Source organism: Microtus pennsylvanicus, chromosome 13 (assembly GCF_037038515.1).
Source record: "Microtus pennsylvanicus isolate mMicPen1 chromosome 13, mMicPen1.hap1, whole genome shotgun sequence".
Taxonomy (NCBI): Eukaryota; Metazoa; Chordata; class Mammalia; order Rodentia; family Cricetidae; genus Microtus; species Microtus pennsylvanicus.
Window position 1 is genome coordinate 65051195 of NC_134591.1, and position 119447 is coordinate 65170641.

At 49.4% G+C, this 119447-nt stretch overlaps 5 protein-coding genes and 1 pseudogene across 19 annotated transcripts; 3 read left to right on the forward strand and 3 right to left on the reverse strand.

Moving 5' to 3' along the window:
- Window positions 1-15611: 15611 nt before the first annotated feature.
- Gpatch3 (G-patch domain containing 3) lies at window positions 15612-23645 on the forward strand. Its single transcript, XM_075945338.1, has 7 exons — window positions 15612-16103; window positions 18395-18816; window positions 19930-20104; window positions 20704-20763; window positions 22002-22123; window positions 22375-22502; window positions 22920-23645. Exons 1-7 carry the CDS (start codon window positions 15650-15652, stop codon window positions 23134-23136), a joined length of 1578 nt encoding a protein of 525 aa, XP_075801453.1. The 5' UTR covers window positions 15612-15649; the 3' UTR covers window positions 23137-23645.
- Window positions 23646-23655: 10 nt separating this feature from the next.
- Window positions 23656-31761, forward strand: Gpn2 (GPN-loop GTPase 2). 2 transcript variants are annotated; one of them, XR_012907431.1, is made up of 6 exons: window positions 23656-24205; window positions 24991-25147; window positions 28080-28240; window positions 29245-29375; window positions 30636-30797; window positions 30838-30926. XR_012907431.1 is itself a non-coding variant. In XM_075945339.1 (5 exons), the coding sequence occupies exons 1-5, from the start codon at window positions 23795-23797 to the stop codon at window positions 30706-30708; spliced, it is 933 nt and encodes a 310-aa protein (XP_075801454.1). In that variant the 5' UTR covers window positions 23656-23794; the 3' UTR covers window positions 30709-31761. The 2 variants fall into 2 exon arrangements, 1 of the variants encoding a protein (XP_075801454.1); XM_075945339.1 differs by having other exon boundaries at window positions 30636-31761.
- Window positions 31762-42443: 10682 nt separating this feature from the next.
- Window positions 42444-43773, reverse strand: Sfn (stratifin). The gene has a single exon (XM_075946208.1). The coding sequence runs from the start codon at window positions 43666-43668 to the stop codon at window positions 42922-42924; it is 747 nt and encodes a 248-aa protein (XP_075802323.1). The 5' UTR covers window positions 43669-43773; the 3' UTR covers window positions 42444-42921.
- A 4214-nt stretch (window positions 43774-47987) lies between these two features.
- Window positions 47988-80532, reverse strand: Zdhhc18 (zDHHC palmitoyltransferase 18). Of its 4 annotated transcripts, XM_075945995.1 has the most exons (10): window positions 80136-80530; window positions 72437-72597; window positions 58666-58815; window positions 57279-57416; window positions 57120-57168; window positions 56017-56119; window positions 53094-53206; window positions 51592-51691; window positions 49236-49313; window positions 47988-48693 (listed from the first exon to the last, which is right to left on the reverse strand). In XM_075945995.1, exons 1-9 carry the CDS (start codon window positions 80450-80452, stop codon window positions 49272-49274), a joined length of 1173 nt encoding a protein of 390 aa, XP_075802110.1. In that variant the 5' UTR covers window positions 80453-80530; the 3' UTR covers window positions 47988-48693; window positions 49236-49271. The 4 variants fall into 4 exon arrangements, with proteins under 4 accessions (XP_075802110.1, XP_075802112.1, XP_075802109.1 ...); XM_075945997.1 differs by lacking the exon at window positions 49236-49313 and having other exon boundaries at window positions 57279-57317; window positions 80136-80532; XM_075945994.1 differs by lacking the exon at window positions 49236-49313 and having other exon boundaries at window positions 80136-80531.
- Window positions 73051-73493, forward strand: LOC142833973 (cytochrome c oxidase subunit 6B1-like; annotated as a pseudogene).
- A 20827-nt stretch (window positions 80533-101359) lies between the features above and the next one.
- Pigv (phosphatidylinositol glycan anchor biosynthesis class V) lies at window positions 101360-113664 on the reverse strand. Of its 11 annotated transcripts, none has more exons than XM_075944692.1 (4): window positions 112673-113664; window positions 109820-109935; window positions 104695-105816; window positions 101360-102195 (listed from the first exon to the last, which is right to left on the reverse strand). In XM_075944692.1, the coding sequence occupies exons 2-4, from the start codon at window positions 109895-109897 to the stop codon at window positions 101926-101928; spliced, it is 1470 nt and encodes a 489-aa protein (XP_075800807.1). In that variant the 5' UTR covers window positions 109898-109935; window positions 112673-113664; the 3' UTR covers window positions 101360-101925. The 11 variants fall into 11 exon arrangements, with proteins under 11 accessions (XP_075800807.1, XP_075800805.1, XP_075800803.1 ...); XM_075944690.1 differs by having other exon boundaries at window positions 112665-113664; XM_075944688.1 differs by having other exon boundaries at window positions 112386-113664.
- Window positions 113665-119447: the final 5783 nt, after the last annotated feature.

Consider the following 119447-nt stretch of genomic DNA (forward strand, 5'->3'; position numbering starts at 1 on the left):
CAAGTTAATTATTGCTCAGAGAGAGGTCATTCTCTCAGGGGCAACAGCCTAGGAGTCACCACTCAGGCCTGGCTCTAAAGCTCCCAACCTAGGACCATGCCGCCTGCCCGTTATGGATACCCAGTGCCAGCACCAAGGACAACCCTGTGCCTTCCCCCAACCCCCTTAGTATAGAACCACCCAGCTCAGAGGCCGCAACGATTCACAGAACTCAGATGTGTAGCTCAGGGTCACCCATACAGACAACTCTCCCTCACACATACACACGCACAAAACAGACCCTCCACTGACCCCCGCATAGTACTGGGAAGCATGTAGCAGCAGATCCCCCCCCCACAAAGCACATATATGTACCCAAGTCACACAGTCAAAATACAATGCACCCGTGCACCCAAAAGTGGGCCTGCTGCTTGAAGACACCTCCAATCTGCATATACTTCCTATTTATCTTAATTTATTTATTTTTTGGGGGGGGGGGTTGAGACAGGGTTTCTCTGTGGCTTTGGAGCCTGTCCTGGAACTAGCTCTGTAGCTTCTGTGGTCTCGAACTCACAGAGATCCGCCTGCCTCTGCTTCCTGAGTGCTGGGATTAAAGGCGTGCGCCACCATCGCCCGGCCTTATTTTATTTTTTAATGTCTATGATAGTTTGCCTGCATATGTGTGTGCATTGTGTGCATGCCCAATGCCCTCAGAAGCCAGAAGAGGGCAGCATAGAACCCCCAGATACTGAAGTTAGAGATGTCTGCGACCCACCATTTGGGTGCTTGAAATTGAACCCCAGTCTTCTGGAAGAACAGCCAGTGCTCTTAAGTGCTGAACCATCTGTGAGGGTCTCAACGGCCCCATAAGCTCGTGTTTGATTACATGGTCCCCAGTTGGTGAAACTGTATTGCCTTGGTGGAGATGTGTCCCAGAGGGTGGGCTCTGAGGTTTCAAAAGACTCACCCTATTCCCGGTTAGCTCTCTGCCTGCTGCTTGCAGATCAAGATGTGAACTCCCAGCTGCTGCTCCAGTCACCTACCTCTGCCTCCGGCATAAGCTCCAAGCCTCTGGAACTATAAAGAATTAAATTCCCTCTGCTACACCTTGTCTTGGTCACAGTGTTTCATCTCAGTAGAAAAGTAACTAAGACACCATTTCTCCAGCCCCAAGCCGTTTTCAAATGAGAGGGAGTCTTATTATATAACCCTGACACGTGCTGGGATCACACACGTGCGCTATTACACCTGTCTGTGGAATGTGCTGTTCATCCACTCCCACATCACAGTAAAGAGAAAAGCAGACCTCACTAGACACAGAGGCTAGTGCCGATCACCCCAGCACTCTGGAGGCTAAGGCAGAGGGGTTGCCAAGAGTTCCAGCTACATGGCGAGTTCAAGGTCAGCTTGCCCTATCTAGAGAGACCACATCTGGAAAAAAATTTAGGGAAACAGGTGTGGTGGTGTGTGCCTTTAATCCCAGAGTTTGGAAGGCAGAAACAGGCTGATTCCTGAATTCAAGACCAGCCTGGCCTAAGGAGCAAGTTTCAGGACAGCCAGGTCTACACAGAGGAAATACTGTCTCAAAAAACAAACAAACAAAACCTAGTCTGATGGTGGTGGCAGGGCCTTTTTTTTTTTTTTTTTTTTTTTGAGACAATGTTTCTCTGTAGCTTTGGAGCCTGTCCTGGATCTAGCTCTTGTAGACCAGGCTGACCTCAAACTCACAGAGAGCTTCCTGCCTCTGCCTTGCAAGTGCTAGGATTAAAGGTGTGTGCCGCCACCACCCAGCAATTGTTTTCTTTTCTTTTTTTTCTTGACTTTTTGAGACAAGTTTTCTCTGTATCTTTGTAGCCTGTCCTGGAACTCACAGAGATCTGCCTGCCTCTGCCTTCCTGAATATTGGGATTAAAAGCGTGCACCACCACCGCCCGGCTACATCTCTGTGAATTTGAGACCATCCTGGCCTACAAAGCGAGGTCCAAGACAGCCAAGGGTACACACAGAGGAACCTTGTCTCGAAAAAATAAATTTAATTTGGGCTGGAGAATATAATTCAATTGGTAGACCATTTGCCCAGTATATGCAAAATCCTGAGTTGACCTCCAGCCCTGTAAGTGAGGCTTGGTGTATATGTGCTGCTTTTATTGGTTAATGAATAAAAAAGCTACTTGGGCCTATGACAAAACAGAATAGATAAAGACAGACATTTCAATATTATATTTAACATTTCCTCCTGTCAAAATATAAAATAATAGAACTGGGTTAATTTAATATATAAAAGTTAGTTAATAAAAAACCTAAGATATTGCCCAAGCAGTGTTTTAATTAACACAGTTTCTGTGTGATTATTTTGGGTCTGAGCAGCCAGGAACCAAACAAGCAACCTTCATCTAAAGAGGTTCACCTCTAATCTGAGCACCTGAGAGTGGACACAGGATAAACAGAAGGTCAAGATCATCCTTGGTTACATAGTGCGTTCAAATCCAGCTGGGGCTACAGGAGACCACGTCTCAACAGGTGAATGACCGGATGAACGCGTGTGTGGGTGAAGGGGTAGAACCTATCCATACATCTCCACGTTGTTCCCAGAATCTACAGTCCAGGACAAACTGCTCTGCCCAGTATTCAGAACTTGAACTAGATAGTCGCTTATAGTGACCTTTTACAATGACCTGGACACTCATCTTCCCAGCCATTCCCCACCAGGCAAGCCCTAGAGAAACCTTCTAGTGAAATCCTCTTTGGAGCTGAAAAAGCCCCTCATCCACCCCTCCCATCAGACTTCCTGACCTGGACTGAGCCACCCACCTCTCCCTGCCTGACCTCCCTCTAGCACATCCCAGCCCCTCCCACAGTGCTGAGACAAGGGGTGTTTCCTCCATGTAACCTGATCAAGGGGATTCAGGCACTTGGGGTCATCCTCTATCTTTCATGCCTTTTCCTCAATGGCCTCTATTAGTTAACTGTGGCACCAACTTCCCGTCTCTCACTTTCCTCTTCCAAGGCCACCAAGTATTAGGGAACAGTCTCTTCGACACCCCACACCAGCTTTTCCCCTCAACTTACTTCATTGTTCCATCATCCAAATAACTTTTCTTATTAACTTTGTCTCGTTCCTTTCTACATTTTCTGCTATCTATGTAGTCAAGAAGTATTGATGTGGGATTCCCCTCTGTATGGTGAGAATATGTTTTATTGTCATTGGTTAATAAAAAAGCTGCTTTGGGCCAATGGCTTAACAGAATATAGCCAGGCTGGGAGATATATATATAGAGAGAAAGAGAGTAGGTGGAGACAGAGAAAAGCCATGTAGCCACCACAGGAGACAGACTCTGGACGCTGGATAAAACCTTACTGGTAGGGCCACAACCACATGGCAATACACAGATTAATAGAAATGGGTTAATTTAAGATATAAGAACTAGTTAGGAATATGCTTAAGCTACTGGCCAAACAGTATTGCAATTAATATAGTTTCTGTGTAATTATTTTCGGATCTGGGTGGCTGGGAACAAACAAGCAGCCTCTGACAACAAAGTATGATCTCTCTGTCTCCTTTTTTGTTTTTTCTGTGTGTATGAGTGCAGATGTGTTTGGGTCTGCTCCCTCACCCATGTAGCGAGTCATCCCAGCATGACTTTCAGGAACTGGTTCTCTCCTTGTACCATGGGATAGGAGAGGGGTGGAACTCAGATTCGAAGTCTGTACCATGAGAACCTGGACAGGTTGAGCCATCTTTCTGGCCCCACTTCTGCTTCTGGGTTCTTATCTCTCTGGTCACTCCCTATGGCCTCATCTGAACTCTTACACTAGGAATGCGAAGAAACCTGCTGGGGTATGGAACATCCTGAAATCTAAAGCTAATCAAAATCACTGTCCATGCTGAGACTTGAGCTTAGACTTCCGTGATGATAGAGGCTGAATCCTTGCCATCTGCACAGACAGGAGTGAGTCCCAGACAGAACAGGGCAGTCTGGTGTCAGCGCAGCCAAGGCTGATTGACCACCTACTTCTAAGCCAGGATCCCTGTCCTCAGGCTTAGTCAGGGATGACTCACAGAAGAGCTGGAGAGTGCCTGTGGCTCCAGGGCAGCCTGGGTACTGGTTTATGGCCATCATTAGCTCTATCTTCATTAGCCAAATCACTCTATCAGACAGCCAGCAGCTGCCAACTGACTGTCAGCTGACTGTGCTGTGCCCAGGTGTGAGCTACCCTGCCCTCGGGGCCTCTGTGCACCCTTGAACCTTTGACTCCGGGACAAAACATGAGGTGTTCATCAGCGTCACTCCGTGTCTCCTGACATTTCCTCAGGTCAGAGTCTGTGTTAGATGTCAGGGGAAGGACCCAGATCCTGGCCTTGTAAGCACTCTTTCCCCTGGCAGATGAAGACACCCAAGTAATTATAACACCACAATGATCTGAACCACGTGGGAACAGCAGTCACAGGGAAGAATCACTGTGCCCCAGAGGTAGAGAAAGTGCTTCCTTGGGTGCTGACTGTCCTGAAAAAAATATTTCTTTTTGCAAAGTTGAGACATTCCAGAGGGAAGAGAGTATGCAATGGCACAGAGGTGCCAGGGATCAAGGAATGCTTCCTGAATGTGACCTGGGACCTCGTGGGCCTGGGGGCAGCAGGAGATGGACCTGGGGGTGTGGACAGGGTTTGTATCCCAAACAACAGTAGAGAAAGGAAACACCAAAGGAATCTGGTGGAAGAGACCGGTGACAGTCTGAAGGGAGTCATGGTCAACAAAGGGGACTTGGTGCTCATTACGGGGCATGGCTACGGGAAAATCAAAGCTGCACTATCTTTATGAGCCAGGGCAAACCAGGTGTGTGGCTCACACCCGTAGTCCCAGAACAGGGGAGGCGGAGGCAAGAGGATCGGTGATCTAAAGTCAGTCTCTGCTACAGGACACAGTTAAGGACAGACAGGGGTGTGGGAGGCTCTGCCTAGAATAGCTCCTCCAAATGCCTGTGCCATGGGACACACACACACACACAATCACACAGAACCAGGCTACGTCAGAGGTAGAGTGTCATGAGGCCCTGAGGTAAATCCTCAGCACAGGGGGAAAAAAACATTTAATAACAATATCCCAGGACTTGGTGGCACACATCTTTAATCCCAGCACCAGAGAGGCAGAGGCAGGTGGATCTTCGTGAATTGGAGTCCAGCCTTATCTGCACAGTGAGTTCTAGGACAGCCAGGGCTACATAATAAAGAGACCCTGTCTCAAAAGAGACAAATGACAAACCTAACGAAAATACAATACCCCAGAAAACTTCAGACCTACACCCTTCTCGAAGTTTTCCACCATACTGATTTCTAGACTCACAAAGGAGCGAGGAGGTGGCACCCATCAGCAGCCCCAGCACTTAGCTGGCGGTGGCAGTGCACGCCTGCCTTTCATCCCAGCACTCAGAAGGTATGAACGGAGGAGGAGGAGCAGAAACTCGAGGTGGTACCCTGGGTAAAAGTGCTTATTGTGCAAACTTGATAACCTAAATTCAACCTCTGGAACCTTGTTGTGGAAGGACAAAATCAATTCACAAGGCTTTTGACCTCTGTACCCTCCCTGTAGAGTGCGTTCCCACATGTCCCCACACATAACGACAACAAAATAAAAATTAAATTTATCAAGTTCAAATGGATCAAAGGCCTCAACATAAAGCCAGCCACACTGAACCTTATAGAAGAGAAAGTGGGAAGTACACTTGAATGCATTGGCACAGGGAATCACTTCCTAAATACAACCCCAGCAGCACAGACACTGAGAGAAACGATTAATAAATGGGACCTCCTGAAACTGAAAAGCTTCTGTAAAGCAAAGGACATGGTCAACAAAAAGTCAGCCTACAGAATGGGAAAAGATCTTCACCAACCCCATATCAGACAGAGGACTGATCACCAAAATACACAAAGAACTAAAGAAATTGGACACCAAAAGAACACATAATCAAATTTAAAAAAATGGAGTACAGACCTAAACAGAGAACTCTCAACAGAGGAATCTAAAATGGCTGAAAGACACTTAAGGAAATGTTCAACATCCTTAGTCACCAGAGAAATGCAAATCAAAACAATTCTGGTTTCCATCTTACACCTGTAAGAATGGCCAAGATCAAAAACACTGATGACAACTTATGCTGGAGAGGTTGTGGGGAAAAGGGAACACTTCTGCATTGCTGGTGGGAATGCAAGCTGCTACAACCCCTTTGGATGTCAGTGTGGTGATTTCTCAGAAAATTAGAAAACAACCTTCTTCAAGATCCAGTAATACCACTTTTGGGTATATATCCAAAGGATGCTCAATCATGCCACAAGGACATGTGCTCAACTATGTTCATAGCAGCTTTGTTTGTGATAGCCAGAACCTGGAAATAACCTCGACCCCTCGACCGAAGAATGGATAAGGAAAATGTGGTACATTTATACAATGGAGTACTACACAGCAGAAAAAAATAGTGACAGTTTGAATTCTGCAGGAAAATGGATGGAGCTAGAAAACATTATTTTGAGTGAGGTATCCCAGACACAGAAAGAAAATTATCACATGTACTCACTCATAGGTGGTTTTTAAACATAAAGCAAAGAAAGCCAGCCTACAAACCACAATCCCAGAGAACTTATACAACAATGCGGACACTAAGAGAGACTTACATAGATCTAATCTATATGGGAAGTAGAAAATAGAAAAAGACAAGATCTCCTGAGTAAATTGAAAGCTTGGGGACCTTGAAGGAGGGTTGAAGGGGGGAGAGGAAAGACAGTGAGGGGAGCAGAGAAAATGTAGAGCTCAATAAAGATCAATTAAAAAATTAAATTTAAGCCGGGCGGTGGTGGCTCACGCCTTTAATCCCAGCACTCGGGAGGCAGAGGCACGCGGATCTCTGTGAGTTCGAGACCAGCCTGGGCTACAAGAGCTAGTTCCAGGACAGGCTCCAAAACCACAGAGAAACTCTGTCTCGAAAAACCACAAAAAAAAAAAATTAAATTTATTCTGCACCCACACACCCATGTTCATGCAAACAACCCTAATTAATGAAATGGGTCACACATACATGCATGCATTCATGAAAATTTAAAGAGAGGCTTGGAAAGGAGAAGGGATTTAGTGTGAGGTTAAGGGATAATAGGATAATGAACTCAAGAAATGAAACAACAAGGTGAATTTGCTCAAAGAATATTATACATGTATGCAATTGTAAAAGAAAATAAAAATTTTAGGACCGGAGAGATGGCTCAGAGGTTAAGAGCACTGACTGCTCTCCCAGAGGTCCTGAGTTCAATTCCCAGCAACCACATGGTGGCTCACAACTGTAATGAGATCTGGTGCCTTCTCCTGGCATTCAGACATACAAGCAGACAGAACACTGTATACATGATAAACAAATAAATAAATCATTTAAAAAAATTTTAGGATAAAAAAAGACAGGTCTTGAAAAATGGCTCTGAAGTTAAGAAAGTAGTCTACTCTTCCTGAGGACCCAAGTTCAGTTCCTAGCACCTCAGTCTGGCAGTTTACAACTACCTGTAACTCCCTCCCTGGGGGATCTGGCGCCCTCTTCTGGCTGTCACCAGCATCTACACACAGACACACACACACACACAGACACAAAGGTCTATTTGCTGTTGTTACTGTTTTTTAGGTGCTTGCTACCACACTCGGCAAGATTTTGTTTATTTTTATTTTAATTATATGGATATATGGATATTGTCTACTTGTATGTTTGTGCAGCTTGTGAGGGCCGCACCCATGGAGGCCAGAAGAGGGTGTCAGATCCCCTGGAACTGGAGTTAAAGGCATTGGCGTGAGCTGCCACGTAGGGACTTAAACCCAGGTCCAGTACAAGTGCAGCTAGTGCTCCTCACAACCGAGCCAGCTCTCCAGCCCCCAAACGGTTTTCTTAATCTTCAGAAAATTGTGAAGTCCGTGGTCAACCTCAGTTATAGAGTTTGATGCCAGCCTGAGTCAGGTGAGATCATGTCAAGAAACAGGAAAGAAAGAAAGAAAGAAAGCAAAAAACTTAAAAATGGAATTTCTCATCTTATATGCTTCTGTGAGATCTACATGAGATATTTCCCGCTTTTCTTTCTTTCTTTCTTTCTTTCTTTCTTTCTTTCTTTCTTTCTTTTTCTTTCTTCCTTCCTTTCTTTCTTTCAGACAGTGTTTCTCTGTGTAGCCTTAGCTACTTAGCTGTCCTGAAACTAGACCAGGCTGGCCTCAAACTCAGAGATCCATCTTTTTTTTAATATTTATTTATTTATTATGTATACAATATTCTGTCTGTGTGTATGTCTGCAGGCCGGAAGAGGGAACCAGACCTCATTACAGATGGTTGTGAGCCACCATGTGGTTGCTAGGAATTGAACTCAGGACCTTTGGAAGAGCAGGCAATGCTCTTAACCACTGAGCCATCTCTCCAGCCCCACAGAGATCCATCTGCCTCTGCCTCCAGAGTCCCAGGATTAAAGTCGTGCACCACCACCGCCCGGCCTGTTTACCATGTTTTTATTTTATTATTTATATTTGCGGGTAGTCTACCTGCACGCTTGTCTAGTGCACCGCTTGAGTCCCTGATACCGTTTGAGGCCAGAAGGACCTCAGATTCCTTACAGAGGACCGTGATCTGTGACGTGGGTGCAGGGAACCTCACCCAGGACCTCTGGAAGAGGAGCCAGCACTCTTCACCTTTGTGCCATCTCTGTAGCCCCCCATTTGTCTTTTTCACTCAGTGATGTCTCCGCGTCACCCAACTGTTCTGTGTGACAGTGACTATTGATCGCCGTTGTTGTAAAAAAATCTCATTTCTGCCACTCATTTGCCTATTATGCTGATGAACATATGGTTTGCTTCGCATTTTATGAATATTACAAATTAACTTGATTGAGCGGCGGCTGCTTACTTGTTCATAGCTGTACATTGTATTTGCATGTACACAGATACACTCAACAATGCAGGTGTGCGTTTACATCTGTGCATTGTATTTGCATGTACACAGGTACACTCAGCAGTGCAGGTGTGTGTTTACATCTGTGCATTGTACTTGCATGTACACAGGTACACTCAACAATGCAGGTGTGCGTTTACATCTGTGCATTGTATTTGCATGTACGCAGGTACACTCAGCAGTGCAGGTGTTTGTTTACATCTGTGCATTGTACTTGCATGTACGCAGGTACACCCAGCAGTGCAGGTGTGTGTTTACATCTGTGCATTGTATTTGCATGTACACAGGTACACTCAACAATGCAGGTGTGCGTTTACATCTGTGCATTGTATTTGCATGTACACAGGTACACTCAGCAGTGCAGGTGTGTGTTTACATCTGTGCATTGTACTTGCATGTACGCAGGTACACCCAGCAGTGCAGGTGTGTGTTTACATCTGTGCATTGTATTTGCATGATGCAGGTACACTCAGCAGTGCAGGTGTGTGTTTACATCTGTGCATTGTACTTGCATGTACGCAGGTACACCCAGCAGTGCAGGGCAGGTGTGTGTTTACATCTGTGCATTGTATTTGCATGTACATAGGTACACTCAACAATGCAGGTGTGTGTGGAGGCCAGAGATCAGAATGTCTCCTCTATCTCTTCTGCATCTTTAGATGAATTTTATTTTATTTTATTTTATTTTATTTTATTTTTGGTTTTTCGAGACAGGGTTTCTCTGTAGCTTTGGAGCCTGTCCTGGAACTCCCTTGGTAGACCAGGCTGGCCTCGAACTCACAGAGATCCGCCTGTCTCTGCCTCCCAAGTGCTGGGATTACAGGAGTGTGCCACCACCGTTTAGATGAATTTTAAAAGTAAATTTATTTATTTTTATTTTATGGGCATTGGTATGTTGCCTACATGTACGTCTATGTGAAGGTGGTATATCCCCTGGACCTGGAGATACAGGCAGTTATGAGCTGCTATGTGGGAATTGAATCCAGGTCCTCTGGAAGTTAAGAGTACCCAATTGTCTTAACTGTAGAGCCATCTCTCTAGGCCCCTTTACTTTTTTTTTTTTTTTTGAGTCAGATTTTTTCTGTGTAGCACTGACTGTCCTGGAACTAGCTCTGTGAACCTCAGACTAGCTTTGAACTCACAGAGATCCCCCTTCAAGGCACTGAGATTAAATGAGTGAACTATCACCACCCGGACTATGCAGTATTTTTTTTTTTCGGTTTTTCGAGACAGGGTTTCTCTGTGGCTTTGGAACCTGTCCTGGAACTAGCTCTGTAGACCAGGCTGGTCTCGAACTCACAGAGATCCGCCTGCCTCTGCCTCTCGAGTGCTGGGATTAAAGGCGTGCACCACCACCACCCGGCTATGCAGTATTTTTTTAAGGCAAGGTCTATTGCTGAATCTGGAGTTTGCTTTATTGGCACACTAGCTGGCCAGCCAGGCTTGGATCTGCCTGTTACTGTTCTCTAGCTGTGGGGTTACAGGTGTGAGCCATCATGGCTGCTGTTTCTGTGGGTAATGAAGCTATGAACTCGGGTCCTCGTGCTCGCTGAGCAATGACCTCACGCACTGAGACAGGTGCCCTGCCCCTCACCGCATGCTTTTCAATACACAGCTCTTGGTAGACCACTGGCTACAGAGGATAAGAACGACCAAGTCACAGACGTGTGCTCAGTTTCGTTAGATCTTGTCGGTTTTCCAAAGTGGTTCTACCAATCCATATTTTATCAGATTTTAAAATCCAGACATTAAAATGGGGGGCCGAGATGGCTCAGTGGCAAAGGTGCTTGCTTCAAGAACCCAGAGAACTGAGTTCAAGACCAGGGACCCATGTATAGAAGGAAGGTGAGAACAGACTCCACAAAGCTGTGCTCTGACCTCCCCATGGGTGCCATGGAACGTGTACCACCATACACACAATAAATCAATAAAATCCAAACATGATGTTCACACCAAAAATTATATCAACAGTCATTAGAGCTTTTTTTTTTTAGGTTGGACATGGTGTACACACCTGTAATCCCAGCATTTAGGAAGCTGAGACAGGAGAATTGCCAAGAGTTCCCACCATCCCATACTACATAGCAAGAATTGTATTTGGGGGCCTAGAGAGATGGCTCAGCGGTTAAGAGGACTGCCTACTCTTCTAGAGGTCCTGAGTTCAATTCCCCGTCACCATGTGGTAGCTCACAACCATCTGTAATGAGATCTGGAGCCCTCTTCTGGCCTGGAGGCATACATGCAGGCAGAACACTGTGTATACTTAATGAGTAAATAAATACATCTTTTAAAAAAAGAATTATTTTTTGAAGCAGGGCGGTAGTAGTACATGCCTGTAATCCCAGCACTTGGGAGACAGAGGCAGGTGGATCTCTGTGAGTTCAAGGCCAGACTGGTCTACAGAGCGAGTTTCAGTACAGCTAAGTGGCTAGGGCTACACAGAGAAACACTGTCTCAAAAAACCAAAAGGGGAAAAAAAAGAATGATATTGGAAGCCAGGTGTAATGATATATCTTTTCTTTTTTAAAAAAATATTTATTTATTTATTATGTATACAATATTCTGTCTGCATGTATTCCTGCAGGCCAGAAGAGGGCACCAGACCTCATTACAGATGGTTGTGAGCCACCACGTGGTTGCTGGGAATTGAACTCAGGACCTTTGGAAGAGCAGGCAATGCTCTTAACCGCTGAGCCATCTCTCCAGTCCCCTCTTTTTTTTTCTACCAAAGTCACTATCTTAATCTTTTCTTTTTTTTATGTGCATTGGTGTTTGGCCTATATGTTTGTCTTGTATGAGGGAGTCAGATCCCCTGGAATTGGACTTACAGAGAGTTGTGAGCTGTTGTGTGGGTGCTGGGAATTCAACCCAGGCCCCATGGAAGAGCAGTCAGTGCTCTTAACCACGGAGCATCTCTCCAGCCCATGATGACACATCTTTCATACCAACACTTGGGAGGCAGAGTTCTGTGAGTTCGAGGCCAGCCTGGTCTACAGTGTGAGCTGTAGGATAGCCAGGGCTACACAGAGAAACTCTGTTACAGGCCGTATCTACAAAACACAAAGGATAGCAGCCTAGTGGCCCCCACTGTCACATCAGTCATTATCACCACCAGCCTTGGAGGCTCTTTCTCCATCATTCCCCCCAAGGCCAACGACTATCCTAATTTTCAGTTAATAGTTTCTTTGCTTTCTTTCTCTCATTTCCCCCCATTTATGATTAAGACAAATTTATGCTCTGTAGTCAGCCCCCTGCCTCACCCTCCTAGGTACTGAGACTATTTGAGTACCCTGGGCTTTTTCTGGTTTAAAGATTATTTATTTATATATCCCTAAATTCTGTTTTTAGTTTGCAAGTTTGACCTTTATATAAATGAAATAATTCTGACTTCTCCATATAGACCTGAGATTTTGGGGGGGAGAGGGGTGGTATGTATGTATGTATGTATGTATTTATTTATTTATTTATTTATTTATTTTTGATTTATCAAGACAGGGTTTCTCTGTGTAGCCCTGGCCATCCTGGAATTCACTCTGTAGAACAGGTTTGGTCTTGAACTCACAGAGATCTGCCTGTTTCTGCTTCCTGAGAGCTGGAATTAAAGGTGTATGCCACCACCACCTGGTTTAAGCCTGAGATTATAAGTACAAAATGCTGATGTTTTACAGCATCTAATGAACGTGGATACTGCCATACACTATCAAGTGAAGAACAAGAGAACACCAACACTAGACTCATTTTAAGGGACTTTAAGGATTAGCAAAAAGGAACTATTGCAATTCCAAGGGCAGGAATCATTGCAGCGAGGAGGGGTTCGGACCCTGACTATGACATCATCTTCAAAGGTCTTCCGGGCAAGGGTCTCAGGTGAGAGTTATTAAGAGCTGTGGGAGAGGAAGCCCAATCTATGAGGGGCTTTTGAGGAAGAGGAAGGAAGATCTGACTCAAGCTGAGAATGGGCCAAAGTTCAGAGATCCAGCCAGGGAGAAGGAAGTTAATCCAAAGCTTGATTGGCAGGGACAAGAAGGTCAGCTAAGCTTTTATGAGGCAAAGGACTGGAATTTGGAATCTGTCTGGTCTCCTGGAGGGTAAACAATGACTCATGACTCTTAGTAACTCTGATGAGTTGAGCTGCTCTTTATAGTAAACTGTGTCCAGGAACGTGGAAGAATGGTCTGGGGTCCTTAACCCCCAATGCTGTGCTGGATCCCAGAGCTCTGGCCAAGTTTCATGCTTTCAGAATATTGCATGGCAAAGTCATGCAAGACCTCTTTTTATTTTTTGAGGCAGGCTCACATGTAGCCCAGGCTTGCCTTAAACTTGTTTTTTTGTTTGTTTGTTTGTTTGTTTTTCGAGACAGGGTTTCTCTGTGGTTTTGGAGCCTGTCCTGGAACTAGCTCTGTAGACCAGGCTGGTCTCGAACTCACAGAGATCCGCCTGCCTCTGCCTCCCGAGTGCTGGGATTAAAGGCGTGCGCCACCACCGCCCGGCTATGAGCTTCTTTTTACAAGAGCATGGCTAAGGGGGTGTTTACAGGAGCATTGACACCTTACCAGGGGCTACACTACTAAAGAAAATGCCTCTTCCTCCTTTTAGTGTGACTTTTCTGGAGGAAAGACAGGGAACCAACGATAAAGTCTGCATAAAATTAATCAGCAACCATTCTCTTAGTGTCCAGCATGGTAAACTAATGAATTTATTGGAGTTTATTCACAGGAGTATGTGTGAGGGTTTCTTATCGTCGTTTAGATGACTTAAAAGCAGTCAATTGCATTACGGAAATGTCACCCCAGCATAAGTGATGACTTACAAAAGCTGCATCCCTGCAGTTCCCCACTGTACTTGCAGGCAGCTAGACAGGTTAGAAAGTCTTTTTTCCCCAGCACCCTTACTGCTTATCTCCTTGAGGAAGACTTTGTGAATCTTGTATGTTTTAGGAACTGAGACTTGTGAGTTGTTTACTTTTCTACATTTTATTTTACACTTATGGTTGTTTGCCTTGCACGTGTATCTGTGTATCATGTGCATGCCTGGTGCCCTCAGAGGACACAAGAAGGAGTCAGATCCCTTGGGACTGGAGTCACACAGCTTGTAAACTGCCAAGTGAACCTGAGCCGGAGCTCTGAACCCCTGTGTTGTTTCTCTACCTCCCATTATTTACGTGGGAAGACTGGGGGACCATCCACCCAGGACAGAATGTTTCAATTCAGAGGAAATTGCTACAGAATAACCCTTCACCTTCAGCAACATATAGATTCTGAGCGAGGGTGTTCAGAGCCTTCCCACCCTACATGACAGGAGGTTGAAGAGCCATTGTTTTGTCCAGATCTGCAGTTGTTACAGAGTTCAGGAATGCAACCATCATGAGGCTAGGGGAATGGCTCAGTGATAAGAGCATGTGCTGCTTTTCAAGAGGGTCTGGGTTGGGGTTCTAAAACCCACATGGCAGCTCCCAACTGCCTGCTCCAGTTCTGAAGGCTCCCTGGCCTCCCTGAGCACTGCACACAGGTGTTGCGCTTCCAGTAGTCACAGTATCTATGCTGTTTGTGTGGGAGGAACCAAACACCTTGTAGGGAGGTACTCCACTGAGGGTACTAGGGTTTTCATTTAATAACCTATGACGTCTGGGAATAGCTTCCTACATCCATACAGGTTTTCTCCTTGTTTTTTGTTTTAAGATTCTATTTATGCCAGGCAGTAGTGGTGCACACCTTTAATCTCAGGACATGGGAGGCAGAGGCAGGCGGATCTCTGTGAGTTTGAGGCCAGCCTGGTCTACAAGAGCTAGTTCCAGGACAGGCTCCAAAGCCACAGAGAAACCCTGTCTGGAAAAATAAAAATAAAAAAAAAAAAGATTTTCTTATGTATACCCTGTTCTGCCTGCATGCCAGAAGAGGGCACCAGATCCTATTATAGATGGTTGTGAGCCACCATGTGGTTGCTGGGAATTGAATTTAGGACCTCGAGAATAGCAGTGGATGCTCTTAACTTCTAAATCATCTCTCCATTTCCAGATACTTGTTTTTATTTTGTTTCTTTCTAAATTTTTTGTTAAAAATTTATGTGTATAGAGTTTTGCCTGCATGTATGTATGTGTATGCATACCATGTGTGTGCCAGTACTTTAGAGGTCAGAGCACTGAAATTGGAGTTACGATGTATAAGGCTCCATGTAGCGTGTAAATGCTAGTAATTCAACCCAGGTACTCTGTTAAGAGTAGCTCGTAATTCTGAGCCATCTCTTCACCCGACTCCGACCCAAGACAGGCTCTCTCTGTCTCTCTTTCTCGTCTCTGGTCTTGAACTCACAGAGATCCGCCTGCTTCCCAAGAACTGGGATTAAAGGCGTGTGCCACCACGTCCTGCGTTTTCAACTTTTATTTTAGATACAATCTTGTTATGTAGCATTGGTTGGATTGGTAATCATGTCCGGTCGCACATCAAACTCCCGCCAGCCCTCCTGGCTCAGCCTCCCCGACGCCCCACGCTGGTTCCTCCTTAGAACCGGTTCTCACTGAGCTACAGCCCAGTCAATAAGAGGAGTTCCCCATCATCTGTGGATCTGAACAAACGGCTTCGGCCCAAGAGCAGCCAAAACATAACTTGAAGGACCAAACGGTCAAAAAGTTCGCACTCTGGAAAAGCAGACGCCAGAATCCGAATCGTGGTGTTCTCGCGAGAGTTGACGCCAAGCGATCATGTGACAGTCTAAGATGGCGACGCCCAGGGAGGTGGACGAAGAGTCGGTGGTGTACCTGGTGGTGAGTGGTATCCCTCCCGGGTTACGTTCGGCCCAGCTACGGAACTACTTCAGCCAGTTCCGGGAGCAGCGCGGCGGAGGCTTTCTGTGTTTCCACTACCGACATCGGCCGGAGAGGGGCCCTCCGCAGGCGGCGGCTCCCAACGCGGCCCGAGCTGCCCCCAACCTTGCGGCTGAGGATCCGGATCTCACCCAGACTGCAGCCCCCGATGCCCGCGCTGTCCCCGCCCGGAACTCTGCTCCCGTCCAGACCCGCACCTGCTGCTGCGTCGTCTCGGTGCGGGGAGTGGCGCAAGCTCAGAGGCTGCTTCGCATGTACTCGGGCCGCCGGTGGCTGGACTCTGAGGGGACCTGGCTCCCGGGTCGTTGTCTCATCCGCAGACTGAGGATACCCACTGAGGCTTCAGGTAAGGGAGAGAGAATGGACTGGACTTACAGGCCTCAGAACGGAGGCACATTTCCTGGGTAGTGGAGAGAGGTCAGACCTCTGCTTGTCACCGTTTAGGAGTTTTAAATCAGTTTTGGACAAAGTTCACGTTTTCAGCCATAATTTGCTATTTAGTGTCACTCAGACAAAAGACAGAAAAAAGACAAAAACAAGATAGACACCTATATAGTTGGGTTTCCAGTTTATCCCTTATTAAGACCATTTCTCTGAAGGGTTGTTCTTTTATGTTTACAGTTTTTTAAAAAAAACATTCATTTATTATGTATACTGTGTTCTGCCTCCATGTGTCTGCATGCCAGAAAAGGTCACCAGATCCCATTATAGATGGTTGTGAGCCATCATGTGGTTGCTGGGAATTGAATTCAGGACTTTTGGAAGAGCAGCGAGTGCTCTTAACCTCTGAGCCATCTCTACAGCACACAAGTGATTTTGAAACAGTTTTTCCTTGGCTACAAGAATTATTAACAAGAGTTTGGACCGTTAGCCCTAGCACTTGGGAAACAGAGGCAGGGGGATCTCTGTAACTTCATAAGTAGCTCAGACCCTATCTCAAAAAAAAAAAAAAAAACGAACGAAAGAAAAAAGAAAAAACAACTCACAAAAAAACCAGTGTGTAGGAAGTTAAGGTCTACCAGGCAGATAGGAGCTAACCTGGAGTCAGCCTTTTGCTGTCAGAGGCCCTGATTGCTCTGAGGGCCTAGGAACAGGCGCTGTCAGAGGACCTGATCATGCCTAGCCAATGAGAGGCAACCATGCGATGTCAACGGATTGGAAGGCCTGGGTGCTGGGAGAGTATATAAGTTTCCCCCCGTTGTTAAATGATTATGTCTGCTGTATACCTTCTACCTCAGACACTGACACTGCGCCTTCTCACCCCCACCCCTGAGGAAGATGTTGGGACCCAGCAACCCTGTGGTGTCAGTTTAAGGTTGAACAAACAGTTGTTGAGCAGATGTCTTCAGAAAATGATTTTTTTGTGTGTATGTGAGCAAGGTTATGTTTTTGGCAGAATCTTTCTGAACAATGTCTTATCAGGGTATACTGCATGAGAGTAATGAGTTGCTTCTCTGTGTCTCAAACTATGTTAGAATGACTTTGAACCAGGCATGGTAGAGCACGCCCTTAATCCCAGGAAAGGCAAGCAGGTCTTTGAGTTCAAGACCAGCCTGGTCTACAGGTCATACATACCTGGCCTATCTCAAAAATGAATAAAAGAAATAACCTTGATTTCCTGATCCTCCTGCCCTTGCCTCTCAAGTGCTGGGATTATAAGTGTTTACCACCATATCTAACCAGTCCATCATTTTCTTATTGACTTCTTGAAACAATCCTGGGCTACCAAGATGACCAAGATGAGTAAGGTTGCTTACTGCCAGATCGGAAGACCTGAGTTGGATCTCTAAGACCCACATGGTGAAGGAGAAAACCAACTATAGCACGTTATCATCTGACCTCCATAGGAGCACTGTGGTGTCCACGCACATAACACAATAATCGAGCAAATAATAATTTTAAAAAATCATTTGATGTGCCTGGAATACAAGACATGTGCAGTGGGGATTGGTGACGGTCAGCATAGGGCTCCAGATGTAGTTGAGAGGTAATGATTCTATCTCTGGTGCCAATGAAAGCCAATCGCCAAGAGGCAGATGTTGGATAAAGCTGTGTATTCCTCCAGGGAGACAGGACATACAAGGGCTAGACAGGAAATACGTCTGGCTCACAAGTTAAATGCACTTAAGTTCATGCTCTTGCAGAGGATTCTCAGTTCCCAGCACCTGCACAGCAGCTCACAGCTGCCTGTAACTCCAGTCTGGGGATCTGACCTCCACAGGCTCCTTTATGCATGTGGTACATATACACACAGGTATATACACAAAAACATTTGTTTAAATTACATTTATTTTGTGGAGGTAGGAGACACACATGTGCTGTGACTCTAGTGGGGAGGTCAGAGGACAGCTTACGGGAGCCAGTTCTCACCTTCTGCCACGTGGATTTTGGGGATCTACTCAAACCATCCAGCCTGGAGGAAGTTCATCTTGTTAGCCCTTCTTTGAGATGTCTTACTATGTGGCCTAACTGGCCTCCTACCCACCTCCTCTTGCCTCAATTTCCTGGGTGCTGGTCTCACAGATGTAGACCACCATGTCTGACAGGAAACAACTTCAAAGTGAGATTTACTTCTGACTTGAATATTAGTACAAGCGTCGAGGATTTTAACATCCATTCTTCTCCCTCTTCCCTAAGATTTGGAGCCCTTTCCCTTTAAAACCCGGAAGGAGCTACAGAGTCGAAAGGCAGCGAATGAAGCTTTTACTTTGTCCGACCTGAAGCAGCTACCGGAGCTGAATCCACCAGTGCTAATGCCCAATGGCAACGTGGGCACGCCCTTGCAGGTCTTTCTGGACTTGATCCAGGCCTGCCGTCTTCCACCTCGAATCATCACGCAGCTGCAGCTCCAGTTCCCGAAGACAGGCTCCTCCCGTCGCTATGGCAATGTGCCCTTTGAGTACGAGGACTCGGAGACCGTGGAGCAGGAAGAGCATGTGTACACTGCCAAGGGGGAGGAGATCCCCCAGGAAACCTTCTTGGAAGAGCCACCAGCCAGCCTCTTGGATGAGCCTGAGGATGAAGGGCTGCAGGAAGAAGAGGAGTCTCACTCCGATGATGTGAGTAGGTGCAGCCCTCTGCTCGTCTCTTGCAGAGGCCAGGCCAGGATTTATAGATAGAAGTTACTATCCCACCTGGTCCCGCAGCCGTTCGGTCTCAAATAAACACACAGAGAAGCCTTTTTCATTAATTATTATCAATTATTAATTATAAACTATTTGACCTTTTGCTCAGGCTTATCACTAACTAGCTCTTACAACTTAAATTAACCCATTATTCTTATCTATGTTTAGCCATGTGGCTTGGTGCCTTTTCTCAGTAAGTTATTCTCATTTTGCTTCCTCTATGTTTGGCTAGTGATTGCAGACTGAGCCTTTCTTCTTTCCAGAATTCTCCTATTCTGGTTGGCCCTCCTATACTTCCTGCCTAGCTATTGGCCAATCAGCGTTTATTAAGCCAGTACAAGTAACAAATCTTTATAGTGTACAAGAGCATTATCCCACAGCATAGGGCCCCAGGGGAGTCAAGCCAAGAGTCATCTGTCATTCCACAAGTCCAGTTGAGCACATTGTAGTAAGAACTAGTGCTCAAAGACATTCCATGATCCATTTTCTGCCCTGGAAGAACCTAAATGTTGAAACAAGAAAGAAAGAGTGTGGAAGGCTGTGTGAAGATGGCCTGGGATTGCCTGCTGACTCGGCTGCCCTTGGCAGTGTGTGGGCAGCCTTACCTCTGTCTTCGGTTCCCTCCTGTAAAATGGAAATAACAGCATTTACCTCACAGAGCCACCGGGATTATTCCAGGAACCCAGTTATAGGAAGGGCAGGCTTAAATGGTGTACACCGATTTACACACTAGAGAGAGCTGTAGACTGAGCGGGCTTTGTGTAGGCTGGGGACTCAGCTGAGGGTTTGAGCAAGCAGAGAAGCGGCATGGAGGAGGAACTGTGGTCAGTAGCACAGAACTGAGAGCGGGTGGGGTGGGGTGAGCAGCAGAGGGCTGGCAGCAGGTGTCGTCAAGGTCTCAAGGTGCAGATGCGCTGCTTCTGGAGATGCCTGAAAAAAGCACGTGCTGTGGTCGAGGTCCCGTGTCCCCTGCTGGGCCTGAGACTCCTCCTAGGCCTGTGGTCTGGATTCAGACACACAGGTCACCCCTTCCTCCCCTTCTCCCAGGACGATGACCGGTGTGAGGAGTGGGAGCGTCACGAGGCTCTGCACGAGGACGTGACCAGGCAGGAGCGGACAGCCGAGCGGCTCTTCGAGGAAGAGATTGAGCTCAAGTGGGAGAAGGGCGGCTCTGGCCTGGTGTTCTACACTGATGCTCAGTTCTGGCAGGAGGAAGAAGGAGGTAAGGCTTGCGGTTACTGTGGCGAATACCAGAGATGAATTAACTTTTAAAGAGAGGAGAGCTGGCTTAAATTGGAGGTCTCGGGCATGGGCAGTTGGCTTCTGTGCCTGTGGTGAGGCTGCACAGTGTGGTTGGAAGCCTGTTCACCTCATGACTGGGACGCAAGGGAGAGAGAAGGAAGAAGAGACCTGGTCTCACAGTCCCTTTTAAGGTCATAAATGAAGCCCTACCTCTTAAAGTTCCCGTTACTTCCCGCTGCGTCTGAGACTAAGTCGTTAACACATGGACTTTGTCAGGGATGCAGGGCTGTCAAACCCAGGTAGCGGCCTCTCTGCTCCACATAGTGAATGATTGCCCGACAGTCTAAATAAAGCTAGGAAATGGCTTCCACCATGTATAATGCGAACTGTTGATCCTGTTTTAGAATGAGGAATTGGGATAGCACCTAGAATGTCTGTCTAACACTGGACTTTGGTTGAGCACAGCTGGGAGTCACTGGGGTGAGGCACAGAGCTTGACGGTAGAGCACCTTCGGCTTGTGCAAGCCCCTCGGTCGGGTTCCTCGTCCGAGTCCTCAACCCATGCTTCTATCCCTGTAGACTTTGACGAGCAGACGGCCGATGACTGGGACGTGGACATGAGTGTCTACTACGACAAAGGTACTGGCGGGGGTGGCAGTCGTGGGAGGAACTGGTGCCCGTATGTTAGCCGCACATGCTTGGCAGAGGTTGAGTCAGGGAGCTAGAGGCACTGTGCACTCGTTCTCAGTGTGCTCTAGGAGAACGGTTCTAGAACCACCGTGCACACCAAGATCTGCAGGTGCTTTCGCACGCAATTGTGTAATTGCATAGACCTACATACATCCTCGTGCACACGTTAAGTAATCTCTCTCAAAATCAGTTAGCAAGGGCTGGTGCTACATCCCAGTGTACTTTCCTAGCCGATGTGAGGCTCTGGGTTCAAGTCCAGCACCAGGAAAAAGAATTACTCACCAGCTATGGTGGTGTACAGCTTGGAATCCCTGCCCTGGTGACATGAGAGAGCCTGAATGATGGGGTGGGGAGTCTGTGTGTTGGTCCAGATGCAGTTATGTTCTGAGTCGTTTCAGAGTGGTGGATCTGCAGGTGCAGAACCTGTACAAACAGGCTCACTGGACTTACCATCTCTGCTTGTGCGTGCGTACTCACTGCCTGTAGTTAGGTGCTGCTGGCGGGCAGGCTCTGGGAACACCCTCGGGGGCTGACTGAACAAACAGGCTCTAAATAGAAGCTTGACCTTTGGTCACCTCGTAGTTCTGAAGGGAAAAATGACCTGGATTTTTGTTTTGTTTCTGGTTTTTGTTTCGTTTTGAGACAGTCTGTGTACCCCTGGCTGTTCTAAAACTCACTATGTAGACCAGTCTGAATGCCCTTTTTTTTGATAATTTTTTTAAATTTATTTATTTTTGGTGTTTTGGCTGACAGCTTAAGTTTGTTCCTAACTAGCTCCTACCACCTCAGTCAACCTACTTCTATCTATATTCTACCATGAGATCGGTACCTTCCTTATCTCAATATGGAAAGTTCATCTCCTTCTTTTCTTTGTCTCCTCGGGACTTCTGAGACTCCACCTTCCTTTCCGGTGTTCTCTCTACACCAAAAATCCTACCTAGCCCTCGGCCAGTCGGCTCTTATTAACCAGTGAGGTAATACATATTTGCCGTCTCCCAAGAGTTTAGCCCACAGCAGTTCCTCGTGTGCAGCATGGGAACTGTGCTTCCTGGTGCGTGTTCCCAGCCTCCTGAGAGAGATTGCAGGCATTATGAAAATTAATCCCTAAGTCTTGTGAGGGGACCCCAGATACCTGATCCTCCTGGTGTGAGAGGGACCCTTTTACAAAATGGGTTATGGTTCCTCAGATGGTGGAGACAAAGACGCCCGTGACTATGTCCAAATGCGCCTGGAACAGAGACTCCGTGGTGGCCAGGAAGATGGCTCTGTGATAGGCCGCCAAGTGGGCGCCTTTGAGCACCACACCAAGGTAAGGGAGTGCTGCTTGCCCTTTCTTGTGTTCTCCAAGAATCGGCCCCCTCCCTCCTTCCCTCTCCTTCCCTCCTCCCATTTCTCTCTCTCCCCGATCCCTCCCTCCCTTTGAGGTAGGATCTCCATATGTAGCCTATCCTGACACTGAGGTCAAGTCCTTCTGCCCCTGTCTCCCAAGTGATGGATGGGACACACAGCACCTTTCAAACTTAAGCCACTTTTCCTGAGTCTCACTGCTTCCCTTTGCAGGGCATTGGCCGGAAGGTGATGGAGCGCCAGGGCTGGGCTGAAGGCCAGGGCCTGGGTAGTAGGTGCTCCGGGGTGCCTGAGGCCCCAGAAAGTGATGGCCAGCACCCCAGATGCAAACGTGGATTGGGGTAAGTGCACCCCTGAAGGACTCCTTAGAGTCTTAACCCAGCAATGATGTTATTTGGTTTCTTGTTGCTTTGGGGATGCATGCTAGGTACCCCTAGAAGATGAACTTCATAGTAGAAGAAATTGATGATACAGTTCTTTATGTTCCTTTTAGACCAGATCTTATAACTTAAAACTGTCATGGGTCCCCCAGGAAAGTCATTTCCTCGAGTCTGAGTTTGGGCTTCATAAGAGAGCCCGTTGTGGGAATGAAAATGTTCCTTGTAGTTGGCACAGACTGTCTCCAGAAGGTGGCGAGCACTACTGCAGGTGTTGGGGTCTGGCCCTGGGTTCAAACCCTATCAGCACGAGACAGTGTATCTTACAGGACAAACTAGATACTTAGTAGCTACTCCTGTCCCTTGCCCTGTTTGATCCAGGTACCATGGAGAGAAACTACAGCCATTTGGGCAACTGAAGAGACCCCATAGAACTGGCTTGGGTCTCATTTCCACAATCTATGATGAACCTCTTCCCCAAGACGAGACAGAGTCCTTGCTCCGACGCCAGCCACCCACAAGCATGAAGTTTCGGACAGATATGACTTTTGTGAGGGGTTCCAGCTGTGCCTCGGACAGACCCCTGGAGCCTGAGTGATGCTGGTCCTTGGGCAGGGTCACTCGGCTGCAGGAAACAGCCTGGGGCTTGCCTTGTGGACCTCTGAAGCAGCTAAGAGCCAGGGAGTCTGCAAAACATACCCGAGCACGCCTGCGCTTGTCTACCTCAAAGATGATTTCACAGAAAGCGCCTCCCTCTCCTGGGGTGGTCTCCGAACCCTAGTCCTTGTCTGGGCTCGCCCCAGAACCAGGAAGATCTGGACTGCCTGTGGCACATTCCAGTCGGGTTTGCTGGGTTCTGAAGGAGGACATCACGAGGTCAGAAAAAGAATATGGGACCAGAGAAGAACTGATCCAGAGCGGGTCGGGCGGCCCCTCACCACCTCTACCTTTTGGCTGGGGGCGGGTCTGCACGAGAATAAACGAGTTTAGGTCTGGACCGGCCCGGAAGTCTGACTTAGAGAAACCAGGGAAACCCTGAGACTGACACCGCAGCGGGAGGAAGGCGGCGGGCGGTGTAACTAGGGCTCCGTTGCCGGCCAACGTCGTTGACGTGTGGGCGGGACTTCCTCTCAGCCATTCCCGGCGGAGTCCGGAAATCGGAGCTTTTCCCTTCCTTGCCGGGCAGTTTGTTAGTTTTCTGCGTGAATCTCCTTGTTTTAGTTCGGGAGGCGCCTGTGGGCTGACCTGCTCCAGCCATGGCGGGGGCCGCCCCGGCCACGGCCTTCGGGCAGGCGGTGATCGGGCCCCCGGGCTCGGGGAAGACCACGTACTGCCTGGGCATGAGTGAGTTCCTGCGCGCGCTCGGCCGGCGCGTGGCCGTGGTGAACCTGGACCCAGCTAATGAAGGGCTGCCCTATGAGTGTGCCGTGGACGTGGGCGAGCTGGTGGGGCTGGGGGACGTGATGGACGCGCTGCGCCTGGGCCCCAACGGTGGCCTGCTCTACTGCATGGAGTACCTGGAAGCCAACCTGGACTGGCTGCGCGCCAAGCTCGAGCCCCTCCGAGGCCACTACTTTCTCTTCGACTGCCCCGGCCAGGTGGAGCTCTGCACGCACCATGCCGCCCTGCGCAATATCTTCTCCCAGATGGCACAGTGGGACCTCAGGGTGCGTCTCGGTCGGGCAAGCCCTTTAACGCAGATGGAGTCCCTGAGACAGGGAGGCAGGCTGATGCCACGCCCCCAAGTCACACTGTCAGATGTGGCCGAGTTGAGTTTGGAGCAGAACTAAAGCCTCTGAGTTCTAATTTTAACTCTGCCACCAACTCCGTGATCTGGGAAAGTCCTCTCGGCTCAGTTTTGTATTTATTTTGAATAAATGTGTTAGTTCCTAATTGGGATTTTAAATGGAAGTGATCAATATAGAGAGTGGCTACAGCAATTGTTGGTGTGCAAAAGTGTAGTGAAAGAGTAGAGAGACAGATGCAGTGTAATTCGAACCCGTCTCCCACTGCAGGGCGCTATACAAGAAACCTCGTAAGAGGGACTGGAGATTTAGCTCAATGGTAGAGATCTTGCCTAACAAGCAGAGACCGCAGGCCCTGGATTTGGTCCCCAGCATAATAGGGAGGAAACAAAGGAACTTTGTGAGAAAACCCGCATATTTTCTGGGCGGAAGACATGATGCTGGCTATTAGAATTAAATACAAGAGCCCAGGAAAGTGGCACATGCCTGTAGTCCCAGCACTTGGCTTGTGGAGGCAGAAAGAGCATGAGCTCCAGGCCGTAAAACCCTGTTGCAAGCACACACATACAAGGAAGTAGAAGCAGGACACAGCTGAGGAAGGCTTAGGCTGGATCCTTAAGCTGCTCATCTCACAAGGGACCCGTGGCCCTGAAGCCCCTCCCCCTGCGGTCCGGCTTTCCCTCTCATCCTCTGTCTTCTGCTCACAGCTGACGGCTGTCCATCTTGTGGATTCTCACTACTGCACAGACCCAGGCAAGTTCATCTCAGTGCTGTGCACCTCCCTGGCCACCATGCTGCATGTGGAGCTGCCCCATGTCAACCTCCTCTCCAAGATGGACCTTATTGAACACTATGGGAAGCTGGGTAAGAGCCCCTGCTTGGAGCAGGAGGGAAGCCGCCCCACTGTGTCTTCCTAACATGGTGCATCGCTCTGCCAGATACTGGAGTAGACTAGAGATTGCAGAGGAACACTACAGAGCGATTAAGACAAGGTGGTAGGACAGTGGCTAGCTGAAGGAGTGGATAACTGCTCACAGCCCCGAGCCCTGGCACTCTGACCCCTGGCTGGTGAGAAGTGGCCCACTGGAGGACTGTTCTAGCTTGACCACTAGGGGCAGAAGTGTTGTCCTAGCAGAAACTGCTGTAGTGAAACCGCCATCCACCAGTGGCTCAAACAGCAGATGTTCTAGAGGGTAGAAAGCCTTGAGTCAGAGGCATGGGTGGACCCAGGGTCTGGCTTGTAGACAGCCAACTTATATCTGCATCATCCTCAGGTGGCAAGAATGCGTAGGACTCAATGGGTAGTGTCTCGATGATCAGCATTTTTTTTTCTGCTGTACTAATGGCGTCTGTTCCTTAAAAATCTGAAACCATGAAGGAGCCAAGAGAAGAAATGTCTAACATATGAGCAGGGAGGGGGCTGGGAGTGACATGGAAGGGACCTTGCGTAGTCAGGACATGGAGGGAGGTCAGCCCAGAGTCCACTCATTTTTGGAAGCGACTTTCCAAGGAGCCCAAGTGACCATTGGTATGATGATGTGTCTGTAATCCCAGTACTTGGGAGATAAGACAGGAGGAGCGGGTTCAAGGCCAGCCTGGGCTAAGTGAGACCCTCTCTAGAAAGGGAAGGAAGGAATCTAGTGTTTTGTTTTTAGTGTTAAACTGAGATTGAACCTGGAGCTTCACATCTGCTAGATAAACAGTCTCCCATACAGAAACCACTGGTACTTTTTTCTCCTTAAGATTTATTTTAGGAGCCGGGCGGTGGTGGCGCACGCCTTTAATCCCAGTACTTGGGGAGGCAGAGACAGGCAGATCTCTGTGAGTTCAACACCACCCTGGTCTAAAGCGCTAGTTCTAATCCCAGTACTTGGGGAGGCAGAGGCAGGCGGATCTCTGTGAGTTCGAGACCAGCCTGGTCTACAAGAGCTAGTTCCAGGACAGGCTCCAAAACCACAGAGAAACCCTGTCTCGAAAAACAAAAAAATAAAAATAAATAAAAAAGATTTATTTTAGCTGGGTGGTGGTGGCACATGCCTTTAATCCCAGTACTTGGGGAGGCAGAGACAGGCAGATCTCTGTGAGTTCAACACCACCCTGGTCTAAAGCGCTAGTTCTAGGACAGGCGCCAAAGCTACACAGAGAAACCCTATCTCAAAAGGAAAAAAAAAGATTTATTTTAAATGGGTATACTGATGCATGTCTGTAATCCCAACACTTAGGAGGCAGAGACAGGTTAATTTCTGTGAGATCGAGGCCAGCCTGGTCTACATATTTCAGGACAGCCAGAGCTGCTTAGTGAAACCCTGTCTTAAAAATCTGTGTGTGTTGTGTGACTGTATGCCATACATATGTGTGTCCCCAGGGAGGCCAGAAGAGGTCATGTGATCGCCTGGAGATGAAGTTACAGTTATGAGCCTTCCGTGTGGATACTGGAAACCGAACTCAGGTCCTTTGGAAGAGTAGCAAACACTCTTAACCTCTCAAGCTGCCCCCTTTAAATTCGATTTCTTCATTTATGTAGGGTACATGTTTGTGTGGAGGTCAGGACAACTTGTGTGGATTGATTATCTACCTCTACTGTGTGGCTCCCAGAGATAACTCAGGTTGTCAGGATTGGCTCCGAGTGTCTGTCTTCACCGAGCAATCTCACAAGGTTCTTTCATTTGGATTAGAGTTTCACTAAATTACCCAGACTGACCTTACATTTACTGTGTAGTCTAGGCTATCCTTGACTTTCCAACCCTTTTGCCTTGGCTGTCCTTGTATCTGGAATTACCAGCCTGTGCTACCAGGCCAAGAGAATATTTTTTTTCATTTTCTTTCTTTCTTTCTTTCTTTCTTTCTTTCTTTCTTTCTTTCTTTCTTTCTTTTCTTTTCTTTATTTATTTTGTTTATTGTTTGAGGCAGGGTTTTTTGGGCTGGAGAGATGGCTCAGAGGTTAAGAGCACTGGCTGCTCTTCCAGAGATCCTGAGTTCCATTCCCAGCAACCACATGGTGGCTCACAACCATCTATGAGATCTGGTGCCCTCTTCTGGCGGGCAGGCATACATGCAGACAGAACACTATACATAATAAATAATTTTTAAAAAAGAGAGAGAGAGAGACATGATGTAACAGTCCTGGATGTCCTGGAACTCACTTTGTATACCAGGCTAGCCTCAAACTTACTGAGATCCTGTCTCTGCCTCCTGAGTGCTGGGATCAAAGGTGTGCGCCACCACCGCCTGGCGAATGTTTTTCTCCTCACTGACATCATTTCACTGCACCAGCAAGTATTTTAGTGTGTGTAGGTACTGGAGCCAGTATGACACTCATGCCTGTAATCTCAGCATGCAGGGGTCTGAGGCAGGGGAACTGCTGGGAAAGCCACCTGAGCAGCTACATAGTGACAGGCCAGCCAGAGCTGAGAGATGAGACCCTGTCTCAGAAAAAAGCAATGACAAAGAAACAAACAAGATAAAGCCCCACGCATCGGGTCTTTCTTGTCTCCTGGTGCTGCACAGTGCTCGGTCAGAACCCATCACTTCATGTATACCAGGCAAATCCATTGGTTGTGGTTTCTCCCAGAGCTGAGGACCAAACCCAGGGCCTTGTGCCTGCTAGGCAAGTGCTCTAGCACTGAGCTAAATTCCCACCGCTGGTTACAGTTTTTAATCCCCCTTTGGGTGCCAGAAGTAGAACCCAAGCCTTTCCGAATGCTAAACACATTGTCGTGGAGCTACGGCTCAGCTCCTCCAGTCCTGAGGTCTTTAGCTGGCATCAGTGGCTTCTGACTCTGCCCTCTCTCCTCAGCCTTCAACCTGGACTACTACACGGAAGTCCTGGACCTCTCCTACCTGCTTGAGCACCTGGCATCTGACCCGTTCTTCAGTCACTACCGTCAGCTCAATGAGAAGCTGGTCCAGCTCGTCGAAGACTACAGCCTGGTCTCCTTTATCCCTCTGAACATCCAGGTATTGGATAGGAGATATCTCTTCCCTGTGGCTGCAGCTCTCAGGGGCCAAGGACATAAGATTTGATGGCTCCAGGAACAGTCTGCGTCCTGGGTCTGTCCTTGGCTGACTTTCAGGACCAGGCACAGTGGGCACAGGATCCCAGTAAAAAGTAGAACGCAGACTTTAGTCCTGTGGTGCTGACTCCGCAGGGCTCCTTTGCACATGCCCCCTAAGTGTAAATGAATGTGTGAGTCCAGAGTCACAGCAAAAACTTAGCCAGGACCCAGGGCACAGATTTTTGGGTCCATTTCACTGTGCATCTATGTTATGAGTTTGCAGAGTGCCCCTCCATCTCCATGCCTCTCATCTTGCTTGTGACAGAGCTAACCCAGGAGACACGGTGGTCTTAGGTTCCTTTCTGTGGTGGGGGCTTGAGCTGACTTGGCAGTCACACCACACTTGTCTCCTGCACGAGAAGGAGAGCAGGAGAGAGTGGGCGTGCCAGCCACCACTCGCTGCAGCTGTCCCTGCTAGCACTGTGCCGAGGGCTGCACGTGTGTTATTCTGATCTGCATCCTTCATTGAGAAATATGGGCTGTTCTCACTGGTGTATAGGATGAGGAAGTCCTTATGGGCCAAATAACAGAGGTGTTTGCTCGGTGCCTCCCTGACAGGAGTGCTGTCTCTAACACTGACAGTACCTCACCCTTCACTGACTTCTGACCTTGAAGGCTGGTTAGCCCAGCAGGAGCAGTGGGACAGTTATCCTAGGATGCTTAACTGCTGCTCTGCCCTAAGGGGAAAACCCTAGGCAGTGATGGCATGGAGGAGCTGGTCTCTTCTAATCTGGACAGTTGGACAGTTGTCTGGCCAGCCAGCCTCCTGGGAAGCCTCCTACACTCCTCTAGGCCAAGGACAGTGCAGGTGAAATTGTCGTGGGAGGAGCTAGAGGAGAGCAGTAGGCGTGGCCTCAGCCCTCCATGCTTGATTTACTCATTGTGTTCCCTCTCTTCTCTGCTCAGGACAAGGACAGCATCCAGCGAGTCCTACAGGCTGTGGATAAAGCCAATGGCTACTGTTTTGGGGTTCAAGAGCAGCGAAGCCTGGAGGCCATGATGTCCGCTGCCATGGGAGCCGACTTTCATTTCTCCTCGTATCCTTAGGGGACATGGGAAGGGACACCAGAGGAGTGGCAGACACAGAAGCCTAGAGATGAAGTGGCATTGGGAGGAGGGTGAGGGGTTCAGTTTGCTGGTGTCCTGCATGAAAATGGAGAAGAGGCACCAGGGTATGGGGAAGGAGATGGGTCTGTGATGGAGGCTGGGTGTAGCCAAGGATACAATGCTAGCCATCTACCATGAGGCCTTGGGTTGATGCCCAGCACCAGAGTGGAGGGAAGTACGTATAGTCATCAGCTCAAAGGTAAGGGTTTATTTAGGTTGACATAGGGTTTCTTCACCCCTAGCTGGCCTATAACCCCGTGTAGTGCAGGCTGGTCTTGAACTCCTGATCTTCCTCCAATTCTCTGAGAGCTGAGGGACATTTCAGGAGAGTCCTGTATGTGTGGAAAATGCACTGAGTGGCTGTAATTTGGGGCTAGTGATCTGTGTCAGGCCATGGGGACAGTGGCTAGAATGGTAGGATAGAACGTGCAGTCCCCAGGGCTGAGAGGACCAAGGCGATGGCGCGTGGGCAGCCAGTGTTAGCAATGCCTGCTCTTTTCCTTTTGTGAATTGACCTGTGTTGTGTCCCAGAGGGAGGGAGGAGACCCTTGTGGCTCAAACAGAGAGTAGGAGTTCTCTGCCTTGGTAGAAAAAAGAAAGTAACTGCGGCTGCTCTGCCAGGTGAGGAGGGGGTAACAGTGGTCACTGCGGCAGCTGTGCCAGGTGAGGAGGGGGTAACAGCGGTCACTGCGGCAGCTCTGCCAGGTGAGGAGGGGGTAACAGCGGTCACTGCAGCAGCTCTGCCAGGTGTGAGGAGGGGGTAACAGTGGTCACTGCGGCAGCTGTGCCAGGTGAGGAGGGGGTAACAGTGGTCACTGCGGCTGCTCTGCCAGGTGAGGAGGGGATAACAGTCACTGCGGCAGCTGTGCCAGGTGAGGAGGCGCTCATTTTATAGTCATGGCTCTCATGTAACTCTTCAGAAGAGGAAAGGAAGCGACAAGGGCAGGATTTGAACTAGTCTGTCTCGAGCATATGCCATACAAAGCTGGATGCTGGTGCTCTCTGGTCCTTTGGTATCGGCAGTGTGGGGAAGAAACAGGAACCCCAGGGAAGGGATGTTTGAAGACCTCACATCCAGCTGTGGGAACTAGGACAGTGTTTGGGTGGCAGTCATCAGGAGAGGTCAGATCCTGCCCAGGCCAGTCCCTCATCCCTGCCTGCGACCCAAGCCTTGACCTGCCTTCCTCCAGCACTCTGGGCATCCAGGAGAAGTACTTAGCATCCTCGGACCAGACGGCAGAGCAGGAAGCCATGCAGCTCTAGTAGCTGGGCCTGGATGACTGCCGGGTCGCCACCCAAAGCCGTGTCCAGCCTGGATGACCGCCGGATTGCCACCCAAAGCCGTGTCCAGCCTGGATGACTGCCGGATTGCCACCCAAAGCCGTGTCCAGCCTGGCGGAGGAAGATCCATCCTGCAAAGGACTTCCAATAAAAAGCCAGACATTGCACCCTCAGTGGTGCCCCAAGCTTGGAGCCTTGCCCCCACAAAATGCTGCCTGAAAGTTGGGAACTGTCTCTATTGGGGCTGCGGTGGGGTGTGTTGGGATGTGAGATTATTCCCTGCTTTTTGTGGGCTTCAAAGTTTTCTTCAAGTCTCTGGAACCAGGGGTTTGGAGCAAAAGAAAAGAATTGTCTCTGTCCCTGCAAATAACCCTGCGTCTTTGTTTTGTTTTCATTGCATTTATTTTGTGTTTGTGCACAATGTCTGTGTGATGAGCAAGCACACCTGTGGAGGTCAGGGGATAGATAGGTCATGTGAGCTGCTTCTCTTCTGAATTCTGGGAGCTGCCCTCAGGTTATTGAACTTGGTGACATGTTCCTTTACCTGCTGAGCCATCATGATGGCCCCGCTTGTTTCTGCATCCAGGTCATGGTTTCACACAGCTCGGCTCAGGTGTGGGCGCTCAGCCCTTGTCCTGTGATTTGGCCATTCTTCAGGGTTAACTGAGCCTTAAGGTCAGGCATGCGCAGGTGACTGTTCCTAGCCAGACCTGACTTAATGCTTGCTTTATTTTATCCTACATATTACGTAGTTTTGTTCTGTTTGGGGCTAATATTCGAAAGATTAGACAGGTGATAGAGGCACATGCCTTCAATCACAACACTCTGGAGGCAGAGGCAGGTGAAACTCTTGAATTCGAGGCTAGTCTGCTGTACAAAGCAAGTTCCAGAGGACCAGGGTTCAGTTCCCAGCACCCACATGGCAGCTCACAACTGTCTGTAACTCCAGTTCCAGAAGATCCGACCCTCACTCAGACACACATCCAGACAAAACAGCAATGCAAATAAAGTAAAGATAAAAACTGAAGTTATTTTAATTTCATGTGGTTGTAAATGCCTCTAATCCCAACACTCGAGATGTGGAGTCAATAGAATCAGGAGTTGAAGCCTTAGCTATGTAGTGAGTTTCAGGAAGTTTGGGATATATGAAGCCCTGTCTCTAAAGAAGGAGATTTGTCCAAACTAAGTTTAAAGAAAAAATTTAATGTTTACTTGGACAAGTTGTCTGGAGACACCTGTGTGGCTGGGGCCTGCAGTTTGCGTTTTCAGCCAGTAGGTGGCACTATAGACTTAGTTTTGCCCTTAACATCAGTGAGCGCCTGATGGCCAAGGGACTCTTGTGCCAGGTTTTATCTGTTGACCCATTACAGCTACGTGTATGCAGGGCTTGGCATTTTGCAAAGAGCGTGCACACATAGGGTCCTCACATGCCTCTTACAGCAACCCAAAGACAAGGTAGAAGTGTCACTGGCCTGGCTCTGTCATAGCTTACTTTGCTGACTCTGGAGTGCCCCCTCTTTGGTGTATGTAAAAAGTTACAGCCACCACCCGTGGGGTCTGTAGTCAGCAAGAGGGAAAGTTGAGACATCTGTCCGTGGTTTATGGGTGCCGACTGAATTGACGGTGGGTTTCAGGCAACAAGAGAATGCAGTTTAGCAGAGTGATTGGGAAGTGGCAGGGAGACAGGTGGTTCATCTTTGATTCCCAGTGTGGGCAGCCATAGCCGAGAACAGAAGAGGGGCGGCCAGCCTCAGCTCCCACGCCAGGATGTGGAGGGCTAATAACCGGGTGCTGTTTCCTCAGCCCCTTTCATCTGAGGAGTTCAAAGCGCCTCACCCCTATTAATACCCCGCGTAGTAGGTGGTACCAACAGAGCAATCCGGGGAAACTGAGACCAGGAGGCACAGTCTGGGGTTAGCTATGAGTCATTCGTGGGGCCTGGAGCCCAGGAATCCTGACGCCCAGGCTGCCGGGCAGATGCCTTGTCTGGGTGGGAACGCCAGTAGCCATGTCATGGGTTTTGATGCTTGCCCATCACAGACCCTAAGACACCAGGACAAACCACATGCAGGGGCTGAAGGCATCATTGCGGCTTTGCCGCCCTCCCAGAGGGGGTGGGTAACCAGCTATAACTTATTTTGAGGCTTTGGTGTGACAGCAAGCACGCTTTTCTTCTTCAATGAATTGAAGTCGTTCTCATCCACGCTGCATGGCGCACATCTGTAGCCCCAGACGCGGGAAGATCAGATGATGGTCAGCTCTTGGTACTTAGCAAGTTCAAGACTAGCCTGCGCTACATGAAATCTGACTCCGATACACATACAAACTAGCAAAAGCGAGTTGCTAGGTTTTTTTTTGAGACAGTTTCTTTGTGTAAGAGTCCTGTCTATCTTGGAACTCGCTATGTGAACCAGGCTGGTCTCGAACTCACAGAAATTCACCTGCCTCTGCTTCCCAAGTACTGGGATTAAAGGCGTGTGCCACCACTGCCCACCAAAATACAAATTTTAAAAAAATAGAAGAAAACAAACAAACCGGGGGGCGGGGGAGAAGCCAGTGAGATGGGCTCAGTAGGTGAAAGATACCTGATGACCTGAGTTCAAGCCCCACGATCTACAGATAGAAGGAGAAAATTGATTCTTGTGGCTGACTGACTCAGGCAAATTTTCATCTGACCTAAACACACATGCGCATACACATACAAAATTAATGTATTTTTAAAAAGATTTTAAGCCAGGTGTGATGGAGCACACATCTAAAACTCAGTTGTCCCTCACTCTCCCCTGCACGCCGTGACAGAAATGTGCCCCCACATACGTACACACACACACATTAGTTTTTTTGTTTTTTTAAGCTGCTGACGTTCCTACCTCAGGCTCTAGAGTCATGCCACCACAGTGCTTTCCAGAAATGCCACTTGACAGCTCACAGGTAGCCTTGCCTTCCCTGGCCACCCCTGCTGAGCTGGAGACCCTCAGGGGCTGGAAGGCGTGGCATGAGGAGGTCGCAGAAGGACTCCTGGCTTGGTGCTCACCCAGCCTTATCCACGGGGGCCATGCAAAGGAGAAAGGGATGGGGGACTGGCCAGAGTTTCCACCCTTTCCCATGGGGGGCAAGGGTGACTTCAGCCCACCCCAGCACCAAGGACCCATTTTAGACCTCTTTTTCTCCTCTTTTACACCTGGGGTGCCCACCGCAATTTCCCGCCCTGCGTAGAAGAACCCCAGAGTAAGGCATTGCTCCTCAGCCTCACTCCTGCCAGAGTTGGGGTGCTGTATCTTGTTTTCAGTCTTTGTGTTCCTTCCAGCTGGGGAGCTGCCTACAACTCCAAACATCCAGGCTAACTGAGGTGGGGGGGGTGGCGCACACCTTCAATCCCAGAATTTGAGAGGCAGAGGCAGGCGGCTCTCTGTGAGTTCGAGACCAGCCTGGTCTACAAAGCAAGTTCTAGAACAACCAGAGCTGTTACGCAGATAAACCCTGTCTTGAAAAAGCAAAACAAACAAAAAAGAATGAGGGTTAGTGGGCCTCACATGAGGCCTGTGATTTTAGCAAGGTCAGCCTCAGCTACACTCAAGTTTAAGAATAGCCCGGGTTACTGGCCTCAAAATAATCGAAGGCTGTAGAGATGGCTCAGCAGTTAAGAGCACATATTGGTTAATCCCAGCACTCGGGAGGCAGAGACAGGCCTCTCTGAGTTTGAGGCCAGCCTGATCTGCAGAGCAAGTTCCAGGACAGGCTCCAAAGCCACAAAGAAAAAAAAAACCAAATCAATCAAAGAAAGAAAGAAAAAAGTTGGAAGTGAAAAAAGAAATGAAGGACCAGTGAGGTCCTTAGCAGGTGAAGGTGCTGCCAGGCCTCAGGACCTGATTGGACACCAGGACCCACATGGTGGAAGGAGAGAACTGATTCCTCTAAGTTGACTGATTTAGACAAGTGTCCTCTGACCTCCACATAGGGTTCACACATACATACACACAAATTAATAAATGTTATTTTTAAAAATTTAAATAGAAAGTAGGAAGGACATTGGTGACACATGCCTTTAATCTCAGTGTTTGGGAGACAGAGGCCGGTGATTTCTGTGTTCGAGGACAGCCTAGTCTACAGAGCAAGTTCTAGATCTGCCAGGGCTACACAGTGAGATCCTGCCTTAAGAAGAAGAAAAAAGATTTATTTATTGTGTGTGTGTGTGTGCCTTGTAATATATATACACAAGTGTTGAGTGTGCCAGAGAGGCCAGAAGAGAGTGTCCGATCCGGTGGAACGCGAGTTACAGGTCATTGTGAGCCATCTTAGTGGGAATTGAACCCAGGTCCTCTGCAAGAGCAGTAAGCACTCTTAACCCGGAGCTATCGCTAACTGCTAACCGTTCTAACTTTACAAGCATTTTTTTCATTTATTCATTTGCGTGTGTGTGTGTGTGTGTGTGTGTGTGTGTGTGTGTGTGAGAGAGAGAGAGAGAGAGAGAGAGAGAGAGAGAGAGAGAGAGAGAGTGTAGCGGCAGGCAAAGGTGGAGCTTAGCGGACTACTTACAGAAGTCAGTTCTTTGAGTCACAGGGATCGAATTTGTGTTCTCAGGCTTGGCAGCAGGTGCCTTTACTTTTCTCTTTTTGTTGTTGTTTTTTCGAGACAGGGCTTCTCTCTGGCTTTGGAGCCTGTCCTGGAACTAGCTCTTGTAGACCAGGCTGGTCTCAAACTCACAGAGATCCGCCTGCCTCTGCCTCCCGAGTGCTGGGATTAAAGGCGTGTGCCACCACCACCCGGCTCAGGTGCCTTTACTTATTGAACCATCTTGCCAGCCCTCAGAACGGTGTCTTTCACTGTCCTGGAGCTCGCTGATTCTGCAGACTGGCTGACCAGCAAGCCCAAGGACCCCTTTTTCTTGCCTGCAGCCCCAGAATGACAGAAATCCTGTGTACGAGCTCTTTATGTGGCTGTTGGGATGTGAATTCAGGGCCTCCTGATCAAGCCATCTCCCCATCTTTCAATATTTCAGTCTTTCAGGTCCACATTGCTTTATGGGTCACAGAGGCAGCAAAGAGACTGAAATGTAATACCCCCCCATTCAGAAGTTACCCCAGAAGTCACCGTGTTGATCTGAAAGTCTCTCTGGTCAGATAGAGAGATTTTTAGGTCAGCTTCTCTCCCCTCCTTCAGCAGCCTGCCCTGGAGTGTGCTGTGCTGAGGGTCCGCCCTACTCAGGGATCTAACTCCAGGCCGCGGAGAGCCCAGGTTGCTCCCTTATCTCCAGACAGACTTAGGTTTCCCAGCCCTGTAAGGAGAAGACGGGGTGGAAGGAGAGATGAATCAGGCCCTGACACCCTCAGGGTGGCATTCCTGTCTGCTTCCCCCACACACATTCCTGGCTCCTGACTCAGGAGGGAGGTGGAGCGAGGGGGGCTCCTGAGAGGGAGACCTACCTTGCACAAACCTGCCCTTCCCACCCCACACGGAGGAGAGGTGGGGGATGGTGTGGGCCCCAGAACCAGGTGAAGAACAGGAACAGAAAGAGGAAACAGGTTAAGGAGACCTGAACTTGGCGAGTGAGCGGAAACAGGTCTGCCTCAGAGTCCTCGGAAGAAGATTCCTTTCTGTTGGGGCTTGGGGCGGAGGAGACTAGAATAAGCCCTTTTCTTTTTCCTCTTTTTTTTTCTTTTCTTTTTTTTCTTTTTGGTTTTTAAGAAAGTCCAAAGCAGGAGCCGGATAGTACAACATAATGCATGTTTCTCGAACGTATTTTTAACTCACGAAACCCCAACACACAAAACAGACATATGTGTGGCTATTTTAGCTACAGTGTGTGGAAACAGGAAACCCTTGCCACCTGGGTCCTGCCTGACGGCAGCTTCTGAACAGCCTGAAAAGAACCTGTTGTGGTTCCAAGACCATGGGCCTGAGAGTCAGCTCCTGTCCCACGCCCAGCACGAGCAGTGGTCTAACCTTGGCTCTTGAGTTATGCAGCTGTTCTGAGCCCCAGTTGCTTCATGGGTAAAAGAGATATGATTCCATGCAATACCCTGAGGATAAAGGCATGAGCATGCCTGACCCAGGTTGCTCAGGACAACAGAGGCTATGACTGCATCCTGCATCTCTGTTGCTCAGGACAACAGAGGCTATGACTGCATCCTGCATCTCTGTTGCTCAGGACAACAGAGGCTATGACTGCATCCTGCATCTCTGTTGCTCAGGACAACAGAGGCTATGACTGCATCCTGCATCTCTGTTGCTCAGGACAACAGAGGCTATGACTGCATCCTACTCCGGAGCAGGATGCAGGGAGGAAGTGGATGGGTGGGGTGGGGTGGAGGAGGGTTGGTCAGAAGAGCCATCTTGATGCTAACATCTGAAATTCAGGCTTCCTGGGAAGGCCTGGGACATTTGATGTCAAACACTCTTGTGTCTGTGAATGTGCGCACGTGCTTGTGGGTGCATGCGCGTGTGTGGATAAGTCTGTGTGAGTGTATGTATAGGAGTGTGTGTAAGTGTATATGTGTATCTGCATGCATGTGAATATGCGTGTTTGTGTGTGTATGTGTATATGTGTACTGTGTATATGTATGTGTGTGCACACGTGTGTGTTTCTGGGGAAGAGTACTTTGCTTTCCTGGAAGAAGTCACAGGGGCCTGACAAGGTCTTGGCTCCCTAAGATGCCTGGTTGGTTCTGAGGTATTGTTGGTGTCGGTCACCTGCACGTTTGGGTCTACAGAGCCACTTTGATTTTCTTGCTGGTGCAGGGATACGTAAGGGCAGCCCTGGTGTACGTATGTTGGTGCACTCTTCAAAACTAGGACCTGGGGCTGGAGAGATGGCTCAGAGGTTAAGAGCATTGCTTGCTCTTCCAAAGGTCCTGAGTTCAATTCCCAGCAACCACATGGTGGCTCACAACCATCTGTAATGGGGTCTGGTGCCCTCTTCTAGGACCTGGAAGGCGGGCCAGGAGGGTGAGGAGTTCAAGGACACTCTCTGCTCTACACCAAGTTCAAGGCAGCCTAGGCTGATGAGACCCAGTCTAGGAAATAAAGAAAAGAAAGAAGCCAGGCTTTGATGGCTCACACCTGTGACCCCAGCACTTGGGAGACTGAAGCAGGAGAATAATAACTTGGAGTCTAGCCTGAGCTACATAGTGAATTCAGGGCAACCTTGGCTTCAGAGTGAAACCTTATCTCAAAAAGACTAAAATGTAAGCCGGGCGGTGGTGGCGCACGCCTTTAATCTCAGCACTTGGGAGTTCGAGGCAGGCCTGGTCTACAAGAGCTAGTTCCGGGACAGGCACCAAAGCTACAGAGAAACCCTGTCTCGAAAAAACAAACAAACAAAAAAAACCCTAAAATGTAGTAAATAGTAGATATATTTTTTAGATAATTTTAGATTGCATGTCTTTCCTGTGCCACTCAAATTGTTATTATTACTTAGATTGGATCTCATGTAGCCCAGGCTAGCCTCAGACTCCCACTCTAGCTGAGGACAACTTGGAACTTTTTGATTCTCCTGCCTCCAACTCCCCTGTGCTGGGATTAAAGACTGTTGTCACCATGCCTGGCTGGAAAAAAAAATGGCCATAACCCCTTGAAGGGGCACTCGCCCCCCTTGAGCATGTGGTTCTGGCAGGCCTTGGTCTTCTCCCCAGTCCCTCTGCCTTGCTAAAGACTGTTAGATGACATTCCTCGCCACTTCCTCCTCCTGAGGCTGACTACCAATCAGAAGCCCCCTTTGGTTCACTTAATTAGCACGCCCAATTAAAATGAAACCCCTCATCCTAACACAGTTTCCCTCTTTACCTTTATGAACTTCCATTTTCCTATGTGCCACATCTGCCTCCCTCTGGGACAAATAACCCTGCCCCTTTCCCCTCGTCCCCTTCGCCTTCTCCCTCAGCGCCTACCTCCTTGACAAAGAGCCCTGGCCCCTTCTAAGGCAGACCTCCAATTCTCTTCTAAAGAGGACACCTGCAGGCGGGTGGTGGAGGCACTGGCCTTTAATCCCAGCACTTGGGAGGCAGAGACAGGTGGATCTCTGGGAGTTTGAGGCCAGCCTGATCTACGGAATGAGTTCCAGGAGAGGTGCCAGAGCCCTGTCTCCAAAAAACAAAGGAAAAAAAGAATGACCCCTGCAAGGCCATTAGCTGCTGTTTGCTGCCCCAGTCAGGCAGAAGTCGCTTCATCTTCTCTTCCCCACTTAATAAAGGCTCTCTGTGAAAACAGGCGTTTGGGTGTGGCTTGTGCCTAACCTGGGGTCTGGAAGGGAGCCTCCTCTGTGCTGTGCGGGTGTCCCCTTCATCCCTAATTCTCAGTCCTCTCATAGAAACATTACTGAGATCACCATAGGACACACAGGACAAAGCCAGCGTGTTAGGAAACTCTCTGAGAGAAATATGATAATTTCCTGACACTTAAGATAACATGATCCACGTAGAAGAGGGGAATGGAACCACCGATTTCCAGTGGGACTCGGCATTCTTACCTGTGTGGCTGTCTGGGGCAACCTTTTGCAGTCCCAAAAGGGACTTGGTTAGTGTTTGAACACAGGGAGATCTACCTCCACCTGGCCTCCCGAGTGCTGGGATTAAAGGTGTAGGCCGCCACACCCAGTGGAACCGAAACTTTTTGAATATCACACCTAGACTAAGGAAAAGATGGCCATCATTTTTAAAACTTTTTTAAAAATTTATTTTTACTTATATGGGTGTTTTATCTGCATATTTGCCTGTGTAGCACACTCGTGCCCGTGTCCACGGAACTCAGAAATGAGCCCTGGAGTCAGCGTTGCAGACAGTTGTCAGACGCCAAGTGGGTGCTGGAAACCAGACTCAGCTAGTGCTCTTAACTGCCGAACCATCTCTTCACCCCATAATTTTTTTTTTAACATGCCATAGACAGAGAGTTCTGAAACCACCTTGGAGGGAGGTTACAGCCTAAAACAGCTACATCTGGAGCTATGAACAGCACGGTCAGAGCAGGGCACCTCAGGTGAACATCCTTGACCCAACAGGCCACCTAAGGGCAGCTCTTGTCCGCTCACTTCCAGTGTAGGGCAGCCAGGCATGGTCTGGAGTCGACACACGGAAGGCAGAGGCGCTGAGAGACGGGAGTCCCTTTCCCAGGACCGATCCCATTAAGAGAAAGTCACCAGACCTGTCTGGTGGCAAGAAACCGGGTCACCTCCAGAGACGAAGGGAGATCCCTGCCCTCACCCAGACTCTTTGTGGCTTGGGAACCCTGAAACCCCACACATCACCAGGAAATGAGAAAGCGGAGGACCCGGAAAGCTCCGAAGACTCCAAAGACATCCTGCAGCTTCCCTCAAGAGCTAGGGGCTGTAACAGGAGCCCCTAACAAGAATACCATAGGTGTAGTGTAGCCAAACCTGGACTCTGGAGAACCCAGTAAGTCTGGGCTGAGCTCACTTAACTTTCCCAAAAAGAGTCCTTCTTGCTGCCAAGCCAGCTTTTCTTTCTTTCTTCCTTCCTTCCTTTCCTTTCCTTTCCTTTCCTTTCCTTTCCTTTCCTTTCCTTTCCCTTTCTTTCTTTCTTTCTTTCTTTCTTTCTTTCTTTCTTTCTTTCTTTCTTTCTTTCTTATTTTATGTGCATTAGTGTTTTGCCATGGGAAGTTTCAGGTCTCCTGAAACTGGAATCACAGACAGTTGTAAGCCGCCACGTGGGTACTGGACGTTGAACCCGGGTTCTCTGAAAGAATAGTCAGGGCTCTTAACTACGGAGCCACCTCTCCAGCCCCAAGCCAGCTTTCTTAGGAGGCCCAAAGAGCACCAAGAGCAACTTTAGTAATGATTGGACCAAATGCGCATTGTGTTTTGGGTCAGAAATTCTGAATAAATCCCAGAAGGACTGACACTGGTCAGAAGACTTCACCCTAACATTTCCCAGGGTCATCTCCCCTTCCAGCACTGGGGCCTCAGCCCAGGTCCTTGGAAGTTCGATAAGCTGAGCCACACCCCAGCTCCTGGAAGGATTAATGTTTAGTACACACGTACCATCCGCTGCTCCAGTGCACATCCTTTTTATTTTAGTTTATTTTATTTGGAGACACGATCTCACTATATAGCCCTGCTGGCCTGGAACTCCCTATGTAGCCCAGGTTAGCCTCAAACTCACAGAGATCTGCCTGCTCTTGCCTCCCAAATGCTTGTGCTACCATGCCCTGCCTAGACTTGAAGTTTTTGTTTTGTTTTGTTTCGATACAGGGTTTCCATAGTCTTGGCTATCCTGGAACTCACTCTGTAGATCAGGCTGGCCTGGAACTCAGAGATGCACCTGCTTCCACCTCCCAAGTGCTAGGATTAAAGGCGGGTGCCACTGCCGCCTGGCTAGAATTGGACTTTGAAATTTTTATTTATGTAGTTTTGTTTTTATAGTTAGGTTCTTGCTATGTAGCCTTGGATAACCTGGAGCTTGCTACATTGACCAGGCTGACCTGGAACTCAGAAAATTCCACCCTGCCTCAGAGTGCTCGGGTTAAAGGCACAGCCCACCGTGCTCTGCCTAGAAAGGAACTTCTTAAATTCCCACTCCTAACCGTTTTCAAAAGAGGACCCAAACTTTAAAAGCCTCAAGCGCGGCAGCTTAAGCCTTACACCCAAGCAGGGCCCCCGCTTTTCACTTCGCATAACTGGGGAACCTTTAGCGATACAAAAGGGAAACTGAGGCGCAGGGCGATGTCATGGTTTCTCCCGGCTGCAAAGCGAATCAGGGTCATAACTTAAGCCTGCTGGCGACCAGCGGCTGGTCTGCCAATGATGCTCACCAGCCAATGATGCTCGGCGAGGAGCGTCTTGGACTTTTTCCAGCAGACACCGCCAGGTGAGCCGATGACTCAAAGGGAGGAAACTAAATGTTGCGCACGACCCCGCCCTGTCCCGTTGCTCCCGGGGGTGGGGGACGAGCTCCCGAGTCGGGCGGGTGACAACTTGTCGGAGTGAAACCGGGAAGGCCCCGCCCCGCTGGGCTTCGCGGACCGCGGGGACTCAGCTTCGTCTTTCCGCGAGGTGTAGCGGGGCCCCCGGAGAGGGAGGCGGGACATACTCGCCGTTCGCTCTCCCATTGGCCAATCAGGTTCCGGGGGCGGACTCTGTGGAAACCCCGTCCTGTGATTGGGCCGTAAGCTGAAGGCTTCGGAGCGCTAGTGCAAGTCTCTGCCTGCAAGGTGCGCGGGCCGTGGACTAGTCCAGCCGGACTCCCTGCGGCCCTTCCCACCCAGTTCGCGCCGCCAGCGGGTTTCCTTTGGGCCCCACCTTGAATCACTGGGGCTTGGAGAGCTTTCCCTTATTAGATCTGGGTTTTTAGTGGAGGCACTATGCCCCTGCCTCCGATCGTGCACACCTCGGCTGTGACCTGAGCCCTTGATGTGCTCGGTTCCCGCTTTCAGATCTGAGGTGCTGGGTGCCCCTCGTGAAGCGCATCTCTGAGGCCACTGTACTCAGACTTCAGTGGCTTCGTGGCTCCCGCCACATCGGAGCTTTGCGGCTTTCCCGCCCACAGCAACTGCTCACCTCTCCTCTCCTGACCTGCCTTTCTGCTGACCTGATCTGAACGGGAGCGCTGTGGGGCTTCTCACCCGACCCAAAGGCACTTCTCCCTTCCAGGTCACCCAGGCAGACCCGAGGGAACTTTAAGCCCTAACTCAGCGTGCTAGGGTCAGGTTCTCTAACTCACTTCCGTTCCACTCCCAGTCCATGGTCAATAAACTGAAGAAGACAGGAGTGTCGCAGGGCAACTTTATTGAGAGGAAACATGGTCACACCCAGCAAACATGTGTTCCTTCTCATTCTTCACACACACAGTCGCACGCACACACATAGATAGCCCTTGCCTCAGTCCAGGTCCCAGCCACAGGGGTGGGAGCCTCCTCGATTTCCTAGGATCTAGAAGCAACAGGTACGAGATGGAGGCACGGAGGAGTGGGGGGGGGAGGCAGGGGCAGGTTCGGGAGTGGTGTAAGGAAGTCTGGGTGCAGAGAGCAGGGGGTGGGCAGGGCTAGGAACACCCACCAGATAGCTGCATGAAGTGTGGGATCCCCAGCCCCTGGTGGCCTCAGCCTGGCTGCACCCCTTCCAAGGAGGCTTTCAGGGTGTGGCAGAACATTCAGGGGGTGGGAAAGGGCCGGGTCCCACTCCGTATTAGTCCTCTCTGCTGACTGGGGACTGGAGAGCAAGGCAGGGCAGGGAGGGAACAGACGGCTTCAGCTCTGGGGCTCCTCCGGAGCTTCTCCACCCTCTTCCCCAGCATTGTCGGCTGTCCACAGCGTCAGGTTGTCTCGCAGCAGTTGCATGATGAGGGTGCTGTCCTTGTAGGAGTCCTCATTGAGGGTGTGCAGGTCAGCCATGGCCTCGTCGAAGGTGGTCTTGGCCAGTGAGATGGCCTCCTCGGGGCTGTTGGCTATCTCGTAGTGGAAGACAGAAAAGTTCAGGGCCAGGCCCAGGCGTATGGGGTTGGTGGGCGGCATCTCCTTCTTGCTGATGTCCATGGCCTCTTGGTAGGCTGAGCGGGCAGAATCAATGATGCGCTTCTTGTCATCGCCAGTGGCCACCTCGGCCAGATAGCGGTAATAGTCACCCTTCATCTTCAAGTAGAAGACGCGGCTTTCTGCCTCTCCGGCCTCTTTGATGAGGTGGGAGTCCAGCAGGCCCAGCACGGTGTCGCACACCCCGCGGAGCTCCGTCTCTACCTTCTCTCGGTACTCTTTCACCTCGGGCCCCTTCTCCTCCGACCCCTCCTCGTTGCTTTTCTGCTCGATGCTGGACAGGACTCTCCAGGCCGCTCTCTGGCCGCCCACCACATTCTTATAGGCCACGGAGAGCAGATTCCGCTCCTCACAGGAGAGTTCCTCGCCCTTCTCCACCGCACCCTTCATGAAGGCTGCCATGTCCTCATAGCGTTCGGCCTGCTCGGCCAACTTGGCCTTCTGGATCAGACTGGCTCTCTCCATGACTCCGAGGACAGACAGGCGGGCGAACTGGCTGCCGTGAGACCAATGCTGGATTCTGTGCTGCTCTTGCTCTCCGTCTGCCTTTTGGCTGGGGTGGCAAGGCCTGGAGAAGGGTTGGGAGGGGCCTGGGCGGGCCTGGGCCTTGGGCCCTGCCTCCTCCTCTTCTCCCCACACCCTTTCCGGCTCTTCCTTAAAGGTAAAAGGGCTGGGGATGTGCGGGGTGAGTCATCGGGATAGTCAGCGGGAGAAACCTGGCTGTGGCTCCCACCTGAACAGGCACCTTTCAGGCTCCAGACTGCCCCCTGCTGTTCAGAGCTGCATTGCAGGAGCGTTCTGGATTACCAAACGAGATTGTCTTTCGGGGTAGGGTGTTCTAGGGTGTCCTTCCAGGGGTAGGGATGACTTCAGCCATTAGGCTACGTTAGCCTCGGCAGAGCCTAGTGAGCTGGTGTAGAGGGCTGGGACGGGTCAGGTGAGAATTCACGTGTAGGCAGGGCCATACGGTTTCCCAAGACTTTAGCACCCATGGTCTGATATAATCCCCTTGAAGGCTCTGTGGGACTGTAGAGGCAGAAGCATCAACTCTCAAGGGGAGAAACCGCTTAAGGTCACAAGCTGTTTCTTCTGACTTTTCCCACATTGAGGCCTCTGGCCCAGGAGCCATTATCTGGAATTGAGAGCCAGACTTTGCCCTAGTCGGCCCGAAGACAGTTCCATCCCTTGGTACTAGTTCTCCTTCAAGGTCCCCTCTGAACATCAGAATGCGCAGGTGGCATTTCAGGTGCCACTTAATGAAGTGTTTAGCGAGCGGCCTCTGAAGCTCCGGTCTAGTCTTTGTAATTAGTCACCCCACAGGTTTGTTGGACACCTTCCCCATGACAGCACAATTTTCCCTTTTAAGTTGGTGGCCTGTTGACACTTGTCTGGGCCCTTCCTCGCTGGTCCTCCACATCAGGTCACCCGTCCTTGCAGGCTGCCTGCCGTCAGGTATCAGCAGGGCTCACAGAAGGCGGGGGCATGGGGCGCAGCTCCTTGACTGCCCCACTCTGACTCAGATTGCCTTGTCAGAGGCTGGGAAGCAGGTCACGGGGTGCTCAGTCCAGTTTGGTCCCCCAGGGGGGACGCTAGCAGCTGGGCAGGAAGACAGGGCTGAGGAGAAGGAGCCAGGAATGACGCGTACCATTTTGTTTTATGGAGCAGTCATTCCAGCTCAGGGAGATCCGCCCCCCTCGGCTCCCAGAGGTTCTAGTCCCTTCTTGATCGAGGCCCTGGTCTCCAGCCAGAGAGAAGCGTCCTCAGAGATGGAGACCACTTTTGTCCCCAACCTTCTGTCCCTGTTTGGTTGGTCCTGTCTTCTAGCTTCTAAGAGTATGGGCGCTGAGGGTAGGGTTCCTGCTTATCTGCCCCCGCTACTCCCCCCACAGTTTAGATGTGACTCCAGAGTCCCTTCTAAGGAACCTTCTTCCTGGGACCCAGCCAACCGAATCCTTGAACCAGGACTACTAACTATAACATTGTCTTGCCTGTCTTTTCCGCTTCTCCGCCGCCCCCTACTCCTCCTGCTCCCCCCTCCTCGTGCCTGACCATGCACCTTGCCTCTGGGAGGGAGGTGTAGGCCAAAACTTTGAAGACACGGGCTGATGTGCTTATGTCACAAGAGTAGGGGCTCTCCAGATCCCGGCTAATTCTGAGGGGTTCCCCTCCTGAGATCTGAGGGCTCAGAGCGCAGCCACAGGAAAGGAAGGAAGGAAACTACTCTGAAATATCAAGTTGGGGAAGAACCCAGCAGGGCACGCCCAGCGTCTCAGCACTCAGGTGGACTCAGACTGACAGGGGAGTTCCAGTTGGTGGCCAGCTTGGCTCCAAAGAGACAGGCTGCGCCCCTCAACCCCGGCCCCCAGAAAAAAAAAGGTGGGAGATACAACTCGGTTGGTAGAGTTTCCGCCTAGCATGTATGGAGTTGGATCCCCAGTCCTGTATAGACTGGCAATACCTCCGTAATCCCAACACTCACAAGGCAGAAGCAGAGGGGCAGGCTCTCTTTCCCTAAGTCTGTTTTCATTTGTAAGAGAGCTGAGATCACCTTTCTCTTTGGTTACCGGGGGGGGGGGGGGGGACGGGGGACAGTCAAATACATAGGCAAGCCCTGATAAACAGCAAGTTCGAGGCTGGTCTGGTCCACATACGGAGTGCTGCCATCTTGGTGTATGCGGTAGTGATGGGGTTGTCCCCATGAGTCCCCAGAACTCTACCAGCTAAACCACATCACCAGCCCCCATCCCTGGTTTTTTTTTTTTTCTTTTGTAGCTGGGTTCTATGGATGAGGAAAGATCATGAACTGCCCATACCATGTGGCCCTGCCAGGTGTCCACGCCAGAGAAGGGGTCCTCTGCCCAGACTTCTTTCCAGACTGACAAATGGTACAATCTGCACCAACTCCTCCCTTTCCATCTGGAACATTCCGTTCAGCCCTCAAGGGCTTTCCTTGGCACTAGTCACCTAGCCTGGGCTTCCCCAAGTCCTGGGGCAACTTGGAGATCCCAGGACACTAGGAGCTTGGACCTTGGGGCCTGGCAAAATTCAAAGCCCACGAAGGGAGTGCTCTCTCACGCCTCTTAAGCCGGGGACCTGGTGGGTGGCTACAGTTGAGCCCTAGCAAGCCTCTCACTGCTCCTCACTGAAGTCGGGCTGCTTGACACTCCTGCTGGCTCTGGCCTGGAGATCTGACTCAGTTCCTGTGTCAGTCACCTCCCTTTGCCTCCAGGCTTCTACTTCCCAAGTCCAGGAGCCCAGGCAGGCAGGAGGCAGCAGGTCCCAGCAGAGCGTGGACCTCTGCAGCGGCTGCCTGAGTCAGCAGGACAGATCAGGCTAAACTCCCGGTGCTCGCCTCATCCTGGTGGTCACTGCCATCCTTTGCAGGAAGAGGGATTCTTATCAGAGTCTAGAAAGAATCTCCCACAACTGGCAAAACCTTTTCTAGTAATTTCCGAGGTAATTTTTTGGCGTTGGAATGTTCAGATTCAACAGTTGACCAGAGAGAGGGCTTTTTTGATTGGTCGTTAAGAGTTCAGCTCCGTAACCGAGAGCTGTGTACTGCCTTTGGGAAGAGTTAGCGGAGGATGCTCAGGTGGTTCCTGTTTGCCTCCTCTCCTTCTACACTACTGCTGTTGGAGCGAGCCCCCCTCTAAGCCAGTCTAGGGTAGGAGACAGTGTGGAATTTATAGAGACAGAACCGAATGAGGTCAGCATGTAGAACTGCATTCCAGCTAGGTCAGAAGAGGCCTTGGACAGGTCCCTTCCTGCCCCTGGGCTTATGCCTCCCCACTGGTAACAGGAGGCTGGGCAGCCCCCTCCTGGGTATGGCATCTCCAAGTTTAGGGCTTCTCCAAAACCCCACCCTCTCCTGCTGGGGTCACACAGTTGTTGGCTCAGTGACTTTCCCTGAGTCTCTTCTCATTTGTAAGAGAGCTGAGATCACCTTTCTCTTTGGTTACTGGGGAAAACACAAATACAGAGGCAAGCCCTGATAAACAGCAACAGCAATCCTGCCTGCCTAGGCTTTTTTTTTTTTAATGTACAATGTACTTTATGTGCATTGGTGTTTTGCCTGCATGTTATAGTTGTGTGAGGGTGTCAGATCTCCTGGAACTGGAGGTACAGACAGTTGTGAGCTGCCATACGGGTGTTAGGAATTGAACCTGGGTCCTCTTGAAGAGCAGTCAGTGTTTCTAAACACTGAGCCATCCCTCCAGCCCGGTTTTTTCTTCTAATTTATCTTTACTTATCTTGTGTTTGTGTGTGCGCACATGGTCCACAGTAAACACAGTGGAATTGGAAGACCTGAGCAATTGGTTGTCAGTTCACTTCTGTGGGTGTGCAGCCCAGGCTAGCCTTGCGCTTACTGTGTAGTTGAGGATGCTCTGAACTGATCCTCCAGCTGGGATTACAGATGTGTACCACCCCAGGGTACAGTGTCCATGTGGGAAAGCATCTAGGGAATGAGAGAAAGGATGCTCTATGGACCTACCTTGGGTTGGGCTCAATTGGGGAATGTGAGCCTCAGACTGGAGTTTGACACCTCCCACCCACTATTTTGGACTAGGCAAAGTTTTTCAAAGTTCAGCTAAGCCTTGAAGGTCTCTGGGGAGGAAAGGACTTCTGGAGAGAGAGAGCCAAGAAGTGCCTTTCCCCATGTCCCTCCGGGCCTGTCTCCAGAGCAGCGCTATCTGGCCAGGGCTGTGAGGGAGACAGTCCTTCTCACACATCCGCAGCCGGCCGCACCCATGGCCCCAAAGGAAAGGGGTGAGACGCACTCAAGGTTCCAGCAAGAAGAGAGGGCTCTTTATTTCTGTTAGAAAAGGTAGTGGACAGCAGGTGAGCAGCCCCGTGCTGGGCGCAGCTAGTCTTCCCAGGTCTGGCCCAGTTCCCTTTGGGTCCCTGGAAGAAGTGGAGCTGTGTAGCCAGCCCTTGGTGCCTGGGGCCAGGGATACACAGGCTCACACCTCGCATCCTCCTGGGGGGATGGGGGCGTGGGAACAGTGCTGAGCCGCTGTGCTCAGAACAGTCCCCAAACCTGTTCAGCAGCGTCGACACCCAGATAGCTCCTGAAGGAACCTGCTTGGCTTGCCTATGGCTCTGCTGACTGGGGGGAGGCTGTAAGGCAAGATTCCTGAAGAGTCTTGACACCTCACACGTCTGGGGAAGGGGCATGAGGGGAGGAGGAGAGGGGGAAGAACAGCAGGGTTACAGTAGTGTGTATTGTGTTGAGGCTGCAGTATGGCTTTTCTATACTCTGGTCAGCAAGGAGTGGGGGCAGGGGCCAGGAGGTCAGCACCTGCCCGCTGTGGGGAGCTCTAGAGAGCACACAAGTAGGACAGGCTGGGGGACAGACCCTGTAGGCACAGATGGTGGCAGACGGGCCACAGGTTAGGCAGGTGGAGGCGCAGGGTGCCTGGCTCCCCCCAGGCCACTCCTGGAGAGGCAGAGAGTGGCGGTCCTCAGGAGCTCCTTCAGCCCCCGCGCATACTGGATGATCCGCAGGATGGCAAAGGAGGAGAAGAGAAAGGGTTAGCGGACAGACAGATGGAAGAGGTAGCCTGCAGGGGCCCTGAGTGGGGTCAAAGGTACCACAGTACCTGTCTCTCCCCCAGAAAAGGGCCAAAGCTCAGGCAGCAGGCAACAGAGCAGGAGAGGAACAGCGGCAGGCGAGGGGGCATGGCGGGGGCACACAGCAGGATGCGGAGGTGCTAGTGACCTGAGGGCCCTGCACATCAGTCCACCAACAGCACTGGCCAGGCCTCTCAGGGCAGGTGTGCCACCTTCCCAGTCTCACCCTTCCTCTTCTGAAAGGACAGGTGCTCTGAGGGAGCCTCAATCCAAGGAGGGAGTGGGCAGGACTAAGAGCCTTCTGTTGGGGGGGATTCCTGGGGACCTGCCACCACCAGCACACACACCACACCGCACACCAGACAGAGATGGATGGACTTGGTGAAGTCGGTAGGCATGCATTGATGAGATGGTGTGTGGAGAGTGGGCAGGGCTGGCTGACAGGTGAGACAAGGTCTTACCAGCTAACCCTCTGCAGAGAGGCCTGTTAGCTCCCCTCAGGCTGTGCAGGAGATGGCAAAGTCCTGACAGGTGTCCTCCTGGAGGAGATACCAGAGAGGTCGGCCTATGTTATCATCTGCCTGGCCGTTCTGGCTACCTAGGAGGTTTGGGTTGGGGCAGGGATAAGAAGTTCCAACTTGGACCTACTGTCCCAAACATGTCTTTAGCTGAGCAATCGCTGGGGATCGGGGTGCAAAGTTAGCAGGAAAGAGCTCGGGAAGTACCAATTCCTGAGCCACAAGAAGGCAGACATGGTGAAGGCGGGTTAGCCATAGTCCCTCTGCTGCAGAGTTCCCGCTATCACTGGCTACCGGCCTCCCATTTCCCAGGGAAGAATTCAGAGCTATGCTACAAACCAGGAACTCGGCAAAATAAAAGCCAACAAAAACCAAACCAAAGCAAATCAGCTCCTAAAAACGAAGTTTTATTACAAGCAGGAACAAATGAATACTGGCTTAAATAAAAGGCAGGTTAGGGAGCCTCCTCCAGCCCCTCATCTACCTCCCAGAGCCACTGCAGGATGGCCTAGGGCTCTGAAGCTTTTCTCCCAGCTAGCACACTCCCCGGCTCTGTCTGGGACCCACTAGCCTTAGGAGCAAGGCAGAGAAGTTGGATGATCCAAGGGCTTCAGCCCACTTGAAGGGCCAAAGTGGGGGTCCTAAAAGAACAAGTCTCTATTTTGATTAGAAACTACAGACCCCAGCAGCAGGACGATGTGTTACGAGGGTCCTGGCCAACCAATAAGCCTCCTGGCCTATTCTGCTTCTTCCTTCATCCCAAATTAGCAGAAATGTGTTGTCTCCGACTCTCTAGCATGGGGGGGGGGTGCATATACAGAGCAGAGAGTCAAGGGGGGGTGTGGCTTGCAGAATGGCAGCTGCTCCCCGCTCCCCAGACCAGTCACCCCACCCACCACACCTAGCCTCAGCCTGTTGGGGCAGGTTACAGCTGGGAGCCTGACCTGGGGGCTGGGTGGCCGAGTCCCTAGCCACTGGTTGTCTGAAGGCTATGGCAGAAGGGAAGGGCAGGAGTCCAGGGGTCTCTTGTGATTAATGCACCATCTTCCCAGCCCCTACAAGTCAGGCTGCTTCTGAACACAGGGTGGCTAAGAGGGAGACGGAATAGCCCAGGGATATGGAAGTCAGCTGTATTTGTACACAGGCAAGCGCGTGCACACACACACACACATACACACACTCTCACACACACATTCATAGCTAGATCTGCTGTAAAACGTTTATTAAACCACCTAGCCTTCTGAAAACCCTTGACTTGGCACTACACAGATAGTAACACATTAACTTCTATTTTTAAAAAAAGGCCATGTAACTCGGGAGGCAGAGGCAGGCGGATCTCTGTGAGTTCGAGGCCAGCCTGGTCTACAAGAGCTAGTTCCAGGACAGGAACCAAAAGCTACGGAGAAACCCTGTCTCAAAAATTCAAAAAAAAAAGGTCATGTAAAAAAGAGGTCTATAAAATTGTGCAAAATACCCAGCATTAATAAACCCGTTTCAAGTATTGCCAGCATCACTAACCCACCCACCTCTAGCTCTGACTTGGAAGAGACTGGGGGGAGGGGTGGTGGCACAGGAAAGGATCCTTGAGAGTCTCCATGGGCTGGGGAAGGCAGGGTCCCCATTCCCATTCCTACTGTGCTGCCCAGGACTCTATAGGAGCTGAGGTTCTGGGGCCTGGACGGCTGGTTTGGCTTCCTATGACACAGGCTACCTCCCACCCTCTGCCCATGCTCTCTCTACTGGTACCCCAGCTCTATCCTACTGGCCAATTCCATATACCCCCCCCCAAGACCACCAAAATAGCCTTGCACATCTCAAAGGGAATGCGGGAGCCCCAGACCAGGAGTCCAAGGGCAGGCGCTGGCCTGCCACTGTGCTCCAGGGCCAGCTGCTCAGCAGTCCTGCTTCCAGAAGCCCCGGCTCCCCAGGGTCCAAGCATGCCTCCGGCTGGGAGGCTGCCTACTCAGTTCACACCCTCACTCACACTGGGTCTCCCTGGGCACAGGCAGTGACTTGGCATGGTTTCCTTGGTGGCCTCCAGAGGCTGTGGCTCTCCTCTCCTGCCACCGATCAGCTCAGGGACCTAGGGCCCAAACTGTGGGAACCTGGGTTTGAGGAGCAAGAGGGCACAGCTCTGTGGCAGTTCAGAAAACGCTGCGCAGGATGGGAAATAAATACGAAAAGACTCGAGTCTTTGGCAGCTCTGCTTCCCTCGGATGGTATGGGGAGGGTCCCGGCAGGCGTGGAGGGCGGGCAGCAGGTGGCAAGCACTGAGTCACATTCAGGGGTAGCCTCCTACCATGCTGGGGTCTGGCTTGGCCCCACAGGCTGGCTCGTCACTTCTGATGGGTGAGGGCAACACAGCGTCAGACTGCACGAATCCCCGCCGGTCGATCAGGCTTCCAAAACATAAGGACAGAGCATGAGCCTCTGACAAGGCTCTAGGCACGTGACAACACAGACAATGTCTTCCCAGAAAAGACCCAGCCCTAGAAAAGCTGGGCAAATGGAAGCTGCTTTCCGTTCAGTTGTTCAATGGGCGAAAAGTGTTTGCCACCAAACCTGATGATGACTTGCGTTCAAGCCCAAGGACTCTTGACTTCCATATGCACACAACTGTAGGTGCATACACACACATACAAGTAAACACACTGAAAGTAAGACCTTCTGTGCACCTGGCTTTTCCAGATAATTCATCCATTAGTTTGGTTTTGTTATTATTACTATTTTTAGGCATTGTCTCACTATGCAGCTCTAGCTCTATAGATTGTAGACTGTCCTAGAACTCATCATGCTCTTGCTCAGAGATCTGCTTGTTTCTGTTAAGATTAAAAAGGCAAGTGCTCCTGGGTGGCAGTGCACACCAATAACCCCAGCATTAGGAAGGCAGAGGCAGGCGGATCTTGGAGAGTTTGAGGTCTTGCCCTGGTCTACACAGAGGACTATACAGAGAAACTCTGTCTTAAAAAAAAGGGGGGGGGGCGCATTCTGCCACCATGCCAGAATGTTTTTGTTTCTTGAGACAGGATCCCAAGTAGCCTTGCTACTTGAGGATGTAGCTGAGGATGATCTAGGACTTCTGACCTGCCTCTATCTCCCAAGTTTATTCATTGTTATTAATTCAAGGGGACTCAGCTGTCTGGGTGCCAAGAAGCCAGGCTGCAAGTGAGAGAAAAGTAAGAAAGAACAGCTATTGGGAGTCACTGAGAGGCCTAGTGTCCTGTCTCACTAGTGGGGCACATCTGTAAGGTCTTGCCCCCCCCCCCAGTGCCCATGGCCATTAACTCAGGTTCTGGAGCTCTGGTGCCCCCTGCTGTCAGCAGGGTTGAAGCACCAAGGTTCCGAGGAAAGTAGTGGTGACCTCACCCTGTAGAAGAAAGGCAGGTCACCTACTGTGGTCATGACAGTCACTGTGGTATCTCTGGGAAGTAGGGTTACACAGAATACCACATGATCTTTACTATTTTGTACGTTCCTCCTTTGAAACAGTGTCACTGTGGATCCCAGGCTGGTCTTGAACATGAAGTAATCCTCCTAACCTTAGTCTTCAAGTGTGAGGATTACAGGCAGGTACAACCATGCCAGGTGGTACTTATTTTTATTCTACACAGGAGCAAATGTGATTAAAACTAACAGCCGTCCTCAGAATTTCTCAGACATCCAGCAGAATAGAGGACAGCAAATGAATCCATGTCTGTGCAGGGAGAAAGGCCTGCTAAGATCCAGACCCTCCACAACTCCCAGGAGGGGTCCAGCCTCAGGGCCACCTCCCTGTGACCTCTCTTACATGTCCTGGCTTACCTGGGAGGTAGGGGGCCACAGAGCACAGCACAGCAGTTGGTGACAATACTTTTATGGCTGTAAGGGTTGACAGAGGCCTCACCGCCCCTCTTGCTGGACCAAGATCCTTTGATCTGGAAAGAGAAGAAGCTGGGTAAGCGGCCTCCGTCCGTCCCCACTTCCTCTAGCAGTGCTGAGGATTATACATGCAAAGCATCAACCACTGGGCTCCTTCTGCACTTTCTAGAAATGGAACCCAGAGGCCAGCAAGAGTCCCACTTAGAAACCAGTTCTGGGGACTTCTGGGAGGCAGCCAGCGGAGACCAGAAGGCTCCAACTAGCACAGAGGACAAGCAAAAGGAAGTCTCCAGAGGAGGCTGTCTGGGTAGACATCTCTACCCTGGCTTCCCACCTGTGCTGGACAGCTTGACATCAACTCGATACAAGCTATCCTTATCTGAAAGAGGGAACCTCAATTAAGAAAATGCCTCCCTAAGATCTGCCTATAGGCAAACCTGTAGAACATTTTATTAATTAGTGATTGATGGGGGAGGGGCAGTTCACTGTGAATGGAATCATCCCTGGACTAGTGGTCCTGGGTTCTGTAAGAAATCAAGCTGGTTGGGTGGTGGTGGCACACGCCTTTAATCCAGCACTTGGGAGACAGAGGCAGGCAGATCTTTGTGAATTCGAGGCCAGCCTGGTCTACAGAGCGAGTTCCAGGACAAGCTCCAAAAGCTACACAGAGAAACCCTGTCTCAAAAAATAAAGACAAAAAAAATAAATAAATAAAAAGAAAGCAGGCGGCAAGCTGAGCAGGCCAGTAAGCAGCACCATTCCTTGGTGTCTGAATCAACTCCTACCCCCAGGTTCCTTCCCGGTCTGAGTTCCTGTTTTGACTCCCTTTGATGATGGTGATGTGGAAATGTAAGCCAAATAAACCCTTTCTTCCCCAACTTGCTTTTGGTCTTGGTGTTTCATCTCAGCAACAGTGACGCTAACTAGGACACCAACTAACAGGGAGGGCAGGGTTGAGGGCACGAAGCAGGCGGAACCACTCTGACCCTGCCACTCAACTACATGACCCTGGACATCCTTTCTGCCGCGGGAAGCCCTGGGTTGACGCTATTGAGGGGCTCAGCAGGAAAGACCCATTTAATTGTCACCCAGAAGTTTCCACACTTGCTGGGCCAAGCACCCCTTTCTGTTGAAGTTCCAGGAAGATCCTGCAGAACCGGCACTCAGGAAACCCACTGGTGATAGGGTGGGCTGGGGCTAATGCCCTTTCTGCCCTTATCAATGTGTCCAGTTTTGCTTTCTCAAATGAGACTGTGAGAGGTTGTGGGATTTTTTTTTTCTTTCTTCTTTTTGGTTTGGTTTTTTGAGATGGGTTTCTCTGTGTCCCGGAACTCAGTTTGTAGACCAGGCCGGTCATATGTGTCCTGAGGTAGCCTCTAACTTCCTTTTTTTTAAAAAAAAAAAGATTTATTTATTATGTATATAACATTCTGCCTCCATATATGCCAACACACCAGAGGAGGGCGCCAAATCTCATTACAGATGGTTGTGAGCCACCATGTAGTTGCTGGGAATTGAACTCAAGACCTCTGGAAGAGCAGTCAGTGCCCCTAACCACTGAGCCATCTCTTCAGCCCCCTCCTTTCTTTTTCTTTAATAAACAACTTATTTACTTTATGTGCATTTTGGTATTTTGCCTGCGTGTATATCTGTGTGAGCGTGTTGAGTCCACTAGACCTGGAGTCACAGACAGTTGTGAGCTGCCATGTGGGTGCTGGGAATTGAACCTGGGACCTCTGGAAGAGCAGTCAGTGTTCTTAACCACTGAGTTATCTCTCCAGCCCCAGTCTCCAAATTTCTATGTAGCCATGGATGACCTTGAATTCGTCATCTTCCTGTCTCCACCTTTCAAGTGCTGGGATAACACGCGTGTGCCACTGCTCCTGGAGGTGGCTTCCTTCTCATTCTTCCGTTTATTATGTATTCTATGTGTATGGGTGTCTTGCCTTTATGCATGTGTATCACATGTGTGCAGTGTTGGAGGAGGCCAGCAGAGGGCACCAGATTACCTAGGACTAGTACAACACCTGGGTCCTCAGGAGAGTAGCCAGTGCTCTTAACCACCAAGCCTCCAGTCCCTCCTCCATCTCTGGATACTGAGGTTGAAGGCAAGGCCTTGCCCATGCTACGTAAGTGTTCTTCCACTGAACTACATCCCTGTCCTCTTTTTACTTTTTGTCTCAGACAGACTGTCCATTCTCACCTTGAATTTTCAATCCCTGTCGTGGTCTCTAGAGCAGCTGGGATTACGGGCCTGTGCCAGCAGACTAACTAAACTCCTTTTCTTTCTCTTCCCAACCCCCCTTTTATTTTGCCAAGTCAGTGGTCTCCCCACAGAGTCCAAACTAGCCTCAAGCCAAACCACAGGCCCTCTTGCCCGGGTCTACAAAGTGCCAGGATTACAGGCCTATGCCTCGTCTGAAGTGGATCCATTTTCTTTTGGATGGTGGGGCCTCTGATCAATGTTGCACAGCAACCCTGGAAACATAACAGTACCGTTTTCTTTTTCAGGGCTGGAGGACAGTGAGGGGAGGTCATGTCTGGACTGGGGACAGTGGGTGCTCAAATAATGCTGGCTGACAGTGGCTTACAAGTGAATAGCTGGGAGGGCAACAGGGCCACGCTGCCATTCTGTTCTAACAATGCCTCTCAGTGCACAGACTTCTGGAACCCCAGTCAGAACTCTGATGCCTACAGGTGCAGTGTGGTAGATGCGAAGTCGGGGTCGTGACTCCCAGAATTATGACCAAAGGCCCCATCTCTCAATCATGCCATGCACGGGAGTATGGATCCCAGTTCTGTCACAAGCAGGATGCAATGCATCAAGAGACACAGCCAGGCTCCCCAGCCCCCCAGCTTTACTCACATCTTCGTTAGTTGTTAGGTTGGAGGCGACGAGGTAAGTGTGGAACCCTGAGAGGCCCAGGATGGACCAGATCGAGAAGAAGCAGATGACCAACTCCAGCACAGTGGAACTGTCAAGGACACATGCGGGGGAGGGTGGAGACCCTGGGAGCCTGTGCTCACGTTCTCACCCACCCTTCCCTGGAGCTACATCCCCACAGTGGCAGGTGTCCAGTCATCATTCTCGGCAGATCACCTCCTACACCCCAGAAACAGGCGGGAGTCCTGAGGAGCAAGTCAGGATCTGGGCTAGGGATGGCACGGGGAACTCTTTTGTTTTGTTTTATTTTATATTATTTTTGTTTTTCGAAACAGGGTTTCTCTGTAGCTTTGGTGGCTATCCTGGAACTTGATCTGTAGACCAGGCTGGCCTCGATCTCACAGAGATCATCCTGTCTCTGCCTCCTGAATGCTGGGATTAAAGGCGTGCACCACCACCGCCCAGCTGGCACAGGGAATTGTAGCCACAGGATCTTGGCCATGAAGTAGTCCATGGAGCTTGACCTCCTAAGGAACATGCAGGCTGGTGACATGACTCAATAGGTAAAGGCACTTGTCACCAAACCTGATGACCTGAGTTTGAGTGTCAAGTTGTCCCCATCTCTATTTGTGTGCTGTGTAGCATGCTCCCACTGCCTCCAGGCAAGATAAAATAAACAAAGATTTAATTAAGAAATACACTCTTGGGCTTAGAGCGATGGTTTACTAGTTGGATGCACTGACTGCTCTTCCAGAGGACCCAGGTTCAATTCCCAGCACCCACATGGCAGCTCCCAACTGTCTCTAACTCCTGACACCCTCACACAGACATGCATATAGGCAAAAATGATACACATAAAAAGAAAGAAAAGAAACCCACTCTTTGCCAGGCCTTTGTAAGCAGGGACAGTGTCCTGAGGTTGTGTGTGCAGCCCCTCCCCGTGACAACCCATTTAAAGTCAGTTCTAGTGCAGGCACTAACAGATCAACTGGTAGAGTGGATTCCAGAGAACAAACACGGCCCCACCGCCCCACCCCACGAAGAGGCCTCAATTCCCACCCAGGGCGACAACTGGCAAAAGATATCTTCCTGGTGTCTCTTTCAGAGTGGAGAGGAAGCTGCTTTCTTGAGAACCTAGGAAGGAAGAGACAGAGACACAGCTCAGGGGGTGGTGACCACAGCCCGTTGCTAGGGCTGAGCTCACTGGCCAGTCCTCCTCCACCCCTTGTCGTCCCCCCACTCACGCAGAGTCAGGTGGGTGACCACGCAGGCGAAGATGAAGGCTGTCAGGAAGGAGAGGGAGAGGATGAAGGCATAAAAGAAGCGGTAGTTCCGTCTCCCGACACAGTTGCCCACCCAGGGGCAGTGATGGTCAAACCGTTCTAGAAAGGGAAGGAGTCAGTGTGGGTCTCCAACCAGCAATGGTGGTAGCCCTCCCCCAGGCTGGCTCTCTCCCATCCCCTCACCCCTCAACACCGGCTAACTCCTGCCCTCCTGTGGACACACCCGACTTCTAGCCCTTGATCATCAGTTCCCACCCACTGCCTGACACACTCCCTGTCTATTCTTTTAGCTCCATAGTAACTCCTTCTGATGCCATCTACAAAGCCACTCCCTTAAAACGTCTCCTCTGACCTCAAACTAGGCAGGGGGCCCTGTCACCTGCTCTGTTAGCCTTCTTTTATACAGCTTTGCTCGTAGACCCTTGAGATCTCCAGGATCCCACAGAGTGCCTGCTTCAAAGTCTCACAGACCATGGCCTAATACTACCTACATGCCAACAGCTTGGGCCTGAGGCCCAGAGAGGGCTGGGCCGTTAAGTAACTCATGGAGAGCTGGCACCAGAGGCCAGGGCAAAGGACTGAGCTCATACCAGCATTAAGTCCCTGGGGGTGGGAGTCACACCCAGGCTGGTGAGGAAAGTCCCTGTGGGAATCTGGGTCATATGCCCGTTGCAGGCCTTATGCCAAGGCTGGTGCCCTCTAAGGAGGTGGGTAGGGCAGACTGGCAGGGATGAATAACACCCCCTGAGTCACCCACTTCACTGCCTCCTGTCCCAGCTCCCCTCTTCAAGGAGTGCTGAGCTGGCAAGATGAAGTCACTGCTCTGGGAACTGTGCACTGTCACCATGGCTCAGCTCACTTGGGTGTCATACAGACTCTCCCTTATGACACCCTCCCAAGAGGCCTTCATGGCTCTTCCCCAAGCTGTAGAGCTTCCGAGGAGCAGGGTGAGGGCACAAACCAAGCAGAAGAAGGTGGGCAAGAGCCACCTTCCAGTTGTGGTCCAGGCTCTCCACCTCACTCCTCCAGATTCTCACTCTCCCTGCCTTCTTTCTCAATTAGATCATCCCCTGCCTTCAGTATTAACTGCTCCAGGCTTTTGGATCAGGGACCCACTGAGGAGTGGCCTGAAGCTGGGAGACAAGCTCAAGGTCTCTGTCTGCAGAATTACTTAGGGATTAGGGGGACAGGATATACCAACCCTGGGTCAAGAGATGTCACCGCCAGTCTGGGAAAGGCAGCCTTCTGGTTCACCCCTAAGTATTTCAGATGCTGCCTGTCTTGCCCCAACATGTGACTTCCTGCATCCAAAACTCAGTCTTTTGGGGTCCTCGAGGCCCCCACTCACCCACACAGTTGTCGCAGACACTGCAGTGCGAGGTCCTGGGTGGCCGGAACATCTTGCAGGTGAAGCAGTATTTCAGCTTCACCATCTGCCCGTTGATCATCACCTCCCGGGTCCGAGGGGGCGGTCGGTATGTGGAGCTGCCTGTGTTGTCTGAGGGTGGGAAGAGAGAAAACGGGGATGCCCAAATCGGCCACGGCCCTTGCCATTGGGGAGCCACGCCAGAGAGGATGTGGTCAGGAACTGAGAGTCGGGGGCGACGCACCAATGCAGGGACAAACGTTAGGAACTGCTTACAGACCCACACTCACTCGGGCCTGGGACTGTGCTCGAATCTCACATAGCTGCACACACATCTGCTGGCCTTCACCCTGAGCAAGGCCACCAGGGACAGAGCTCCTAGGAAGGTTTAGGGAGGTCGTGTGCATCTAAGTGAGTCTAGATCCAACTTTACTACACGAGGGCGGCACAGTTAAAGGAACAACATAAACGCCCCAGAGAGGGAACTGGATGGACGTCTATAATCCACCGGCCTGACTGCTCACCAAAGTCAGTGTTACTTATAGAGAAGAGCTAGAGAGAGAGGGCTCTGTGGTTAAGAGTGCTTCCTGCTCTTCCAGAGGAACTGAGTTCTGTCCCCAGCACCCATGCCAGGTGGCTCATACCCACCTGTAATTCTGCTCTCTCTTGGCAGCCACACTTCCCTCCCCTCATACATAATTAAAAACAAAATATTAACAAATAAGTAAAAATGTAATCAAAACAATAACAACATTAACAGAATGTGCTGGGTGGTGGTGGCTGTGCCTGAAACTGGAAAAGTACACTCAAGGGCAGCCTAGACTACAATGTTTCTTTCCCTCCTCTTTTTGTTTAGAAAAAGATGTTTACTGACCACACTGCAAGCAGGTAACAAAGAAACACCTGTTGCATCAACCTTTTTCTTTTCTTGTTGTTTAATGGAAGGAATAACACGTTTACCCAAAGTCTGCAAATCCTACATGTTCTATTTGCTGAACTAACATCTCAGGGTCCAAATCAAAAGGGTATGTAGCCCGGCTGATGTGGTGGTGCACCCCTTTAATCCCAGCACTTGGGAGGCAGAGGCAGGCAGATCAGTGAGTTCAAGGCCACCCGGGTCTACAGAAAAAGTTCCAGGATGGTCAGGGCTACTGAAACCCTGTCTCAAACAACCAAAAACAAAAAGATAGGGTCTCACCATGTTTCCCTGGCTCCGGAATTCACTAGGTAGGCCAGTTTGCCCTTGAACTCACAGAGATCCTCTCGCATCCGCCTCCCGGGGTACTGGAGCCCAGTTACCTATTGTTCTGCTACGAACACTGAGTTCAAGTGTGTTCAGCCTGGGAACCCTTATCAACCGACTCCTGGACACAGGGCCTGCCCCACAGTTTCCTGTTTGGCTGCTTACCTCCAGAGACTAGTGTCTGCATGCTTACCAATGCACTAAGCACTAGCCCAGGTGCTCGGCATGCCCGGTGAGGCACATGGATTCCAATCTCACAGTTCTAACCACCAAAGGGCCTCTTACCATAACCCTAACCACATGTGTTTAAAATGCGATCAAGCACCTTAAGATTTCCTCTTTAGAACAGGAAGCAGGAAAAGGCAGGGCTGGGGCCCAGGAGGCTGAGCCAACTGAACTCTAAGCCTTAGCTTTCTAATGAAAAATAGGAATAACAAGAAGAACAGTGAATAAATTTTGGTTCTTTGTGAGACAGGATCACGTTGCGGGGCTGGCCTTGACTCACTATGTAGCTGAGGATGATCCTGATCGTCTTGCCTCTCACAGTTGGAATTAGAGATAGGTAACTATCACATCTGGTTCTACGGGGTGCTGGGAACTGAACCCGGTTTTATGCATGCTGGGCAAGCACTCTACCTAGCGAAACATTCACTTTGCCCTGTTGTTTATCTCTTGAGACAGGGTATTATTTCAGAGTTTAATCTGGTCTTGAACTCAGGCAGACACAGCTCCTTCTCCCCAACCACATGCTTTAAAGACTTCTCTCAGCATCCCTACCTACCTACAGCTAAGACTTGCTCAACACGTTAACAGACTTGCCTAGGACACAGAAAAGACAGGATTTGAACCCAGGTTTCAAAACTTAGATTTGAGGCCTTTCTTACAGTTTACAGCAGCACAGTGGAGCTGTAGCTCAAAGGTAGAGCGCTTTGCCCAGCACACCTGATCCCTGGGTTTAATCTCCAGTATCATCCCCAATATAATACATAAATAATAGAAATTATCCTGGATCGAGCTGGGCATGCCTGCAATCCTAATGCTTGGGAGGCAGAAGCAGGAGAATCACAAATTCCAGGCTACCCTCAGCTGTGACAAATTTGAGGCCAACATGGACTACATAAAACTGTCTTAGAGCAGAGGCAGGCGAATCTGTGAGTTCGAGGCCAGCCTGGTCTCCAGAGGAAGTTCCAGGACAGGCTCCAAAGCTACAGAGAAACCTTGTCTTGAAAACAAAACAAAACAAAAAACCCCTCTGTCTTAAAAATAAACAAGGGGAGTCCGGCGGGGGCAGAGGTATATGGGTCTCTGCCAGTTCAAGGCCAGCCTGGTAAACAGAGAAAAACCCTGCCTCAAATAATAATACTACTAATAATAAACAAATAAACAAAAGGCTGGAGAGTCCAGTGGTTAAAAGCACTTGCTGCTCCTGTAGAGTACCAGAACTCTGTTTCTAACACCAAAATGGTGGACATAACTATTCCTAAGTCCACTTCCAAAGGCTCCAACACCGCCTCTGGCCTCTTGAGGGCACGCACACACATGGTGCGCGTAGGCATACATTTGGGCAAGACACTTATATACATTAAAAAATCTAAAACATAGGGCTGGTGAAGAGAGTAAAGCTGCAGTTTGAGACTCCCCCCTCCCCCGCTCCTTGTGAAACTCATCTCATAGCTGGCTGCACACTGTCGTGAGGGGCTGTGGAGCCTCAAGGAGACTGGGCTTAGAAGGCAGCGTCAGGTCAAAGGGGCAGGTCTTTGAAGGTTATATTCCCAACCCTGGGTGCCTCTTCCTGCCATGATGGATGAGATTCTGAAACCCTGAGCAACTGTAGCAGGGCATGGTGGCACACACCTTTAATCCCAGCACTTAGGAGGCAGAGGCAGGTGGATCTCTGAGTTCGAGGCCAGCCTGGGCCACAGCGTGAGCTTCAGGAAAGCCAGGGCTACAAAGAGAAACTCTGAGACAGGCTCTCAAGACAGATCCCCTGTGACAGGAGTTATAGATGGTTGTGAGCCGCCATGTGGTTGCTGGGAATTGAATCCAGTTCCTCTGGAAGAGCAGTCAGCGCTCTTAACCACTGAGCCATCTCTCTAGTTAAGCTGCTCCTCTCCTCCCCTAAGTTATCTTTCTTAGACATTTTAATCAGCAACAAGTAGCTACTATAAACTCTCTACAGAAAACTTCCTCCCTTCATCCTGGCCTGGCCAGTCACAGGGTCTGAGTGTGTTCTCTCCAGATGGTCGCCCGGTGCAAGCCAGGCCTGTATCACCAGAGTCACTCCAGAAGACTCCCTTTCCCAGCTCCTCCACACACAGCTACCTCCTTTCCAATACCCCTTCCGGGTCATTTTCTAGCTCCAAACACTTTCCCAGAGTCCCTTAAGACACAAGATGAGGGCTAGAGAGATGGCTCAGAGGTTAAGACCACTGGCTGCTCTCCCAGAGGATCCAGGTTCAATTCCCAGCAACCACACGGTGGCTCACAACCATCTGTGATGAGATCTGGTGCCCTCTTCTGGCCTGCAGGCATATATGCAGGCAGAACACTCTAAGATGAGCATTGGAGAGATGCTCAGCAGTTAAAAGTACTTATTGCTCTTGCAGAGGACCTAAATACAGTCCCAGTACCAACACTAAACAGCTCACAACAACCTGTACTGCACAACTTCCTTCTGGCCTCCTCAGACACGTAAAAACATATAGTGCACACAAACTCAAACAGGCACACATACATACATATATATAATTCAAATAAACAAAGAACACAAGACTGGGGGCTGGAGAGATGGCTCAGTGGTTAAGAGCATTGCCTGTTCTTCCAAAGGTCCTGAGTTCAATTCCCGGCAACCACATGGTGGCTCACAACCATCTGTAATGAGGTCTGGTGCCCTCTTCTGGCCTGCAGGCATACACACAGACAGAACATTGTAAACATAATAAATAAATAAATATTAAAAAAAAAAAAAGAACACAAGACTGGCCAGGCATTCTGTAATCCCAGCACTTAGCAGGCAGATGAAAGGAGACTCAGGAATTCAAGCTCAGCCTTGGCTACTTAGCAAGATGGAGAAAAGCTGGGACTGTAGGAGACCGTCTCAACATCTTCAACCTTAAAAAAATAAAAATAAAAAACGTAGGGGCTGAAAAGATGTCTTAGTGGCTAAGCCCATGTGTTGTTGCTCTGGAGAGGACCTGAGTTTGGTTTCCAGCACTCACATGGTGGCTGTTAACCACCTGCAACTTCAGTTCTAAAGAATTAATGCCTGCTGCTGAGTGGTGGTGGCGCATACCTTTAATCTCAAAACTCAGGAGGCAGAAGCAGGCAAATTTCTGTGAGTTCAAGGCTAGCCTTGTCTACAAATCGAGTTCCAAGACAGTCAGAGCTGTCTTGATAAACTACCACCACCACGAAAAAAAAACCAATAAATTAAAAAAAAATCTAATGCAGGGCTGGAGATGGCTCAGTGATTAAGAGCACTGCCTGCTTATCCAAATGTCCTGAGTTCAATTCCCAGCAACCAAGTGATGGTTCACAACCATCTGTAATAAGATCTGGTATCCTCTTCTGGCCTGCAGGCATATACACAGGCAGAACATTGTATACATAATAAATAAGTAAATCTTAAAAAAAAAAACAAAAACTAATGCCCTCTTCTGGAATCACTGGGCACTGCATGTATGTGGTATACAGACATACATGGAGGCAAAACACCCATAAACATATACACATAAAATAAAAATAAATCCTGAAACAAAACAGCTGAGCTTGGTGGCACCAGTCTTTAATCCCAGTACTCAGGAGGCAGAGGCAGGTGGATCTCTCTGTGTTTAAGGCCAGCCTGGGCTACAAAGTGAGTTCTAGGATAGCCTTTAAAACAAAAAAAACAAAAAACAGAGATTGGTCTGCCTCTGCCTCCAAAGTGCTGGAATTAAAGGCATGTCCCACCACCACCCAGAGACAAATTTATCCTTTTGACAGGACAGGTTCTCATTGTAGCCCAGGCTGGCTTCACACCTAGTTTTTGCAGTGCTGGTATCAAACCCAGAGCCTGTGCTGCTAGACAGGCACTCTACCAACTGAGCTGCACCCCTAGAGCCCCCTCTCTTTAAGATTTAATTATTTATTGTGTATACAGTATTTTGCTTGCATGTATCCCTTCATCAAGGGCAGTCCTGGGCAGAACTAGGAGGTAGAAACTGTCGACTCCCGATGGTTAGGAGGGGGGAGGGGGAAAGGGAGAACCTTGATTGGAATGTAAAATGAATTATAAGTAAATGTTAAAAAAAAAAAGAACAAAAAGGAGCTATGAATCAGTAAGCAGAGGAAGAAGACAAGCTTTAAGGCTGAGGCAGGCTAGGGGTTCAAGTCCTGACCTTTCCACTTACGAGCAGGTGCTCCTGGGTAAGTGACTTAACGGCTGCCTCACCCGTAGAGAAGAGGAGCACAGTGACAAGGCTGTAAGGGTCTAAGCTCCAGGACTGGCGGTTGGTAAGTGCCTACTTAGCAGCTGTGCACAGGAGAGCTGAGAGGTGCAGGCTGGGAAGTTTGAGGACACTGGGCTTGAGTGCTGTCTGGATTTCTACTTGCCATTAAAGAAGCCCTTTCCCGCCGGGCGATGGTGGCGCACGCCTTTAATTCCAGCACTCGGGAGGCAGAGGCAGGCGGATCTCTGTGAGTTCGAGACCAGCCTGGTCTACAGAGTGAGTTCCAGGACAGGCTCCAAAGCCGCAGAGAAACCCTGTCTCGAAAAACCAAAAAAAAAAAAAAAAAGAAGCCCTTTCCCTTCTGAGCCTTGGTTTCTTCCTCAGCAGAACAGAGATCAGGTGGTCCCAGCCTCTCTCAGCAGTGAGGCTGGAAGTGCACAGCAGCCTGAGGCACAGTGCTGAGTCCCGGGAGTCCCTGACCTTGGTCCTGACCGAGGAACCAGAACAAGCCAGCAGGCAAAGGCCCAGTTCTTCCCAAGTTACTGATGTGAGGACTTCCTACCAGACCCCGACCCGCTGCCCCCGGGGCACTGGCTTTCTACCCACTGCTGTCCCTGTCTTTACAGGGGCTTTCAAGCTAGTAAGATATATGGACATACATCTCTACCCAACCACTTACTGAGCTAGGCAGATCAAATCAGCTTCTCTGCAACATAAATGAATAAACTGGAACATAATCAGCTCCACCCCCGATGGTTGCTGGGAAGAATAGCTAAGAATTTACTAAGTGGGTTTAACACAATGTCTAGCATTTAGCAAGAGCCTAAGAGAGGCTGAAATACTAGGAAACAGAAGTGTTCTAGATTTGGGCATTTTTCAGATTTTGGAATATCTACCTATATCTAGAGAGCGGAGGAACCCAAGCCACACAGGTTTTATACAGGTCTTTTACACAAAGCCAGAAAGTAATTTTTATTTTCACTATTGTTTTTTTGAATATTTTTATGATTTATTTAGCTTTGGTTAAATTGCATTGGTGTGAAGTGTCAGATTCCCTGCAACTGGATCTTCAGACAGTTGTGAGCTGTCATGTGGGTGCTGGGAATTGAACCCGGGTCCTCTAGAAGAGCAGTCAGTGCTCTTAACCACTGAGCCATCTTTCATTATTGTTTTAAGAGAGGGTCTCACTGCGTAGCCCTGGCTGGCCTGGATCTCACTGTTGGTTGGCCTTGAAGTCAGAGAGACCTGTTGCCTCTGCTGGAATTAAAAACAGGAGCCACCTTACCTAGCTCCAGAAGGTAACTTGTCGACGATTTTTACTACACCTGTGTTCTCAGCCCAGTCTGCCAGCTGGGGGCTGGTGTGGGATTTTCTGGCTGTGGTCTCTGCTTTTGAAGCATTTAGGATTTCCAGATGAGGGATGCCAGCATTGTAAATATAAACTGACACTATTACTGTTGCTATAGGAACACTATGGACACACAGCAAGTTATAAGGAAACCTCTGGAATCTATGAATGAAAGATACAGACCCTCTTTAGTATTGGGAGAACCTACTGGGAATCTCACGAGACCCCAGAAACCTTCCTCTCACAGAGCAGAGGGAGCCTGTTCTAATCTCTGGTAGTAAGCTCTGCTCCCCTCCAGAGTTTGACAGACAAAGTGAAGCTTCCAAGAGCCAGAGGGAACAAGAGCCTGAGCACAGGTGCCGCTCAGGTGCTGGACAGAGGTCAGTTTGGTCAAAGGAGGCTTGCAGGGGTGATAATGAGTCAGTCTACCGGCCACCTGCTCTGTTCAGCCGCTACCAACAACAGCTTGTTGCCCCCAGAGCAAGTCCACCACCACCCTCAACCAGAAGCTCAGCCTTTTTTGGGCTTGGACTGTCAGTGGCAGCCAGGACTGGTGTGGAACAAGACTCCACCCCCCAGGGCAGGGTGGGCCCGGGCTACTGGAAAGGCTTTTCTTTCTGTAATGCTACAAGTAGAGCCCTGGGTGTCACATGCTAGGCAGGCCGCAGCTCCAGAGAAAGCTAAGGAAGGAAGGAACTGCCTGTCTGCTACCCAACTGCCCCCACAGTAGTTAGCACTCTCCTGTCCCCAGCACCAGCTCAAGGTTAACCATAAAGTTTGAGATCTGGTCACTGTAATCTCCACAAAACCACTTCTGCTCATCCCAGAGGGTGGCGGAGCCCTGCCACCTACAAAGGCTTAGTGCGAGGCCTGGGGACACAGGACGATCACACAGGCTGTAACTGTATGGCCGTGCAAAGCAGTGCGAGTCAATGCCATTGCCACCATGGGTGACTTGGGACCAATTTGATTTCACTGTGAAATGTGGCAAGGCTGCCTGTCAGCTCTTCAGCCTCCTGGAGCCTCAGTTTCCTCGCCTCTAAAATGGGCAATATGAACCTTGAAAGACTGCATGCAAATGAGAGATGACATTCTACTAAAGCCTAACCCATAGCTACTCACTGGTGTTGGTGTCTATATGCAAGAATACAGTAGCGGGGCTGGAGAGACGGCTCAGTGGTTAAGAGACTGGCTGCCCTTCCAGAGTACCAGGGTTCAATTCTCAAAACTCACATGGCAGCTCACAACTGACTGTTCCAGGTCCAGGGGATCTGACACCTTCACACCAATGCACATACGCGGTAGTGGCGCACGCCTTTAATCCCAGCACTTGGGAGGCAGAGACAGGTGGATCTTTGTGAGTTCGAGGCCAGCCTGGTCTACAAGAGCTAGTTCCAGGACAGGCTCCAAAACCACAGAGAAACCCTGTCTCGAAAAATCAAAAATAAATAAATAAATAATAAATTATAAAAAAAATAAAAACAAACAAAATACTCTAAATAGCACCAGTGCGAATACAGAAGAGAGCCAGAAAGATGTCACACACCTGTGCTCCTGGCAACTGGGAGGTGAAGGCAGAACGGCTGGAATTAGAGGCCAGCTGGGCGACCCCATGAGCCCCTCTCTCAAAACCTACCATCAGTCAGGCTGGGGATATAAGCTCGGTTGGTGGTGTGTGTTCGCCTACCATCACAAAGCCCTGACTCGGAGCCCCAGGACCGTGTGAACGAGGTACAGTGGTGCACATGCTAATAACCCCAACACCTGAGGGTGAAGGTCATCTTTAGTGAGTCTGAGCTATAGAAAACCCTGCCTCAGACAAAGCAAGCCCCCAAAACCCAAACTAAAATTAAAAAAAAAAAAGTGGAATACACCAGATAGAATCAGATCCCAGCTCAGTAGGGACGGGTGGGCAGCATTCAGTAGGGGGAATAGGGCAAGTAAAGGAAAAGGCCCAGAGGCCCTGAGGTCCCACATCCCTGGGATCTGGTGAGTGGGAGGGAGGAAGTGGGGGAGGGCTGTTGCTGGCCTCCTGTGGCTCCGCCCCCCAAGGGAGTTTCCTGCTAGGCTGGTGACTCATGGTCTGAGAAAGTTATTCCCCTTTCTCTCTCCATCCTTTTACTCCAGCAAAAGGAAGCTCTCCGCCTGCACAGAAAGCCTCACACACCTCTGTGTACCCACTTCAACAGCGACCCTAATGGTCAGGAACCCTGTAACCTGGCTCTCCCAAAAGGGTCTATGCAGAGCCAACAGAAATTTCTCTTTTAAAATATATAGTCACATGTCATATAGGAGCAGTTTCAAGAAATACGTCATTGTGTCAGTAGGTGATTTCCCCACGCAAATGTCAGAGGAAGCACTCCCACAAACGAAGACGGCTCTGGTTCCATTAGGTGGCGTGGGGGGGGGGGGGTCACAGTTCCACATGGGCTTGTCACTGACTAAAGCATTGTTATACAGCATAAGGCTATATTGGAAACTGATCGTTTATTTTTTGGGAGGAGTTACACAGGGTCTCACTATGGTGGTCTGAAACTTGCTAAGCAGACCAGTCTCACAAAAAAGTGAGCCATTTGTGGGACGGTGGTGGCTCACACCTTTAATCCCAGTACTCAGGAGGTAGAGGCAGAAGGGTCTTTGCCAGTTCAAGGCCAGCCTGGTCTACATAGTGAATTCCAGAAGAGCCTAGGCTGTATACAGTGAAAACTGTCTCAGAAAAAAAACAAGCAAAAAAAGTGAGTCATTTGAAGGAAACCATTTCAGAAATGATGGGAGGGGCTGGAGAGAAGGCTCAGCGGATAAGAGCATGTTAGTCTTGCAAAGGACTCAGGCTCAGTTTCCAGCACCCACGTGGAAGTTCATAACCACCCCAACTCCAGTTCCAGGGCATCCAGTGTCTTCTTCTAATCTCTGCAGACTGGCATGCACATGGACGGTGCACATATCAACACGTAGGCAAACCACTCGGAAGTTTTGCAAAAAGAAAAAGATGGGAGGAGTTAGGTGGGCCAGGAATTGTAATCCTAGCACCAGGAAAGAGAGGCGGGAGGAGCACTAGCCTGGTCTACACACTGAGTTCATATATTTCCAGGCCAGTCAAGGACACATAGGGAGACCCTTTTTCAAAATAACTAACAAACAAAGGAAAGAAAAAAAGAAATGAAGGTAGAGCTGGGGTATGGGGAGGGTAAAAGTCACGCAGTTAATTCAGGAGAGCAAGCTGGGGCCCTAAGGAACCACTAAAATTCTAAGCTCAGGAGGGACAGAGGCAAAACAGGAGCGATGGCCCAGTCAGTAGAGCCCTAAACCAGCCTGGGGAGAAGATGAGGCAGGCCGCCCTGAAAAGAGCTCTGGGTACAGGGGAGGACACTAGGAGCTGATGGACAGGCTGTGAGCATCCCAGGACACCCCAGAGAGCGGGCCGTGTTATCTGTCCTGTAAGTGCAGCCAGGCCTAGGTGAACACCTGAGTGAGCTGTCTCCCACTGGACCAAGAAGGCCTTAGGAATACCTGCCCCGGGGCCTTGGAGAGATATAGAGAAGCTGCCCGCCAGCTATGAAGGTGACCAACTGCCTCAGTTTACCCCAGGTGCTTTCCCAAACTGGAAGGAGCTGGTCCCCTGCTGTCCCTGCTGGAGCTGCAAGGCTCAGTCCCCCTCAACCCCATCAGTTCCTGTTCCTAAGAACATCCACTCACCTCAGAGCCAGAGGGCTCAGGAACCTTGGACCCTTTCAGGAAAATGTGTTTCAACTGACAGAAGCTTCCTAACCACAGTTCAAACTCCAGGTCCAGCTCAAGCAGGTCGTCACGATGCCGCTCTGCCGCTCTCAGGTGAGCCTCATTCCCAGCCCCAGCAGCCTTCCGACCATGGCTTCCCTAATAGCACTATCAGCATGCTCACCCATTGTGGCCTGCTCCCTCCGCCTCTGTCCTCCCTTTGCTCTCCCATGCTTACAGGGCTCCCTGCACACAGTTTCTTGTGTTTGAAGTTCAGGGAAACTTCACAGGGTAGCAACTCCCAAAGTCTCACAGAGAAGACACTCCTGGTTCCTCCCAACTCTCTCCTGTCAGACCTCTCCACCTAACACTGACCTCTGACCACATAGGGTAGGCTTTGCATCAGATTCCTGTCATCCAGTGTAGCGGCACACACCTTTAATCCCAGCACTGGGGAGGCAGAGGCAGGTGGGTCTCTGTGAATTAGAGGCCAGCCTGTTCTACAGAGCAAATTCCAGAACAGCCAAGGCTACTATGAGAAACCCTGTGTCGAAAAATCAAACCAACCCAAACAAAACAAAACAAAAGATTCTTGTCATCCATTGGCTGCCAGGAGGCATTGTATAGAACCAGCACTTAACTGCATGAACCCACCATGTCTTCCCTGGGCGATACCACAAACCTCTCAGATGTCCCCACTGCAGTAAGGAGAGCTCCCGGGAGGCTCCCATTCCTCAGTTATTCTTGCATCCCTCCCTTTCTTTAGCTAACACTAGCTTCCTGAAGGGTGATTAGGCACACCAGACACCCATGTCCTCATCTCCCTTGCCGGAACACCTCAGCGAAGAACAATTTCATCATGACCACCCTGTACCCTGTGGGAATGTGTCATCAAATGTCTGACCCAGGATACAGGACATTAACGTGGAGATAAAAGGATGGAGAGGATGTATGCCTGCTGCCATCCCTAAACACAAGGCCTGGAGTATGGGAAGAGGGCACCTACTCCCCGCCTCTCCCTTCAACCCTTGCCCTTTGGCCTTGCTTGGAGTCTGCACTAACACATCTGGGATCACTCTCTGCAGATGTGAAGATCTGTGGGGACAACAGTGGACAGTACAGGACACAGATCTGAGCTCTACCCAAACACGGAGATTACTGTTGTTACTGGCCAAGCAGCTCAGAAGCCAAGGGATTCCAGATTCCAGGCAGCCAGACAGAGGTCTGGCTGAGCTGCACAATAATCCTGCCTCAGGATTAGCCTGATTGAAGAGGACATGAACCCAGTGGCTGGTCAGGAGCTGCATGGGGAGGCCAGAGCAGTGCAAAGGGGAAGGAGGTCTTCGAGAGGAAGACCATGGGTGTGGCTGCCCTGGCTGCCCCCCAAGCTCCACCCCCTTCCTGGGCTGAGGAGGAGGCAGCATGAAGACCAGACAAAGCTGAGAGGTATCCCCTTCTAGGCCCTCCCCAGCTGCTCCAGAGTCAACAAAAATAATTCCTGGGGATGGACATAGCTGGTCACTAGACCTCACCAGGCCAGGTAGGCACTTAAAAGCCTGTGTGTCTACTGCCTTCTTAGGGCAAGTAGCCAGCCATGACCGGAAACCCTGGAGGTGTGCAAACATCCGAGTCACTTCTCAGCAGGAAGGAGCTGGGGTGGGGCCAGCTCAGATGACAGTCCAGGCCCTGGGCTTGGCTCTTTCTCCTCTGGGAGGAATAAAGGGTTAATTACTCAGAGGCCTGGGCAGGCAGATTCTTTCTGGGCACCCAGCCTTTTCCTCCTCCACACTTTCAGCTCTGTAGGGGGACCCTTTTCTTGCTCCCTTAGCATCTAGGGCTTGTCCTGACCTAGACGAAACTAGACTACGCTCTGTGCTGCCGCGCCTGCCTGTTCCTCTGCCCAGGCTGATGACTGCTCATACACCACCCTCATAGCGCCCCCTCTAGTCCTGTGCCTCTTCTCTAACATCCTTTTTACTTGTTTACTGTCTTTCTGGTACCCCGGAATGTCACCTGGACCTCCACGAGGACAGAGATTATTGTCAGTTTCCTTCATTCCTGACACCAGCCGGGCGATGGTGGCACACGCCTTTAATCCCAGCACTCGGGAGGCAGAGACAGGTGGATCTCTGTGAGTTCGAGACCAGCCTGGTCGATGAGAGCTAGTTCCAGGACAGGCTCCAAAGCCACAGAGAAACCTTGTCTCGAAAAACCAAAAAAAAAAAAAAGTTTCATGACTGAATGACTAAAGAGCACACAAACATTTAGCCGGGTGTGGGGCAGTATGCCTATAATTCCAGCACTTAGGAGGTAAAGGCAGGCAGAGCAGAAACAAGGCCATCCTCGGTTATACAGTGAGTTCAAGACCAGTCTAGACTACACGATACCAAAAAAGAAGAAGAAAAAAAAGAGCTAAGAACAGGGGCTCATATCAACTGTCGCCTATAGGGGCACCACAGTTCCTACACTTACTGTGTGGTCTTTTTTACTTGTTTTTGTTTTTTATTTATTTATTTTTTATTTATTAATTAAAAATTTCCACCTCCTCCCATTTCCCTCCCACTCCCCCATTTGTTTTGTTTGTTTGAGACAGGGTCTCACTATGTAGCTCTGGCTGTCCTGGAACTCGCTCTGTAGACCAAGCTGTTGGGAATTTACAGAGATTCACCTGCCTCTGTCTCCCAAGTGCTGGAAGCCACCACCGCCTGGCTTCGGCTGTGTGAGCTCGAACCATGTACATAAACGCTGTGTCTCATTTAAGTAGGAAACGAGTAATAAGCTGACCTCAGAGGCTAGCGGCCGATCAGTCGTCACGCAGACGAGGACAGCTGCAAGCGCTGCCTTATTCACCTGCTTGCTCATCTGCTCCTTGCCCCACTACAGAGCCAGCCCCAGCCTGCCTGCCCACTGCTCTATCCTTAATTCCTAGCACAGCACTGGACGAGGCAACCAGGCCTCCTCTCACATCCGGGACCACGGAGCTGGGGAGCTATCATGGGCTAGAAGAAAGAGGCTCACCAATCTGCTTCTCCAGAGCAGCTGCTTCACAGACGGTTGCCCGGGGTAGGATGCCAGGGTCAGTAAAACTGGTCTGCAGGAGGCAGCTCATGACGAAGAAGAAGAGGATGGCAGCGATGATGGGGACAGCCAGGGTCAGTCTGCGGGCCAGGTAGGGACAGCTAGGAGAGAAGAAAGCTCAGGTTACCTCAAGGCTGCTTCTCCCTGAAGTGCAGCGGGAGCTGAGTGCAGCTACTCCCCATAGTGCCCAGAGCAGACATTACTAGTTAATCCTGGACTTCTTCCAACAGCAGATGAGAACAACAGATATTCTCCCTCATCCCAGCCAGCAAGCAGATCCCTCTTCCTCCATCCCTTCCTGCCAACAGGAACTTGCCAGATAGCCAAACTGGCTGTGAACTCTTGATTTTTCTGCGTCCACCTGAACACACATTCACCACACCTAGCCTTCTTTAAGGCAGCACACACTTGTATTTCCAGCACTCAGAAGGCCCAAGCAGGAAGATCAGGAGTTCAAGGCCATCCTTCACACAGAGTAAACTCAAGGCTAAGCTGGGTTATATGAGACCCTGCCTCAAAAACAAAAATAAATAAATAAAAACAAACCAACAAGGAATTACTGCTGCTCCTGGGCAGTCTTTAGGAGTTGGCACCATGGCTGAAGACATCAAGACCAAAATCAAGAACTACAAAACTGCCCCCTTTGACAGCCGCTTCCCAAACCAGAACCAGACCAGGAACTGCGGGCAGAACTATCTGGACTTCCACCGCAGCAAGAAGGCAATGACCGCAAGTGTGAGTTGTACCGGCGTGTACACAAGTCCCTCTGCCCCGTATCATATGGGTCTCAGCCTGGGATGAACGCAGAGCAGAAGGCACATTTCCTGGGGAGATCTGACCTGGCTCCACCCACCTCTCCTCTGTTCGCTCTCCTCTCCCCATACAGTAAAGGGGGACCTGGGTATATGATGGTCCCTACTCTGGGACCCTGAATCATGATGCAACATCTAATAAAATTTCACTGAAAAGTTAAAAAAAAACAAACAAACCAACAAAACCAGGCCACTGAGATGGTTCAGAATATAAAAATGCTTGTTATTAAGTTTGATGGCCTGAGCTTGCTCTTGGAACCCACGTGATGAAAACAGAAAAGGATTCTCACAAGATATCCTCTGACCTTTACATGCACGCCACAAAACATACACATGCACACAGAAGCAAAATAAATAAAATCCACCAGCCATGGTGGTGCACTGGGGAAGTTGAGTCAGAGTGATCTCTATGAGTTCAAGGCTAGCCTGGTCTACAGTGCTAGTTCTAGGACAGTCAGAGCTGTTACATAGAGGAAACCTATCCCGGAAAAAAAAGAAAAAGAAGAAAAAAAAACAACAACAACAAAAAACAATAAATAAAATGTAATTAAAAACCAAAGACAGAGACAGAGATGGAAATAGAGAAAAACAGGGGCTTCCTGGGCTGGTCCTGAACCCCTGGACTCCTAGGACTCCTTCATGTAAACACAACGTTGTATATAGCTCAGTACCCAGCATTTTAATATGTCCTGTCTATGGGTGCTTTGCCTGCATGCAGGTCTGTGCACCATGTGTGTGGCTGGTGCTTGAAAAGACCAGAAGAGGGCACTGGAATGGTAGTTAGAGACAGTTGTGAGCCACCACAAGGGTGCTAGGGAATTGAACCCGGGTCCTCTGGAAGAACGACTAGTGCTTTCAATCGCCAAACCATCTCTCCAGACCTGTCCCAGGACTTAGCTGTGGCCTCAGAATCCTTTTAGTAGACACAGGGACACAGAACTTCAGGAAGCCATTACCAATGAAGGGGGCTGCCACTTGAGACAACCACCACGGCAGTGTTGCGATGTCACGCATTCATGCATTCAGCCAGCTGCTCCACAAATATTTACCGAGTTCTTCTCTGTGCCAGGCAACGCTCTCAATAAACAGCAGGAATAATGGGTATGACAAGTGTCTCTCTGCCGAGTGACTTATGATCGACTAGGGAAACGAGCCCGGTAAACAGGTGAAGTGCGCAGCAGAACAAAAAGATGCCTGCCAGAGACGACACTGCAGCCACACCCAGAGGAGCAAGGGGACAGGTAAGGAAAACTGCATGCACCTGCCCCAACCCCCCAGACACCAACTCCAGGCTGATCCAAGATGGCCCCAGGAACAGCTAGTGAGATAGCCTGCTCCTCCCTCCCAGGAGGCAGGCTGCTGACCATGGCTTCCACATCCACCTTTAACCCCTTGCTTCCATTTTAGGGCTGCAATGTTCTAGAAGTTCTGAAATTGGAGGGGGTGTGGCTTTAGGATGAAGAGGACCTACTGGGGGCGCTCTGTGTCTTCTTTGCCACGCTGCTGACCACTGCAAAGCCACTTTCTGCAAACATAGATCATATTGGTCATTTTCCCACCTGAAACCCTCCGATGGCTTCAAATGGAATCCAATCTCAATTGGCCGGTTAGGCCAACCTTGTTGTGAGATTTGCTGAGGTTTCTCCTGCAACAACCTACAAAACTGTCCTCACTCCCTCTACCCACATCACACTGGCCTCGTGGCAGTCTCCACAAGTGTGACTCTGTTTTACCTCAGCGCCTTTGCACTTACTGCTCATGTTCTCTGGAACGGTCTTCCCTCCTCAGAGGACTTTCCTTGATAGTTCATATAAAGCAGTCCTCCTGAGACTATTTTCTGTACAGCATTTATTAAAAATGTTAGCTGTGGGACCAGAGATGGCTCAGTGGTTAAGAGCATCCACGGGATGGCTCACGACCATCACTAACACCAGCTCCAAGGGTTCCAATGCCCTCTTTGCGAATGCCACACGTGGTACACATACACGTGCAATTAAACACTCAAAGACATAAAATAAATAAAGCTTAAAAAATATAAACTAAGCCCAGCAGTGGTGACACACACCTTTATTTCCAGTACTAAGGAGGCAGAGGCAGGCAAATCTCTGTGTGTTCGAGGCCAGCCTGGTCTACAGAGTGAGTTCCAGGACAGCCAGGCTACACAGAGAAACCCTGTCTCCAAAAACAAAACAACAAAACAAAAATCAAGTAACGTAGGGCATGGCAGCTCACACCTCTAATGCCAGCACTCTGGAGGCAGAAGCAGAACAACTCTCTGTGAATTTGAGGCCAGCTTGGTCTATACATTGAGTTCCAGGATACCCAGGACCATAGAGTAAGATCCTGTCTGAAAAAAAAAGTTACCTGCGGCCGGGCGGTGGTGGCGCACGCTTTTAATCCCAGCACTTGGGAGGCAGAGGCAGGCGAATCTCTGTGAGTTCGAGACCAGCCTGGTCTACAAGAGCTAGTTCCAGGACAGGCTCCAAAACCAGAGAAACCCTGTCTCGAAAAACCACAAAAAAAAAAAAAAAAAGTTACCTGCTGTGTGGCTATGTTACCTGCTTCTGTCTGGCTAAGTGACAAGCAGACAGCATCCCTTGCACATTGCCTAGTAAATACCCACCAAATGAATGGTGTGCCCCTCATGGAGAGACATTAGCTGCCTTTTTTTTTTTTAGTACTACAGACCAAACCCTATGCCTTGTCCACGCTAGGAAAGCACTTGGCCATCTGTTGTCTCCAGCCCTACCACCTGACATCTTGTGAAGATTTACTATGTACTAGGTATTGCCCTAGTCAATAAATCATTATAAATAATACATACAGGCCAGGGATACAGCTCAGTGGGAGAATGCACTCTATCATGCACAAAGCCCTGAGTTCGTGCAGTCCCCAGTAGTCCCAGAAGCACAATAATAATACTGATGATAATGACAATATCAAATCAATACCTAAAGTGCAAACCAGACACAATCCTACATGCCTATAATCACGGCATTTAAGAGGTTGAGCAAGGAGAATCCTGAGAACTTGAGGCCAATCTGGGCTACAGAGAGCAGTGCTATCTTAAAAATACTAATTCTGTGGGGCACAGTGGCACTTGCCTTTAATCCCAGGCAGGGGGGTGTCTGTGAGTATGAAGCCAGCTAGGACTACACAGGACTAACAGTCACTATGTGCTAGCTACACAGTGAGACCCTTTCCAAAGTTAACTAACAGTCACTATGTGCTAGCTACACAGTGAGACCCTTTCCAAAGTTAACTAACAGTCACTATGTGCTAGCCTCACAGTGAGACCCTTTCCAAAGTTAACTAACAGTCACTATGTGCTAGCTACACAGTGAGACCCTTTCCAAAGTTAACTAACAGTCACTATGTGCTAGCCTCACAGTGAGACCCTTTCCAAAGTTAACTAACAGTCACTATGTGCTAGCCTCACAGTGAGACCCTTTCCAAAGTTAACTAACAGTCACTATGTGCTAGCCTCACAGTGAGACCCTTTCCAAAGTTAACTAACAGTCACTATGTGCTAGCCTCACAGTGAGACCCTTTCCAAAGTTATCTAACAGTCACTATGTGCTAGCCTCACAGTGAGACCCTTTCCAAAGTTAACTAACAGTCACTATGTGCTAGCCACACAGTGAGACCCTTTCCAAAGTTATCTAACAGTCACTATGTGCTAGCCACACAGCTGTGCACTTCACATGCATTTCGCAAGTCTTCACAGTGACCCTCTAACCTTGTGCCCAAACGTCACAGATGAGGAAGTTTAGAAAGCTTAAACGACCCGGGCAACACAGGTCAGGAGCATTCACATGACTGTGAAGTTCATGCTGTTGACCACAGCTAGCTGCTGCCTTCCCACTGGAGCCAGAGGGGATGGGATATCTCTTGGGCAATGCATCTGTCAGGAGGCTTTGGGCCAGATGAGGTTCCAGAGATCCACAGGGGCAGGGAGCAAAGTCAGGACATGTGAACAGTGCTTTTGAAGCCTGCAGCAGCCTTCCCTTAAGGACCAGAGCCAGCCAATGCCAAGGGCTCCAAATGGGCTACCCTCTGCTCCAAACATCTCTTCATGTCTAATCCTCCAAAAGAACCAGCAATGTTGGACAGCTCTCCTAGTTCACCCACAAGCTGGGACCTGGGGAAGGAAGACTGGGACTTGTAGAGCCCTTGGCAAACACCAATACCAAGTCCTAGGCTCTGATTTCCACAGCTAGATTCAAGATCACACAATTACAAGCTGGCATCTCCAAACTCCCAGCAAGTGATCCTGCCCATTCATTCATTCAACGGTCATTTGCTGTGCTGGGTGCTGACTGCATCCCTTGCACTGGGTCTAGGCACTAAACACACAGCAGTGTCGAAGTTTGCTATCCTTGCGCCAAAAAGACAGACACGGGATGACCAAAGGCATGCATGCGTGCATGCGTGTGCAGAAGGTAAAGAGTGGAAAGAAATGAGTGACCCATGAGTGTAAACAGAGGTGCTCCAAACAGTGCAAAGGCCCTGAGGCAGGCGGGAGCAGGCAGGGCAATGAGTTTGAGAGGGTAACTCAGCAGAAAAGGACTAAGAGCAAGCAGCAGGCACAGAAGGCCATTATCAGAGCTCTGGCTCTCACCTAGAGGGAGAACCAGGGAGCCTGACATCTGATGTCAAGGGGTTGAGGCTGCTGTGAGAATGGATAGTAGAGAAGCTGGAAGCCCCACTGGGAAGCTACCACAATCCACCAGAAGGGAAGCAAAACCAGCAGGAAAGGTCTCCCCCAAGGCCATCTGTACCTTCCCGGAGCAGCAGCGAACGAGCATCTTCTACCATCCCTGTCCTCACTAAAGCGCACCCACCTTGGAATCCTCCAAGCCCCAACACCCAACACCCAGCAGGAATATGGGTTAACACAACCCTGCTCCCAAAGTCACCAACCGAGAGTGGGAGCAAGAGGCAATGAAGGCTGAGGTAACTGAGTGGTCTGTTCTCCCTGAGCCCGGGAGTTCTCCCTTCTTCTCTGGCTGGGGGCAACTCAGGATCATCCTGAATCCATCCAGAAGTTCAGGTCCAACTCTTACACGGAGGGGTCATAGGACAACCACAGCCAGCACTACTTCCTCCAGCCTGGGTCATAACCCCGGGCGTGGGCATGACAAAGAGTGGCCCAAGGGCTCCGGTGAAGCACGTCTCCGGCACACAAGAGGCCACAAGAGGCGGAAATGAAACTTGGCTTAAGGGCCAAGCTGGGGTCCCAGACTTTCTCTGTGAAAACCACCCTGAGCCTTCTTCCATCCCGACCCAGGATGGAAGGGCAGAACATTCTGAGGGACAGGGGGAAAGAAGCAAGTCTTCACCTTGTGGCTGCAGACACATAATCCAAGTCCTGCAAAGTGACCCGAGAACTGGCCTTTTAAAAAGCTTTACCAAAGCCTGGCGGTGGTGGCGCATGCCTTTAATCCCAGCCCTCAGGGAGGCAGAGACAGGCGGATCTCTGTGAGTTCGAGGCCAGCCTGGTCTACAGAGGGAGTTCCAAGACAGCCAGAGATACACAGACATACACCTTGTCTCGAAAAAAAAAAAAAAAGCAAGCACTTTATCATGACCACATGCCCCCAGGAAGTGATTTTTGGTGAACAGAGCAGTAAAACCTGTTAACATCAAGTGCTAAAAGCTTGCACGCAAAAGCATAAATAAATGATAAATAAATTTGAAAAAAAAAAAGCTAAAAGCTTGCATGCATGACCGGGTACCAATCTCAATAGACCGCTCAGAGGTGGGGACTATTTAAGTCTCCATCTATAGCTAAGGAAACTGGGGACTGCAAAGCAGAAGTGACTGGCGCCCCAGGCCACACAATTACTGGAAGGTGGAGCTGGGATTTGGGCTAGGTTCCCTGGCTCCAGAGATGGAGGTCTTAACTAGACTGAATAATAAAAGAAGCCAACCTCAAAGAACAGGGAGAAGCAGGAGGGAAAAGTGGGGTTCGTCGGGTGGGTGGGCATGTGAGGGAGTTGTGTGCGTGCAAGAAGTCATGTGCAAGAAAGCTCCAGCTACAGGCTGAGGGTGGGGTGGGAACTTTGGATGCGTGAGTGGCCCTGATAAAGCCATAAGCAGCCACTCCTCCACCCTGAGATGGAGGTGCCGGGTAGGCCAGCCCTGGGTCACTAGAAAAAAGGTCAAAAGCCCATAGGGACAATTAAAACCTGTCATGCCAAAGCACTGAGGTCTCTTTCATGAACTGGAGTGATGCAGCTGTCCTGGTGGAGGAACGTGACCAAGGGATGCCCCAGAGTGTCCAAAGAGGACAGGGAGCCAGGTCAGGGCTGGAGAGACCCCTGGGGTTCTAGGGAGCTAAGGGAGGGTCAGGAAGAAGCTCTGGCAAAACTAAGGAAAGCGCTGGAGAAGGAAGAGCCAGTCTGAGCAGCCCAAAGATGCTTTAAAGAGGATGCCTTGGGGTCTACGGCAAGTCTGAATGAGGGGAAGCGGTGATGGGGGGAACAGTCTGAGGAAGCCAGGACGCTGCGGAACCTGGGAGGGACCTGAGAAGACGCATAGGAGATTCATAGTGTCCATAAGGGACACAAAAACTTAGTTTGAGGACAGGAATAAAAGACGCCTAGAGGGGTCAGAAAGAGCCTGGGATAGGCAAGAACCGGCCAGGGATAGGAGAGGAGGGCAGGCAGACCTGAGGGACCCGGCAAAGGCCGGTGACCGGGGCCGGGCACCCAAAGTCCGGGTGGTGAGGATGGGTGCAGGGGTCCAGGGAGGGCGGAGGCCCGAAGGTACACAGATGCGGGCCGGAAAGGAGTGGAGGCCGGGGGGAGGGGGAGCGAACTCACTTGGAGAAGAAGAAGAGAACGGTGGTGCTGAGGATGAGCAGCAGTGTGAGCGCGAATACGCCGCCGTGGCCGGCCAGCATGAGTCGGCCGCCGCAGTAGAAGCGGTTGCGGCCCGGGAACACCTCCCACTTACGCCGCGGCCGGCGGCCCAGGCTCCCGCTGCCACTGCCGCTGCCGCTGCCGCTCCAGCGCGGTGCTCCGGGCGCGGGCCCGGGGCTCGGAGCGGGGGGCGCGGCGGGGCCGGAGCGGCGCGCCCCGGGGGAGGCGGGCGGCGGGGCGGCCCCGGGGCTGATCTGCTGGTACTCGCAGTCCTTCATGCGGCCGGCCGCGGGCCTCGACTCCGCGCCCCGCGGGCCGGCCGCACCGCTCCGGGACCGGGCCGAGCAGCGGAGGGAGCGGCGGCGCGCGCGTCGCTGGCGGGCGGGCTCGCTCGCTCGGGTTGGCCCCCTCCGCTGCCGCCCCGCCCCCCGGCTCGCTCGGCAGCGCCACCCGCGACGGGCGCGGGAACTGCAGGTGCGGCCTCCCGGCTCCCTGGGGCCTTTGCGCTCAGTCTCTGTGTTAGGAGGGCCGGGAGATTCAGGGGACCCACCGCCGGGCTCGCCCACCGCTGAGGACAGGCCGGGAAGGATGGTACACAACTTGCTTTGAAAGTTCCCAGTGTCCAAAGGGGTATGTGGGAAGTAGCCTCTAGTCTCTCCCTCCCAGCTCTCCTAGGCCTAGACCCGGGTCCAAGCCTGGGTTACTAGATACCCTTAAACGGGGATCATTCCTAAGGACCCTAAGATTTTTTAGGTGGGTGTATTCACAACACACCTAGTGCGGTGGCCCATGCGCCTGGTAGGCTGAGGCAGCTCTTTGTAATTCTAGCTGAGAGTTGCGGGTTCAAGGCCAGGTTAGGATACAGGGTGAATTTGCACCCACCTGGAGCTACAAGTGAGACCCTGACCCACTCGTGAACACACACACACATACCAACACTCTATATGCCTAAGGTCAGGAGTCCAGAAATATTTTAGCAAATTTTTTGCGTACAGTCCCACAAGGCTTACAGTAGGGCTGGACCAGGCCGTCCGAACTCTCATCTGGAGAGTCAAATGGGGGCCAGTTCCCTCGCAAGCCGTTCAGGTTGTTGGCAGAACTTTTTTTTTTAATATTTATTTATATTATTTATTATGTATACAATATTCTGTCTGTGTGTATGTCTGCTGGCCAGAAGAGGGCACTAGACCTCATTACAGATGGTTGTGAGCCACCATGTGGTTGCTGGGAATTGAACTCAGGACCTTTGGTAGAGCAGGAAATGCTCTTAACCTCTGAGCCATCTCTCCAGGCCCCTGGCAGAACTTTCTTGTGCTGTAACCAGAGGCCTGAAAGTTTGGCTGAGACTCCACCCGAATTTACTAGAGATTATCCAATGACTCCCCGTGGAAGTTCCTCCACAGGAGCCACGGCTTTGTGAACCTGACAAGGAGATTGATCTTCGATTTGCCCAGAGTTTGACCTGATATTGTGTTGCTTGGCTATCAAATCAGGGCCTCACATGCTGGGCAGCTACTTAGTCACTGAGCCACGACACCAGCCCTAAGACAGAGCGTTTGTGTTGTGTGAATGAACGTGTGCGCGCACATGCGTGCACGGGGAGGCAGGGTGTGCAGGCCCATGCATACGTGGAGGCCTGGAGAAGGTGTCAGATCCTTCAGAGCGAAGTTCAGGAGCAAGCAGAGGATACCTGAACTGCTACATGGTGCCAGGACCCGAACTCTGGTACTCTTGACTGTTCAACAAGTATTTTTAACTCCTGGGCCATCTCTCCAGTGCCCGAGCCAGAGTATCTATCACTTACTATGTGTGTGGCAGAAATCACATGTCGTCCCCTTTGCTCTCATCTATGATTAGAAGGAAGTTAGAGGTGGGAGCATCAGAAGGCAGGATCGTTGGTGGTCATTGTACGGTCTGTCCATTGAGTCCAAGATACTGCAAAACCCAAGGAAATGAGACCCCAGGATTGGGACTGGAGAGACTCATGCTAACAATCTCCTCACTAGGCATGCTGAGGTGGGAGGGGAGGGTTGCAAGTCTGAGGCCAGCCGGGGCTGCATAGCAAGATCCTGTCTACAAACAGACAGACAAAAAGATGCAATAGAAAGGGGTAGGAAGCCAGCAGTGGCCGTGAGAACCCCTAATGGGCCAGGTGTGGTGGTCTACTTCTGTAACGTGGCACTTGCCGAGTGGAGGCAAGAGGGCTGGGAGTTCACGTTAACCACAGGTTTGATGGTAGCGTGGGTGACCTGGAACCTTGTCTACAAGCAAACAGAATCACAACTGGGTCAGACATGGTGGTCACGCTGTCATCCCAGCACCAGGAGGCGGGGGCAGACAGGTTTCTGTGAGTATGAGGCCAGCCTGGTCTACATAGCAAGTCCCTTGCCAGGGCAAACAGAGCTGAATAATGAGAACCCATCTTATGCTGCCACCAAAACTACAGTGGCACACGTTTTGTTGTTGTTATTGTTTATTTGTTTGTTTTTATTTGCATTGATGTTTTGCCTGCATGTATATCTGTGCAAGGGTGTCAGATCTTGGAGTTACAGACAGTTGTGAGCTGCCACGTGAGTGCTGGGAATTGAATCCAGGTCCTCTGGAAGAACAGTCAGTGCTCTTAACCGCTGAACCACCTCTTCAGCCCCGTTTGTTTGTTCTTTGAGACAGGGTTTCGCTATGTAGCCCTGGCTGCCCTGGCACTCACTCTGTAGACCAGGCTGGTCTCAAATTTAGAGATCCGCCTGCCTCTGCCTCCTGAGTGCTGGGATTAAAGGCGTGTGCCACTGCCGCCCGGCCTTAGTGACACACGTTTATCATCTTGGTACTTTGGAGGCCGAAGCAAGAGGATCAGAAGTTTAAGGCCATCCTTGGCTATATATCAAAATTGAGGCCAGCTGGGCTTCAGTATAAAACATAAAATAAATAACTCCAAAAATACTTACTAAGAGGCATGTGTGCCGAAGGCTGCTGACCCACACACTCTTGGCGCTGGAGGCTCTGGGTCTGGCGGACTTCACCTTGGGGTAAACCACACTGTGGGCTCTGCCTCTCCTGCTGCCACCCAACTGTGAGATGGTCACCAAACTAGACATGCTGGTCCCACCTTAACTGAATCCTTTTGGAGCCCTAATCCTCCTCCTCTTCCTCCTCTTCTTTTTTTTTTTTAAGATTTATACATATACAGTGTTCGCCTATATGTATGAGGGCACCAGATCTCATTATAGATGGTTGTGAGCCACCATGTGGGTGCTGGGAATTGAACTCAGGACCTCTGGAGGAGCAGTCAGTGCTCTTAACCTCTGAGTCATCTCTCCGGCCCCACGCCTCTTCTTAATGCTTTGTCACTTTACAGAAGCCTGGACTGTCCCACTCGGCACTCAGTTTCCCTCCTGTCTATATCATAATGTCTATTTGCAGACACCCTTTCTGCTCATATTTTTAAAAATGAATTTATTTCTAACTATGTGCATGTGCCTGTGTCTTCATGTGGGCATGTGTACCTGACTGCAAATGCCCACAGAGGCCAGGGGCTTTGGATCCTCTGGGAGCTGAAGTTTCAGGCAGTTGTGAACTGGCCAGTGTGGGTGCTGAGAACAGAACTCAAGACTCAGGTACTCTGGAAAAACGGTATTACTATTACTATTAATTATTCTGTTTGTTTGTTTTTTGTTTTTGTTTGTTTGTTTGTTTTTTGTTGTTTTTCGAGACAGGGTTTCTCTGTGGCTTTGGAGCCTGTCCTAGAACTAGCTCTGTAGACCAGGCTGGTCTCGAACTCACAGAGATCCGCCTGCTTCTGCCTCCGAGTGCTGGGATTAAAGGCGTGTGTCACCACTACTGAATATTCTTAGTCACTGAACCATCTCTCCGTTCTTTTTTTTTTTAATATTTATTTATTATGTATACAATATTCAATCTGTGTGTGTTTGCAGACCAGAAGAGGACAGCAGACCTCGTTACAGATGGTTGTGAGCCACCATGTGGTTGCCGGGAATTGAACTCATGACCTTTGGAAGAGCAGGCAATGCTCTTAACCACTGAGCCATCTCTCCAGCCCCATCTCTCCGTTCTGATCACCTAAAAAGCTGTGGGCTGGAGATGTAGTTCATTGGGAGAACATAACATTTCTGAGACCCTGTGTTCCACCTCTAACACACACGCGCGCACACACACACACACACACACACACACACACACACGGAAGAAAGAGAGAGAGAAAGGGAGAGAGATGAGTCTTCTGTCCATGTCTACTCCTCAACTTTCTCATCCTGTCCTATCTGAATTTCTTCTCATTGAGGTTGCAATTACATGCTCAAATTAAAAATACAATAGTTAAGTCAGGAGTGGTGGCACACACCTCGCCTGTAATCCCAGCACTTGGGAGGCAGAGGCAGGTGGGTCTCTGAGTTTGAGGCCAGCTCGTCTACAGAGTGAGTTCCAGATCAGTCAGGACTACGAAGGGAAGCCCTGACTCAATAAACAAACAAACAAATAAATAAAAAGTTCAGTATAGGTATAGCCTGTAATCCCAGCTTTTTGGATGACTGAGGCAGGAGGATCACTTGATTCCATGCATGAGTTAAATGCTAGCCTGGTCATCAGAGCCAGAACAGAGCAAAGACACTCAAGCCCAAAGCTGGAGCCAGCTTCTACAGCTGCCTCCCACTCTGCACAGCCCGGTGCTGAGAGGAAGGGCTCTCTTTGTAGATGCAAGTAACTGCTCAATGCTAGAGCATGTGAGAGTCCTCCCTGAGCTGCTCAGTGCAGGAGCATGTGTGGGTCCTCCCTGAGCACTACAGAATACGGACATCAAATGCTAAACTAAGAGAGAGAGAAAGAAAAAAACCCACATACGAAACAACAGGAGCAGGGAGATTCATGTTCAATGGTAAAACATGCTTAACATAGGTAAGACCCTAGGTCCAATTCTCAGCATGGAAACAAGACAATCTAAACAAACAAACACAGAAACAAAACAAGGGAACAGGAGAAGGGCTAGAGTGGCCAAGAGCACTGGCTGCTCTTCCAGAGACCCCCATGGTCCCTTCCCAGCACCCACAAGGTGGCTCACAGCCATCTGTAACTCCAGTTCCAGGGCATCTGATGCCCTCTTCCGGCTTCCACAAGTCTTTAATTCCAGCACTTGGTAGGCAGAGGCGGGAAGATCGCTGAGCTGGAAGGCAGCCTGGTCTACATAGTGAGACCTTGTCTCAAAAAAAAATTTTTTTTTAACTTTGAACTAAAATTTGTATGATATGAAGAGAAAATGATGTGGATTATTTCTATGTCCGCAGTTATTTCAACTGTTTTATCATCCTAGTATAAACCATAATTACATACACATACAATAACGAATGCAGGAAATACCAGTGCCTTCCTGGCGCTCTGCTCTGGAACTGGTCACAAAGCAGTAGTTGCTATTTGTAGCATTGCTCCCTGTTCATCCCTTATTCCCTTTGTGCTCTGTCAGGACTCAGCTGTTTATAATTCTCTCCCTGGCAGGGTAATCCAAAGCTCTTCTCTGAATGCTTTGAATCTTCAAGGGGAGTACACCACTGTCCTTCAGTGGTGTCTGAGTGGAGCGGGCATGTGTTTGCTGTCCCCTCTCTCTCCCGGTGGCCGCATGCGGTGCGGAGCCATCTGTAACTGGGCTGGAGACAGCAGGAGCTCCTTAGCGGGAGGAAGTGCAGCGCGGAGTGAGGGCAAAGGAAAATTACCTGCCCATGGGCTTATTACGCCGTCACCTCCCGCACACCTCGTTTCTTTACACTTTAGCCCTTAGCATTTAGTTTGGTATTTTGCGGGTACACATGCAGCAGCAGCATGTATGCAGGGGTCAGAGGTCAAGTTGTGGGAGTCAAGTCCCTGTGAGTTCCAAGGACCAAGCTCAGCTCATCAGCCACGGGGGGGGGGGGGGGGGGGGGGACAAGCACCTTTACCCACAGAGCCATTTCCTGGAGCTCAGGTCAGCACATGGCCACTTAATACTCCGTGGTTAGGTTTTCGGTGGCTACCAGAGTACAGAACTAAGGATGAGGAGAGAAGTCGTCTCCGGAAGAGAGCATGGATTTGTTCCAAAATCCAAGAGTTCTCTATGGCGATTCACCAACTGGGGCTTACCAGTGACCCCGTACAGCACCTCCATTTGACATGAAGACTTTATTAAATATCATTGAATTTGCTGACTGCTTGGGTTCCAGAGCAGTTTGGAATACAGCCTGGATGTGGCCCCCAGGTGCTTCTCTGAAGTAGGAGACTCATCAAATTTTTTGATAATTTTTGTTTGTTTGTTTTGTTTTGTTTTTTGAAACAGGGTTTCTCTGTTTAGCCCTGGCTGTCCTGGAACTCTGAAGACCAGGCTGGCCCTGAATTCCGAGATCTGCCTGCCTCTGCCTCCCAGGTAGTGCTTATTCAAAACACTTTGTTTTAAATCTAAAATCCCTGCCTTTTCCATTTCGTTAGGCTCAGCAAAATGTCACCTGCATAGTGATGTGTGGGGTCAGGGGTGTAGCTCAGAGAATGCTTGTCCAGCATGTCCGAGGACCTGGGTTAAGTCCCCAGCACTGAGGAAGACAAAAGAGAAGGGTCAGATGTGGTGGCATAAGCCTGTAATGTCTACACTTGGGAGGCTGAGGCAGGACCCTCTGGTTTGAGGCTAGCCTGATCTACATGAGAATTTCCCGTATAAAGAAAGATTTCTATGTCATGTAAAGTTTTTTTCAGATTTATTTTTTAATTGTATGTGTATGAGTGTTTTGCCCACATCATGTCTACATCATGTGTGTATCTGATTCTCAAGGAAACCAAAAGAGGGCATCAGATTCCTTGAAACTGGAATTATAGCTAAGTCACCCTATGGGTACTGGGAATCAAACCTAGATTCTCTACAAGATCAGCAAATACTCTTAGCTGCTTTCTTCTTCTTCTTCTTCTTCTTCTTCTTCTTCTTCTTCTTCTTCTTCTCCTCCTCCTCCTCCTCCTCCTCCTCCTCCTCCTCCTCCTCCTCCTCCTCCTCTCCTCCTCCTTCATCTTCTTTTTTTTCGAGACAGGGTTTCTCTGTGGTTTTGGAGCCTGTCCTGGAATTAGCTCTTGTAGACCAGGCTGGTCTCAAAGTCACAGAGATCCACCTGCCTCTGCCTCCCAAGTGCTGAGATTACAGGCATGTGCCACCACCCCCTGGCTTCCAGTCCCAATTTCTATGACGTGACAGAAAACAGAAGACTTGGTGGAGCTCTGGGAACAAAGGTGTGCTTTGCGATTTGATAATCATCTTCAAGGTAAAAGCAAGTGGCTCCCGGCATTGCTTCTAATTTCTTCTCTTTTTAGCAGCATTTTTTAAATTAATTAACTTATTTATGTATACAATGTTCTGTCTGCATGTATGTCTGCCCATCAGAAGAGGGCACCAGATCTCGTAGGTGGTTGTGAGGCACCATGTGGTTGCTGGGAATTGAACCTGGATCCTCTGGGAGAGCAGCCAGTGCTCTTAACCTCTGGGCCATCTCTCCAGCCCCTGCTTCTAATTTCTAATGAGGAAAGCAACCACACGTGAGGTCAGCAGCCAGATCGCAAACACAAGAGTACTAAGGCACTCGGTTGTAATGGGAGTCACCGCTGGATAAATCCATGGCAGTTTGCAGTCGTCTCCACGATCCAGCTGCCTCAGCTCCAGACCAAACGTGGGTTAAATATGGACGCAATCGCTTCCATCCCCTAGGACCTCGAATGTGGAGCTCACCTAGTCATGAGCCCGTGGAGCTGCCATACCACAGGGGGCGTGGCTTGAACAGCAGATTCTCCCTTAGTCAGGGGCCAGAACCTCTAGATGGTTGAGCCTGTTGGGAGCCTCTCTCTGGGTGTCTCCATGAGACCTGTGAATGCACCCCAGGGGCTTCCTCCTCTTGTGAGAGCGGATCTCAGTCCTGTTGGATTAGACGCTCTCCTTATGACCTCATTCAATTACCACCTTCAATGACCTATCTCCAGACACTCACGGAAGGGTTTGGATTTAATATATGGATTAGTGGCCAGGCGGTGGTGGCGCACGCCTTTAATCCCAGCACTCGGGAGGCAGAGGCAGGTGGATCTCTATGAGTTCGAGACCAGCCTGGTCTACAAGAGCTAGTTCCAGGACAGGCTCCCAAACCACAGAGAAACAAGTCTCACAAAAAACAAAACAAAACAAAACAAAACAAAAAAAACACAACAAATATATGGATTAGTGGGAGAGGCAATTCAGTCCCTAACACACTGGAATACCGTCCACTTCCGGTTTGCTAGTTTCATCTGCACATCCTGGGGGCATCCTCTTGGTCTTTCCCACCAGTCCTTTTTCTATGGGTCAGAATCAAAAGACCCAGATCATTTGGTGTGTGTGTGTGAGCAGATAATGCGTAAGTGTATTTTGCCTGTGAAGAGGCCAGAACAGGGCTCAGATCCCCTGGAACTGGAGTTACAGATGGTTGTGAGCCATTGTGTGGGTGCTGGGAGTCAAACCTTGGTCCTCTGTAAGAGTAGCCGTGCTCTGAACCCTAGACTACTTGTTAAATGTAGTCATTTATCACTTAATTACGGGAAATTTGGGGCTGGAGACAGCTCAGAGGTTAAGAGCTCTGACTGCTGTTCCAAAGGTCCTGAGTTCAATTCCCAGCAACCACATGGTGGCTCACAACCATCTGTAATGAGATCTGGTGCCCTCTTCTGGTCTTCAGGCAGAACATAGTATATATAATAAATGAATTGTTTTTTTAAAAATGGGAAATTTGTCATTAGGCAGTTGTGGCGCACGCCTTTAATCCCAGCGCTCTGGAGGCAGAGGCAGGGGATCTCTGAGTTTGAGACCAGCCTGGTCTACAGAGGGAGTTCCAGGGCAGGTTCTCTATGAAGAGAACCCCCTGCCTCAAAGAAAAAGAAAAAAAATTCTTTTCCTTCTTTCTTTTTTTTTTCTTTTTGGTTTTTAGAGACAGGGTTTCTATGTGCAGCTTTAGTGCTTGTCCTGGAACTCACTCTGTGGCCCAGGCTGACCTTGAATTCCACAGAGATTCACCTGCCTCTGCCTCCCGAGGCTGGGACTAAACGTGCGCCATCTCTCTGTAATCTTTATTCTTTATTTTCTTATCATCTTGGTGAATATCATCACATATACTGATGGGAAAAAAAAAACCTAAATAAGGGGGTTGGAGCAATAGCTCAGTGGTTAAGAACACAGCCTGTTCTTCCAGAGGACCCAGGACCAATTACCAGCACCCATACAGTGGCTCCCAATGGTCTGAAACTTCAATCCCTCTTGTGCCTTCAAGGACACTGCACACATGCGGTGCAGACAAAACACCCACACGCATAAAATGAAAATAAATTTAAATACTTAAGGGAACAACTAAATACATACCTAAGCTATCTTGTATAGCCCATTGCTCCTAGGATGCAAAACTCTAGGACCCTACTGTAGCTCTGGAGGCACATGAACACTCTATACCAGTGGCCTCAACCTTCCTTTCTTTTTTTTTTTTGTTCATTCGTTTCTTTCTTTCTTTCTTTCTTTCTTTCTTTCTTTCTTTCTTTCTTTCTTTCTTCTTTTGTTTCCCTAGACAGGGTTTCTCTGTGTAGTACTGGCTGTCCTGGAACTCACTATGTAGACCAGAATGGCTTTGAACTCAGAGATCCACTTGCCTCTGCCTCCCAAGTGCTGAGATTAAAGACATGTGCCACTGTTTCGGTTTAGGACAGCAACGGATGGGAGACCGTGACAGGCCACGAGAGGCAGCCCATTCCACTACCCCAGGCCTCTGTGGGTTCCAGGTGAGTGGGAGGCGGTGGGTGAGAGACCTCAGTGGGTTGGTGGGCAGCTGGTCTCACAAGCAGCCGCAGAGGGTGAGAGACGGATAGGAATGCCATGCAGAGAGAGGGTTTGGGTAAAGTTTACTCAGTGAGTTATGGAAGGAAAGGGAAGGGGAGAAAGAGAGAAACAGAGAGAGAAGGAGAAAGAGAGGAGGGGGGAGAAGAGGCAGCAGCCACCTACTTCTTCCTAAGACGGACAGAGAGCTCAGGCTAGAAGGAAGAGCTACTTGCCTTGGCTGAAGGGGGGAGTGGGCAAGGCTTGTCTCTTAAAGGGATAGGACAAACCTTTACAGCCACCACACCACCTGGCAGTTCTCAACCTTTCTAATGCTTTGACCCTTTAGTACAGTTCCTCATATTGTGGTGACCCCCGACCATAAAATTGTTTTGCTGCTGCTACTTCATGACAGTATTTTTGATACTGTTATGAATTATAATGTAAATATCTACTATGTGACCCCCAAAGCAGTTGTGACCCGCAGGTGAGAACCTTTGCTCTATATTTAGTCTACATTGAATTCATTAAAAATATTTTCTTGCCGGGCAGTGGTGGTGCACGCCTTTAATCCCAGCACTTGGGAGGAAGAGGCAGGCGGATGTCTGTGAGTTCGAGACCAGCCTGGTCTACAAGAGCTAGTTCCAGGACAGGCTCCAAAACCACAGAGAAACCCTGTCTCGAAAAAGGACATATATATATATATATATATATATATATATTTTTTTTTTTTCTCTCGCTGGGTGGTTGTGGTGACCAGCTTTAATCCCAGAACTTGGGAGGCAGAAGCAGGAAGATCTCTGTGGGTTTGAGGCCAGCCTGATCTACAGAGTGAGTTCTAGGACAAGCAGGGATAAACAAAGAAACCCAGCCTCAAAAAATCGAAATAAAAAAAAAGTTGCCTTCTAGGCCAGTGAGATAGGTCAGCATATAAAAGCACCTGATAAATAAACCCATACGCTAGCAGAAGAGACACAATTTTCACAAGCTGTCCTTCAACCACCAAATGCCTGCAATGGCCCATGCACCCCCCCACACACACACATAAATAAATAAGTTCAATTACAATTTCCTTTCTGCCTCCCAGAGCTTGGCTTTTACAGGTTTGTTTGTTTGTTTCTTTTCTTCGAGACAGGGTTTCTCTGTGGCTTTGGAGCCTGTCCTGGAACTAGCTCTTGTAGACCAGGCTGGCCTTGAACTCACAGAGATCCGCCTACCTCTGCCTCCTGAGTGCTTTGAACTCAGAGATCCACCTGCCTCTGCCTCCCAAGTGCTGAGATTAAAGACGTGTGCCACCAGTGCCCAGCAACTTTTATAGTTTTCATATTTATTTTATTTTATGTGTATGTGTATTTTGCCTATATGTATATATGTGCATCATACATATGCCTGGTGCCCATGAAGATCAGAAGAGAGCATCAGATCCCTGGAACTGGAGTTACAGATGACTTTTAAGCCACCTTGTGGGTGCTGAAAACTGAACTAGGTTTTTCTACAAAAATAACAAATGCCCTTAGCCATTGAGCCATCCCTCCAGCCCCTGTCACAAGCTTGAAGCAAGAGAATTGTTTTCAGTTTGGTGTATATGACAAATTCCAGGCCTGCAAGGGATATTCCATCTCAAAATAAAACAAAGTTCGAAAACAACAACCAAAACAAAAATAAAGGGAGGATGGAAGGAGGAGCAAACACTATCTTGGTCCTGTAGGGGGAGCTCTGCAGCTCTCGGGTGGTAACTTGTGCTGAAGGACCTGAGCGTGTTGTCTGTCTGTATCTCTTCTTCTGCCTTTTTGAGCGATGCCCTGAGTAGTCCAGGCAGGCCTTGAACTCTTAATCCTGAGTTTACAGACACGTGTTACCAGCATCCTGGCTTCTTCTTTCTTCTGCAAGGATTCAGATGCAATCAGATGACAGTTGATGGCTCTTACGGTTGGTTATCACTGTCAGGTTGGCATTCGGTCACGAATAACCACAGCTGATATTTGGTTACTTGTGATGCTGTGTGGCAGGAACTGAGAACACTGAATACTACATTGGCACGGAGGTTAGCATCCAAACTCTGTGACATGGCAAAGCTTGTTTCCAACTCTCATCTGTTTCCTTGGGACCCTTCCTAATACCAATTTTCTTTTCTTTTTTTTAAATATTTATTTATTTGTTATGTATACAATATTCTGTCTCTGTGCATGTCTGCAGGCCAGAAGAGGGCACCAGACCCCATTACAGATGGTTGTGAGCCACCATGTGGTTGCCGGGAACTGAACTCAGGACCTTTGGAAGAGCAGGCAGTGCTCTTAACCACTGAGCCATCTCTCCAGCCCTCTTTTTTTTTTTTTAAGATTTATTTATTATATATACAACATTCCTTCCATGTATGCTCGCATGCCAGAAGAGGGCACCAGATCTCATTATAGATGGTTGTGAGCCACCATGTGGTTGCTGGGAATTGAACTCAGGACCTTTGGAAAAGCAGTCAGTGCTCTTAACCTCTGAGCCATCTCTCCAGCCCCTAATACCAATTTTCATAGCCACTGAGGCCTCGTCGGTGCAACAGAAACCACAGCACTAATTTACAGAGAAAATGTAATATAGCAATTGATTAAGTACACAATTGTTAACCAGGTATGGTAGCCCACATCTCTGTGACTTTGATGCTAGCCTGATCTAGACAGTGAGTTCCAGACTAGCCAGAGCTACATAGTGAGACCTTGTTTTTTTTTAAAAAAAAAGCAATAAGCTGGTCAGTGGTGGTGCATGCCTTTAATCCCAGCACTCGGGAGGCAGAGACAGGAGGATCTTTGTGAGTTCAAGGCCAGCCTGGGCGACAGAGCCAAGACAAACTTCAAAGCTACACAGAAAAACCCTGTCTTGAAAATAAAAAGTAATAACTGTAACAGATGACTATAACTATATGGGTAGGTGAAGGTAAAAAACTATTAGGAGAGTCAAGGAGAGCTCAGTTGGCAGAGTGCTTGTCTAGTACCCAGGAAGCCTTGGTTCAGGTGTGATGGCACGCACCTATAATCCAAGAATTTGGGAGGTGGAGACAAGATGATCAGAATTTCAAGGTCACTGGGCAATGGCAGCACCCACCATAATGAAACTGGATAGGCCTTTTTTTTTTTAATTTTATTTATTTATTTATTATGTATACAATATTCTATCTGTGTGTATGACTGCAGGCCAGAAGAGGGCACCAGATCGCATTACAGATGGTTGTGAGCCATCATGTGGTTGCTGGGAATTGAACTCAGGACCTTTGGAAGAGCAGGCAATGCTCTTAACCTCTGAGCCATCTCTCCAGCCCCCTGGATAGGCCTTTTATTGGCACTATATGCTGGAGAGTCTAAATAATGTTGGCCATAAAATTGCCCTTTCTTTGAACTGGGCATAGTGGCACACACCTTTAATTCCAGCACTTGGGAGGCAAAGGCTGGCAGATCTCTGTGAGTTCGAGGCCAGCATGGTCTACAGAGTGAGTTCCAGGACAGTCACAGGGCTACACAGAGAAACCCTGTCTCAGAAAACAAAACAAAACAAAACAAAAAAACCCCAAAACAACAAAAGGAAAGCAAGCAGGAAGCACCTGTGCATCCGGACCAGGGAGTGAAGCCAAGAGCTTGGATTTGCTGACCCAGGGAACCCTGGAGGGGCTGGGCAGAGCGGCTCCTCCCTTGGAAAAGTCTAATGGTCTTGCTCTTGTCTCCGCACTTGCAGTCCCAGACCTCCAAGGAGATTGTACCTAGCTGGTCGCTGGTGTCTGTGGGTGGGATGCTGTGGAGCTGGTTCTGCTAAGTTCATTCAATAGCAGCTGCAACTGCAAGACAGGAGTGTTCGTACCCTAGCCCTCACATCACCAGAAGGCAGCTCAAGGAGCAAATCACGCCTTTCCTCCTCTGGCCTCACTATCGCCCTCTCGCGGCCTTTATTAGCAGAGCCAAACACCACGCTTAGCTGCTGAAAGCGGTTATGTGATTTTCTAGGCAGAGAGTTAGTGTCTCATAGCAGGAAAGGGAACAGGGGTGGGGAAAAGAAGAATTTGGAGTGCAGAGCTAAAACAATAGTAATTAGCAGCAGAAAGGTCTTTATAATATGTATATGGAGCTGGACAGTTGGCTCTTCCAGAGAACAAAAGTTCTATTCCCAGCACTGACTCACAGAGGTCTGGAACTTCAGTCCCTGGGGGATCTGACGCCCTCTTCTGGCCTCTCTGGCCACTGCATGCACATGGTGTGCAGACTTGCGTGCAGGCAAAAAGACTCATTCATTAAATACATTTTTTAAAAGATTATATACATTTGTAGCTGGGCAGTGGTGGCACACGCCTTTAATCCCAGCACTCAGGAGGCAGAGGTAGGCAGATCTTTGTGAGTTCGAGACCAGCCTGGTCTAACAAGAGCTAGTTCCAGGACAAGCTCCAAAGCTACAGAGAAACCCTGTCTCAAGGGAATATATAATATATGTAATGGAAAATTACATTTTATTATTTATTGTCTGCACGTGCATTCCTGTCCTAGTGTTCGTGGCAGCTGGAGGACAGTTCGCAGGAGTTGATTTTCTTCCACCATGTGAGTTCTGGGGACTAAATTCAAGTTATCGGGCGGGGCTGCAAGTGGCCACTGAGCTGACCCTAAAAACTATATTTTAACCCCCATCCCCACACAGCCTCCAGCTGACTAAACCTTACAACTGTAGACCCCCATATAGGAAACCAGTAGTGAAAGCTGACAATTTCCCAAGGAGGCCATACTCTTAAGGCCCAGCCAGTCATCACAGGAGAACTTCCAGAGTTCCGTGTCCCAGGAAGGGGAAGTCAAAACCAACAACGGGCCAGGAATCCTTCCAATAGGAAAATCAGGGGCTATCCGAGGAACTCCCCCTAGCCCTGGAGGGTTTGCTCTGCCTGACCAGTGAGAATTCAGCAGGATTTTGTTTCAAAGACCCGCCCTCCCTTGCTTCCCTTTTCTGAATGGAAATCTTACCCTCTTGCCCCAACCCCACTGGTGGACAGCGGGTGATCTATGTGTCACTTGTCACCAGCGACTGCTTGAGAGACTGCGCATAGATCGATGGTGACAGGGACTTGGAGTAAAGTATTCTGTAAGAAAAAACAGGTATTTGGCTCATAAAGGCATTGACATGCAAATATCCGAGTCTTCATCTTCCTGAACACTGGGCCAAGCTTCACTTCCTCATAGGGCCTGCCAGGTTTAGCAAGTAGAAGTACAGGATTTGAATTTCAGATAAACAACCAAGAATTTCTCAGCATACGTATGTCCTGTGCAATATTTGGAACATGGTTAAAGTAAGAAATTATTCATGATTACCTGTGTTCCCTCTCTTCCTCCCGATGTGGTCACATGGCAGGTTTGCTCAGTGCAAGGTTGATAGGAGCAGTATGTCCTCCAGGCTGGCCCCTCAGTGTGTGTGCTTCAGGAAGCAAAGACTGGCTTCCCAAGGCCTTGACAGGATGTGCCCCGCTCCCCAAACCTGTACTAGACTACAGTGTGAACAAGACAGACCTCTAGGTCAGAGAGATGGCTCAGTGTGTTAAAAGTTGCTGGCCACATGTCGGGAGGGATTTTACTGCTGTTAGAAGAGGACCAACTCCCAGGAGTTCTGTGTGTGTGTGTGTGTGTGTGTGTGTGTGTGTGTGTGTGTGTGTGCGCGCGCATGCATATAAGAGACAAAGACAGGACGCAGCACACAGTAGGATGCAGTAGCTCATTGCTTTAATCCTGGCACTAGGGAGGTGGAAGCAAGCAGATCTCTATGAGTTCTGGGCCATCCTGGTCTGCATGTTGAGTTCTAGGCTGGACGGGGCTACACAGTGAAATCTTGTCTCAAAAATACTTCTTAAGAAAGAACCACTGAATTTTAGTAAGTTTTTTTTTCTTTTGTTTTTTGAGATTGGGTTTCTTGTGTGACAGCCCTGGCTGTCCTGGAACTCAGTCTGTAGACCAGGCTGGCTTTGAACTCAGAGATCTGCTTGCCTGTGACTGGAGTGCTGAGATTGAAGGCAGCTGTCAACATGCCCAGCTTTAGAAAGGGCTTTTTTTTTGTGGTTGACAAGCTTACCTTCAACTTCATTCCTAACCCTTATATTCAATATCTTTTTCTCTCTTTTCTTTCCCCCTCCTCTTCTTCTCTTCCTCCATTTCTTTCTTTTTGTAGTGGGGACTGAATGCAGAGCTTTCAAAAAAATTATTGGGACGGGGCTGGAGAGATGGCTCAGAGGTTAAGAGCATTGCCTGCTCTTCCAAAGGTCCTGAGTTCAATTCCCAGCAACCACATGGTGGCTCACAACCATCTGTAATGGAGTCTGGTGCCCTCTTCTGGCCTGCAGGCACACACAGAGACAGAATATTGTATACATAATAAATAAATAAAAATTAAAAAAATTATTGGGAGTTAGGTGGCAGTGGCACACACCTTTAATCCCAGCACTTGGTCGGGGGGGGCAGAGACCGGCAGATCTCTGTGAATTCACGGCCAGCCTGGTCTACAAAATGATTTCTTTCTTTTCTTTTCTTTTTTCTTTTTCTTTTTTTGGTTTTTCAAGACAGGGTTTCTCTGTGGCTTTGGAGCCTGTCCTGGAACTAGCTCTTGTAGACCAGGCTGGTCTCGAACTCACAGAGATCCGCCTGCCTCTGCCTCCTGAGTGCTGGGATTAAAGGCGTGTGCCACCACTGCCCAGCTATAGAGTGATTTCTAGGATAGGCTCCAAAGCTACACAGAGAAACCCTGTATCCAAAAACAAAACAAAAAACCAAAAAATAAAATAAAAGGACTTTATTTATTATGTATACAGTGTTCTGCCTGCATGTATGCCTGTAGGCCAGAAGAGGGCACCAGATCTCATTACAGATGGTTGTGAGCCACCTTGTGGGTGCCAGGAATTGAACTCAGGATCTCAGGAAGAACAGCCAGTGTGCTCTTAACCTGTGAGCCATCTTTTCAGCCCCTAAATTCAGCTTTTGATATGTGGGTTCCGGCCATCAAACTTGAGTTCTCATTCTTACGTAATGAGCAGTTTTATAGAATGAATTATCTCCCCAGCTCTTCTCTCCCCTCCCTACGTTATTTGTAGCTAGTGATGATGTCATCAGGTTAATGACAATGATGTTGTCACTATGTACTACCCGATGCACTGTTTGCAGGGCTCTGTGGCAGGCACCCATGCTACCACACCCTTGCAGTCTGGTGCATTAACTTTCCCAGGGGAGATATGAGCACATGCCTGTCCACCGAAGGCAGGGCACCAGCAGCAAACCTAAGAGACCAGCTTAGTGAACCAGTGAGTTTAGTTAGGTCAGCCAAGAGGCCAACAGGAATGCAGGCAGCTTCAGGACCAAAGAAAAGTGCCCTCTGCACCAAACATCCCCAGGGAGGGGAAAGACCTTGCACAGGACCTCCCGAGGAGTGCTCTCTCCCTCTGTGAGGGAAAGTTAATGGGCTAGAGCCTGTGCAGGTAATCACTGGCCAATGTTAAGGCTGCAGCAGCCTTGCTAAGTCTGGATGACTTACAGATAAGATGGTGGCTCTAGGGAGGGCCAGCCTTTGCCCAAAGCCTTACCGCCCCTTCCTCAACTCTCTCGTCCTTTGGAAAGTCCCATCCGAGCACTGCTGATCACTTCTCTGTGGATGGCTCCTGCCCCTCCCCTCGGATGGGAGTCCACTTTTTCCAGCACATGAATGATACCCTCAGCATGACCCAAACATGCAACTATTCTTTTGCTAACGTGTTTCTAAAGCTTCCCATTTGGTGCTACTGAATTTTCACAATTATTCTGTAACACTGCTATTCCTTTCCATGTGCAGCGCAGTTTCTCCTCCGTCCCAGGGAAAGGAAATCACACACACACAAAATGACATAGATTTCGTATGTAACCCTCTTTTGTATTTCAAATATCTCTATACTAGTTAGTATGTAAATGGTATATAAATAATTGTTGTTCTGTTATTTAGGAAGTAATAAAGATAGCCAATATATTCAGTACTGATTTCCTTTTTCAACCATTGTTTCTATTTTTTGTTTGGTGGTGTTTCTGTTTTGTTGGTTTTTGGAGACAGTCTCATTATGCAGTCCTGGCTGTTCAGGGACTTGCTATGTAGACCAGGCTGGCCTCACTTCACAGAGATCTGCCTGCCTTTGCTTCCCAAGCGCTGAGACTAAAAACCTGCCCCATTCAACTATTTCTGAAGGGTGTGCTAGTACACATGGACACTCCCAACCTGGAGGATGGAGAGTTCCAGGTCAGCCTGGGTATGTAGTGTTTAAGGTCAGTAAGGATGTAAGTCAGTATCATGAGATGTCTCAAAAATCCCAAAGTAACATTTCCCTTACTGTCCCGAGGGACTGAGTCTGTTGATAAGAAATCTTTAGATAAGGAGGCACAGATGACTGAAGTCAGACTTGAGAGTTCCATGTGTGTTTCAAGTTCACACAGCTCGTACACGGTGGGCTGATCCTGAATGCGGATCTTACAGTAATACCTTGGCTCCCTTCAGGCTGAACTCTCCCCTTGCTTGCTTGTCTTGACATCTGCTGTAGTCCTTCTCTGGCCGGGGTTGTAGTTCAGTGGTACAACACTTACGTAGCCAAGACTCAAACTCTGTCTTCTGCAAGAGCAGCAAGCACTTTTTACCACTGAGCTACTTCAAGTTTTTAAACTGTGTTTCTGTTTCCAGAAGGCGTTGGGTCCCCAGGGGGCTAGAGTTACAGGTAGTTGCTGTACTTGGATCTTCTGCAAGAGTAGTACACCGGGCTTTTAACTACTGAAGCATCTTTCCAGCCCCTCCTTTTTTGGGGGGAGGTGCTGAGGCAGGGTGTCATCATGTAGCCCTGGCTGTCCTGGACTTCACTCTGTAGACCAGGCTATCCTGGAGCTCACAGAGATCTGCCTGCTCCGCCTGAAGATTTGCAGCACAGTAGTAATTGGTCTGCACAACTTTCCTGCTCAGCCTCACAAGTGCAGGAAATGCATGTGTGCATCACACCCTTAATTAAACCTTTAATCCATCCTCGATATAAAAAAACTCAAGTAGAGTCAGGCAGTGGTGGCACAAGCCTTTAATCTCACCACTCGGAAGGTAGAAGCAAGCAATCTCTGGTAAATTTGAGGCCAGTTTGGTCTACAATGTGAGTCCAGGACAACCAGAGCTGTTACACAGAAAAACCCTGTTTTCAAAAACAAACAAAATTCAAGTCGAGAGATAGGAAGCCAAAAGTGTCCCGTATGCTTCAGAATTTGCCACCTCTGGACCAGCAGGAGGGCTTTTCATTACCAAGTCTGAGCCCCAGAACTCACAGGAGGATACTTCTGACTTCCCTGTGTGTGCTGTGTTCATGCTCACACACACACTAAAAGTATTGCTTTTAAAAGAATTTACCACTTCCCTAGTGACTGCATCTGTGTACTGGTCAGCAGCGCACTACAGACATTTGAGGTGTGCCTGGGTCTTCCTTAGCCCAAAACAGACATTCATAAATAACTGGCAAAAAGAATCCATTTACAATCTCTTAAGCTTCACATTTTTAGGTCCAGACTTCCGCCCCAGAGGGAAGACCAATCCCCCTCTTCTCCCACCTTCATTAATGAACAAGAAGACATCTACCTCTCGGTCTGCGGGGGATCTGGTTTGTACTTTAGCAGGGTCTTAGAAGGAAATGACTTTCTCTAAACTGCAGCCGCCCAACCCAGCTGTGGCATTCCTAGACCTCGGGTAAACAGGAAGCTTCCTGCCTTGTCCCTTCATGTTCCTCTCAGACTATTAAAGACTGTTAATAGGCCGGTAAAACGACAGCTGCTGGCCATAAAGTCAGCCCATTCCTCAGAACCCCAGCAACCAGCCCTCCCAGGTCAGCGAGACCACGCCCTTCTCCAGGTGTTGCTCACCTAGCAGGGGTCCTCAGGTGTAGGGTTTCTGGGGTGGTGAGGTCTTGAGACAAAACAATGAGAACACAGCCGCTCTGTGGGAGGTGAGTTACCTCTCCCAGGAGGGGGACAGTCGTTTCTAGTTAGTCCCCAAGAGGAGACAAAAGTGAAGCAGACACCAAAGGATCTAGTGAGTGCTCCGGCTAACGGGGACCCCAGATCCACCCACAGTAATTTTGGGGGGAGGGGGGAGTCCTAGGATTTGCAGCTGCGGGTGAAGAGGCGCAGTCTTTGCCAGCTGGAGGGACACTAGGGCAGAGGTGATTGTCCTTTGCCAAGAAGGGCACTCGGTGTCTTGGCAGAAGGCAGAGGGCTGCCCCAATCTGTGTGTACATTTTCAGTAGCATTTGACTCTGGACCAAACGCTTGGCTGTGCTAGTGCCGTGGTGATGGGTGGGAATGCTCGTTGGCCAGGCTGGCTGGAGGCTCCCACGGAGGGTGCTGGGCCTCAGCCAGGAGCTTCCCTTCAGCTGGCAAGTTGAGCTTTCTGTCACGGTTGGAGGGAGTGTGTCCAAATTCCAACTCTCAGCTTTCCAGAAGCTGCTGCGGATTGCCATCTGTTTTGAGGAAGGCTGCTTATTGGAATTTCTGGCTCAGTGGGAAGAAGGATCATGATACAGAGCCAAACTCACCTGGCTCAAGACAGGAACAGGCACTGCTGGGCAGGCCCAGCGTTCTCTAAAGGCACTTCCTGCCTTGGCATCCTGGGGTGCTGGGAAAGGTGGGAGCCATCCCCCTCATCAGTGACATTACTATTAGTAACCAAAAGAGCCAGGCAGCAGGCACATGACCCCCTTGACTTGGCTACAATGATCCCCATCAGGGCTGTGGTATTAGTGCCTACCAAACAAGCAGGAGCTTTTGAGGAAGGAAAGAGTGTCATTACTCCCCATGGCAGCTCCTACTCAGGGCTGTTCCCAGGGGTGGTGGAGGGGCTCTAATTGATCAAAGGAAACGGAGGACTTTCCACTAGGGTCACATTTGAGCCTCCAGGTGTTCAGATTGGGATCTGTTTAAGGTAACCTCAAGATTTACGGCCTAAAGACCTAAAGCATACCGCAGGGAACCAGGACATTCCTTAGTTTCAGAGCAGGTAAGAAGCTCTGGAAGTAGTTTAGGATGACATAGTCGGAACATGAGGATAAGGACCCAGGGTTCGGATCCTGTGCTCTGCTCCAAATCATTTATTATCGAAATTAGGGCCTCACATGCTTTATTACTGAGTTTTAGCCAAGCCCCTATAATTTATAAAAAGTAACTTAGCAGAGCCTTGGCACACACCTTTAGTACCAGCACTCAGGAGGCAGGCAGGTGGATCTCAGACCAGCCTGAGCTACATGCACAGGGGGACCCTGTCTCAACTCCCATGATCCGCCCCTCTCCCCGAATAAAAGGTAATTCATTGCAAATACAAGTTTTTAAATTTTCATAGTGAGTAGGATTTTTTATATAAATGCATACATCATAAAGAAAACATCAGAAAGGTCTCACTTAGAGCAGGTAGTTCCTTTTTCCTTTGCTGTACTGTCCCCACCATCTTGGGGGGACCACGCTGTTGCCTAGAGCTTTGGTCAAACATTTAAATTTACACACAGGCAGCCAGACATAGGTAGAGTTAGAGGCCAGCCTGGTGCGAGTTCCTGGACAGCCAGGTCTACAGAGAAACCCTGTCCCAAAAAACAAAAACAAAAACCTTCCACATGGGTCAGTAGGAGGGTTAAGATTATTTGATACTGTTGACCTGGGAGATTCGAGGCGGCTCCACTCAGCAGAGAAAACGCTCCTTCTCTAAACTTGTTCCACCCTGGATAAGAAGGGGCTGGCTGCTGTGCTCACGTTCTCCATTCCTGCGTGGTCCCCAGGGGCCAGGGTAGATCCTAACGGACATGCGCTAGGGTGTGCAGGCAGTCCAGCCAGTGTGTTTGGAAGCTTTCAGCCCCTGGGTTAAACCAGCTTCCAGCTTGTCCCTCGAGACTCCAGGTCAAGTCCAAGGCAGGAAGTTGCAATGGAGGAGTAGTCCCAGGAGCCAGTAAGTCAGGAAATAGCCTAGGATGCATCTTGTGACTGGAGAACAGGCCTTCCAGTTGTACAAGAGTTTCAGGATACAGTTTCTGGGGGCCTTTATTCCTGGTGGGGCGTTTTCCTCAGGTACTGTGTCCACAGATCTCAACAGTGGCTCTTGATTCTGAAGCAAGTGAGCTGGAAACCAGTACACAATAGGAGTGGAAGAGCCCAAAAATCGTGTGAGAACCTAAAAAAAAAAAAAAAAAGACCATACTGATTGGAGCATCAGCGATGTGACTGGGTGAATCATGCATGACAAGCAGGAAAGCAAATTCAGCAAAGCTGCAGATCTTCCTGAAAGGATGGTGTACCGCCACCCAACCTTGAGTTACCAGTAATCAGTCTCAGACCAATTAACACAATAACGGGCCAACCAACACAAAATCTCTATAGTGTCTGATTTTAGTCCACAACCTCTAAATTTTAGTCTGTTGGAGGCTGGGGGCAGAGGGAAGCAACAGGTCCTGGTTCATCCTTCCCCATCTCACAGTTCTGAGCCAATCTCCAAAGGCTCTCACCTACCTTGCAGACTCTGAGCTAGCCTGGCACTCACTGAAAAGCTGATCCAGTCACAGACCCAAATGGCTATTTTTTACTTTCCCTAACCACATGGCTCAAATAACATCACAAATTGTCAATATTTGCCTGTGAATGGAAGACAAGACTTACTTGGAGACAGCCAAGAACTTTAAAATTGGACATAAGATCAAACCCCTGATCCTATACTGACACCACCACCAAACACTGGACAAGAAGTTTATTGCCTGTGCTCAAGACACCCTAAAAGACTGCCATGGCAGTCTGTGTCCTGGGGAAAGGCTCAAGAGAAGCTGTGTCTACTCCTACAGTCCAGCTGAACCAAGCTCTCTCACAGCCTTCACACTTCTGCTCAAGCCCACCCTGTCCCCACAGCTGCCTGGGATGTTTGCTGCTTCTTTGTTTTGTAGATAGGATTTCCAGTAGTGCAGGTGACCTCAAACTAGTACCTGAGGACAGCCTTGAACTGATCGCTTGAGTTACTCAAAGTAGTTCACTGATTGGCTAAACTCTCTGCCCAGTCACCAGGGGCCCCCCTGATTCTGTTTCCCCAGCACAAATATCATAGATGAGCACCACCATGCCTGTTTTTTTATGTGGGCTATGAGGTTGCAACCTCCTATGTTTGCACCATAAGCATTTCAGCAATCCATCCATCTCCCCACTCCTACATGCTTCTTACCTAAGGGTTTTTTTTTTTAACTCTTTAGAACCCATTTTAAATATGATGCTTTAGTGAGTTAACTACTTTTTCACATTCACAATAAATACACTAATTGACTGTGTGTGTGCTCAGTTCTCTTCTATCATGTGGATGCCAAGGACTGAACTCAGGTCAATCAGGCTTGGCAGTAAAGGCCTGTACTTTATTTTGGTGCTGGAGACTGAAGACAGGACTCTCACACGCTAGGCAAGTGCTCTACCACTAAGTTATACTCTCAGTACAATCTGAACATTTCACTGGATTCTTGAGCAGGATCTCCAATGTTGTTCTAGCTGGCTAGGAATGGACTATAAAGACCAGGCTGGCTGGGGGGTGGTGGCATGCACCTTTAATCCCAGCACTAGGGAGGTAGAAGCAGGCGGATCTCTGTGAGTTTGAGGCCAACCTGGTCTACAAGAGCTAATTCCAGGACAGACTCTGAAGCTACAGAGAAACTGTCTTAAAAACAAACAAACAAACAAAAAAAAAAAAAAACAAAAAATAGACCAGGCTGGCTGGCCCAGAACTGGGGACAATCTCCCTGCCTCTGCTCTGCTTCCCAAGCACTGGAATTACGTGTCATCACGTCTGGGGGAACTTTTTTTTAAAAAAAATGTGCATTGGTGTTTTGCCATGGGTGTCTGGTTCCCTGGAATTGGAGTCATAGACAGCTGTGGACTGCCATGTGGGTGCTGGGAATTGAACTCGGGTCCTCTGGAAGAGCAGTCAGTGCTTCTAACTGCTGAGCCATCTCTTCATCCTGCTTGAGTGGATTTTACTTTTTGTTTGAGATAGGGTGGCGCACTCCTTTAATCCCAGAACTCAGGAGGCAGAGGCAGGTGAATCCCTGTGAGTTCAAAGCCAACCTGGTTTACAAGAGCTAGTTCCAGGACAGGTAGGACTGTTGCTGGCCTCGAACTCACAGAGATCCATCTGCCTCTGCCTCCTGAGTGCTGGGATTAAAGGCGTGTGCCACCACCACCCAGCTGCATATATTTTAAAAAATAACAATAGTACTATAATTTGAAACAAATATGGTTTCATATAGCCCAGGCTGACCTCAAACTCACTATGTAGCTGAACCCCAACCCCGAATTTCATCTGTCTGATACGCCTGTCTCTGTTCATACCGTGAGACTCATTAAGGCAGTAATCTCATCTTGCTTATGTCTATCCTCAGAGTTCTAACTGAGATTCTGGAACAAAGAAAGCCCCAGGTCTGTGTTTGTCTGGCTATTTAGCCTATGCGGATCTGAACTGCTTTGTAGTCCAGGCTATCTTCAATTTAAAATCCTCCTGCCTCAGTGCTGGGATCATAGCTGTGCCTAAGTACACCTGACTGCCCAGTTGTTGACTAAATTAGGCATGGGCCATCAAGAGAGAAAGTTACCCCCCCACACCCCCCGCTGTATTCAAGCAGTCATTCCAGGGAGAAACCCACCTCACCTGAACATGCATGCATAGCCCTCCAAAGAGCAGCAGCACTGCAGCGTGGACCAGGTACACAAACACCTTTGGACTGAGGAAGCCAGGATGGGACTTCTCTAGGGTCTTACTATCCTTGCATCTTTGTAGCCCAAGTGTAAGGCAGAGCCGAGGGTGGGTGGTCACATATGTCCAGGTTGCCCACACAACCAGTACAGTTACTGGTGCAGCTAGTAGAAAATTGGGCACCTGCCTGAACTCATAGTATCGCAGGAGGCCAACATTCCAGTAGACATCCTGGATATAGCTGTATATTAGGGGGAGCTCCCAGGAGCACCATGGGGGCTCATTTTCTCCTGTAATCCGGTAGCCTTTGTCCACAGCTAACTGTACCAGAGGCTCAGGAATGGAGTGGGCAGAGCCTGGCAGGCAGAACTGGGTATAAGCATAATACTGAAAGAGAGCAAAGGGAAGGCTGACAGTGAGTGCGGACAGGCAGAGAGAGGCCATTAGCTTGACGAGCTGTTTCAGGGGGTTCAGCACCACAAGAGAAGAGAAAAAGCCTCTGCACTGAGAATGCAGGAGGAAGCCGACACTGACCAACCCATTGGAGCGCACCCCAGTGGCAAGAGCAAAGAGCAGCCCACTTGCCCAGCTCCGGCCCCTCTCCAGCTGCCCCATGGCGCTGAAAGTCAGGAAGGCAAACAAAGCTTCCGAGTAACCAGCTGCTAAGAAAACATTGGCGGGGCTGAGGCAGAAGAGCATGGCTGCATAAAAGGCCTGGCGAGGACAGTGCAAAACCAGACAACCCAAATCATGAAGTGTGAGTGCAGCCAGCACAGAGAACAGGAAGTTAAGAAGTGCTACTGAGAGCAGCAGGCAACTGCGCTGGCTCAAGAGGCCCTGCAAAGGTCTCAGCAGTTCAGTTCCCATCAGCAGGGCCAAGGGGAAACCAGGGAAGAAGGCAAAGTTGTGCTCATAAAGGTAGCCGTGCTCAGCAATAAACAGGAAGTGTTCTGCATCCCATCGAGATAGACCACCCAGGAGACCTTCCACAAGCTGATCCACAGAGCCCGAGGGGGCCAGGCGGGGAGGAGAAAAGGCATCAGCGTGGTGATCTGGGATGATGACATTGAAGAGTGCCTGTGGGGTGAAGGAGAACCAGGGTGTTGGTAAGTAACTGGAAGGAAAGAATTACCATTCAATAAAAAGGGAAAACTGACTTGATGGTATGGGGTGTGTGTGTGTGTGTGTGTGTGTGTGTGTGTGTGTGTGTGTATAAGGAGCTCCAATGCTAACTAGTTAATCTAGCACAGAGGTCAACCAAGCAGGAAGATGCCTGAGTCTACAAATGAGAAGTCAGATCAGAATTCATATAAACTGGAAATGGAATAGGGATGGTACTCCCAGGTGTGAGAATGAAGGAGCCTGCCTGGGTAGGAAGGAGATCCTGAGATGGAGCTAATCAAGGATGAGGATGGAGTCCTCCTGGCAAGGAGATAAGGATCCAGCAAGGAAGAAAGCAGAAAGCCAAGCAAACTGGCATAAACCTTGAATCTCTAAACTCAGGAGCTAGAGGCAGGCAGGTATCTGTGGGTTCCAGGCCAGCCTCATCTACACAGTGAGTTCCAGGAACAGTGAATGATGGTGAGCTGTGGGAAGCCCAGGTCTTAGAGAAGTGTCTTAGAACCATGTGAAAACCAGGACTGAGAAACTGTTGGATGCTGCTAACAGGCCCCAAGTAAGACAGGAACCAAAAAACGATCACAGACTTCAACAATGAGAAGGTCACTAGTGACTGAGTAGAGCTACTTCAGTGAACAGAGGGGAGCAGCCACCGAGCTAACCGAAGCAGAAAGGAGTTTCAGATGCGGTCGGGGGCTCAAACTTGAAACAGAGCTGAAAATGACCTTGAATTTGATCTTTCCGTCCCTGCACGTCCAGTGCTTGTTACAGATGTGTGTCACCATGCCTGGTATGTGTGTCACCATGCCTGGTGTGTGTGTGTGGGGGGGGGAATGAGAGATCAGTGTTTGCTGTCACTGGAATAAGTCAGTGAAAAGAAACCACCGAACAGGAGGGAGGCTGGAAGGAACTCTGGGCAGGGAACAGGGGTAGCACCTACTGGACAGAAGAGGGGAGAGAGTTCAATCCACTTTCACCAGTGAACTCACAGACACATGTAGGTAGGCTACAGGATGCAGCACTCAGATTTTCCTGAGTTTTTATGCAGAAATGCGAATTCCTACTTGACGGCACCAGGAAAAGCTGTTATAGATGTGTAAAGAGCCTGCAGAGACAGCTTGTGGGAGGTTCTCTTTCCACCACATGGAACACAGGGACCAAAGTCAGGTTATTGGGTTTGGAGACATGTGGCTGCCCTCTGAGCCATCCTGCCAGCCCCGGGTATTGAATTTTTAAAGTTTTCATTTTTATGTATGTTCATGTGTGTGTGTGGCAGAATATAAAATCCAGCGCCTCACACACGCTAAGTACAAATTCTACCATTGAGCTCCATCTCCATCCAACACTGCATTTTTTAAAAAGTCCCCCAGGTAACTGTGATGTGCAAAAAACATTTGAGAGAACAGAAGGGTGAGTGGGCTATGGAAATTCATCAAGATTTCCAGGTGGTATTAATGGCTCACTTAATCTTGTATTTAAAAAAGGCTAGTTACAGGACAAGCTCCAAAGCCACAGAGAAACCCTGTCTCGAAAAACCAAAAATAAATAAATAAATAAAAAAGGCTAGTTAATATACTTGCATTTTTTAAAAAATGGGTAGTGTAGACACAAAGAAGGCAGACCACTATGTTCACCAAGACTCGACTTTTGTCTTATGTATAAAACAGGGATAATGGAAGAAGAGAGTTGCATGTACGCATAGGAATGAACACCACGAAAGGAATAGATTCAGCTTAGGAAGAGGAAGCTGAAGGCTGGTGGGCAAAGGCCAAAGAAACATGGTAGGTTCCATGGATCACAAAGCCAGAGAACGTTACGGAAGGTCTGAGGAACAGGAATGAGCAGCAGAGACAAGAGAGACAGTGGCCAGAGAACGAGAGAAGCCTTGACAGACTCTCGGGCAGGGGTTGGCTATGGAGCACCACTACGGAGAGGTGGAGACAAGGTCCCTGAAAGGAAGTGGGACAATGACCTGAGGATCAGGGTGCTGACCATATCATCCTCTTACTACTGAAACCACAGATGTCAACAGAAGACAGAATGCCCGTGAATCGGGAGTCAAAGCCTTCACTGACAGACGCGGCAACAGTGGCGGTATCTAGGGATAGAATCTGCTAGCATGAGCTTTAGAGCTGGAAGGGGCGAGGAGAGAGAGTGAAATCCAATTTATTGTTAATGTCTTTCTGCCTCATTAGGTTGTCAGTTACTTGAAGGAAAACATGACCTTTCACTCATAATTTAGCACAGTTTTGGGAATAGGTACTTACTATAATTTTGGTGGCTGAGCTTCAGGGATTTGAGGAAATATACTGTTTCCAAAATCCCGCTGAACGAGAACGCAGCTGTCCTGGCTCCCTACCCCAGATGCTGACTTGCTGCACTGCTCCTTTGGCTCTGCCAGGAACTCAGCTGATGCTGGTCCAGAGCCATCACTGAGTCAGGCTCCCCAGCCTAGCAATAAGAGCACTGCCCAATTAAAGGCTCATTCTCTTTTTGGTCCGTTTCTTTCTTTTCTTTTCTTTCTTTCTCCCCCACCCCCACCTTTTTATTTTTGTTTTTCCAAGACAGGGTTTCTCAGTGTAGCTTTGGCTGTCCAGGAATTCACTCAGTAGATGAGACCGGCCTTGACTCACAGAGATCTGTCTGAGAGCTGGGATTAGAGGTGTGCGCCACCACTGCCTGACTCTTTGGTCAGTTTCTTCATCAGACCACTGCAAACAGTGGAAAGAAATGGGATGGGGGTGACAATCACAGGTAAGAGCACAGCCTTCAGGCGAACCTGAAGTGCTTCATTTAATAAGGAGGAATAATTCAGAGCTAGAAGCTCAGAGGGAGGAAAGAAAATGTTTCTAAAAAGGAAGCAGTTAGGAGCCCCAGATATGGATGATAAAGAAATATATATCATGGGTTAGAAAGATAGTTCAGGGGTTAAGAGCATTGACTGCTCTTCCAGAGATCCTGAGTTCAATCCCCAGCAACCACATGGTTGGTGGCTTATAACCATTTACAATGAGATCTGATGCCTTCTTCTGGCGTGCAGGCATACAAGCAGACAGAGCAGTGTATATAATAAATAAAATAAATCTTTTAAAAAATACACATCATTATATCAACACAGTAACTCTAAGGTGTTGACAATAATCATAAACTCATAGACCTGCCAGACGCCAGTGGTGGCGCACGCCTTTAATCCCATAACTTGGGAGGCAGAGGCAGGCGGATCTCTGCTCTGTGAGTTTGAGGCCAGCCTGGTCTACAAGAGGTTGTTTCCAGGATAGGCTTCAAAGCTACAGAGAAACCCTGTCTCAAAAAACAAACAAACAAAAAACAAACTCATAGACCTACCAAGCATAAAGCACTAGGCCTACCAAGTATAAAACACTAAGCTAGGCACCAAATAATTCATATATATGTGACTTTGATTAAAGTATGTATCAAGGCAGACTAGGGAAAAGGGTGACAAAGGGCAAATATACTCAGAACTGAGTGGCTAGGACAGCAAGTGGGGAACCATTCCTGACGAATATTCATAGACAGTCTCAGAACTTTGGAAGGGCTTCCTCTCTCCCAGTCCACTAACACAGTACTCAGGCTCCAAGCCAGGGTGCCCCAGCAACACTTTGAGCTGTCACAAACACCTCAAAGTATCTCTGTTGGTGAGACCATCAGATAAATAAAGTTTGTGAGAAAACTTCTAGTTTAGGTAGGAGTTAGGGAGCCTGGGGTCCAACTCTAGCCCTTTTTCTTGCTACATAGCTTAACATGTCTGGTTCACATGTAAGACACAGGTTAACACCACTACTAAGGCTCTTGCCCTCTTTTCAGCTGCCAGGTCTAAGTCTGTCTGGGTCCAACCACATGAAGAGGCACAGCAGGAAGTGGAGAGGTGAGGACCATTTATTCTTCATTACTACTCAGTTATAAGGCAACAGCATGTTCAGAGCAGGTGTCGGAGACTGACCTGTAGCGTTAGGGTCAGGATGCGGCAGCTGACTGCAAATCTCAGCACCTCTTTCTGGGATGGGTCCAGGGGCAACATCCTCTCGCCACATCTGAGCTTCCTCAGGCTTCTAAACCCTAACACCCAAGGAAGAAAATGTCACACATGGGCTGAAAGAAAATAAATAACATTTTCTTCACAGGAGCCACCCCCTTCAGCACTCTACGACAACATAACCATCTGACTTCCCAGAGGGAGACTATCTTGAAAGCAGATGGATCACTGGGTGTCACTCTGAGAAACACTGTATTCTAGTATTCAGGTAATTTCTATACAGATAAGCAAGAAGCTGGAAAGTTAAGTGCCCAGAAGTTTTAAAAGCCTGTTGAATGCTTTTATATAGGAGTCAAGTCCCAACTCTGTCACTGGCAAGTTCTCATTTAGTCCCTCTGAGATTCCTCTATATGTACAATGAGGTAAGACTATCCCCACCCACTCCCAGCTCCCGAATCCGTCACGTGGCAAAGCGGACTAAACTAAAAGAGTCACACAAACCAATGCTGTGGCTGCTATTATTTGGCGTGTGCCCTTTCCCTCTTGCCCAGAATAATAAACTAATTCCCAAACCAGAGTCCCCAGAGTGGGGCACAGAACCATCCTAGAAGCCTGTAATAACTCCACATGCCAGCGCAGCTCTGTGATGTGTGTTCAGCTGGTCTGTTAAATTAAGTGGAGAAGGGAAAGGAAACCGCTGCTCGGCAGGACTTCAGCCAGCTCCCATTGCTAAAACAAACTTAGGGCAAGACAGAGTCTACCACCAGGGAAGGAGTAAACGGCTATTTCCCATCTCCACAGGGGTGGCAACAATGTACAAAAACCAAAGCTATTACCAGACACAGAATGCACGTCAAGGCATTTTCTTTTCTTTTTCTTCCTTCCTTTTTTTTCCTTTTTTGTTTTTAAGCAGTCATGGCTCCTACAGTGTTGAAGCAAGAACCACAAACCTCCTTTTTCTTCTCTCAGGTGGCTAACACCTCCCAAACTTTTAGGTTCCACTTGCTTTCTGCAACGTTCTGATTCTCACCAGCGCCCGCTCACTACGCTCTCACGGCCTCCTCACAGCCTCTTGCCCTGACACACCACTGTCTGTTCTGTATGAGGACAGGGACGGCCCGAAGTGTTGTCCCGGGAAGAGCAGGGAAACTGACATTTATACATCTGTTTTGAACGACAGGACGCAGCATGGCCAGTTCTCTGACTCTAGATCTAAATATCACCGGTCCAGATATTCCTCCCGTCACAGGTCATGTTAAAAAACAAGATGGGCCAACATGTAAGGGCACTTGCCACCAGAGTGACCACAAAGCTGAAGGAGAGAAGGCATTCCCACACGCTGTCCTCCCACCTCCTCACATGGGTGTGCCATGGCACACGTCTAGCCACACACATACACAAACAAAAGCACACAAAATAACAATTAAAACAAACAAAGCAAAGCAAATGACAAAGTTACAGAAGCCATGGGAGAAAATAAAATCCTCCGCCAAGGGAACAGGACTGACTAGCGGCGACAGTACTTCTAGCTTGGCACAAGGGGGCACCTAATGCTTGCTTCATCACCAGGAGGCCAGGGGAAAAGGAGGGCCCCTCTCAACTCCGCATCGCTTTACCCGGGGAAGTTCAGTTAAGAGTTAAACTTCTGAACTGCCCCAGGAAGGAGTACTTTTCTGACTGCACATGTATCTCCAACACTAGATTCACTAAACCAAAGAAATCACAGAAACACGCACACCCAATCTCTTCTGTCCTCGGATAAATGCATTTTTTTTTTCTTCACCGGCCTCCCCACTTGCACGCGCAAGGGAGACAGGGAACAGAAAAGTACTGAATCCACCTCTTCCTCTTTTAAACCCTGGCCTCAGTGGCCACAGGAGATGCAACCCACACTTAATTTTCGATCAAACCAAGTAAAATCGGGAGTCAATTATTCCTCTAGCTATTTGCCAATATCCGTTTGAAAGAAGTCCCTCGCCAAATCACACTCTTAACTGGTAGGACGCTTAGAACCAACAAGTTTCATTCTTTAATTTTCCCGTGAGACAGACTTTGGAGATCTCATTAGACACTAGCTGGCCGGTATATAATTACCACTGCCATTTTATGGATATGAAAACTGAGGCTCACTGGAGCCACGTGACACACCCACTACTTTTAAAATTCCTCATGCACTGCTTCCAAAGTCATGAGCGCGTTCTGCCACAAACACAAAGGGTCTGCATTCCTTTCCAGCCAGGACAACCCAGGTCTCCAACACCTAGCCTAGTACTTCTTCCGAAGATAGCGCATGTTGCTGCTGGAAGCTTATGGTGATGGGCCCTATCTGGGAAAGCCTGTTCAACTGGAGCCCTGGCCTCTCCAGGCAAGGCTAACTTCTCGGTGGGGTAATGCGCTCTGACCAGGGTGCTCGGGGACAGAGGCCTCGCGGAGCGCACGGCCTCCTTCTACTAAGCCCCGCGGGGCCGGCAGCCCGTTCCAGCCTGTTCTTTTCGGACACACTTCCTACCCGGGACGGGGTACTGACCCTCACCCCAAGGCAGCCACGGCCCAGGACTTCGTCCCGAGGGAACTGCAGGGCCGGGCCGGGCAACAGGGCCGGAAGCAGACGAGGGCCGAAGGCCGCAAAGGAAGAGGCGGCGCCGGGGGCCGCTATGGCGGAGGGGCGGGGCTCCTCGCGGCTCTACAGCCTCCGCCTAATTTCTCTCGGCCTCCGTTTGACAGCTTCCCTCCCCGGAGAACTCCAGAGCTCCAGAGCTGGCGCCGGGTCCTCCGTGCCCGCGCGTCCAGACCACCCCCGCCGAGCTCCAACCTCAGCACCTCCATCCGGGTCCCGGGCGTCCTGCGCCTGCGCGCTGGCTCCGCCGACGGCGACCCCGCCCAGCTCCTGCCCGGACTCTGGAGCGCCCCGCCTCCCTGCTAGGCGGCCATGTTGACCCCGGCTGGGGCGGGGGTCCGAGGGTGTGCGTCGCCCCTTCCCGGCGTGGTGACACCTGAGGAGTCTGCCTCTCGCTCGCCGTCAGCGTGTGCGCGGCGTCGCGCTCTCAGCAGCTCTCGCGCCCCAGTCCCATCCCGCTGTGGGCCAAGGCTGGACCGGGTGCTACCCCAGGCCTGACCAGCGCAGCGGGAGCCACACGTTCTCTCCTGTCCCGCCACACCAGCTCAGCACAGGGCCTGGCACACATTACACAGTATGAATAGGCCAGAGACACCCCTTGTGGGTTTTTTTGTGGCTAGCAGCGATACCCAGCGCCTGGGCGCAAAGAAAGTGGGGGATCTCCCCTGACTTTCCCTTCCTCTGGCTATGGAGGACCTCTGCCCAGCTTCAGTTCTCAGCCCCACCTCGGGTGGCTGCAGAGGACGAGGAAGGAAACCTCAGAGAACACCCCCGAGGACTCCTCCCTCAAGCAGTTTCTGTCGTAGGAAGTGGCGCCAAAAGCAGAAAAAAAGGAAGCTAATTCAACAAAACCGTCTGTTGGGGAGGAGCGGCCAGTTGGTACCCCTGTAACGGAAACTGTTAGAACGACTTTACACCCTCCCCAAAGGAAATAGATAATAAATTCTTCTCCGTTGGATTTCTTGTTTCTCAGGATTCCAAAGCCGCCTGTGGTTTCAGTTATCTGTCCTCTCAACGTAGTGTGGGTCTGGGTTAACCTCTGGCCACAACCCTGGCTGAGGGAGGGGTTTATCTTCTGCAACAGCCACTAATGTGGGTGGGAACAAAGAGATGGTGGCTCTCTCTCCCAGCAAAGAAAACTAGCCCACGTCAGTTTGGTGGAGGCTCAGGAGCTGTATCATTTCAGAACCGGGACTTAAAACTGCCCCCTCCGCTATCTGTAAAGTGAATAAGGCATAAAGCACATTTTAGTGGTTGTTGAAGAGAAAAAAGGAGTTTACAAAGTCATTCTTCCAGGTTTTTCAGCGTAGAAACAGCGCCTTGGTTGCGGTAGCGTGAGTGAAATGGCAACGCCTCTCTGGGCACACTGGTGACCAGGGCCCAAGGTTGTGACTTGAATCTCTAGAGGCTCCAGCCGCAGCGCTCTCTTTCAAGGCAAAACAGAGAAATCAGCTGCTCTTGTTGTGTGAACTCACGGGGGAAATGCTCAAGGCTCTGTCTGTCCATGTCAATTCCCTCAGAATCCACGTGTAAAAGAGGCAAGGGTCCTCTTGTGAGCAGTGAGGCTGTTTGCTGAAATACCCTTTGGGGTAGAACTTTGACTAGCTCTTCGGTTGCACTTGGCTGCAATTTTCCCTTCCTTCCTTCCTCTTCTTCTTCCCCTTCCTCCCTCCCTCCCTCCTTCCTTCCCAGCTACCAACCCCTCCTCTTCTGCTCTGTTTCCCGGTTCATTTTCTGGCTTCTACTCCTACAGGAAAACAAGGAAGCTGAATGTTGTGCTTGCAAAGCCCGGACAACGACCCCGAGGTGGCAGGATGGCAAGGGAGGGTTGTGGGGCTCCAAGGCTGTGTGAAAGGTGAAAGAGGCAGCTCCTCCACCGTTTGCCTTCACAGTCTGCGGTTAAAATGGAGCCTGCAGCAACACAGCCAGCTGAACCAAGAACTAGAGAGGGCAAGGGAGCCAGCCAGCCAAGTCCCTGGGCTCTAGAAAGACTACACCTCTCACCTTGCATTAAAAAGGAAATACCTGACACCATCTGGGAACAGTTTCACAATACAGTTTCCTAAGCTCATCAATGCCACTATTTCTAGAATCTTAAAAGGCAAGAGGATGACATCATTTTTGTTCTTTGAACTTTCCTGCCTCTCGGTATTTGCTGATCTTTTTATGTTTATCTTTCTTCTTATTATTTTGCTTGAAACATTATCACATCAGACCATCCTTTGGCTTCAGAGACAAAGTATATCCATCCACATCCACCGCCCTGTTGAATGTCACTGTTTTAGCCCCAATTATTTGATCCTGTCCGTGTCACTCCAGTACCTGCTTTCCTCTTTTGGAATATTAACTTCTGAAATAGAATGGAAGACCAGGGCAATCTTTCAGCCAAGTTATTAGAGCATTTGTTGGGGACAGAGCACTTGTCCTAGACTCAATCCCTAGCTCTACAGAAACAGTTTTGTGTTTGAGGAATGAATCAATTTAACCTGAGGCCATATTTATACACCAAATCAAGGTGCACCAAAGGAAGTGCCCAAGGTCACACATGTCTTGAATTCAGGTCCCAGCCTTCCAAGCTGGCTCTGTTAGTATTATTATTGAGACAAAAGTCTTGCTATGTAGCCTAGGCTGGCTTCAAACTTATGATCCTCTCTGCTTCAGCCTCCTGAGGGCTGAGATTACTTACATGTGTGAGGCAGCATGCCCAACTACTTAATGTTGCTGTAATTGTTCCCAAGTTTCTGCTTTCTATCTCTTCCTGGCTAAGTTTCTTTAGGAACTATTTATATCCTATATAAGGTACATCAAGTCCTACTATTATCTACCGTCTCTTTCTTCCATTGGGTCCATACCACAGGCAATGAGGAAGTACCACTGAGGAAGATGTGTTCATAAACCGTTGCCCTCAAGTGATTTATGAAGTGATTAGCAGAAAATTCTCTTTAAAGACAGACTGATCCAACCCCATGTCCAAATAATAGTTTACCCGCTGAAGATGGAGAGAAGTCAGGCTCACCTCCCTGAAGCATTCTGACAATGTATTCCTCCTTGTAGCTTCCTTGCCTTGTTCCTACCTCCACCCCTGAGATGCCCGGGCTGGGCTCAGAACGGCCCAGTGTATGTATCTGCTCTCTCTAGTTGTACTTCCAGACATTCCATTTTCCAAAGCAAGCTGGGCAGTGGTGGCGCACGCCTTTGAGCCCAACACTCAGGAGGCAGAGACAGACAGATCTCTGTGAGTTTGAGGCCAGCCTGCTCTATGGAGTGAGTTCCAGGACAGCCAGGGCTGTTACACAGAGAAACCCTGTATGGAAAAATCAAAAAAAAAAAAAACCCAAAAAACCCAACTTTCCAAAGTCACCTCCTTTCTATGGAATAAAATAGCTGACCCTGACCTGGGAGACCAGATCCGAAGCCACACCATTGCAATGAAAGTGACCATAATGCCCTGATTCCTGACCATCAGCTGCCAGGGGCGAGGCTAAAGATCACGACGAGCCTTTCAGGAACTTTGATACATCTCCTCACTGTACCTACAACCATCAGAAAGTGCCCGGTGACACTTTCCAAGGATCCTGGGCGGTATTTACAGCCATCCTGACCTCTGAAATGACACTAATTAGGTCCTGGACAATTACCAAAAGTATCCTGTTTGACCTCTGCCATGTCACTTAAAGATGCTCACCCACCCCAGGTTACAAAGGCTCTTCCGTTTCCAGTTATGGGTGCCAAACACTGACGCTTCAAAAACCATGGATGTATTACAAAAACACGGCCTTCAGTGTTTGCCTTTCAATAGTTAGAAACCTTGATTCCACTGAGAAGCCTGGTGGGAAGGCCTTAGCTCCTTGGGGGTGGCAGTGGCTGCCAAGCAAAAGAGCCAATCAGCTTCAGAGTATTGTTTAGGCTGGACTTGGCTGCTGTCCAGCTCTGAAAGAAGGGTAAGGTCATTTGGGGGTGGGGTGGGGGAGGGAGGAGCCTGGGAAAAGAACCACTGGCCACACCCGGGGTTCTCGACTGGCCAGGTTCTGTTTACTTCTCAAAGGCCAATTACTCCCAGCTCAGTGGTCAGCAGTTTTCTTGGCCAGTGGTTAAGGCCAATCAGAAACTGGAGACTGGGCTAGGCTGTCCCCGAATTGCAAGAGAGCAGATTAAAGAAACCCAGGAAACAGAACTCCTCGGTAATGCTCCACACACAGCCCAGAAATGCACTTTCTGGGTGGCAAAGTGCGAGTTCAAGGCCCATAGCAAAAATAACGGTTAGAGTATTACTAAGTAAAATAAAGATATGAAACGCACCCCTTTGGTTTTTATCAGAAACCATCTTGGTTGACAAAGACTTTTTTTTCTCGGTTAGTACTAATTTGCTATTCCTGTCCCTGACTCAAATATTAACAGCCACGCCAAGTTCGATGAGTGCTTGACTAAAATTCTTTTGCCTCATGCCAAGCACACTAGAAACCACTCCCAGAAGCCTGCTGTGGATGGCGTGGTACTGAGAACTTGGGCCCTGGTCAGGTGGGTCTTGTTTTACATATGAAAGGGAACCACTGCATTTACCTTGGAGACACAGGGCTGCTGGAGGATTATTTGCAACATATTTTGTTCAGCAGACAAGTATCCAACAAAAAACCATCTTAGACTTCACTTATGTGAATCATATTTTGTTAGTATCTGTGATTTCTCTAGAAAAAAAATCTGAACTTTAATTTTCTTCTCTTTCCTAAGCTTTGGAAGGGATGATATGAATAGAGAGAGATGAACAGAAAGGGGATATTGCAATATTGACTTAAAAGCAACTGTATCTACCACTATGATGCCTTTTTTGTTTGTTTTTTTGTTTTTCGAGACAGGGTTTCTCTGTGGCTTTGGAGCCTGTCCTGGAACTAGCTCTGTAGACCAGGCTGGTCTTGAACTCACAGAGATCCGCCTGCTTCTGCCTCCCAAGTGCTGGGATTAAAGGTGTGCGCCACCATCGCCCGGCACTATGATGCCTCTTGACTAGTTATTAAGTAGATATCGTGTGCCAGGATGCATGTCAGAAAGGGACGGAGCAGTGATCCTCACACACTGTTCACATTCCAGTGGATAAAATCACAATAGGCCAGATGCTAACAAGAGCTAAGACAAGAAGGAAAGGACCTAAGTCAGCAAGGGAAGATTGAGCTGAAACTCAGATCCACCTGCCTCTGCCTCCCAAATTCTGGGATTAAAGTTAAAGGTGAACGATTACCATTGCTCCGGCTTTTCTTTTTTTCTTTCTTTTTTTTTTGCTTTTTCGAGACAGGGTTTCTCTGGTTTTGGAGGCTGTCCTGGAACTAGCTCTTGTAGACCAGGCTGGTCTCGAACTCACAGAGATCCACCTGCCTCTGCCTCCTGAGTGCTGGGATTAAAGGCGTGTGCCACCATCGCCCGGCTTCTTTTTTTCTTGACATTTTAAAAAAGTATGTGTTAAATTTTGCCTGTATGTGTGTGCCTGGCGCTAGTAGAGGCCAGGCGAGGGCATCAGATTCCCTGGGATTGTGGTTACAAACGGCACTGAGCGGCCATGTGGGTGCTGGTGCTCTTAACTTCTGGTTCCTGGTAACCATGTTGGTCAGTACCCAACTGCCTGCAACTCCAGGGAATCCAAAATTCTCTTCTGGATCTTTAACCCTTGAGCCTTTCCCTACTTCCCAACCACTTCAGACCACAATTTCAATTGAGGTAGCTAATACAAGGTCACACAGCAAGTTTGAGGCCTGAGCTACATGAAATTTTGTCTCAGAATCAAAGTAAACCAGGTGCTAAGGAATATAGGAACATGTATGTGTTCTTTTGCATGTGGCGGTCAGAAAAAGCAGGGGAGGAGGTTCTCTCCAAGCATGTGGGTCGGAGGCTATTACAAGCTGAGCCATCTCGCGAGGCCCCACTCTTTTGGGGAGGTTGAACTACCTCAAAGCCTTGGACACATTAGGCTCGTGTTCTAGCACTGAGATTTGAACAAAGATCACAAGACTTTGGTAGCATGAGCCAGCAGTCATCTGCTTGGAGTTGGCCCTGTGGAGGGAGGGAAGGGCACCTCCACAGTAGACAGTCTGGGGAAAGTGGAGCTCTAGAGAGGTGGCCACCAGGTAATGAGCAAGACAGTCTCATGCCAGAAAGGTTTGGGATTTCTTTTCCTTCTCGGTTTTTCCAGATAGGGTTTGTCTCGTGTAAAAGTTCTGGTTGTCATGGAATTCACTTTGTAGACCAAGCTGCCCTCGAACTCATGAATACTGGGACTAAAGGCAGGCACCACTATGCCCAGCCTTTTTTAATTTTCCCCTAGAAAACAGTCTTAGTATGCAGACCTAGTTGACTTGTAACTCCAGGCAGTCTAACCTCAAACTCACACAGTCACCTGCCTGTGTCTGAGTGCTGACACTTAGGGTATATGCCATTACACCCAGGGGCTCAGGATTTTTACCATCTTCAGCATAACAGAACTTTGTTCTGACTTTAAAGGTGGGTGTTATACCCAGGCAAAACACAAGAGGGGAGGGTTAAGAATTTGGGAAAGGTTGGGCCATGGTGGCGAACGCCTTTAATCCCAGACAGGCAGATCTCTGTGAGTTCAAGACAAGCCGGGTCACTAAGAGCTACTTCCAGGACAGCTAGGGCTGTTATAGAGAAACCCTGTCTTGAATTTGGAAAAGAAGTGACAGCGTCATGAGCTCAAACTGCAGTGGGAGGACTGAGGATGACTTCCTAGAAGAGTCAAGGGTTGGTTGTGGTAGTGCACACCTTTAGTATCAGAAGGCAGAGAGGAGGCCAGCCTTGTCTATAATGAGAGTTCTAGGACAGTGAGGTTCAAAATCACGAAAACAACAAAAACAAATGAGTCAAGGAGAGTTTCTAGCCTAACATGTTAGGTCGGACCTGCCATTTACTGCAAAAACTGAGCAAACCAGGCCCTCAAGGGAGCCAGGGCATGTTTCCTCTACACATTCTGCTCAA

Coding starts and splice junctions, on each gene's coding strand:
- Sfn (XM_075946208.1), bottom strand. CDS start 43,668: ATGGAGAGAGCCAGTCTGATCCAGAAGGCCAAGTTGGCCGAGCAGGCC.
- Zdhhc18 (XM_075945994.1), bottom strand. CDS start 80,452: ATGAAGGACTGCGAGTACCAGCAGATCAGCCCCGGGGCCGCCCCGCCG. Junction 53,207..56,016: donor ACCTAACAACTAACGAAGAT/GTGAGTAAAGCT, acceptor TTCTCTTTCCAG/ATCAAAGGATCTTGGTCCAG. Junction 48,694..51,591: donor CCAAGCCAGACCCCAGCATG/GTAGGAGGCTAC, acceptor CGGATCATCCAG/TATGCGCGGGGGCTGAAGGA.
- Pigv (XM_075944692.1), bottom strand. CDS start 109,897: ATGTTGCCCCTGGACCCATCCCAGAAAGAGGTGCTGAGATTTGCAGTC. Junction 105,817..109,819: donor TCCTGACCCTAACGCTACAG/GTCAGTCTCCGA, acceptor TTCACCCCACAG/GCACTCTTCAATGTCATCAT. Junction 102,196..104,694: donor GGCTATGCATGCATGTTCAG/GTGAGGTGGGTT, acceptor TTTTTTTTTTAG/GTTCTCACACGATTTTTGGG.
- Gpatch3 (XM_075945338.1), top strand. CDS start 15,650: ATGGCGACGCCCAGGGAGGTGGACGAAGAGTCGGTGGTGTACCTGGTG. Junction 22,124..22,374: donor CCTTTGAGCACCACACCAAG/GTAAGGGAGTGC, acceptor TTCCCTTTGCAG/GGCATTGGCCGGAAGGTGAT. Junction 22,503..22,919: donor AGATGCAAACGTGGATTGGG/GTAAGTGCACCC, acceptor TGTTTGATCCAG/GTACCATGGAGAGAAACTAC.
- Gpn2 (XM_075945339.1), top strand. CDS start 23,795: ATGGCGGGGGCCGCCCCGGCCACGGCCTTCGGGCAGGCGGTGATCGGG. Junction 25,148..28,079: donor TGAACACTATGGGAAGCTGG/GTAAGAGCCCCT, acceptor CTCTCTCCTCAG/CCTTCAACCTGGACTACTAC. Junction 29,376..30,635: donor GCCGACTTTCATTTCTCCTC/GTATCCTTAGGG, acceptor GCCTTCCTCCAG/CACTCTGGGCATCCAGGAGA.